A 139,924-nucleotide genomic window follows, 5' to 3' on the forward strand; every position below is an offset into this window, starting at 1 on the left:
CCGGGGCCTGTCTCGACCTCAGCTGTTAGAGACGGGCAGGCGGCGGTTGGCCTGGCCCCCCACAGGCCGCGGCCTCGCCCCGGGGCCACGATGGCCGCGGCCCCCTCGGCCCCCTCCCCGCCCCGCGGCTGCAGCTCCGCCCGCCGCGGTCTAGGGGGCGCTGCCCGACGGCTCGTCGTGCCGGGCCCCATTCCCGGCCTGGGATTGGCTGGGAGTTATCACGTGCGGCGGGAGGGGGCGTGGCTTGGCAAGGAGCGGTGAGCGAAGCTGCCGTTACCAAGGCGACGGGAGGAGCCGGCGGGGCTGCGGGGTAGGTAGGCCGCGCTGCGCCGGGCCGGGCCGGGCCGCCCTCGGGGCTGCCGGGGAGGGAGGTGAGGGCGGAGGGGCGGCCGGTCCCCCGGAGGTAGGCGGCAGCTGGGCTGGGGCTCCATGGCGCCGCGCTGGGTGCGCTCGCCCCGGCCCCGGCCCCGGCCCGTGGGGGTGCGGGGTGCCCGGCGGGCGGGCAGGCGGGAGCCGCCGTGCAGGCCGGCGGGCGCAGACTTCGCCGCTTCTTCGGAGCTGGCAGGCGGGAAGGGTCTTTCTCTATCGCCGCGTTTGGAGAGGAGACGGCTGGTGAGCTGGGCGTGACTGGGGTATGGCTGAGCTGTGCACGCCCTTGTACTGCCTGCTGACGCTCCCCACCTTTCTCGCTTTCTAGGTTTTTCAGCGATGAGACTTAGCAGTAACCCCTTACAATGGGTGATGTTCTAGCTTACGAAGCTGAGCTGCTGGGACTAGTGAGAGAGGTTAGTTTTCTCTTTTTTTTTTTTTTTTCCTCCTTATGAAATAAGCAAAGAGAAATTTCATAGTGCTTATATTCAGGAATGAGACATTGCAGCTGTGATCTGAATTCTGTTGTTACCTAACTGACAAAATATTTGCTTCTCCTTGGCATCCTATTGACTTCTGTCATGCTCTGTGAATTCAAAGGGCTCAATGTCCATTGAAGGTCAACAGTCGACCATCTAGAATTATCTGTTGTTCCTTGTAAATGAGGCCTTTGTTGCTTGGAACGGGTAACTTGATTAGATCCACAGAGAGCTGCAGGGCTCAAGTCTGACCTGTGATACCGGTGAGATCCTCTAAACATGACTTAGCTACGTAATTCCATGGCTGTATAAAATCACAGAGGCCCCTAGAATTTTTCCTAATAAAGCCCAGACTGAAGTCGTGCATGGTTTAATGCCTAAGCAAGATCATCCAGTTAGGCACCGCTCCTCTACCCGTGCTGCCTGTAAGAGGTGATCAGAAGATATTCTAAAGTCTGAAATGATCCAGCAAAAAATACAGTGGGAGACAAACTTTTAAAGAGTGGGTATCTCTGTGGTAGTCTGTCCTCCTGCCTTTCAGATAAATTAGCTAAAATGGGAGATTTGTTTACTCAGTGTGATTTGGATCAAGACATAAGCTGTGATCTGTCTGCTACATGTTACTGCCTTGTTCCTTTGATCAGCACTGTTTAGGGCCTTAGTGAAGAGGAAATCAGCAACTTTCTCCCCTGCCAAAATCCTTGTATGACCCAGTGCTGTGGAGGGGGAGTCACTAATGGAAGTTAACCGTTAAGCCATTATTGTACCTAGCTTTCCACAGACTGTCTGTTGAAAGGCTGGACAGCTACTCTCTGTCTAAAGAGTCCACTAAATGGCAAAACATTGCAAAACCTAGAACTTTTGATGTGTCTAAGAAAACAAATCTTAAAAAGAGTTCTAAGTACTTAATGATGAATATGTTAACAGTGAAGGAAGTAAGCAGTTCCTGTACACGTTTTTGTGGCAACATTGGACATACAGATCAAGTGTGCAAGACCAAATGTTGTGTCTTGCCTCAGCAACCAATAACTAAGACTTCTGAGATGGGGAAAAAATTGCGTATAATGTAACGTATAATGTAAATGACGGAGAGAGAGAGAGGACTGTTTCTCTCTTTCTCAGAAGAACAACGCTTGTTTTGCTACTTATTATTTTGGCTTGCTTGTATAGCTTCAGATATTATGAATGATCTGGCTTAGGTTGAAACTATCTGACTGTTTTGGAGATGACGGTTATGCGTTCTTTTAAGAATTCTGCCCTCTGGTTATGCGTTCCTTAAGAATTCTGCCCTCTGAGACCATTATTTACAAGGGAGTTACTTGCTTGTTTCTTCAACCAAGATATTGCGTTAGTAGATTCTAGTTCCTTTTCTTCTTTGGTTGAGTGAAGTTATTGGCTAAATTAAGGGACATCATTCTTTCGGAGAGGGTGTGCTTGATTGTCAGTATTATCCTCTAGGACATATGAAGGAACTCAGTTGAGAGGCAAGATTTTCTTACTGCAGGAGATTCCTGTGCAGACTTTGGCATTTACAGACCATGCAACAGAGAAACTTTAAAGGACTCTGTAATTCACGGGTCGCTCTTTGAAACATTAATAATCTAAAAATTATTGTCCATATGTGTTTTTTTTCTTATAGTATTTGGATTTTGCTGATTTTGAAGAAACAGTGAAGATATTGGTGAAGGAATGTAAAATAAAAGGGAAGCCACTACCTAAATCGGCAGGTGTTTCCCTGAGAGATTCAAAAGCTTTGACTATTCAGGTAATGCATCATTTTCATTTATTTTGAGTAACTAATACTCAAAACAGTTAAAGGCCACTAACCATCTTTTATTTTATTACAGCAGCTGAGATTATCCAAAGTCTCTGAAATGATTCTTGATTATTTGGAGAAGGCTGCTAGCAGTCTTCTCTCAGCGCAGGAAAATTCAAATTTGCTTTTATGCAGAGCCCTACTTCTTTTGAACCTGAGGGAGTAGTTTTGGTTCACGCTTAGGTTTTTAGCTGGCCTTACTTGGAAAAGGCTGATTTTTTCACACGCTGTAGGCACTTGTTTTTCGTTATGGTATCATGGGCCCCCAAACTCATTAGACAGGCTTGAAAATTTAGGCTTTGCTTCTTGCATTGATGGCTGATTCAGGCTCTGAAACAGAGTAAAAATAGGTGGAGAAAGAATATTTAGGTGGTCGTTGAATGGTAAGAGGTTTTGCGTAAAACTTTAATTGAAAGTCTTCAGATTGCGCTTGAATTCTTCACTTGCTAACCCACTGTTGAAAAGTGTAGTTCTTCTGTGTTTGGTTTTTCACTGAATGCTTTTCCCTTCTGCAGAAAGATCTACTTACAGCATTTGAAAATGGAGAGCAGAAAGTTTTCTTCCGACTTTGGAAGGAGCATATATCGTCTTCAGTTCGAGACAGTGAGCCGGTTGCTCAGAAGCTGGAGTTCTATCTTCACATACATTTTGCCACCTACCTCTTGAAACACTCTGTGGGAAAGCCTGTAAGTTTAGTTTACAGTTTGAACTTAAGACTGCTTTTGTTTCTTTTACTTCATGTATTTGTCTTTGGTGTGGATGAGGTCGGTGTTCTTAGTTAGAATTCCCAGAATTCAGATCCAGTCTTTGGGCAGCAGTCTGCATTTGGGTTGAAAGCAGGCCCTTGTATTGCAAAGTACAGAAATGAAATTTGGAGGTGTCCTTCTCTTGGACGTCCTGAAACACTTTCATTTGGAAAATATCGACTTGCTGATATTTTCACCCCTCTAGTTGTATTCTGTAGGAAATTCTTAAAACACTCGGGTTTGGGGGTTTTGTTTGTTTGTTTTTAGTTTGGGCCAAAGCCATTTGCTGAGAAATAAACATTCCTGATAAAAGGGAGAAGTTGAATCTTGACCAGTTCACTGTACCGTGTTTGAAGGTACCATTCCAAACGGTCATAAAACAAAATCTCCGTTACCTAGGGCTGGGATATCTTAGGTGATACGTTTATTATGAAGAACAGGCATTTAAGCAGCCTGGAGCCAACTGGATCTGCCAGGCTCCTGCCTTACTCCTGTCAGCTGTTTGCAGAACTGCTTGGATGCCTTCAGTGTGTGTTTTCCAGCCTCTGACTAAGGTGCTCTTCATCTGTTCTGTGGGCCAGCTCACCTGGAGCGCTGGTAAACTAGCAGAGATACTTGGGAAAGCTCAGTGTTGAGCCAGGCAGGATCCAACAGGGCTTCCGCTCGTTATAAGCTCATTTAAGGCAGGCTTCTCAAAGGCAATGTTGGACTCGAGCTATCACAGTACCAACCTGGCTATGTTCCCACACAGTTCTGAGTGTTGTGCATACATCTGACCTGGGTCTGAGTGGGGTAGGAGTATGTTTACCAGGGCTGCTGACTTGGACTTGGCATCATGTGAATGCATGATATAGCCTCTGGATCCAAACTCAGTCAGCTTCTCTATAGTTAGTCCACAGACAGCAGAGAGTTGACTGCAGGGAGTAGTAGTAATAATAAGAAAAATGTATCAGAAGGATTTTATTAGTAGAGTTTATCAGTGGCTCGTGTGAAAACAGCTTTCTGTAAAGCATATGACTTTAACAGGATCTCTTCTGGGTTTAGTACAAACCTTACTGTGAAATGGATCTTCAAATAAAACGTCATCCAATAAAATATACTCAGTCCAGTTTTTGATGCTGCATATGGTTGTTGATCCAGTGATTTTCCCCTCCTCCCCCCGATGTTGGATCTTACAGTGGATTTTACAGTTCTGTGCTTTTCACTGAAATGAAGTGCATCTAGAGTCAGGTAGATACTTCCTCTCTGCTTTGAGTGTGGGAATAACACTCTGCTTTAGAAATTTACCCTGAAGTGGGCAGGAATAATTTACGCTCCAGAGCAATCAGCCCTCTCTTCCTTTACTGGAGCTGGACAACAGAAACAACAGGCAGTTTCCATTTGAGTGGTGAAATTAGGATGTAATGCGCTCTCGTTAAATGAGTGTTGCTTCTTAGGTTGGCTGTATTACTTAGATAACGATTATTCTTGGATTTCAGACTTGAAAATGATGTTGGATTTAGGTCTCTACTTTAATTGGTCAGCCTTACTGTGCGTTCAGAGTAGTTTTCTTCACAATAAATGTGCTGCTTTATTTCCCAGGACAAAGCTGAACTTGAGGAAAGGATTTCTCTCTTTAAAACATACCTAGAAACAAAAGGAGCTGCACTTAGCCAGACAACAGAGTTTCTTCCCTTCTATGCTTTGCCTTTTGTTCCTAATCCCATGGTACATCCTTCATTTAAAGAACTTTTCCAGGTAAGCATGTATTTTGCAGAGGCGTTTTTTATTGATTTTTCTCGTTGGGTGATAGATATTAAATGATATTTAGTTTGGTAATGGCTTTTGTTGTTTCTTTAACAGAAACTGTACAGTCATAAAATAACGTATTTTCTATAGGGGAAGGATTGTGAGAGTGTTATCGATAACAGAGTACTATCTTACATATTTTTTATATTGTGCCGTAAATGCTATGCTGCCTTTGTTTCATAGATAAGAATTGCTGCCTATCCTTTCTTTCCAGGCAGCCCTGAAATATGCATGCTTCTGGGAATCACTACGCCGTAGTTTAAGTCTACTTGCTTACATTTCTACTTCTTTAAGGTTATTGCCCAAGATACCCCATCAGGTGTTTATGTATAGCTGAATTTTGAGTATAACTAGGTGGAGGAGAATGAAGCAGTTGCATCTCTTGTGGAACAGAGAAACTCAAATTTATAAGTAATCCTCGTGTAATAGAAAAGGAAAATGTAATTGTCTCAGTTTAGATAACAGAGACTGTTTAGATTCAGAGACTGAGGGAATGATTGTAGAGACGGTGTCCGGAGCTATGATTTGAAGTTCCAAAGTATCAGTGGTGATTCTTGGGAGGAGGGTACTGCCACCATCTGTCCTGCTGAGAGCTTATTCCTGCAGTTTAAAACTACACCTTAACTTCTTGGCTATGCTGGAAACAGCTGTTTGTGCAGCTGCACTGGGATTGGATCAAGGAACTGATCTGCTTTACTGCATACGATTGTGCGTGTATACTGCTCCCATGTACACACACATGCGCACTCACACAAATTTGTTTGTAAAAATATGTAAATATGCATAATGTTTTGCAGGGTTATATACTTAATAAGCTTCACTGTCCTACCACATGAGCAGTTGTGCTGGCTCATCCAAGCAGCTGTGGGCAGTCATTGTGGAGGGAGAGAGATCTCTTTAGCCTGTATTGCTGCCAAGTGCTTTTTGATATCAAATCAAAGCTTAAGTGATACTTACCCTAGGGTTGACTTTAGACATACTAGCTGATGAGGAGCTCCAGTTAACACCAAAAAAGGCATATACTGCCATTTTCCTTTGGGATTAGCTATAAATAATGAGGCATACTGGTTGATCTCGGAGACGGGACATAAATACTCTTTTTATAATTATACTTAGCAGCTTTTCCTTCTAAATGTCTTGTCTGAGACAAGACCCGCAGGTTTATTCATAGTAACTCAGTGTCCAAGTTCTCAATCCAGTCACACATGTTTTCTTGTGGGAACTGTACAACTCAAATTCCTGTTAGTGTTGAAGCACAGATTGTTTTACGTTTGGGAAAGAACAGCAGTAAGTCACTAATCTACTAAGCAGTGTTCTTGCAGTGTTTTTTTTCCTTGGGCATCTGCTGCTTTATACAGCTGGAGGTTTTGAGTTTTTGTTTAATATACCTTGAAAAAAAAAGATAGACTCATTTCTGTAAGAGTCATGGTTCCTTTGGTAATATGCAGCGTACTGTGATGCACCACTGTTTTGACACTGAGTTGATGAATGTGGCGATTACAGTTCTGTATGCTCTCCAACGTGGTAAAACACAAAGGCAAATTTGAGCTGCAAGAGCAGCTTGCAATGTACATACGTAAACACATACATGTATATATGTGTGTGTATGTGTATATTCATGTATATATACATATGCACAGAGCAGTAAATTCAGGAAGCTCCTGCTGCCTGTTGAAAAGCACTGCTTTTTCACCTGATGGCTAACTTATCGTCAAGCAGAAACCAGTTTAAATGAAGGTTTGAAATAGAAGAAATGAGTAATCAAAATGATTCTTAGACGTAATATATATTTCTTCCATAACGATTGTTTTCTCATGCTTATGAGACAATTTATGTCAGACAGAGGGAAGGCAGCAGTTCAGTTACTGGCGGATACGTTAGTGCATTTTTCATATATGAGTTGTTTTCTGCTCCAAATCCATTTTAGAAATGTTGTACCCTGATCACTGATGTCGTGTCATGACCTTTGCAGTAGTTTTTGACGAAATCTAGAAGTCCCAATTGTCATCAGGAGTGAAAGATGAGTACAGTGATTTCTTTTTGAAAAGAATGGAAAAGGATTTGTTTTGTGCTCTGTTAAAGAAAGTACGTTTATATTCCTCTTTTTATCTTTTATCCATGTTGCTTATACTTTAAAAGTGCATTTAATTTAGAAGCAATTGTGGCCTGTGCGTACAAGGCACCAACACTAGTCTGACAGAAGTACTTAGAATGACAGTTTTATATTGAAATAAAGCTACACCATGTTTTTAGAACTCTTGTCTAGGAGTAATACTAAATTCACTTCTAATTTCTGTGCATGTCTGAGTAGTTAGTAAACATGTTTGCTTCAGTAACAGTGAAGGAAAATCTTTTCTCTACAGCGCTGGCTGCTTTGTTTACTAGAGGGGAAGGTTACTGTGATCCAAACAGTACTGTCAGCATAAGTGTACATATTTGGTGAACAGCTGTCATCTTTTGTTTTTCTTTTCAAGGATTCTTGGACATCGGATTTAAGGACAAGATTGGAAAAGTTCCTGTCTCTGACTCTCAAAGCCAGCCAGACACCCAGGCTTCTCACTTTATTTGTATCCTTTTGAAAAAACACTTTAAAGATCATTAGAATTATTGTAAAGAGGAAGTATAACATATTGGAAGTGTGTGCTGCTAAGATTTATTGCATAATTGCAGTAACACTACTGCTTGGTGTTTTTTAGAGCAGGAAACATTTACAGTCCACGTTCAGAAAAGCTGTTTGAAAATTGTGTCAATTATAAAGACAATATATGGATGCATAGGAACCTGTGTATTTATTGTATAACCATTCTTTACTTCCAAGTACAAAATACAGGATGCCTGAAGGCACGATCCTGACCTGACCTGACCTGACTTCTTTCTTAGCCTTTGTAAAGCTGTTAGTCTTTTCAATCAGCCATTTCAGGGGCTAGCTGGATTTTTTTGAGCACTTTCAGTAGTTCCAGAAATTATTATTTTACTAAGAGTTGTGCTTCAGACTTTATTTTCTTCTAATACTGTTGTTTATGCTATGTTGTCAGGCCTAATTGCAGAGTAACTAGCTGTATGACAAGATTGCCTTCTCCATTTTTGGTCGGTACAGTTAAGAACAAGGCAGGGAGGACTAAACTGGAGCCTTTCTCTCTGGCTCTTTTTTCTCCCCGCTTTCTCGCCGCTTTCTGGTGTTGAGCTGGAAATGTTATTTTTCTTCCTGCTCGTTTGCCAGGGTGGGGATCAATGATTACAAGAGACTGCTTTCACTCCTGTGTTATGTCTCTTGGTGTGGGAATCTGGCATAGAGGGATTGAAGAAAGTTTTCCCTTTCCTTATTCCTCTTTATGGAGTCACGGACTGCATCCTGACTGAGCCCTCAAAATTTCTTTAGTATAAAAAGTTCTAAACCATTTGCCTGTTCTTATGTTGATTTTATGTAAAGTCAACAGTTTGACTTTTGATTTTGGTGTTAATAGTTTAGTTTGGAGTTACCGTCTTTTATGCCTCAGGACAAGGACTGAATCTAGTGTCTTCAGAGCTCAGAAGAGAGTCTCGTGTCTTTGTACAACATTCTTGGCTAGATGCCATATGAGATTTTTTTGTGTTTATTTTTGCATTTCTATGAAGCATCAGGCAGTGACTGTTGTCTGGGACAATAGGGATATTTTACTTGCTTGGGTTTGCCAGTTGGTTGAGTTTCTTCGTCTGTGTGTATGGCATAAACGCTTACTGAAAGGCCACTTTTTCCTGAACTGCTCCTACTCTTGAACGACAGAAGGAGAATGGGCAGTGCAACAAAGGTGAGTGTTGAGGTGTGGTAAGGTTGTTCCCTAGGATCAGTATGTTTTTAGGGGCTGTAGTTGAGAGGAAGGTGGGCCTGGGATGACAGGAAAGCTAGAGATGCACGGCAAAAAGTCTTTTGAAGTCGAATTCCCTGTCCTGGTGATAGTTACTGCTGAGCTGCTTGAGGTCAATAGGGCTGAGCACAGGCATATAACTAGAAATGGCAGGGGGCCTAGTAGCAAGGTTTGTATTTTAAGCCTGTTATGTCCTGCAATAAAAGTGTGGTAAAAACGAGTGGAGAACTCTGTACCAAGTGCATAGCAGCTCTCGATTTTTAGTTAGGATTAAAACAAGTTCCTCAGATTCCTTTCCAGTATGTGCTTACACCTGTCTACCTCTTCCTGATTTGACATCTCGGTCAATTATTCTGAAGATTATTGGATCTTTTTAGAGCAAATTGATTTTAAGATATTTTTTTCCCCTCTTCATTCATCCTATTTAAAATCTTTAAATTGTATTGTTGTGTTGTTGGTATTAGTTGAATTAGAATGTGTTAATATAAGGGTGATTTTCTCATGTGCTGTATTTTTACGTAAGCTGTTCACAACCACTGAAGTGTCTAAATGACTTAGGTTCATTTAAAAAAAAGATAATTCGAGCGCTAAATCTCACTAGATGCTGATGGCACTCAAAGTATATGCCTTTTAAAAATCAGTTCAATAAATAAAGCTTAGGTTCCTACCTCCCTTAAGTTCATTTTTCATTTGTCTTTCCATGTTTAGTTTGTTGGTAGGGACTTACATGAGCCCAGCTTGGGATCCTAAAATGACTTTTCCTATTGAGTTTGGTTTAATCTGTAGTTTTACCTTGAGGATTTATTATTTGTGGATTGAATTAAAAAGAAAAAGAGGTTCATCTCTCAGTGTGAGTTCCAGGTATTTGCTCTGTTATTTTGTGCTCTGTGTTGCATTAGACTTTCACTGAATAATACAGGGTTATCTTTGTAGATCTTTATTTTCCAGAAGTTGTTCTTTTTTCCTTGTAATGGACTTTTCTGAAGGGAAGAATTCCATACTGTGATTAAGAAGAAATAACTACATGATGGAGCCTGAATTATTTCGGGCCTAATTATTTTTTATTTGAGCAGGTTCTGTGCTCTGTACAAGTAGAGACTGTCTTGGTGTTGAATCTGTGTGGATAAGCCTTAATTTGTAGATCTGTTGTGTGTCTTGGAGTTTAAATCAGTTTGGATTTTTCTTAAAGGTTATTTGAGGCCTGTCTCACATGAAAGAGTATTGGATCTGAGAGCTTAGCTTTGCAGCGTGCTTCTCAGCTCACGTGAGATCCATGGTACCTACTAACTGTTGGAGAATGTTTGCTTTATCATCGAAGGAGAAATGCAAACAAAATTAGTAGGTTACACATGAACGAAGAGCAGTATGGCGGAGAGTCCAGAGAACAGCCTTTTGTAAATAGTTGCTAGTCACTAGTCTGACATACTGAAGCACTTTAAGTCTGGGTGGGATGGTACATATGCTCTTGAGGATGTCCTGGTGGGTTCAGTGTGTTTACCTTTCCTGATTAACCTGCTACAATCTCTGGCTCTTCATCAGTTTCCTGAAAAACTTTTATATCTGTATGACTTTCAAAGCCATCTGTGTGGCAGTTGTGCTTACCCTACAGCTCTCCCATATGTGTTCAGTTTGGCTGGATAGAGAAGAAGAGTTGCAAAATGGTTGGCGTGCTGCATGAGGAGCTTCAGTCTTCCTGTGCAAACAGGAATGGAGAGAATGAAGTATTTGGAAGGTGCTCGGCTCCTGTTCCCTCCATTGCCTCATTACAAATCTGTGGATGAGTTCATAGCCACTCTTCCACTTTTGGGGGGAAGGGGAGGGCGGGAGGAAGTGTGTCAGGCTGTTGCATATGAGAAGGTGAAGTGTGACCCACCTACCTGTCAAGATTTGCTGTAGTTTGAATGGATATTAACATGGGAAGATGTCCGTTTAGAATATGGACAGTAATTTATATGGAAATGAGGTGAGCAGGCAGGAGGTGGAGGAGCTGCCCTCTCTCCCAGGAGAGAGGTATTGGGTAGCAGCTAAGCAGCCCTAGTGTTTGGCAGCAGCTCTTGGGACCTGCAGCTCCTCTGTTGAGAGTCCCACTGCATCACACACAGGAACTCAGCTGGGCCAGGATCTGTGCTTCTAGCAAAGGATGTGAGGGTAGACTGAGATTAGAGAAACACAGAGAGTGCGGGCTCGGAAGTATGCTTGAATGTATGTGAGATGCTGTAAAGACCAATCTCTCACTCGAAAAGCTTGTGGAATTGTGTGTATATGCGTAACTGCTTGGCAGCACAAAGGAGCTAGAGTCAAGACATTAAAAAGGCTTGACAAATAAATACAGATCGTTACGTACATGAGAGAGTAAGAGCAAATCAAGTAAAAAGGTAAAAGCACACAGAAGTTTAGAAGATGCCTCATGCCAGCCTCTTCATTTGGGAGAGTCGCCAGCTTTACTGTGTACTTTATCCTCCTAAACCAGAAGGTTAGTCCTCTGCGCTTTATGGTCTTTTCTTTCCCTCTACATACGAATAATGATTCTGGTAGGTCTTAGGCCTGGTGCTTTTTTTTTTTTTTTTTTTTTTTTTTTACTTTCCCTTCTGTACAGGCTTAGCATATTATAAATTGGCTGTGGAAATCATTTGCCCATGTTGGGAGTTGTGGCTGGGATAGAGAGAGAATGAGAGAAAGAGTGACCAAGTGTCTTGAGTTACTCTTTATTTCCTGTTAGGGGGGCAGTGTGATCGCTGTTGCAAGGTGACTTAAACGTGAATTGCCTCTGAAAGCCGGTCGCTTTCCTTCTCCCCTATCCTGTCTCAGGTTGCAGTGATTTAACGTTTTAAGCAAGCAAGCAAATGTTGATTTTTACCTGGAGCGGTAGCTCCCTCATCTGGCCACACAAATGCTGATGTTGGTTATGGGGATCAGGCAGGAATGTAAGAGGGGGAATAGAGCAGTGTGGCACCACCTCTTTCAACAACAGTCTGTGCTTACCTCAGTTACAGTGACAATGACGAAAGCTTCCTACCTTCTCAGTAAGAGGAACTTGTGTGTTTTGAAATTTTTCCTTTTTCTGTAAAATTATTAATGTTTGAAAAGATGGTAATGTAAAAATGCAAGCTGCGTCAAGAGTTCTTAATTCCTCCCTCTGACCCCTTTTTCTTTTCTTTTAAAGACCAGGGCTTATGACTGATTAAATTTTTGGTTTAATGGGCAAGGGATAGTTTGGATCCTGATTCTTAATCGTTTGAGTATGTAGTTTTTCCTGCTGACTGTAACTGGAAGGGGGATTTTCATGAGCAGAAATATACCCCTGCCAGGCTATGAAAAGCAAGCAACTGATGAGTGGTTTTATGTTTCATGACTCTGATGCTTCAAACTTTCCTCTGAGTGAAAGTCACGCTCCGGCTGTATCCACTAGACATTTCTGAATTGAACGTGTTGTATCATAATTGAATAAAATGTATTCCACTTTGTTCCCCCAGACAAAGGGAGTAAAGTGCTGAGGAGAGGCCCGTTTGGTGCAACGGGTGTTCTTGGAATCTTTGTCGGCTTAGAAAAATATTCGTGTTGTGGCGCTACGTCATATTAAAGCTGTGGTAGCTGTTCTGCGGTGGTGGTTGTGGAGTCAGGATAAAATCAAATGTGAATGATTATTATCAAGGAAAAATCATTTGGGCTATATTTGGAAGCGACCTTAACTCTTCTTATTTTTTTTTTTTAAGTTGATAAAACTCAATTAAACTGGAAGCGGTGTTAACAGCTTGGAGAATTCTGAAGTTTAAGCGAACTTGCTGAGAGAACTAATGTGCCACGGGGAGCTTTTTCAGCGTTCTTTTTTTCCAGTGTATTTCGGTGGGTTTGAACAGGACCTGTGGCTTGGCACAGCCTCTGCTGTTATTTCCCACGGAGTTTTTGGCTCCCTCATTAGAATGGCTTGACTTGCAGTTTGATACTAAGTGTCAGTCGCAAACCCTGCCGGGGCCAAGTTAATAATTAATAAATGATTCTCAGAAAGGGACCATTCTTAGAGGGGAGGAGGTGGCGAGGGTAAAATAACTGCCTGGGCTTTTTTTATACATGAATTTTGAAAGAGTACCGATTAGAAGTAAGAGAACGTACCTCTTCTGCATTCTGTGCTTTATTTTAAAACTGTCAGTTTGTAGAGCTGAAGTTTATAGCTAAAGTTTATAAATGTACTTTTTTCTCTAAAAGAACATTTAGCTAACATTTCTGAAATTGAGTATAAGCTGTTCTGCCGTATATTGCTTTTCATATGAATGAGATAAAAGCAGCCTATTCCAGAAACCCTAAAAAATCCGTAAGATGTGGTAAATTTTTAAAGTAATTTCCAACATCAGAATTCAGAGAGCTATCTACTGATTTCTGTCCTTTTCATTTATAACAAAAGTTTTATTGGCAGTTCTGTCTGAATAGTGTTATTCTGGCACTTTTGTGTCATTTATGTCCATATGTTTATTACTTTATGAAGCAGTTTGTCAGAAAATAACTTTCCGTACAGTTATTTGGCAGATATTTGTGCGTAATTAGTATATCACTGTCTGTAATACAATTGGATTGCCATTGTAGAAGACGGTTTGTGAAGGCTCAGCCAGATAAGCCATGGTGCTTACACACTTCTTCCACTCTCTGTTCTTCCCTCTGCTGAAGATTGCCGTTCCTGTGCTAGCTGCTGCGGAGCAGGGCAGAGGTTTGTGCCCAGGGTCAGAGAGCAGGGGAGCCGATGGTTAGCTAGGGGCGATTATGTTTTAAATAGCTTTACCTGAATTCTCCAGAGCTTATCTATCATAGCTGCAAGGTGCTCAGCTGAGTAGTCAATCAGACCAATGGTATGTGCTGAGGTTTTTTAAACACACAGCATAGCTGTGTAGTGAAACTTTGCACTGCTGTAGGATTCTCCAAATGAAGATCCCAAAGCATGTCTACTTGTATCAGGTTTCCTAACACTTCTGTGGTACAGGAAGGTACTGTCTACATCTTTATGGAAAGGAATAGTGAATGATGAAAGAGCATAACACTCTCCTCAAACACAGTCAACAAAGTCTGTTCAAAGACAGGAACAGGAACTAGTTCTTCTGGTTTCCAATGTTGTCTCTTGCTACTTACTTGCTTTGCTTTTCTTCCTTCTGTATCTATTTAAATCTAAACTGTGTCATAGTAGTATGACTGTAGTTTGAAATGCAGTACTCTATCCCATGAAATTCTGAAATTTGTGGAAAAAATCCTACTCTAGTCTGAAATTCCATAGTCAAGTTGATTTCTGTACATTGTTTAACAGAAAATTCTATGGTAAATATTCAGTCTGTTTGCAGATAGGTAAAATGTCATTTTCACAACACTGGAGCAAAACTGGCTTCCTATCAGACTATTTTAAAGCATAAATATTCTAGCAAAATCTATAAACATCAGCAGTAATTATAGCATTAGTGTGCCTCTCTTCGTGGTTTTGCCTGGCTGTGAAGGTATCCGCAGTGACACACAGCTTCAGACCGCATTCCTGTCTTCCATGTATAACATGCTGATTTTCTAGTTCTGCGACAGGGATGGGAGATACAGATTTCAATGCTTAAAGTATTGTTTGGTTTGCTTCTTTCATCTCTGAAGTAACTGAAGCTTAAGGAACAAAATGTACAAGAAGGTATTTTTTTTTCTTAATTTAGACAAAAATAAAAGAAAAGTTGGAATTATTTTCAGCTATTGAAATACGTGCTAAAAGTAACTGATATAGCTCACCATCGACCAATAAAGGATGGAATCACCTGAAAAAAATTGTGGTAAAACTGGGGACATCTGTGGTCAGATGATGCAGAGGAGTCCTTGCAACTTTGAAGAATTCAGTGAATATTTTTATAGCAGATGAAGAACTCGGACGTATTTTTTTCTATGAATTGTACCATTTTATTTAACAGGGGCAAGGTTTAGTATTTCCTTTAAAATAAAGCAAGCACTGTGTAACTTAAGTATCAGAGGACTGTTTTTATAAATTAACTGGAGAAAACACCCAGCCTCACAGTGAAACCTTCCAAGCACCAGCATGAACCTCTGGGAACTATGTTTTTGTTGTTGTATGTTTGAAGTGGCAGCTTTAGCCTTCTAGTTGCTCTATGTGAAAATATTTTTGCCTGCTGTTATTTTAATGAATGTTGAAGATGGTGCATGGATCTCATCTCCAGGTAGCAAGATCAGTTAACCAAGTCTGAGCTGCATTTCGTCCTATGTTCTTCAGATGCCACCTCCCCACCCCAGTTTAGTCTCTGATAGTGTGGAACTTCTTATGTTAACAGGCCCCTGACTCTACTGTTTTAAACAGTGTTCTTTCCGCAGGTGTATTCAGTGATGTTAAGAGTCTAGTAGCTGCATGGCTGAAATTTGTAACTGAAGGAATTGCGATGGGAGTTTCTGTGGACAATTAGGGCAAGATAAGTACTTGTAGCTGCTGTGATGAAATGAAATCATGCTGGTAGCCTGGAATTATCCTTGTGGTGAAAGTCTGCCCTTTGGATAAAAATAATTCCATAGCAGCAGATGAACCCATTGTCCCGTCAGAGCAATAAAACTGTTTCTGGATTTTTTTGCCCTTTCAGTTGAGAAGATGAAGTTATCTCCTTTTTATTAATCTCTCGACAGAGATGTTACAACAGCTTCATCAACAGTTAGTGGAGTCTGAGCGCAGGACCATGACCTACCTGAAACGATTTAACAAAATGCAAGCAGACTACCATAACCTCATTGGGGTCACTGCAGAGCTCGTGGATTCCTTGGAGGCCACAGTCAATGGCAAGATGGTAAGAGGCAACTCAGATGTGTACTTGCTTTTTTTTACCCCGGAAAACGGAGAGAGAACACCACTAAAGTGTGAATTAAGTTTTGTAGTTATGAGCATTTTTGTAAATACTGTGTTTCTTTACTAATGAAACACAGTGCTTGGGCTGAGTGAGTCTTTCCTTGCCTCTGTGTGCTAAGATAAAGGTATTATAGAACATGGGTTTAATTTTGCTGGCTCAGGAATCTTATAGAAATTAGCATCACTTGTCTTGTGATATTCCCCTTCTGAGCTTTGGCTTCAGCAGCGACTAGAGGGCATTACTGTGATTACTGACTGTGATCCAGCCCATCAGAGGTGGTTGTATATTTAAAACTCCTCCCAGATCTGTTGTAAAGGGCACTGTGGTGGAACCAATGTGCTCTGCTCATCCAGAATTTTGGTGAGGAAAAGCTTTGCTCTCCGTTCTACTAAGCTGAATTTATTACTGTTAATTTAATTGGTAAAAAGAAGAACTGGGGTGGGAGCGAATCAGTTGTTTACTGTATGAAAAGGGCCATACATACATGTGACTGGATGAGGCTTGGCTTTCTTACGGGTAGTTTTCATACAAAGATTATTTTTCACTCCCTCTTTTGTGCCCTCTGCTAGCCTGCCTCTCTCCTATAACTTTAGCATAACCTGAGGATGATTTTTATGGCAGACATTAGTGGCCTCTAGATGCTATTAAGGGAGCTATGAATTGTTGGCAGAGGGAATGACCTTGGAGCTCCTGTGCTGCCTGCTGACGTGTCAGTACACACCTTCCTCCTCTGTCAGCAACGTGAAGATCTTGTGGTTTGTTACTCGAGATTTGGGATCGCTCTCTGTGCCTCTCACAACTGCATGGTAGAATTTAGCTGTAGGTGTGGATGCTGCTTTACAGCAGATTAGGAAAGGTATCTGCTCAGATAAGCTTTGAAAACAATAAGAAACACCTAGTCATTCATATGCTGCCTCCTATTTCATACTTCAGTACTCTCCAAAGCAATATCCTCTTACGTTCTGTGGTAGAGGAATTAAATCTTTTGTTGTAGGTGCTTATCTGAGTTCCTCTGTAAGCCTTATACTGGGCAGTCATTTGGTCCTTCCCAAATGTGTCCAGCTGATGGTGCTCTTTCGTTATGAACCTTGGTTTCTGTCACTTTTCTGAATCCAAAGCGGAATTAGGCACTGAATAAAATCATGCTGAAGTTACACTGTTCTGAATTTGAAGGATTTTGTTTTCTCGCTGTGGGTCAGCGAGTATTAGAAGTGTCCCCACTTCCCTTTCCGCTCTCCCCTGAATACTTATTTTATACTATGGGGATGCTGATGGAGAGCCCAAGAGCTCTTCTGGTGCTGCTAAAGTTTAAGATATCACGGTATGGGTTTCTTGGAGATGGAAGAGTAAGTTTGTTGGCTTCTGAAAAGACATTTAGTAGTGCAGGGGCATGGGGTGGCCAGATCTGAGAATCTCTGAATTCAGCAAGAGGAGCTGAGGATTGAGCATTTCTCTAATCTCAGTCTTCTGATATCTGTTTTGGGGAAGCCGGAGACTCTTCTGGAATTAGGCAACTCTACTGTGATGTTGATTTCCAAAACAAAAAACCTAAAAATGCTGAGATGTTTTGCATTGAAACCAAAGTCCTGTACTGTATGACTCGTGTCTATTCTATTTTCTGTACAGCTGAGTGATCTAAGCTCTGCTCTTTTGACAGACAGCACTTCAGCATACCCTTGCCTGTGTCTAAAGTGTACAACCGCTTCGTGCTTACTGTTGGAGAACTTACCTTTTAAATGAGGAAAGTGTATATGCAAACATTTGTCTGACAAATTCGGTCTTTCTTCTAGACTCTCTGAGAGGAGGTGTTTAGAGTAACTATTCCCAGATGAAAAGAGTTTATAGTTTTGTTAAGTTCTGAACGAAACTGTAATTTGTAGTTTATACCTTGTACTTCCATCAGTGAGTCGGAGGCCTGCGATTTCTAGCCCTTAAAAATAAATAAAATAAAAATAAAAACAACTAGCGTACAAACACTTGACTGATATAAAGCGCAAGGCTTATATAATCTTGTTCTCTTGGTATGTTCCCTAATTTTCAGATCACACCAGAATATCTTCAAAGTGTTTGTGTTCGCTTGTTTAGCAATCAGATGAGACAAAGTGTAGCACAAAGTATTGACTTCACAAGGCCTGGAACTGTAAGTATTAATATTTGCTCTGTTTGTAGTAGCTATCTGAAAAGACAATACCAGTTAAGCTATGTGTTGAACAAGGGATGTGTGACTGTAAAAGACAAAACTTAATATGTCCAAGCTTGCATAAGAATGTGGCAGTACAGTCAGATCTCCTGTTGATCGTTAATCTCTTATGCTGGTGAATGCTACAGTTACACAGTCATAGCTGCATGTGAATGATTAACTCTATTGTTATGATAACAGAGTGAATTGTGTATCTCTTAAAAATGCTAAATGAATGTTACAGAAACATAGGCTAGTGTCTTGAACGTGGTTTGTTGGCGCTTCTAAGCCAATTTTCTTTAGCTAAAAAGGGATGTTTTTGCTCAATTCTGAACACACGCTCTGTTCCTTTCTGCTGCCAGTGATACTCTTAGGACTTTAGGGTAAATTGGTTTAGCCAGCTAAAGGAGGGGTATCAGTGCAAGGGAGAAGACAGGGCCATGAGGACAGATTGGGAAAGAAAGAGGGAGAAGGGCTTCCCCCCCTTTTTTTTTTTTTTTTTTTTTTTTGTAAGAGCTAGTTTTTAGATTGGCAGTTAGGGGATACACCTAAACCACCCCACTGGTTTACATTATGGGCTTAACTCCATATATAAGGACCCTCGATCTTACTAATAAGCAGCCGAGGATGCCTAGGGGATCTTTCCTCCTACTCCACCTGCCTCTTGCTCCTCTTCAGATGGTTGCAGTGGAACCCTAAAACGTCTTCCCGTTCCATCTTTCTCTGCCTCGTTTAGGGCCAATTAAGAACAGAAATTTGTGTTTAGTGGAATTTTGAAAGTGTGAGTGCCTGTTGAAAGTTGGCCTCTCTGCCGCTGAAATAATAGTTTCACAGACACTTTATAAGCTGGCACTGCTGCTAGAAGAAGCAGTTCTGCCCTTCTGCTCATTCCTAGCTGCTTGTTCGTATTTCTGCTCTGCTCCATCTCCTCTGCCAACATGGAGATGGGGCTTCTTTTTTTCAGCAGCAGAACCAGCTTAAGGTCGTCTCTCGTGACTGTGAAGCTGTACCTGGGGGTACATAAAATTTTAAATTATTATATGGTGTAGTGTAAGTGTCATTCAGTGGCACAACCTTTTTTAATACTTAGTTTGTTGAATTTTTTTCCTTGCTTAATGGTTTTCAAATAAGTATTAACACGAAAATTGTGTTCAAACACTTTAATATTAAAAAAATCATCTGCCATTACTTTAGAAAGACGAGCCAGAGTCATGATTTGCAATTATTATTTTTTCCATGAGAGATCCATCTATACTTACTGTATAGTAAGATTGTTTGTGAATTGTCAAAGGAAAAGCAGAAAAAAGAATGATTCTTGCTCCTTATTCTAGCTGAAGTTTTTTAATAACGGTGGCACTACGGGTACATTTTGTTCCCCTTGAAAATCTGTTACAGAAAGATGAGGAGATTGTAACAATGTTCCCTTTACTTTTTCTGTATGTTAATATTTTCAGAGATAAATATTCGTCGTTGTTCTCCAGGTCATTTGAAATGCCCTTGCTTCACTGTTATCTTCAGGGTCAGAACTCCTTTCTCTGACCTGCAGTATATTTGGGAGGTGGCAGTCTTAGCAGGTTTTGCAGTCTGCATGTCGGGGGTCAGGAAGGAAGCCAGGACTTCTGTGTGCCAGGTACCTCTGGATCAGGGACTGTTTATCACTCCTCTGTCCTTGCATTTACGTCATGGCCACTGTGAACGCTTATGCCTTCTTCCATCCTGAAGTATGGCCCCCGCCGCCATCGTCTAACCCACAATTTTCTGAGGTCTTCCCTCTGTCCCTCCCAATGGCTTTCCAACATAACGCTTTGTGTAGCCTAGTTGTTGTCTGCGTTTTGCCCTCTGATATTGGAGTTCTGCATGTCTCACAGCTCCCTGTCCTATTGCTAAGTTCGTCCGTTCTGTAACAGCAGCATAGCCTGTTCTGTCTATTCCTGCTCTTTGCTTGCATCAAGGCTCCTCTTTTTTCTCCACGCTTTCAAGTTGCACTGTTTGCTCAGTTTTTCACTGTTATTATTACTTTTCTTTCTATCAGAGATATGTTGACCTTCTGATCATTTAAACCCTTTTGGGAGACAGGTAGAGGAGAGAAGGAATGTCATCCTTATGGAAGATGCTGAGTTGTCTCTTTATCCGCTATGCAGAGTGCAAAAGTGGCTGAAGGTTTCTTCACTGATAAAAGTTGGGTGGATTATTGCTAGTTAGCAGATGTCTTTCTGTGCCCCAATCGCGTATGCTGTTTTTTTTCCTAGCTAGGTGTTCTTGTGCAGTTCAGATTTTAAGTACGGGCACTTGTTTGATCCTCCATGAAAAAGGGCTTGAAGAGGTTTAAGACCCATGGGTGATCACTGAAGAGTTGAGTAAGGAGCAGTGTATAAACACAGTATTTCAGCAAGAATCTCCATTACTGAAGGTTTTTTAAGAACTGGATAGACACATGCACCATGTAGCAGGAATGGCTGATGCTTAGCAGGTCCTCCAAAAGACAGGTTATGTGACCACTCAGAATCTCTTCCTGCCAAACCCTTCTCTGTTCCCTGCTACTAAAAGATGCTTTGTTGTGAAATGATTGTTGATCCTGTGTGTCGAGTCTATTTACTCCTGCTCCTCTAAAACTGTGTCTAAAAGCTTGTCTGCTCTGAAAGGGCCTTTTGCCACGCTAGTTATACCAGTATGGCCACTTTAGCAAAGGCCCCCGGTATGTAGATCAGTCAGAGAATGAGGATTTGTTGGTGGTGGTTTTCTTGCCCTCCTGGAAGTGAATTTGTGCCTCCCTTCTGGCCCAAATTAGCTAGGTTAAACTGAGTAAAGCTATGTTGTTCTGGCACAGTCGTATGTATTTTTATACTAGGCTTTACTGACATAATTGTGTCTGTGTGAGTTTATGGCTCTTCCTATCCACGTTCTTTGATGCAGTAGCTGTGCTAACAGTTCTTCTAGTGAAAGACCAGGACAACTACAGCAGTCAGTCTATTTATTTCCAGGGTGCCTGGACTGGTTTAAGTCACTCCTTGTTTCTAGACAATGAGGTTAAAGTAGTTACTGTGGTTGCAATCTAGTGTTTGTATAAGCAGACCCACACGCTTAGACTGTCTGAGGCATCAGCCAAGTTTTGGGGACAGGGCTAATCACAGCCTTCACTGTAGACCTTAACTACATCATAGAAAGCTTTCCTGATCTGATCCTTTTGATCTGCTGATTGATAATATTTTCTTGATTGTTTCCCATTTAGAGTTGTGCTTCTCGTGATTATTTTAGGTACATGAACAGCAAACATGTAGGAACATAAATATAACAAGAAAAAAATCTATAGCCCATCTTCTAAGAAGAAAAATGAGACTCCACCACCACCACCACCATCATCATCCCAAAATACTTCTCACTCCCTGGCTCTGTTGATTCGGGAAGCCAGATGAGACTGATTAAAAACTAAATTCACGCAGCTTGCCACCAGGTTGCTAAAGCACCCCCTTACTCTTCCTTGAAGAATTTCCAAATACCTCATTCACAGAATCACAGAATCGTTTAGGTTGGAAGGGACCTCTGGAGATCATCTAGTCCAACCCTCCTGCTCCAGCAGGGTCCTCTAGAGCATGTTTCCTAGGATCACATCCAGACGGGTTTTGAATATCTCCCGCGAAGGAGACTCCACTACCTCTCTGGGCAACCTGCTCCAATGCTCTGTCGCCCTCACAGTGGAGAAGTTTTTTCTCAGGTCTAGGTGGAACTTCCTGTGGTTCAGTTTGTGCCCGTTGCCTCTTGTCCTGTCACCGGGCACCATGGAGAAGAGGCTGGCCTCAACCTCTCGACACTCCCCCTTCAGATACTTGTACACGTTGATGAGATCGCCTCTCAGTCTTCTCTTCTCCAGGCTGAACAGGCCCAGCTCTCGCAGTCTTTCTTCATAGGAGAGAACAATTATAAGAATTATACATACTACAATTCATATAACGATTCTTCATTGTTATACACTTAGATGTTATTGTTCTGTCCTTAAGTGGTTTCAGGTTTTCACATAAGTTTTGGAATAAAGCTGGAGGCATTGTGACCCAGGCTACGTAGCAGCATGCGTTTGCAGTGTCTGTGCTGGGTTTGTGTCGGAAGGTCCCTTGACTATTTACGTTGATTAGAGATACTAGAGTGTGGTCTTTCCACGTTCCGTTTGACCGAACTCCTTCTGCTGCAAGGGACAGTCGTGTGTATAATCGTGGAGGGAAGAGACAAGCAGAGGGGCCACTCCTTTGCTCATCCTCACCATTAGGTCACTGTATAAGCAACATAAGTGAGAGTTTAAAAAAGGGATTCTGCAAGCATTAAATATGGTTTGGCTTTACTTTCACTTTATCAGCAAAATTGGTTAAGCCTTTGTAGCTCACCTGTGTTTTGAACGTTCAGGATTTGATCGTGTCCTATCGACAACACTGGTGTCAGGACCAGCCAGACCTCTAAATAAACTAGTTTTGACTGATCAGTTCTCTTAATAGATGAACAGAAAAGGAGATGAATAGCTAGGAAATTCCTTTCTTGCTGAACTTGCATGCAGCTGTAAATCTGTGTTGCTTGTAATTGGAAGGAGGGGATGCTTAAGTTTGCAGTCAGCTGCACTGGCATAACTCAGGGAAGGATCCAAGTTTGGGAGCAGGTTGTGGGAGAAGAAATTGCTAAAGCTGTCAGTGCTGCTGGAAGTAATGTGTATGTACTCAAGCCCTTGACTGTGTACTGAAGATTCCAAGGGCAGTTAGGAGATGATGCCTCGATTTTTTTATTTTACTTTATTTTTGTCCTTGAGGTATCATGCGTAGGTATACTTAGGAACTGTCTTTAGAAGGAAAAGAAACTATCGTGCCTTTCTAATGCGAACAAGCATTTTGTAGTTATCGCAACGTTACAGATCTGCAACTCAGTGCACAGCTGACTTTCCTTTGCTAACAAATAGCATCATCATGCTTCGAGATCCATATCAGGGCTCTACAGTATGTTTTGTCAAATCAGTTACAGCACACTAGCAGTTTAAGAATATACTGGGAAGGAGGACTGTACTAGTGCTATAACCAAAATTAAGTATTGCCCGAGGAAATTAAAGACCCTACCTTGGATTATATCCTTCGTAGCATTATTTGTCTGCAAAGTTGATTTTGTTCCCAGTGCATTCAGTGCATTGTACTTTGTTCTCTCTCTCTCTCTCTCTTTTTTTTTTTTTTTTTTAAATGTCAGGAAAATAGTATTGTGTAATATAAAGCCTTGAGGTATCAGGCTTTTACATTAGAATAAAGGTAGCAGGTATCGCTTATTAAGGTGTGCTGTTGTTGTACAAACATCTGCTTCCTGCTTTGTTCTCTGTGGTTGAAGGCCTGTCCTTTCATATTGGAAGAAATTTGTGTCAGGAGGGCAAACCCCAGAACTAGACCTTCTTACCGAACTAGCTTTAAGACTGCAGCAATGCCATCTCTGAGATGGCACTCGCACTTTCCCAGTGTGATTGTACCTGTGAAACCTTACTTAAAAAACACAGGGCTTGTAGTATTGACTGTTGCCTTGTGTTCGCCTGTAATCTGGCTTGGATCTCATTCTTTTGCAGAACAACTTTATGCCTCTCGCCTGCCCTGTGACCTCCTGGATTGGCTTGTGAGCCTGATCCACAAGCTATTAACAGGATGCGTCTGGTGCATGGAATAGGGGAGAGGCCACAGTACTGTGTTACAACTGGGAGATATTCCTTGGGCTTTTCTAAGGCCCTATCTTACCAGAAGGCTTTTTTCCCGGTTGTGATGGAATGTTATCCCCATCTTTGATCATGTCATTTGACATCTGTGGTCTGAACTGGGAGCTAAACCTGAGAAATTATCACAGCAAAGGGTCTGGATGTAAGAGTAGGAGGTCAAAGCACCAATTCTGACAAGTTGAAGGAAACGTTAATTTGAAGGTTTAGTCAGATTCTTGGCTTCCTAATGTTCATTTGGACAGGAAAGTGATATGGGTAATGATGGGTAAGTTTTAAAAGAATATTTTTAAATATAGCTCTCTAATATGGTCCCTCATAGCTTTAATACTCTTGAGATAACTTATGTGAGGCCTTACTTTTTTTTTCTAATGATGATCTGTTTGGTGGGTAGGAAGCACGGGTTGTAGTCTTGAGTTGCCTGCAACTGTCTGTCTAACACACATCATGAAGCCAAGAGGATTCTGGCTCTTTACCAGCTGGGATTTGGTCTTCCGAAGAGTTGTGCCATCACGCCTCATCCGATGTAGCTCTTAAGCATGGGCTCAGTCTTGCACCTGTGAACAGATTTTCTGATTCAAGTTGGACTGCACACCTTCCTGGAATTTCTTGGATTAGTGCTCAAAGCAACACAAGACTGAGTTTATGGCTTTTAGTTGAGCAAATTGGCTGTGCTGGTTCAGTTCTGTGCCTTGCAGAAGATAGTCTCCTGTCCTTGAGACTGTTAGTCTCTAATGGTAAACACTTGCACTAATATGTCATAATTCAGATGTAAAAAATTGTTCTTGTGTTGATACTTGGCATGCAAGGCATCAGTCAGAGACAGGGTTAGTTAGAGAGCAGGGCTTTCTAAATCAGATCAGCCATGGCTTTGTCTAGCTGAGTTTTGAAAACCTCTGAGAATGGGAAGGTCTTTCAACAGGAGTATTTTCAAAAGGGTGCAGTGTCTCTTATGATCGAGTCTTTTCATGATCAGCTCTTATGAGAATTTAGTCTGCTAACACTGATTGTAGGCCAAAGATTATTTTCTGTCTGGCTCAAGTTCAATTTGAGAATAAAAATATTCTCCCTCCCATTAATATGAAATCAGGAAAATTCAGTCAGAAGACGCTCAGAGGAACGGGGAGAGAACTACTCTGGCCAGGTAACATACACTAAAGCTGTGACTGTTGTCTTAGGATTTTTACCAGGCGTTAGTTAAGGTAAGATGAAAGTCTTTCTTCTTTGTCAGAGTAAGACCCAAGAAGGAAAATCAGCTTCTACATTATCTTAAATTATCTGACAAAACACTCTGTTACAGTCGCTCTAAACAAAAGAAATCCGTTTAATCTATTACTTTTTGTCCTATACTATATGGCGATTTTGTGACAGTTTCAAGTGTTCCTCAGTTATTGTGATTTTTTTGAAATACCCGTTTTAAAATACAGTAATCGTGAAACACATGATCACAAAAATCTATGCATCCCCTAGTGGAAGGGATGTTTACAATGGGAGAAGAAATCCTGAGATTCCTTAAACTTCTGATTAAAGGCAGAAGTACGTGACAGGACGTCCTTCTTTAGATGTGCAGGTTCCATCAGTAATCGAGCTGTGTCTTAACCACTGGGGAATCTTTCTGTGACTAGAAAGCTGTATAGCTGATTGCATACATTTTCCCTGTGTCATGGAATAACGCCTGTTGTGTTTTCACTGCTATTTGTTGTTTTCTTGCAGTCTGATCATGTAATTCCACTTAGATGTATTTATCTTCTTAGCAAGTTTTAGGTAGGTCTCTTTTGGCACAGCTCTTTTGAGGCTTTGAAGAAAAAAAATTTTTTTAATTCTTTCATTGGACCCCAGCTCTTCTATAAAATTAGGCTGACACTTGCAAACTGTTTGTAAACAAGATTTTCAAATGTGATTTTTTGAATTTGCTGGGATAGCTGTGAACACTAGCACCACCTCCTTTTTTTCTTGTGGTCTTTGACTGCAGTTTTTTCTCAAACATGCTTTTTATTTCAAATGGGAGCATGTCATCAAGCTGTAATAGTTGGTGGCGAGCATGCTGTTTCCTATTTGTTAGAATTTTTTCTGCACCAGATGTCCACATGAAACCTAGGAGACACGATAACGGAAGGTTTTTTTTATTGTTATCATTAGCCGTTCAGAGTGGATTCACCAAGCATTTTGTGGAAGCACCCTCTTTCATTTCAAAACAAAATGCACGTTACAGCAAACAGCATCTACTTTAACCAAGCCTTTCTTGGAATGAAGTATATATCTTCTCCCTGCCTGCCTATGAGATGATTCTTATCTGTGACCTATTGTGTATGATAAAGAAGAAACAAACCTGCTTCTCATGTAAACATAGAGAGGGTTTTTTTCTGCTGACTCAGCATATGATGCCTTTTCTGCGTGTAACTACCACCTGCAGTGAATTAGGCATCTTCTGTGTTTGCATAAAATCCTCACCTGTAAAGGTAAGGTGATGTCATCTGTAGAGGTTTCCACAAAGTTACCCTGTTCTGCCCTCAAATTCTTCCTTTAATGTCATCTTTATCTTGATGCCTACAGACATTTTCACTGGTTCAGGTCCTGAGTGTGTTAAGACTTCCTCCCATTGTGCTGAAGATTGTCCCCTGGTTTCTTTTGCTCACTTACTGGTCTCTATCCATGTTATATTTTGTCTTAGATTTAATTTTAAGCTGTCTTAACCAGGGACTGTGTGTGTGTGTGTGTGTGTATAGCGCTGGGAGAGCTGAATACTCATCCACAGCAGAGAATCCTGGCTGTGACAGTAATGCAAAGAATAATATCAGGATTTTAAATTTTGCTAAAGAATACAGTGAACGTTATTTCCTACTCACAATGAAGAGTAGCAAGTTTCTCGTACCTTCTGTGGGTAAACATAAACATAAAGCTTTGTATGTCTCTTCAAAATGATCCTGCTAAATATAGTGTTTGTTTATGTGCTTATTCATCTGCAGAAGTATGTTCTCTAAAGTAAGTATTGGCAGCTTTGCCACAAAAAAACCTAGAAGCCAAATAGTTAATGTTGGTCATATTTCATTGTGTTGTACTGTATACTTTTATTTTGAACTAAGACTGCTATCAACCTGTTCTAAGTTAAATCAGTTAAATATTTTAGTCTAAGTATAGAGTACACAGCATATTTGTACTACACGGCTCAAAGCAGAGATTATCACCAGTTTTTATGTTAGGTCCACTTTATGGGTAACTAAATCTTAGGCTTCCGTCCAGAGACCTTGCCTCAGTTTAGCTTTGGAGCCTTCTGGAACGAGGAATTGATAACATTGTTGAAACACGTCAAATTGTTTTTCTCAGCTTTTGTTATGTGCTGGTGAGAAACTCCAACCAAAGCAAGTATGGAGAATGCTTACAGCTAGTTTCTCAGAACCTGAGGTCTTCTGATCGGCATCATGTTCATTCGTACCTCTCGTTTTAGCTGCCTCAGTGTAGTCGACAACACAATTGGTCAATCTCCGTAAATTTGTCAGTGCTTGGAATGCAGCTGTTCTAACTGACAGTTATACTGGAAAACGTGCAGACCAGGTATTGGAAGGAGAGCTTGTCATGTAAATGAGTCCCTAGAGATGCATGCTGATTTCAGTCCTAAGACATAAGTACATGGAATGGGAGGAGAAGATGCTTACACTTTTCTTTTCAAAGCTAGTAGTTTGTTAATCTTTAGCTAATTTTACTGTGTTGTTTTTTTAGAACTGTGCATTTCTCTGTGATTTATTTCTGTTAACTTGTTTTTTTTAATCTTCTTTATTTTAATGTGTGCCTGTTTGCCCATAAAGGGATATTACTCTATGAGCCCTTGTGATGACGAATATGTAAGTGTCTATATCTTTATATCCTTTCACATTGCCTGCTGCAGCCTGTCACAGTCCATATTTCTCTTCCTTTCATGATGTCTAACAATTTTCCTTGTATTTTAACTTGTCATGACTTTAACTGTATGGTTTATAAGGAGCCGAAAATGTACAAGGTTTGGAATTTCTGCATGGAAACAGAATATAAACTTCTGAGTAAACTTACGGCTTCATAGTACACGTAACAAAGCATGTCAACCACAGAGAGCTTTGCCACAACTTTTACATGAAATATAGCTTCTTTATAACGTGCAGAAAGCAATTGTTTCCTCCATGTGAACATCAGTGTGTATAGCATATGATGTCTTTGAAGTGTGCCAGCACTTAACTGATCCCACTACACCTCTGAGTAAGCAGATAGGTATTGTTATATAAGATAACACAACAAACTGAGTTGGGCTCTTCTCGGTGGCGTGTCTTATTGTTTTAAGTATTTGTATTCTTAATTTTAACCTGTAAAGTGAAACTTTCTCTCTGTGATTGAGGTTATCAAGTTGTTTCATACAATTAAAATGGATCCTCTTCATGGAAAACTGGGAAGGCAAAACTATATTCTACGTACTGCCTGTGCCTTCTGTAATCCAGATGGAACTTTGTATTCTGGCAATATTACAAGAACACCATAAGCATCTAATTTTGTCCATAGCCAGTACATTCTTTGTGAAGAAAGGAAATGAGTCTACTGTTGAGTAACCCAGGATGTATTCAAATCATAGAAGTGATTGACACCTCTTCTAAAAATAAATAAATAAATAAAGTTAGTCAGTATTCTACTTAAAAATCATCCATGTTTATCTATTTTCCCCTTTCGTTGGGTAAAACAAGATTTCGTGCTTAAAGAGAAATTGTACTTTTCTTCAAATGTATTCCTCACCTGAAACTATAGTAACCCTTGTGTGCACTCAGCTTCTCGCTCAAAACAAGCTTTTGTTTTGAGAAATAAGACTCACAGAATTAGGGAATGCAGTGGGCTGTTCCTTACTGCTTCTGTTTGTCTTCACCCAGTGAGTACTAGCCACCTTCACCCATGGTAGCAGATCATCTGCATCAAGCAACCTGTTCCCGTTGATGCTGTGAGTGATCATACAGGACACCGTTTGCTTGGTGTTTAACGTTCTGTTCCCTTTCACAACAGTCTGTTTTAAGATTGAGAAAGACTGATTACAGGTGAGAAATTAGTAATGGCGTTAACTGTGCAAAAGAAAAGTTTTGCCTTTATGCAGGTGGCTTTAGATAAATATAAATTTATTTAATGCAGAATGTAATAACTAACAAAATTGTTTAAAAATTCTTTTTTTTAGAGCTATCTGACTCTAATTCTGAGGTATTTGTTGAATGCAAAGTTTGTTTTCCTTCCTGTCCCCACATTGTTTATAGGCAACGTTGGCAATATTTTATTTTTTTCTGTCATCTTGTATCTTTACATTATCACATAGGTATTTTTAGGCAGTATGTTATATTTTTTCTGACATCAGATATCATTACATTATCACATAGTATTACAGTATGACTTTTGACTGTACACTTCACATGTCACAGAGAAGCTATTTTATACGCCAAGTAGGAAGTTTTCATAACAGCGTATCGCTAGTATAGGTTAAAAAAAAAAAAGGGGGGGGGCACACGAATTAAAAACGTTTGCAGATCTTCATGTGAAATAAATTTGCATAGCCCCAGTAGAGATGTGCCAGATTACACAAGCTCAGAATCTAACCCATCACAAGCTGCATGGAGCAGTTCGGTTGTCATTAGTGTATAATAAATGAGCTCGACGTAATTTTGCGAGTTCTACTGATTTGTACAAATTAGCCTAAACTTTGGTTTTACTCTTCACATATTCATTGGCTATCTTTGATATATTTTTTTTTTAATTATGAATCTGCATTGATTTTAAACTAAATTTTTACAGCACCTTTTCAGAGTGGTAAGTGAGGTCAGAATCTGGCTGTCAGCTTTAGGCTTCAGCATATTATGAATACACACGTCAGATAATGAATACAGGGCTACAGTATTTGATAAAATCAGTTGTGGTTTTGGCTTGCACATGAAATGTATTTGTTTTCCTTTACAAATACTGATTTTTTTTTTTCCCCCCGTGAAAGTTTTTGATTTACTCCATGCTGTTCATATTCATGCCTCGCTTCTTTCAAAAACAAAGGGCTGCCATCTGTAGCTAATCTGCGCTGTGACAGAATTACTTTACTTAATATGGCACCTGGTTTGGCTTTGGCAAGAGCTAACACGAACGTAAGTCATACGCTGTGATCCTGCCAGAATGAGCTGTGCTTGGGCTGCTGTTTTTATTTCCTTAGGACACCTAGTTTCTGCTTGTGTTTTAATTACAGGCAATTGTTTTGTCTCAAGATGGGTTTTGCATGAAAATTATTTTGTTCAAGATTAAGCCCACGAATGTGGGGAGTCATGTATAACAGATAGGTCACATATGCAGTATATTTTTCACAGTCGTTGACTGGGAGTTTACAAAATACTGCTATTCAAAAGGTTGAATTAGTGTCTAACCTGTTCCAGGAAAGGTAAGACTGGGAAAGGGCCTGGGAGAGAACGCCTGATTTAAGATGTCTCCTGACAGCAAATCTTGGTAAACTGTTGCTAAGGAGGAGCTCTGTATATTTGGTTACATTGGCTGATCGAGGCAATGTCTAGAGATTATCATGTAGCATGTGGAAGGAAGAAGTTATCTTTCAACAGCGCCATTGACTCTGCCTGACTTTCTGTCTATGGTCTTGGTTTCATCACCCGAAAATGAAAATTATAATGTTTATTTTTACCTCACGGGAATATTAAGAGCTTATTTACTGTAGAGTGCTTTGAGGCCTATGAATGCAAAATGCTCTATATAAAATACTTACCTTGATGGTTTTCCTTTTTCTTGTGCCATTATAAAGCAGTGGTTATTTGTCTCCTGCATCCAAATAATTTCTCTCTCAAAAACACAGTACAGTTGGAATTTCTGCATTATTGCCACAGAAACGATTAGCTGTCCAGGTTCAGCATTTAGGCTTAAGAATGAACATCGGGAAAGAGAATAAAAGAACTGTGAGGATCAAAAAACAAAAGGCCAACGTGGGCTTTTTTCTGCCCACCCAGTCTGTAGACTTCATTAAAGAGAGTAGCCCAAACTGCAATCTTTAGGATACTAGAGTAGGATATTAACCTTTTCTTCAGTTAAATATATCCCTTTGCTTCTAAAAATCCTTTTAAAAGGCTTCACGTTTTTAAGTGTATTTGCAACATGAAAATCCATTTTTAAAGTCACATGGCTAAAGCTTGTGGAGAGCTTGGACAAAAAGAGAGTTTTGTTATGAATTTTTTAATGAGGTGACTTTTTACTTCCAGAAGTCTCTTGTTTCGCTTTCCATGGTAGTGATATGCTGAGAGGGCTAAAGGCTGCTTAAGCTGGCACTACTGCCAGAAGTAATGCCTGTGGAACCTTGGCCTTGGGGCTACTGTATACAGAGATAATGGTGGAGAAAATGACTTCTTTCTACTGGCCGGATTATATGGCTCAACTCAGGAGCACGTTTACCTCCATTAAGCAAACCCAAGGGCTGCTTTACTGGTGCCTTGTTCTCCATTTGTTTCAAGTAATGTATAGGCCAAGAGCTAGAACTTAACACAGCTTTTTTGGTTAGTTTATGTAAAGATACTTAACTAGGCAAATCTCCTGATATTGGGACACCTCAGATCCATACCAAAGAGGAGAAACAGAAACAAATAAGCAACAAAAACTGCATAGTGAAAGGTGAAAGGAGGCTCTGAGGTAGCAGGGTTATTTGCTTTGGCAGGCTGAATTGTAGGAAACCTGTGATGTGCCTTTGCCTTCCCAGGTTCATGTGGGGCAAGGTGCTTTGTGAGGAGGGGAAGAACACCCTGCTTAAAAGATAAGGAGTATTAAATTAAGTCAAAATGAAACGTTAGGCTCTGTATTTCTTCTAATTTGAAAAGTTTATCTGAAGGAAGCTATGAAGTTCTCAGCAGAGCGTGGGTCATATTCTCTTGGCTTAATTTCCGCCTACGCCCATCACCCAGTGTTTCTTATTGCCTAGACTGCTGCTGCCCAGCTGGGGAAGTCTGCCAGCCTTAAAAATAAGGCACAGGGCTTGGTACAAACCATTATGATCTGTCAGGCTGTTAGCTTAAGCTCTGTGCTGGGACAGGCACCCCTGGAAGCTGGTGCTGCTGCAAGGAGGCAACAGAAGGAGTCAAGGAATGGGTGCAGAGTGGTGCCGGCAAGACGGCGACAGTGGCAGGAGGTTTGGAGCAGGAGCTGAAGAGGCCACAGGGTGAGGAGAGGTGCAGGGGATGAGGAGAAAGCATCGCAAGGCAGCAGAGCTTTGAGGGTCTGGCATGCTGAGGGGATTCTCAGGAGCAGGGACTGAGGAGGGGGAGAAGATAGCACAGGTGTATCTTTCCCCTTCAAAAGCTAAGAGAAGAAGATGAAAAGTTGAGAATCTATGGCTAGAGGTAGCTGAGACGTTAAATTGAATGAGCAGCGCTTGTTGGTACTGTTTCTGGATCACTTTTTCCAGAATTAAAATAGCTGAAAATCTCTTCAGACCTGTTTAGCAATAGGTGGAGAGCACGTGATGCTGTCCTTTTCGGAGGGTGTCTCAATTGTCTGTCCAGAAGTAGCATGGCCTCTGAAATTATGGGCCTGTAAACCACAGGAGAGCTACTGGGTTACATTTGAAAAAAAAAAAAAAAAAAAAAGAAAGAAAAAAAAAAAGGAAAGAAAAACAGTGGAGTATAATTCTCTAGCAGTGTCTTACTGCACTTCTTCTTCTTGTAAAATTATTTAAAATATAGGCCTAAACGATTTCCAAAACAGGGGAATACTTGCAGAAAAGTTGTTACAGTTATGTATCAGCTGCTATGAGCTTATGTGGCAGAAATAACTGTTTTCCAGTAACACCAAAAGCCTCAGGAAACTACCTTCATCCTGTCCACGTTCTGGAGGCTGATCAACGTGGGTCTGATCAGAGAAGTGAGTGCTGGACAGGAAGTCTCTCCATCTAGGTTGTCCTGCCCTCAGAGCTCAGCTACAGGGTCTGCCTCATTATGTGGTACCTTTTGGATGTGAGGTAGACGGTAGAGCCAAAGCTTACTAAATATTTTGCTGCACTTCATCTGCCTGCTTAAAAAGTAATTTGGGAATTAATAGGACTTTCAGAGTCCTGCTTGATCTGATTGATTTTGAAAATCTAATGTTTTTTCTGGTTGAAGTTTCTTTAGTTTGAAATTTATAAAAGCTTGCAAAATCTTACGCTTACTCAAAAGAGTTTTATTTGTGCGATGCGTGCATCATCACCAATTCTGTGTCCTTTAGTTTGATTGTGGTTGGAACATATGTTTTTCTTTTTAAGGCAGCAAAGTAGTATCGGGTAAAAAGGACTTTCTGGGGAAGCATAGGGCTTTTGCATGTATCTGTTCAGTCTTAGGGCCCTGCTCTATTTCTGTTCTCATTACTGTTCTTTGTCTGATCATCTTTTCATCCTTGTCTTTTCATCTTCAAGGGCCCTCTCGTTCCTCTTGCTTTAACATACTAGAAAGTCGCTTTCCTCGCTGTTTCCTTTAAGGGAGGACGAAGCCAAGGAAGGCAACAAAAATGATTTGTGATTTCATTGTGCACTTAGGTACAAGATAACAGTTTTTGATCAAGAAAAGAGTTTTGCTTAAACAAGTTAATTTTGATAAAGTGCTTTAGAAAATGAATATAAATAAGTGAGGGGGGAAACAGTGTAGCTATATATGATATTCTGCAAGACTTTTCTGCTGTGTAAAACAAGCTATAATGTGAGAGAACTGCTGTCAAGGCAGGTTAGTTTTGAAATGTGAGAGCTGTTAAATTGTCTATTGTGTACAAGTCATTCATTGGGTTGAACATAATATTAAATGCCTTCCAATGTATGTATAAGCTCATTTCACCTCTAAGAGAGCAGTTCCTTGTATGACAAAGGATACCCATGAGCTTTGTGAAACCTAGTGTGTTCAAGAATATGTCAGCTGGTGTGATTCAATATTCTCTATGATATTTCATGCCTTTTGTCTTCTAAATCCTTCAATTTTAAATCTGACAATAGACATTGATTATAGAGCTCCCCTTGAAAGAGGCTAGGTTAGAGGAGAAGGCCAGTTTTAAAGGAATAAGTGGTAATGAGAGATTTCTTTTTTTAGAAAATGAGTAGAGATCAATACAAAAAGAAGACACTGAATGTTATGTGAATATGGCTTGTAGTTGGCATGAGAATGCATGATATGAAACACGTTTATGCCAGAATTGCTTCTTCCTGGCTCACCGACAATTAGCTTTAGAAAAAATATTTATTAAAGTGAATAACTTTTATGTGGTATTGAATACTTGTAAGTTCCGAGTTGTGCAGCCGTGGTTCCTGCCTACGTTCTTTGTCACACTGCAGCAGAGAGGAAATGCCCGTGTTTAAATTGAACTCATCCTAGGCAGAACCACTGAGAAACGGTATGCTGTTCCTTATCATTTTTGTCTGTACTAGAATAGATAGCCTTATAATTATATATTGATAGTTTTATATTTGTATATGCATATATTAATAGCAACAGGCGCTCCAATAAAATTAGTATCGAAACAGAAAGTTATGGTGAATTTTGATGCTATAATGTGTCGTAGGTCTCCAGTAGAAAAGCACTGCAGCTTTAAACTATTAAAACTTTTGAAATCAATAAATGTGCTTAACAAAGCTCTTCATCTTTTTCAGTAGGCTTCGGAAGGTAGACCAGTCAGTGGCTGCAGGCTAGTTTCTCCTCTGTTTTGTTCCCCCCTCCCTTTTTTTGATGCTTCAAGCATAGGTAACTTTTTGGAGTGTGTTTGTGAAGATGATATGGCCAGATCATAACAAAAGAGGTTTTTACCTGTGAACCTCTCTGAGGGAAAAGAAAGGAAAACATTTGAAGTTTCTACTTTGCAACATAGTTTTTGTAGTAGAAGAACTGCAGAACCTCAGTGAGAGGGTTCACTCTGAACCTCATTAGTAACACTGTTGGTGTGAAATGTGGACTAATCTGTTGTGATTTCTCTTTTCTTTCTTTTTCTGATCCAGGCTTCTACAATGTTAAGAGCATCTTTAGCCCCTGTGTAAGTGTTTCTTCCTGAGCTGCTTATTTATCTGTAGCATATGGAGGAGGGACAGCAAATTGAAGTGCACTGCCAGTTGTCTGGAAGTGGGAATCACTCATTCTCTGTGCTCTGTGTGCTTCCTCTGATCTCTGCACGTACTATGCAAATACTGTGTGATCTGTATTCTTCTGGGCAGGTTTGGTAACATTGTGATTTCAGCAGGATGTTGCTAATGCCATAAATCTGCCACTCCACACCTGTGACTTGGTTGCTACATTTTCTTTACTGTTTCCACACAGTGCAGTCCTATTGTTGTAGGTTGTTTGCTTCTCACTAATCCAGGAAAAGGAGGAATTGGTAAGCTGAATTTTTGTGTGCTCCAAGATCCATCTTTCATTGATTTAGTAATTTTTGGCCGGTAAGATAGAACAGAGTTTGTATATCTGCGGTAAAAGGTTTTTTTTTTGGGGGGGGGGGGGGGAAGGTTTTTTGGCCTTTTATTTTTATCCTTCTGTTTTTTACAAGATGCCTAAAGGGACAATTTTACCGCGTTCGGCTCTTAAAATTTGTTTTGCAAAGTGGCAGGATCGGGAGATAGGACTATAAATTGTTTCAGTAGAATATGTTTAAATGTTAAAATTAAATCATTGATTGAAAGCCATTTTGTTAAGTGAACCTGGCCTTGTAGTGTTAAGACTCAAACTAACAGGACTGTACTGGTACATGGAAAGTGTTCCTATATTAAGTCTTATGTTAATCCAGCATGGTCCAGCTAGAAGCCTGTAGATATCCATTCAGCCTAACGCCTTTGCCTTGGAGGAGACGTTGCTGTGTGTGTGAGGGCACAGAAGTGAAGCTGGGGTTGCAGCTTGTTACTATGTCTGTGTATAACCATATGCTAAGAACGACAAGGTGCTGCCATCGTGTCCTTGTGGTCTGCAAAGGGTGAAGAAGGGTGTTACTGAACGGATAGCTGTTCTATGCCATTAAAAAACTGGATCATCAATTGGCTAATTTTCTCAGTTTAGTGTCAGCAAAGTATGATGACAAATGAGCTTCACACAAGGTAAAAAAATAAGTCCAAATCTAAAAAGTTGTTTCAAGTTCTGTTATTCTAACTTGGTAAAGGTAATAAGAGTTACAAAGGTGTCAAAATGTGGGGAACTTCTTTTCCTGAAGCAAACTTCCCATTCTGGTTTTCTCACTTCAGTAACATCAGCTATCTCCGAACAAGGAGAGAGAGAGAGAGGGAGTTTTGACAAATGTCTCTTTCCCATTTGCATTGTAGGAAGATGCAGGATGTGCCGTTGTTGCCCTCTTTGGATTATGAGAAGCTGAAGAAAGATTTGATTATGGGGAATGATCGTCTCAAGGCCTTCTTACTGCAGGCCCTGCGCTGGGTAAGTGAGGGGGCCTCCGTAGAAGTAAAGAATTGGATTCCTTCTGGAGTGGTCCAGAACTAAAATTTGTCTTGTGGGCAAAGTGATGATTTCTGGTGAGCCAGTCAGTATTATAGGCAGCTTCTCTCTGTCAGTGAAGTTTGCTGGGCTCTTGAGATGATGAAGAAAGCTCAGGCAGTAGCTATGTGTTGTCCCCTCTGCCTGATGAAAGCCAGAGAGGAGTTGCTGGGATCTTCAGTGGAAATAATTTCTGAGGAAATGCATATGAGGTGTTCATATAAGTATTACTGTATCCAAAAAGTACCTGACTAATCACCAGTTTTCCTTTATAATCCATATTCTACAAGAGCCTACATTTTGGTTGACTCCGATAATGTAATGGTATTTTGGAAAAATAGAAAATGACAACAGGAACTTGCGGTTTCTTGCTGGCAAGGAAGCTGATGAGATCAAAGTGATGGACATGAAAGACGATGATAGTGAAATTCTGATCAAGATTCAATGTCCGTTTTTGCATATGAAACATCTACTGGATCTGACCAATGGTCCCTCTAGCCCAGTATTTTGTCTCGGGTGTTTTAGGAAGAGCATGTGGTCCTAGCCACTTTCTGCAGTCCATTCTCTTTGTACTTTCCCGGCATCTAGAACTGACAGGTTAGGGTTGTTGGGGATATATCCTTTCGTAGACCGTCTAGTATCCTTTTTATGTGCCCGTTGTCCATGAATTTGTCTACTGCCTTTTTGAACCTGCTGATGCTATCTGCCTCTACAACTTCCTGTGGCATCAAATTTCAGAAGGTTGCTACCTGTTACATAAAGAAGCATTTTGCTTTATCTGTTTATGTGAAGCAGCATTTTGTTGTATCTGTTTTAAATTTAATTCATACTAGCTTAATCGACTGCCCCTAGTGCTGGTGTTGTGAGATTAGGTCAGCGATTCCCTATTCTTGACTTTTATAAATTTTTGGTTGTGTCCCCTTCAGCCTTCCTTTTTCCAAAACAAGAAATTGGGACTTTTTAGTCTTTGTTCTTAAGGCAGCTGCTCCATCCCCTTGATCAGTTCAGCTGATTTTCTGTTCACCTTCTCCAATTCCACTACACCCTTCTTAAGATATGCTGACCAGAGCTCAGCACAGTATGCGTTATTTGAGTGCAGCAAGGCTTTATATAAAGGCAATACAGCGAACTCTTATCTTGCTAGCTAGCTCTGTAGCTGTTAGGGTAGCTTCTTTTAACTCTATGGGAAGTAATGCTGGGTCCATCTGGAATGGACCCTGACAGCTCCTGATTAACAGTTTTGTAATGGATCACTGAGCTGAGATCTGGCCAGTTCACTTCATCTCATTCTCTTAGATTGCAGAGGTTGAAAGCTTTCTTCCCATGAGAAGAGGATTAATTCTCCACTGTGGTATCTCAGCCTTTAAAATCTTTCAGTAGTTGTCAAGGCGCAATACTGTTCATTTGAGTGGCTGGTTTATTTGTGTTTTTATTTATTTTTAGCGCTTGACAACATCATACCCTGGAGAACAAAGAGACACTGTCCTGCAAGCATACATCAGTAATGACCTGCTAGATTGCCACAGCAATTGTCAGGTCAGTAGAAAGAGATTTTCCGCCAGGTTGTATGTGATACTGTTCATTTGTTTCTATGAAGTGCTGATCAGAAACTTTTATCACTCTCTGGAGAGGAAAAAAAAGTAGTAGTGACAAAATCACATGATATATTGATTTGCTGCATCCCAGTCTTGTAACAGTCTTGCATTACAAGAATTCTCAGGTTAGATTGTTTTGGCAGGTGTGTACAGTTGCTGTAGGCATGTGGAAGTTTGTCAGTACTCCAGGCACACCTCTCCTGGTGCTTGACGTCTGTGACTTGAGCAGGAGCCCACTGAGCCCCTTACTTAGGCGCTGGCTCTTGTTTGTAAAAAGCTATGTCTCTTTTTGAGTGATTATGTATTGTTAGGTGAGGCACTGAATCTATTTCACTGATCTAGGATAAGAACTAAATTAGCACTTCATTTTTAGAAAGCCTGTATAAAATATCTGATTATGTACTTGTAATCTTATGTTCAGCAGTGTATTTTGCTAAATTTGGAATGGATTTTTTTCTTCCTTCATCAAGGAGGATTAGCTGGCATGTGGATTGGAAAGGCAGCTTCAGCCATTGATATTCCAATGCTATTGCCAGCAGAAGTGCAGCATTTTCTTCATTTATAATAGTTAATTTTCTACATAATTGAGTTCCCCAGTTGCCTGAAGGATTTAGCCTACTTGTTATGTTGTGGCTCTCGTTGTCATTGCAATGATAACTTGTTCTATTAGAAATGTTAAAGGATTAATCCATTTTTCCTGCCTGTAAATTTCTGTAAGAGGAAAGTCATGTATAGGTAACACCAGAAATAAAACTGAGATTAAAAATAACTTGAAATGCGGTGGTCTTGGTAAGTTATTGTGCTGCTTTCCCACACTCTTAGTTGTCAAGCAAAAGCATTCCTATTCAGGTAACGTATTTGGTCAGTGGCTAAAAAAATGTTAATTATGTTGATGAACTTGAATGCGGTAGGTTTTAGATTTCCTCTTGAAGGGTGCTGCTGTGCTATAATTTTCATCTTGAGCCATGGAGCTTAATGGCGCTTTAACAAACTGAGCCAAGCAGCTGCAATTTGCTTATTTGTTCATTTTCCATCTCTTCCCCAGCCTCCTTAAGAAACCAGAAGATTTTAAATCGTACTGACAATTTTTAAATTCACTAAGCAGTATAATTGTAATACTTGCTGTGAAAATTTGCTGAAGCTTTTAAAACCATATAGAAAACTTAACTTTGAATTTTCCTGCTTAGTGAAGTTTTATTAAATGTTTGCTTTCTTTTTCAGAGAGGTGTCCTCAAATTATTACATTCAAAGAGTGAGGTAGTCAGACAGTACATGGCAAGGCTCATCAATGCTTTTGCTTCGCTGGCAGAAGGTAACTGCATAAGAGGTGGTACTGTCATATAGTGCTGGCTCATAGATGCTTTACACGTGTATGTCACTGCATGTGGAACTTTAGAGCCTTCCTTGCACCTTTTTGCTTGGGACTCGCTGTCTTTTGTTACATGCCTTCAAAACAGTTTTTTAGTAGCTAGAAAGGTTTCATTTTGACCCTGTATATTCACTATTTCTGTCTTTGGATAATTTGTGGTCTCTGTAGGAGCTTACACAGGTGACGCCTTTAATATAGTCTTCAGTCTTTTCATGAGGGTAATGAGTGAAGGGATGCTTTAAAAAAAAGGGAGGGGGAATATTTTGCATTAATTAAAGATTCTGTGGGCAGACCTGCTACCAGGCTGCGCAGCAGTAGCTAGTACGGCTGCTGTTGCATCTTCTTGGTCCCCACTTGAATAAATCTTTGACTATCACTGCTACCTGTTTGATTATATGTGTATACAGCTTTATCTTTCTGCCTGCCCCAAATGTTAGCCTCTCAGGTCAATGTTTCTGAAGGAACTCACATTCATTAGCAGAGGGGCACCTAACTTTCCTGAGCTCTTTGGACATCTCGGTGCTTTTGCTAGAGTATACAGAACTCTGTAGTAGGTTAGAAAGCATGTACTGAAAAGGGAAATAGTGGATTCTGTCTGTTACAAGCAGAGGTACTAGCCTGGTAAGTGGAGACCTCATGCTCCAAGTGGCTGGATTGGAGTGCAGCTGGTCTGTTAGACAGCTCATTTGTGCAGATTTGGGTTTTGGCACAAGAGTGTGGCTTGTGAGGAAGAAACTGAGGCCAATCCAGCTTGCTTTTCCAAGGTGAGGGAGCTTTTCTGTCATGGGCTGATATCTCAGCATCTGTTCTTTCATCACTTTTTGCACCAGGTCGTCTCTACCTTTCTCAGAATCCAAAGTTGCTGCGAATGCTGGAGGAGAGACTGAAAGCTGAAGACAAGGATTCCCTTACACGAGAGAATGTTCTGGGGGCTCTGCAGAAATTTAGCCTCAGGTGATGAAAGCACAGCGGGCAGTGGTGACAGCGGGAGAGGAAATGCAGGCTAGTTAGGCTCTGTTCAGGGAGGAAAGAGGAGGACTTGATTTTCCCATAACAGTCATCAGAACCTCCTATGACTGATGAAAGCCATGTCATTTATTAGGGAGGAGAACTCAGTTTTGCCGACTGAATTAATCTGACTTCCTAACAGCTGTCAAGACTCAAGTAAATGTGTATCTCCTGTCATAACTTTGTATGCTTTATACATATTCCTTAACTGAGCAACCAAAGTGAAAATTTTACACAGAAAATTCTGAAGTTCCCACATAGAAAAAAGAGCTGACTTGAGTTCCCATGTGTAGGGTTTTCATTATCCTTTCTATATGCATTTTTCGGGGATTTCGTCCTCGTCCTGTTGATCTTCTTTTCTGGAGCTGTCTATGTATGGGCTGTCTTGTTCCTTATGTTTGTATTAGCAGTCTGACTCAGATGCTGAAATATCATGGGAAAGCAGTAAAGGCCATGATTTTGCTCTCATTTGTCAGATAAATTTAATCTAGGACCTCTATTTTCACAGTACTCGAGGAACATTCAGTCCTAAATAGTTAATTGAGTGTAAGGAGGTAGATGTATGTGTTTAGTTCTTGTCATTTTCCATCTTCTTCTTCTAAATTAAGTCGAGAAGGGTTTTTTGTTATTGCTGTTTGTTTGGGTTTTTTGAAGATGAGGGCTTTTGCATTTGCCGTATTTAGGACTTCTCTGGGTAGAGCTCATGTAAACGTGCTTTGGGCAAGATTCTTTAGCACTTTCTGGCATGAAACCTTGTACCCATTTGAGAATGAAAGAGAGTAAATCTACATTCTCTACTGATTGGAATCCTAAACCAGAAAAAAGCAAAATGCAAAATCTTAGAGAAAATGAAACTTCCATTACAGTAGTTGTCGATAGTGCAGGTGAGTTTGTTGAATTTTGGGGCCTTGGCATGTTTTGGCGAAATATGCTACTTAAATTTCAAAGTTTCTGTTTTCTGAGAAATAACAGTTAATCTTATAGAAGGTTAATTCCAGAGAGTTGGCATGGGGCGGGGAGGTCGGGGATTGGGTGCAACCTTGTTTTGCCTAAGTCTGTGCCACAGACCTATCCCACAGCTCCAGGACCAGAAAGTTTTAGGAGCTTTCAGGAGTGATCTAAATACAAAGCACTAAGACCGTGAAAATATCGGCTTTCATTTTGTGAACGGTAGATTTTGTAATATAGACTTACAGGCCATAGGAAATAAAGCAATTAAAAACTGTGTTCTTCAGTAAGACCTTTCTAGCAATATACAATTTTAAGAGAAAGAATTCTTTGTCTTCATTTGTGAGGGTCATCATGGGAGAACTGTTGTTTGAGTCAAGAATCACATAGTGTGAAAATCTTAGAGGAAAGAGCAAATAGATTTAAACAAAGATCTAATTTGTCCAACACTAAAAAGTGCTATAGCAGAAGCAGTAATCAAATTGTTTTATGGGTCTGTTATGTGTGCTGCCTTTTTTTTTTTTTTTTTTAACAATTTGAAGACAATTGACAATGCAATTTTAGGTAGAAAGAAGAAACTTACCCCAGCAGTTTTTAGGTCTTAAAAAAACAAAACAAAACAAAACACCCTCTCCCTCCAGTCCAGCAATGTTTTAATCCTCTAATTGTGCAGGAATCTGCATCTTTCACTTCTTCAGGCTTTGTTAGTTCACTGGTTTGATTCTGCCAAAGTGCGTAGTTTCTTTGTTTGTCTGTTTGTTTGCAGGCTAGTGCATGGCAAATAGATGAAGCAGGGTTTAGTGTACTCATAGTACCTATAAACGTATTCTAAATCTACTTGTCTTTTTTTAAATCCTAGGCGTGCACTGCAATCGGCAATGATCAGAGATGGGCTCATTTTCTGGCTGGTTGATGTTCTAACAGATACAGATTGCCTGTCTGATTACACACTGGAGTATTCGGTTGCCTTGCTCATGAATCTTTGTCTGAGGAGTGCAGGTGTCTTACATTTCAAATTACGATTTTATTCCAAGAAACGGATAGGGAACATTCTGAATCCTTTCTTCCTTATGTTACTGAAATCTTTCAAGTGACCATAATTAGTAATGGGGACACAGATATCCAGTGATATTTGAGTGCCATAACTAGTGGTTTTGTGCAGGTGTCTTCCCCAAGAATCCCAAACTGCGGAGGGTAGCTTGACCAAAATCCAAAGAATTTACAAAGAAGTTAATCAGTGGAGCCCTCCAAAATTTATTTTTTGGATTCATACATGAGGACAGCCCTTCCTGCATTCCAGGTCCTCTTTTCAAAGGACATTGTATACTTACTTGTGGAAGAAACATGTTTTAGAAAATAAAGTCAAAACTGAATTAATCAGTGATAACAAAGATCTTAAACTTTACCAAGGGGAATGAAATACTCACATGCAACACTGCTTTTACAATGCAGAGATTCCCCTCAAGAAAGTAATGGTCTTGCCAAAGCCCCAGGGACTTGAAAGAAGCTTAAAGCAAGTTTCCTTTTAAAAAGGAAAGCAAGGCACGGATGAAAGAGTGACTGCTTGGCAAAATTAAAATAATGTATTTGTTTACTTTTGTTAGATTTATGTTGTATCCTGGCCAAGATTACATCTATATAAATCCACAGTTGCTCCACTGATTTCAGCAGAGTTATGCTGAGCAGCATTTGGCAGGAGCAAGGAACAGCATTGCTCCTTCTAAATTAGTTATATTTAGTACTGCTCTCAGGAAATAAGAAGGAAGCTTGTTCTTACCTCTTACATTTTTTTCAAACACACTTAACGTTTTCTCCCTTTGCAGGAAAGAAAATGTGTGCAAAGATCGCAAACCGTGTGCTCAAAGTTCTTTCTGATCTTCTTGGCCATGAGAATCATGAGGTATTGTACAGTAAACTTTGGTCAAGGAAAAGGTGGAAAGAAAAATTAATAAATAAAAAGCAAGAAAGGAAGAAATGGAAAAAAAAGTAAATTGGTTTTCTTTCCCTTCTTAGAGCCCTACATAATTAAGTTACTTGAAATTTTCCTAAAATTCACAATTATGTGATTTAGTTGGACTCTGACCTTGCTAGGCATAATTATGTATTTCTTTAACATGTGTTGATATCTGGAAATGAATGTGTTATGCGTAGTCATCATGCAGTCCATGTGTATTCTTGACTGCAGATTTCTAATGCTATTTAAATGTTATCTTATACCAAATCCTTTCAAGCTTAGCTAGTTCATGAGATAAACAATGTGTGGTGCAAGCCATTTTGCAAAACATCAGGTACAAAGAAGCAAATCTTCCGGTAGTTTTAAACATTATAAGAAAGCAGTGGACTTGTGACATTCAAGCCTTAGTATCTTTTCATCTACCACTTCGTTTAGCCTGCCGCTTTACCATTTTGTGGTCCAAATTTCTTTTCTGTATCGAGATACACTTATATCCAAGATGTTAAATTAAACAGCCTCAGAGGAAAATGCTAAAATTGATAGTTTATTTCTACCTAATGCTTCTCAGCACATTACTCTGAAAAAGTCTACAGTCTGTTACATAAAACATTGCTTCCGCTGTGTCTGCAGAGGGGCACTTTTTTAACTATGGAGGTTCAAGGGAGGAGAAAGTGAGATCAAATATGCTATCAAGCTGGTATTGCAAGCAGGCAGAATTTTTGCCAGGACCCTCTAGACTGATTTCTTGATGCGATGTTTTAGTTTTGGGACTTTTACTAAAAATAAAATAAAAACTCTGTGGTCTCAGGTTTATATACGGTAAGTGTATCTGTTTTGTAGTTTTTTAATTGTTATTTGTCATTTAAGCTAAAAATAAAGAATACATTTCAATGAAGTGTTTACTCCCTGTTTTATAAATTCACTGTGTAACATAGATCAACTCTTCTTTATTAACAGTTTTAAGTAAGATTAAACTTGGCATACCTTTATTGGACTGTTTCACTAGCTTTGTTTTTCATGCTGTAAGTTAATACAATACATATTAATACAAAATAACATCCCGGTCCTGAGACTGAAGTAGTTAGAAAATACTGTGGTGCTGTTGAAATCTGTATCTCAGAATGACCCTGATGTTTCTCTTAGAGGATGCATGCTTACAACCCGGTTTGCACCCATGCAGCCGATGGGAATTTTGTTATCAAAATCAAGTCAGAAGATAGGTGTCCTGGCAACCCAAGAGCGCTTTCTGAGAAGCTGTAGAATCTTTGTGTACATCCTAGTCCCCTATCTTTCCTTGCTTCCCCTGCTCCCAGCCTAGCTCATTTTTCAAAGAATATAGACAGAGTTACTCCTCATAGGCTGTGATGATTGGAGATCTTAGTGCCCCAAAAGCAGCTGACCAACACAAAGGATCACATAAATGCTGATAACAATAGTTTGATAGATCTGGTGATTTCCACTAACCGTATTACAGAGCTTTGCTGCTAGCTCCTTATTGCCTCTGCTGTGGGACGGTAACAGGCGGTGAAGAGTGGGAGGATGTTTTAAGTTGCTCTAGCTTTTACCATCCCACCTAAGCCTACGGTGGTTGAAGTCTGCCTGAGTTCTTGCTGACACAATTCTTTATGTCGTTTCCTATTTCTTATACGGCCAAGTGCCTGTCAGAAACTAAACAGCTTTTTCTGGGTTTTTTTGTGCTCTTTTTTTTTTTTTTTGGCAAAGTTGATTTGCAAAAATACATTTTCAGAAAGGGCATAGTAATCAGCACGTGGTAATTCTGATTTAGATCAACCATACTATATTGTACTTGCGTCCTAGAAGTTCGCTGCTTCTCAAATGGGAATTTTCACAAGTGCAGGCTAGCCCAGTCAAACTCTGTGAGCAAGGTTTAATAGTTTTGTTCTTTCACTCCTAAGCTTTGGTTATAGTCAAATGAGGGGAAAGTGAGAGTTCTTCGCAGTCTGACTATGGGCAAATATTCCTCCCTCTTAGATACAACCGTATGTGAATGGAGCACTGTATAGCATTCTCGCTATCCCTTCTGTCCGAGAGGAAGCCAGAGCAATGGTAAGAAATTCTGCTTTGCATAGTAAAAGGATCAACATATGCCAAAGATGGCGTACAGGGTACCTGTTGAGTGGCATTCAGCAGGCTTGAGAGGTAGGGCCACTGCTCCTCTTGTGGATTCAGGAAGGGAGTCCACAAGAGGCCTTCCACCTTTGAGATGCAAGCAGGTGTGAATGTGCATCTCAAAGGTTTTTGCCAAATTGGCTGGTCTTCTCTTAAAAGTGAAGCTCCAGCAATGTGAAGGATTCTGTCTAGATTATAAATTGAAGATGTTATTTTTAGAATAGAGTAGTCCATCTGGCAGTTCACAGACTGGATATGTCGTAGAAGATGCTTTCATCTGGCCTGCTGCTTTTTCCTGGAGTTAACTCATTCTGCCCCAGTGAATAGCCTCTAAGGGGATGAGTTCCTCTTGCTGCATTTATTTCTGCCTGGTGTAAAAATGGTTGGTTTGGGAGGGCAGCAGGAGGGGGGGGTCATCCCAGAACTAGGAGCTGACCCCTGTGAAGGTTAGTTATAATGGTAGCAAATGTGTTTTGACTTCTGGTTTTGAAGAAGCTATTACTGGGATAGTGGTGCATCTTTGTAACTAAAAGACGAATCTGTAGAGTTGTGCAGACTCAATTGCTGTCAGATGTTTTACCTCACAGAGTGCAGGGAACTGGATGTCATGTTAAATGTTTAAAGGTACAACACCAAGCTTATGAGATGCCGCAAAGAAAGAAACTGAGTTTAGGAGAAGATCAAAGCTGGTCCTAAATTTTGCTTACCTTCTTTGAACCTTGCACAGTTCTCTCCAAATGCAAATTTGACCTTTTTGTTGACGACTGTGCATTGAGTTCAGAAGGCAGAAGCAGCAGATCTGTTGTAGAAATTTGCTGTTCATCATGGATACTTCTGTATTTAAACCTAGAAGCAATATAGGCAACATATTTCTTTTGGAAGAGTAGGGACAAAAAAAAGAGTGTTTTTTTTTTTTTCCCCAGCAAAACAATGACATTTTAGTTAATGAAATGAAACACTGATTGTAGTCACATGAAATACTAATCTAGCAATATTTTCCACTACATCCAGGGAATGGAAGAAATTCTGCGCTGCTTTATCAAGGAAGGAAATGCAGAGATGATCCGACAGATTGAATTTATTATCAAGCAGCTCAATTCAGGTGAGAGGAACAGATGCAGCTATCTGAGCTGTAAATCTTTCACAAAAGCCATAAGAAGGCTCATGTTTTTATTTGGCATTGAAACTCTCAAAGAATGACAATAGTGTGAAGGACTGAGAGAGGGCGAATAGCAAACGTCAGGATTTGAATGTCAGATGTATTTTAAAACGTCCTTTTGTGTTACAATTATAAAGAAATAAAAGCCTGAGTAGGTCTCAATCCCAAAGTTCTGGGGCTGTGAACAGCATAGCATTGACTGTTTCCTTTATGCCATTGGTCTCACAGTAGTGAGAGAAGGGTGTCAACTGCAAAAATAAACAGGTGATACAATCTCTACAACAGGATTTGTGGACTGGATCCATCTCTGCTCATGTCTTGTTCTGCAGAGAAGTGCAGCTCTGTCTGAAATGGCTTATCCTAAATAGAGGGCGGAGACTATCCTTTTTGGAGAATGTGTTGGTGGGTCCCAGGCCTTGTAGATGGTCTGGTAATACAGACAAAATGTGAGGAAAGGTAATATTTGTTGTATATTCTGTTCCCTGTGGCTGAAAGGAAGGATGAAGAGAGAGTAACAAAAAGGAGGTGAATTCAGATGAGATCTTTTTGTACAACAAAAATAGAGCAAGTTTGACTGCTTTCTTTTCCTGGTGGAGACAGCAGAAGATGGTGTATCTTATAGTCCTAATACATAAAAAACAAATAAAGTATTTAAACACTGTATTGTCCCTGTGCAGCATCTACGCTCTAAGTTAACAAGGATATAAAATCCCTCCTCTTCTGCCTGTGAGAATGGCTTTTTTTAAAAGGGTATGTTTGTCTGGTGAGTAGTAGTCGAGTGTACAGGTTTCCGGTACAGCCCCACGGACTTGGTTCTTCTAAGAAAATCAGTTTGTCAACGTCATTATTACTATTAAAATTATGTTACTTTTTTTTAACTGGTTATTGATGTTTCTGCTATATTACACAAAAATAACAATCAAATGTTCCACGTGAGTACTGCCTTTTTACTTGTAAACAGTTTGATAATGAGGTGTTTGTAGGGAGAAGTAATTATCTTTTAATAAAATATAGTTGAAAAACAGGCAGGCTTGCAAGCACGCATACTTTTATTCAGGTCTTGTTAGTAAATTCACTGAGAATTCCTAGTGAGATTTATGAGAAAAGAGCCATTCCAGAGTGTTTCTGCTTCTGCCTTTTTCCTGGATATGAATTGACTTCAGTGGTGTCTAGAATGCTTTATAAGAGCGAAGAGTTCCAATAAGTGTCCTGAAAAGAATGGCATGTCTATGTAAGAAGTAAGCTAAATGTTAGTGTTGCAAAAGAGGGGCAGGAACTGCAGTTTTTTTTAAGTCTGAGATGTGGTCTACATGGTTTTGTTTTGCTTCTTTGTAGAAGAGCCATTGAATGATAGTGTTGTGTCTGATGATGAAGAGGAGGAAGAGGATGAGGAAGTAAGTACAAAGGCCCACTAGCACGTTTTAGAAAATTCTTTAACATTCTAAACAGAAAATATTTGTGCCAATAATCCAGACTTTGCTTATCCTACTTTTTTTTTTTTTTAAACTTTTATTTAATTAGCAAGGTATATTAACAAGAAGTTTGGATCTCTGTTCTCATTACCTTTTCTTCATTTGAAATTCTAATCTTTTTGTTTTGGCAAGTCACCATCTCTGTGATAAAGGAAGGATTACAAAATCCTTCAAATAAGTAAAGAGAAGAGAGCTCTTGTAGCAACAGAAATCTTGCTTTTGTGCAGATGAATTTCAGCAATTAAAAGAAGCAAATGACTCGGTGTATCACCAGAATTGTTTGTAAATGATTGCAATATTGCAAACATCTGTTTCAGGTGTGGCTGCTTTTATTATTTGAAAGCTTTGAAATGCATTTAATGAATTTTCTGTATGTAATTAGGAAAGCCAGTAATTAATTAAGAAATAAATCCTGTACAAATTAATAGAAATAGTAAGCATCATAAATTGTACCATAGTAAATACAAACTGGTTAACTTTGTATTTCCAGCTCTGCTAATAAACATTTGTATACTGACATTTTTACTTCAGAATTTTTTAAGAAGCTGTCTGCGTAGAGTAAGGGATCAAGTGTAGAAAACACACAGGATATTTGATCAACTAAATCAACAACCAAAGCAAGGCCTAAATGATGTGAGGGAAGTGTTCAACCCAGTCTTTGCTGGTGTTTTTGCCATTGCTACATTGCTGTAAGTGCACAGGAGATTTTTGAAAACTTTTCATGTAGGCAGTTCTACAGGAGTTTTATCTGAAAGAAGTCTGCTGCATAGCACTTCCCTTTTATTGAAAAGTCCTGTGTGAGCAATTTAAGAGCTAAGGTAGTTGTCTGTGGAATACAGTGTTTGTGCATGTAATAGAGAGGTATATGTGTAAGTGCTCATACGTTTATATCATGTTTTTGCCCTGTAGAAGTCAGTGACATTGAGAGCTAGCGATCATAGTGATCTCTGCAAAGTAATATTATGTTACAAAGATCCCTAGAGAACACAATATGTACTGAAAACCAAGCTTATAGCAAGTGAGCAAACTCACAGCAAGTGAGTTTTAGCCTGAACCAAAAATAAAAAGACACTTCAAGCTCAGCAAGTGTATTGTGTCTGCCTTTGCTAGCTGTTACACCTCATCCTATAAGCCAGCGGCTGGCTTAGCTGTCATCTGTTCTCTACCACAGTAGTAGGACTTCATAGTATAGATGAAATACTTTAACAGAAATAAGAATAAATTATCTCCGTTGTAAAAAGTGTGGTGTGCTCTCAACTGCCATGGAGTTTAGCACCTTGCAGGATCCAGCCTTTGCCTGGCAGTGGCCTGAGCAGTTTTGTGCTCGATGGGTTAGTTAGCTGTTTTCTGGGTTGTGGCACAGTAAGTGGTGACAGTGACCACACGTGAACTGATTACCTTGTGACTTTGCCTACATTTAGAGCTACGTGGAAACTCTGTATTTAGAGCTGCATGAAAGAGTTTTATTTAACAGTGGTCTCTATTTTGTTGTAAAGGGGTTCAGTAAACTGATTTTTCTAATAGGATTGGATTATTGCAATTTCTTTACTTCCTGTAGTCCTGAAGTGAGTTTTCAGTAATCTTTCCTTTCCAGTGCCCCTGCCCAAAATCAATGCTTGATGTGCAAGATGGGATTTCTGGGGATTAATCTTTATAACTTCCCTTTTTTCAACTATACTGCGTAATACCCTTCATTAACTGGTGTTCTAAGGCTTTGTGTGTCCAATGTATTGTGAGGATCCAAGGTGGTGATATTTTCCCTTGTTCTCTAGTATATCTATTTGAAGGATACTTTGAGCTTAACTTTGATCTGTTGTGAAGCAAGGAGATAAGGAAATCCTTCAGAAATGGTGTTGCCATTGAATTATGCGATAGTATTGAACACTAATTTAGCTGTTCTTGGGAATAAAAGGGAAGTTATTTCTCACGTTTAGTCACATCCCCTAGACAATTTGCTGCTGCTCAAAATCCCAGCTAAAGGTCTAGGTCGAGTCAGTTTGAAATATGTTTTTACCGCTGACCCATCATATGGTTATAACAGACTTGTGTCACTCGTTGCTATTTTTGAGTCGAGTAACAGTAGGCCTTTGAAACAGAAATGCCTGATGTCAGTTTTACATTAGCTTTGCCATTATATTCAAAGGAAGAAGAACAACTCTAAAGAGGCAAGTTTCAAAATGCTTGCTTCTAGTATAACATTAGTTGTAGCAAGTTCTAAATGCTTATTGCTGCTGGGAATTATAATCCTCTTCTGTTATAATCCTGTTCTGTTCTCTTTGAGTCCCTCAGTTCAAAAATGTAGTATTTAAACAGCATGGCAGCAGAATGATATGTAAAACTTATAATATTGTTATTTTCTTAAGCAAGCAGAGATTTTTTTGACTCAGCGCCTCAATGCTTGGGGCCCTTTGTGTTTTGGAAATGCTATGAATTATTGTTTGTTGATGATGTTCCGTGATAACATCTGATGTTGTCATCTGGCAAGAGAAAGTTTTGGAAAATTTTATCAGAAGTCTTGGGTTGATGTAACTTTTTAAAACTACCACAAACTGAATACATTTCAGAATATATCCATATATTGACAATTTGGTGATGTGCATTCGGACTGCCGGCCAATATTATAACTTAATGCTGATTAACTTACTGCCAGTATTTATACCTTCACAACTAAGAGACAACAAAAATACTTTTATGCAGACTCTTAATTTGCAGTTTTTACCCCAGTTCTTGTTGCTTCCAAGAGCATGCAAAGACTCCCCAGCCTGTTGTTATTACTTTTTGTGGGTTTTGCTTTTCTCTGTGTTTAATTTAGAGTTGTTGAATTCTCTCTTGGCTTTGAGCAGATCTTATAGTAATGACTACTTTCTCCTTAAACACTACTTGCCGAGATGCAGTTGAGCCTGTTGGAGGATAAATCTGGGCTTTCTAAGAGTTCATCATACACTCAGAAATTTCAGATTTACTAATATGTGACACCAGAGCATAACTGTATGATAAGCTTCTGCGTGGATACTGTTAGTCGGAAGTAAATTGGCTTTAGGGTTTGTCTGCTGAACTTTTAAATAGGTTAGCATATAGAGCCTGGGATGTGCTGGCTATTAGTGTATTTACCCATCTGTGTTACGTTAGCCAGGTTGGGTGCATTGACGCTGTCCTGCAGTCACAGTGCGTGCTTCCTTGTGCTGATTGTTCTCTTCACTGTTCTGTTAAATACTAGCTTAATTTATCTTCAGTATTGGTCTTTACATTTGCTTTTTATTTTACTTGGACCAACTCTAAAAGCAACCTACAAAAGTAAATATGTGGTATCATAGCTCTAACTCAGAAGTTTAGTTATAAGCTTGAGATTTATAGATAAGAGTACGGTCACCGTTTATCAGATATCCTCTGATCCATCTATCACTCAGCGCCCGGCAATAAAATCTGTGAGCTCCAGTGTGAAAATACACTTCAGCTACAGAGTACATCAACAGAAAGAGCTTACGCGGACCGTCAGGACGTTAAGCCATTAAAGGCCTTTGCTGCCAACATCTGCTGCAGCCCGTGGGCGGTGGTGAACAGGGCGCCATTGTGTTATTTAAGCGGTGGAATGATGGCATGTTTGTCGAGGCTCTTTTTGTGTACCAGGAGCTAGAGGAGGGACGCTTTCGGGCTCAGTTACCTGGTGTGCTAAACAATGTTAGGGAAATTAAATACGTCACGCGTGCGGATAGTTGGATGAAAGAGCCGGATGGTGTTCTGACTGTTTTGGGTAACTCTCCACCCAGGCATAGCGTAGGCAGACTTCTGTAGAGAATCCGAGAAGAAAATGGTTAACAGTGCTGGATTAGCCCACCATATAAAAAACCTCCACCAGACTACTTATAAACCTCATTTTTGCACATTTTTTATTCTTTTCAAAAATAAATACGCTACATACAATATGCTATGGGGTTGGGAGGGGGGATATTTTTGATTTTATTTGATAAAGATATATAGTCTAGTTGTAGGCTGTTTACATGTGTTTAGCTGTGGTTTTCTGTTATTTTTCAACTTCCTTGCCAATCTCCTAGATAATTAGGAGCTGGTTGTGACATACCTTTCCTTGGGAAAGGAAGGCAGATTGGGTGACTTCTTGCGGTCCTGTCTAGCCCTGTCTTTTAGGACTCTGAGTGTCTAGAGGGTGCACCCTGAAATAGCAGGAAAGTTAGTGATATCTCTTTTGTTCTTCTCTAGGCTGCCTTGAAAATATGAGAATTGTCTATGGACATGCAGATTTTAAAAGTTGTGGAAGATGCACATCTAAATCTCTCACAGTGGCTTGGAAAGCTCCGCACTACTGTAATGAAATATGAATGATGGCTTTAATGTTCACAGTGATTAATACCTAGTTATTATTAACAGGTTAATCTGCTGCCTTGCAATACATGAGCCACTCCATCAGTAATACTGTTTTATAGAAACAAGTTCAAAGAAGAATTTCTTCAACTGGTTGAGAGAAACAGTTTTGCTGATCCTTTGCTGGAATTATTTTAGGCAAATATAATTAAGAAAGTAAATTATGAGAGATGAATTCACTTCAGCACTGAATGACTACAAACTGGAATATACTACAGATAACATTAGTGGCTTTTTTTTTTTTTATTAAATCCATGCATGAAAAAATACGTTATGCAAAATTTTTACTCTGATCTTTAGAACATTGTGCGGATTAGCAGTATTTCTGTAACGTGCTTCGGTTGTTGACACAGGCATCTAATGCCATTTAAGATTACCTAGGATATCTGAGGTATCTGCACAAGGCTGTCAGATGCGACTTGAGACCTGTGGGAGACGCGTGCCCTTTCATAGCCACAGTGGGAGATCAAGCAAGATAGTTCAAAGTAGAGCTGGATGTCTGCGTGGGCTACTGAGTGTTGAGTCCTTCATGTCTGTAGTTTAAGCTTTTTTACCTCTTCTTGATCCCTGTAAACGAGGAGCTGGTAAGCAATGAGACTGCCTAAATCAGGGAAAAAATTACATTGTTTAAGCTGTTTCATTGGTACTTGGGAGACAGAGGTCATGAACTTAAAAACTGCCCCATCCTTAAGTGCTGTGAGCCTCTAGAGCTCTGCTGCAGCCAGCGCCTACTTACTCTGAAAGATGGTAGTCTCGTTGCTTTGCACTATGCAAGGACTGGGAGCAGCTGGGCATTTCCATGAGCTGCCATACCTGTGCACGCTTCCAGCGCTTTTTTTTTTTTTCTGACGTTGTTTTTGTAGAGCATTGTGCAAACATACATATTGCAGCTACTCTTTGTGGCCTTTTTTGCTTTGGCTATTCAAAACTGCTTCTTGACTCTAAATCTCATAAAGCGAATGTGCTTTTCATTTTCTTTGCTCTCTCCTTTGTGGTCTGGGGCCCATCAAAGTTTGGTAGTCATTGATTTTATGGAGTTTATGTCAGACTGCGTTACTATTACAATATAACTTATTGAATGATTCATTTGCTTTTTCTTGCAGTCATTTACATTTACTATCACAATCTATTTCACAAGGAAAGCACTTTTTCTTCATTACTTCTGGTCCTGATCTAATCTGGGGTATCATGTTTGCAGGAAGGAAGAGAATTCTCTTCAGTGGGAAAACACAAGCAAAAATAATATCTTGTTTTTGCCTCAGTTATATGTAATTAGTACTTGTGCTTTGCTAGAGGAATCCCTCAGACTTGAAAATTTCCTGGCTGGTAGATCAGTAAAAGCTGCATAACTTCCATGCAAGCAGAATTACCCACAGCTATACTAGAAATAGGCATGAGAGTGAATTCTTGTTACCTCCTCGTTTGAGAAATTGATTACATTTGGTTTTTGTAAGATAAAGTCAACAGACCATTGTTGCCTTCCTGTCAGTGCGGTGTTTAATCCGAAAGCACTGATTCCAAGAATTTTGTACCAGCCATGTACTGTCAGCTTTAAAGCTTCCTCGCAAACTGCTGCTGCTTTGACATAGCTCCTGAAACAGCTGCTGTCCGTCGCCTTTCAGGAACCACTGCCCTGTGAGGGGTTTTGAATGCCCAGCAATAAGGGGTTTTGTCTTGTGTGATTAAAAATTATGCCTCTAGTTCTTGAAAATGAACAACAAAATGCTTTGCTTGGGGAAAAACAGCAATAGGTTACTTTGGTGTTTTTTTCAAGGTAGAAGAACATACCCCAAATTGCTGAAAATGCAGGTGGGTATTTTGGTCTCATATAGTGCCATGGTTATGTTCAGGAAAGAGCAGAAATTGTTTTAATGCAGGCTACTTTATTGTTACAGTTAACCGTTACAGTTTAATTGAAATTCGTATTTTCATTGCCCTTAGATGGTACTGATTTGTAACAAGAAACAGACAAGTTTTTCTATCAAGTTTCCTACCATCCTCTTTGCTTGAATTGTAGCTTGCTTGAGCTTCTGTAATATAACTTTTCAGAATTGACTTACCTTTTTTTTTTTTTTTTTTTTTTAAACAAGGATAGGCTTTTCTCAACCTTCAGTGTGGCTGAGAAACGCCATCAGAGTGCTTTTTCTGGTCTGTACTGTATATGGCTAGACTGGCTTGGGCAGATCTGTAAAAAAGAAAACTCCAAACCCCATCGCAGCTGCTTATTAAGGATGAAGCATTGCATCTCTTCATACTACCATACAGTGTTTTACAGTGATACTAATGACAGAGGTTTTTCCTGAGCCTTTATTAGGGCAAGCAAGGAATAATTATTTGGGGCTGGGAATTGAAGGAGAACAACTTTTGAATGCTTACTGTGCTATTTAGCAGATTTGTAGAGAAAGGGGTTATGTTCCTTTTTCTCTCAGGAATCTTTAGTTTCTGGTTATATTAAAAGGCTAGGCCAGTTTCTGGGTGTCTGCTTTTTTGATTGAAATGCTTGTACGTCGTTGCTTACATGTGTGCTATTCACAGTCATTTATCTGGAAAGCGTGTATCATCTGAGTGACTGCCGAAGTGAGAACTAAATTTGAAGCAAAAAATTCTCGGGGGCCTGGGCTCAAATAACTGAGGTGTGTTGCTGTTACAGGAGGACCATGACACCATGGAGGCTGATCTGGACAAAGATGAGCTTTTACAGCCTCAACTGGGAGAGCTTGCAGGAGAGAAGCTGCTGACAACTGAGTACTTGGGAGTGAGTACTACTCATTAGAATCCTGCAATAAATGAATTTACTGGATTAACTGTTTAATTTCAGCAGTTTCATCAGCTTTTAGAATCCTGCCTTCTTGAGTTTGTTGAAATACCAGGCTCTACCTGCATAGTAGTCCAAATCCCTCACTGTCTGTTTTATTAGCTACTGTCCAAAAGAAGTAGAATAACTTTGAGAAAGGTAATGTTTACCCCTTTATGGGAGGTAGTCAGGCCATGGCTTAATAATAAGCTAAAGGCAGCCTTAGGGTTCTAGTGCTAGATCCGTGATGCTGCAGGCACACACAGCAAAGTCCTGAGCAAGTTAATACTGGAACACTCCACTGATTTGGTAATATTTTGAAAAAAACAAAAAAACAAAAAAACAAAAAACATTGAGAAGTTAACTGTTCCTACAGGCTTTATGCCAGATCAAGCGTTGTCTATCTTACCTCAAGCAGCAAAAAGCCATTAAGTAAAAAAGCATAAAGTTGACATGAACTCCATCTAGCATACTGTGACTAATTTGAGATAAATGCGATTGTATGTCTTCTGGATCCCAGAACGCACGGGTCTGGCTACGGTGATGATAGAACCATGCCCTTGGATGCGATGTCACCAAACAGCCTGCAGTGATTCCAGGGATTTTTGTTCAGTGACACTGGGACACCATTTGGTTTCTGAAGCAGTGCTTCTATATACTTTTTCTTTTTTCTTTTTTTTTTTTAAATTTTTCTCTATTTCTTGTGTATTAGATAATGACTCATACTCCAAAAACCAAGAAGAAGCTGTTCCCTGGTGTCCATCAGAGTATAGACGAGCCTCTCCAGAGACCTGTGACACCAGGTTGTCACAGGACTGTGTACCCAATGTAAGTCTGAACAAATGAGACAAAGTTGGGGTTTTCTTTAAACATCTTAAAATACAGTGTTTTGGTTTTTTTAGTGCCTGATAAATAAAACCTCCATTCTTGAAAGTGCATTGCTATTGTGATTCTTTATAGATCACTTTGAAAAAATAAAGGAGAGGAATAATTTAAGTAGAGAAAGGTGTACTGGATGAGGTCACATACTTGGAATAACTGAGTAAATGTTTACTGATCAGTTTGATTTAAACTTGTGTTATATCCTTTGTGTTCATGATCCTTACCTCTTACAGTATATTCTATGGGTGAATTGTATGCAGTATGTAAAATACCTGGAATCTCCCATTTTGTAAGTGAGCACATACGATTTTTGTCTTACTAGAGAAATGTAATATGTCCAATTTGATTAAAAAAAAAATCCGACTGTGACGGTCTGTGACACCTGGCTTTTGGTGTAATTGGAGTCAGCAGTAGAAGGCTGCTTTGTAATTGGAATTAAGAGACCTTACAGCATAGAGCTCCTTGATTATGCTATGCCTTCTGTTAGAACAAGTTTTTGCTGTGCTATTGAGGAAGTAAAATACCAGTGAGATCTCAAATTTAACTGATGATTTCACTTTTCAGTTGTATACAGTTTTGCTTTTGGTCAAATCCAGGTAGCAATGTTACAGGGAGTAGTTAGTTATGAGGATTTAATGTTTTCATTTCTGTATGTACTTTCTTAACCTGAGAGACTGCCAGCCACTTTGACAAGTATAGATAGCGGTACTCAAAAGCCACAGCGTCGGTATAGCTAAGTACTTTAAAATGAATGGAAGTAAAAAGGTGTGACGAAGCTTGAATGTAGAGGTGGTTCTTAAAACTTCGGGGTTGATGCATTCTTCTAGGACTGTCCCATGTCAGTTCTTCCGCCACGTTTTACTTTCATGTTCATATTTTCTGTTTCTTACATATATTTCTTCCCCATTTCTGTGTGGAAGATCCATACAGACAGAAGCGGGGACTGACTTAAGCTGTAGTTACACACTTGCTTGACTCTAGTGTAAATCTCTACTGTTGTGGAGAGGGAGTGGTGCTGCCTTTACCTTGCCCATCTTTATTCCTACCCACTCTCTTGTGCTGGCATTAGCGTTCATACAAGCAACGGATCTGACTGGGAGCCCTCCTGATTCAACCTGAAACACATTTTTCAGCCTAATGTCTTTCTGGAGCTGCACCATTCGTACTGGATTATACTGATTAGATAACCAGGGCCTTAGAATGTACGAGTATAACATGGACATGGAAAAAACACTGAATTTTTTTTTTTTTAATAAGAAAAATGGATGAAACGCGCTTCCAAGACAGAAGGAGAATCCGTAGCTATTCCAGGGCAGAATTTGTCTTGCACAATCTGATTTTTCTTCCGTGTACTGGTCTGTAAAAAATGGCTTCCGTTGGAGTATAAAGCCTAGTTCTCCTCCCTGGTATAACTTGAATGTAGATTTTAAAGTTTACACTTAGTGTCCTTTCTCACAGTGGTCAACTTTTGCACTACTACAATGTCCCCTGCTTTTGTGAGTCCTCTCTCTCTCTTATATATATATATATATATATATATATGTGTGTGTGTGTGTGTGTATGTGTGTGTGTGTATGTATGTATGTGTGTATATATATATATATAAAAAAAGAAAAGTGCACCAAATTAGTGTAAGCTCATATTAGTAGAATAGAGATTATTTAGGCGTTTTTCTGCAGTCCTCCGAAAGGACTGCAGGCCATAACAACGTAGACTGGCTAGCATGTGACTGAATATGCAGAGCCACTTCATTGTGGGTCAGTATTGCCAAGTTCAAAGTCCCACTTCTCCTGCACAGTATGTTGTCTACTCTGGGCTATAAGTCCTGGATTGATTGAGTTCAGTTAGCCGTTAGAGTAGCCTCATTTAATGTTTAGGAAGTATTTTTGAGGAACGGACCTGAGTTATCACTGAATGTCTAAGCGTTACATTCCTGCTTTATAAGTGAGGAGAAAAATAAGTGTGTGAAAATGAAGTGAATTTGCTATGGGAAGTCAGAAAAACAGTGGCTGTGGGAACAGCTTGAATTCCCTGGTGCCATGCAGCACACCACAATTTATATACCACGGATAGTCTCTAGAAATGATTAAATAATGTCTCTTTTTACCACCATCTACTCAGGTAGTATGTTTACTTAGCAGAATCCCGGATTACCTCAGTGACACTGGTTCTGTATCAAGTCAAATCTTGAATCTTCCTATGAGAAGCTGTGCAGCTCATGCCTCTACAGTACAACTCCATGTCTCTGCAGGATACAAATTAAAAACACCTTTCGACCCGTGTTGATTCTAGGAGGTTTGTGTCCGAGCAAAGTGTTAGTCTGATGGTGTGAAGCAGTCTTTACAGACTGCCTCATTATATATGCTGGAGAGGAAAAATGTAATCAGCAAAGATCTAACACAGTGAAAACATGTGTAAATGAATGAAGAGCAAGTTGAGAGCCTATGGGTAAGGATTAAAGGGCAGGGTAACATGGGTGACACTGTTGTGGGGGTCTACTACAGGCCACCTGATCAGGAGGAAGTCATCGATGAGGCCTTCTACAGACAGCTGGAAGAAGCCTCACGATCACAGGCCCTGGTTCTCATGGGAGACTTCAACCACCCTGACATCTGTTGGGAAGACAGCACAGCTAGGCACAAACAGTCAAAGAGGTTCCTGCAAAGCATTGATGATAATTTCTTGACCCAGGTGGTGGAGACGCCAACGAGGAGAGGTGCAATGCTAGACCTTGTACTAACGAACAAAGAGGGTCTAGTTGGAGAGGTGAAGGTTGGAGGCAGCCTTGGCTGCAGTGACCATGAGATGGTGGAGTTCAGGATCCTCCGAGGAGGGAGCAGGGCAATGAGTAGGATTGCAACGCTGGACTTCAGGAGAGCTGACTTTGGCCTCTTCAGGAACCTACTTAGGGGAATCTCCTGGGGTAGGGCCCTAGAAGGAAGAGGGGTCCAAGAAAGCTGGTTAATATTCAAGCGTCACTTCCTCCAGGCTCAGGATCAGTGCATCCCTCTGAGGAAGAAGTCCAGCAAAGCGGGCAGGAGACCTGCATGGATGAGCAAGGAACTCCTGGCCAAACTCCAGCAGAAGAAGGAAGTGTACAGAATGTGGACAAGGGGACAGGCCACTTGGGAGGAATACAGGGCCGTTGTCAGAGCGTGCAGGGATGCGACAAGGAAGGCTAAGGCCCAGTTGGAATTAAATCTGGCAAGGGATGTCAAGGACAACAAGAAGGCCTTCTTCAAATACATCAATAGCAAAAGGAAGACTAGGGAAAACGTGGGCCCGCTGCTGAATGGGGCAGGTGCCCTGGTGACAAAGGATACAGAGAAGGCAGAGTTATTGAATGCCTTCTTTGCTTCCGTCTTCACTGCTAAGGCCAGTCCTGAGGAATTCCAGACCTTGGAGACAAGAGAGGAAGGCTGGAGAAAGGAAGACTCTCCCTTGGTTGAGGAGGATCAGGTTAGAGATCTTTTGTCTAAACTTGACATCCATAAATCCATGGGCCCCGATGGGATGCACCCACGAGTGCTGAGGGAGCTGGCGGATGTTATCGCTAGGCCACTCTCCATCATCTTTGAAAGGTCCTGGAGATCAGGAGAGGTGCCTGAGGACTGGAAGAAAGCCAATGTCACACCAGTCTTCAAAAAGGGCAAGAAGGAGGAACCAGGAAACTACAGGCCTGTCAGCCTCACCTCCATCCCTGGAAAGGTGATGGAACAGCTCCTCCTGAAGGTCATCACTAAGCATCTGGAGGACAAGAAGGTGATCAGGAGTAGTCAGCACAGATTCACCAAAGGGAAATTATGCTTGACCAATCTGATAGCCTTCTATGACGGAATGACTGGCTGGGTAGATGAGGGCAGAGCAGTGGATGTTGTCTTTCTGGACTTCAGCAAGGCTTTTGACACTGTCTCCCATCACATCCTCCTAGGTAAGGTCAGGAAGTGTGGGCTAGACGAGTGGACGGTGAGGTGGCTTGAGAACTGGCTGGATGGCCGAGCTCAGAGGGTTGTGGTGAATGGCGCAGAGTCAAGTTGGAGGCCTGTGGCTAGTGGTGTCCCCCAGGGGTCAGTCCTGGGTCCAGTCTTGTTCAATATATTCATCGCTGACCTGGAGGAAGGGACAGAGTGCACCCTCAGCAAGTTTGCTGCTGATACTAAACTGGGGGGAGAGGCTAACACACCAGAAGACTGTGCTGCCATTCAGAGGGACCTGGGCAGGCTGGAGAGGTGGGCGGAGAGGAACCTCCTGAAGTTCAACAAAGGCAAGTGCAAGGTCCTGCACCTAGGCAGGAATAATCCCCTGCACCAGTACAGGCTGGGGACTGACCTGTTGGAAAGTAGCTCTGCAGAGAAGGACCTGGGAGTGCTGGTGGACAACAAGTTAAACATGAGCCAGCAGTGTGCCCTTGTGGCCAAGAAGGCCAATGGTATGCTGGGGTGCATTAGGCAGAGTGTTGCCAGCAGGTCGAGGGAGGTGATCCTGCCCCTCTCCTCAGCCCTGGTGAGGCCTCACCTGGAGTACTGTGTCCAGTTCTGGGCTCCCCAGTGCAAGAGAGACATGGCACTCCTGGAGAGAGTCCAGCGGAGGGCTACCAAGATGATTAGAGGGCTGGAGCATCTCTCCTATGAAGAAAGACTGCGAGAGCTGGGCCTGTTCAGCCTGGAGAAGAGAAGATTGAGAGGCGATCTCATCAACGTGTATAAGTATCTGAAGGGAGAGTGTCAAGAGGATGAGGCCAGCCTCTTCTCCGTAGTGCCTGGTGACAGGACAAGAGGCAACGGGCACAAACTGAACCACAGGAAGTTCCACCTAGACCTGAGAAAAAAATTCTTCACTGTGAGGGTGACAGAGCACTGGAGCAGGCTGCCCAGAGAGGTAGTGGAGTCTCCTTCGCGGGAGATATTCAAAACCCGTCTGGATGTGATCCTGGGAAACATGCTCTAGAGGACCCTGCTGGAGCAGGAGGGTTGGACTAGATGATCTCCAGAGGTCCCTTCCAACCTAAACGATTCTGTGATTCTGTGAAATTCATTTTTCCCTGCTTTGGTCAAATGTAGAACTAATATGAGTGTTTGGTGCTCCCATGTGTTAAGTAGGAAGCACGAGATAGCACCCTGAATGAGAAGTTTGCGTTTTATGGTGAAACTCTATCTAATTAGCATTTGCGTGCAAGGCAATTGTAGTGAATAGACAAAGAGATTCTTGCACTAGATTTTACAACAGGAAAGGACAAGCTCTGATGGTTTTTATGCCGTTCTAATTTTAGCTAGAATTCATTTACTAAAATGAAGAAATACTTTATTAGGAACCCTTGCAAGAGGAAGACAATAAAAGTGACTGAATCTTAGTTGTCTTGGTATGAAAGCAAAATCTGAACTGGATGTATTTCATATTTTAATGATTTAAGTGGTTAGTGTTTGCTTCAGATCAAACAGCATGAAAAACATCATGCTTTTTACCCTTTTGTCTACCTAGGGGCATTCCAGGACAGTTAGTCTGAATTAGCTAAAGTTGTGGATTCAGCAGACTAGTTAAACCACATTAAAACTGTGTAAATGCTTGTGTTCAGTGGATATAACTTGCTTTAAGTTCTTCATGTGAGACAATGCAACATATTCCATTTTAACCACATGATGAAAGAGGGAGCAGTTGATGGAGATAATATATCGTATCTCTTTATAAGTTGTTAGCTCACCCTTCAAAATAGAGGAGGACTTTTCAAGCTGAATAGAAGTAATCACATAGAAAATTAATACAGAACAGCTAGTGTGCATGTAGCGGCTATTCCTTGATAATTTCTGTATGACTTCCCAGTGCAGACAAGTTCCTAGTTATTTCAGGGTTTTTTTTTTTTATTTCAGATACTTTCAGATTCTAGTTACTTCAGATGAATTGTTGTGGGACTGCTATGTAAGCAGCAGTGATTTTTTGGCTTGTTTGCTTTTATTTGTTTTGAGTTTTTTTGACTCAGTGTCTGAGATCACTCAAGAGGGATTGCACTACTTAATATTCCTCTAGCTGTTTCCTTAGAAGCTAACTTAGCTGTGAAATCATTAACTGCCTCCTTGCCCTGCATCCTTTCTAACCAGAAATGTCCTCTAGTCACCTTAACCTAATATTGGGCATGAATAGCCAGGGAAATTCTCTAGGTCAGCCCACACTTTCTTACACCCTTTCATACCCCTTTTGTGCTTTTCTCCTATTTTGTTGCCTATTACTAAACAATCTTTACCCTCTTCTGCCTTTCTTCAGCTACTTCATTTTCTCAACGATCTACCTCACTTGCGAAGTCAACAGATCTATTCCTCTACCTTGTTTTAAGTCAGTGTTGCCTGTTGCTCTCTGCAAAGTGGAATCCTCATAATATTCAGGAACAAACCTTACATCCTTGAAAAAGCTGAGTATTGGAAACCTCTCCGGCCCACTGCTGCAGTCTTTTTCTTTAAGCGTCCTGCTGGTATATTGTGTCTCCAGACTGCAAGCAGTTATGGTTTCCTTTCCTTGGCTCTTTATTGCTGTAGGAAAAAAAATTAATTTCAATTACGCCCAACATCAGCTGCTTTGGGGGAGCTGCAGTCATGCAGTTAAAATTATGACCTTCCTTAACACTAGTTTGCAATATAAAAAAAAAAAAAATTAATTTCTTCTACACCAATACTGGCAATTTGAAGGTAACTCTCATGCAGCATTTTAGACTCTAAGAATTCATCAACCTGCATTCTCCTTTCTCCTCCAGGCCAGAAAACGATGACATTTCTTGCCATAGTAGGGATGAAAAACTCCAGTCCCTGCCGAGTGGTCGTCCTCCCATTCGTAGTGGGAGCAGGTCCAGCATTTCTGACCTCTGCATTTCCTCTTCATGTAAGGATATTCTTCAAATACTGTTATTAATTGTTTGTGTCTGTCTTGGTTGGGGCAGGCATTTGGGGCATAGCGTGTGAGTTGCAGACTTGTAGAATGTAGCTTTGGAACTGGCACTCCCCTTGTAGACCCTGGGACAGCCTGCAAGGCTTTGAGATGTGTTGTGCCATTTTGGCTTTAGCACAATGAATGGCTGCAGAAGGTACTTTCTGCAGACTACATGCTAATGATCTCACTTGCTTCGCTCCATCTTGCCTCCTGTGGAAGGGTCAAGGATCACACCCAGGGCTTCCTATGTGCAAAGTGTCTTTTCTTTCACTCAGTGATGTCCTCTGCCTAAGAAAAGAGCTGAAGCCAAGAGACAGTGCACTTCCCAACAGGCCAAGCTACGTACTTGATCAAATATACCCTTGTTTAGATCTAAATGAATCACTGTCTATTGGCACCTGCAGGCTCTGTTGGCTAGACCTCTGTATTAAAGTTGAAGGCAGCTGCAGTGGCAGTGTATGCAGTTACATACTTAGTGGAGCAGCTACATTCAAACCATAAAAGGCTGTGGAGGATGGGAAGCCCTGTGCTGTGTAGTTACATTGTGGGTGATGCTGCTAAAGATTCTGCCCTTGCAGCATAAACTAAAATTAATGCAAACTCAGCTGAGCCTGAGAAGCACGAGATGGCGTTTAAAAGGTTATAGGCTTCTGAAATATTTTATTTCCAAACTCCTGATAACCGCAGGATGCACTTCGAGGTTGGGAGTTTCAACCTGCTTGCAGGGATTCATTAACATTTCCAATTAGGGATTTAAGGCAAAATGGTCTGCAGTCTTGGATAAAGGATCTTGCAGTGTATCCGGTACAGAATTATTAATAAGTTCAGACAAAGCATGCCTTTACTTTACTGAGAAATATGCTTTGAAGCAGTAAAGAAATAGCATACTTTTTTCTCCATCTCCTTTTTTTAAATTTCCTAGAGGAAATGAAAAGGATTCTGAGAAAAGTAACCAAGGTCTTGCAGAAAGGAATCTGCTTGCGTAATGCCTAGAGCTGATAAATATAATATGCTAAACAAAAGGCTTGTGATAGAAGCAGATGAAGCTGCCATTCAAGATGTGCACTTGTGTTCTCAGTGTTATGTAGGAATGAGAGCTGCTGTCTTCAAGCCTCACTTTACGCAGTAGCATGTCAAGTATATCTAAGTCCATTTCATAGTGAGATTAGCTGGCCAAAGGCAGCACCTCAGAACAACAGAGGTTGCAAACTAATCAAAACCATGCTCGCTTAAGAGTTTTCTTACACAGAAGGAAAAAAAAGGTGTTTTACACGTTCATGCTTTGTAAAGAAGATTAAGTGCAGCAGGTATCAAAGGCGCTGCTATTTGCTGTTGTAAAGCGTACTGTAGGATAAAACTGTCCTTTGGACGCAGATTTGGAGAACAAATCGCCTGTGTTTCTAAGGCGTTGTGCAGCCACCAGGAGCCCAGCATGCTGAACCACGTTTTGATGGTATCTTTCCTGTGAAATGCATTCACTCACCTCTGTCAGCTCTTCTGTGCTGCTGAGGCTGTTCTATGCTGTTGATGCTGTCTAGCAGCTAGCTTATGGAAATTTTGGGGGAGGTTTAAATAGGGAACCTAAGTAAGTCCGAAAAATAAATGTTGTTGTTCATATTTGAAGGAGAAAATCGATTTGATGCCTTCATGTTGAAGAAATTGCTGCCAACTTTAATGTTGGCAAATTTCAGAACTTTGCTTGTAGACCCTGTCTAAAACACCGTTTGGTAGCTGTTTTCAGTCAAAATTATATGCAGGTTAATGCTAGTAAGAGAACTAGATTATACTCTCTCTTCCTGTAGAAAAATCTTGGAAGTCAGTACAGAGCATATTGTGTGTTTGTATTACACATGCATGCAAAAAGACAGATGATTTTTGTATGTGGCAGTGACAGTTCTTCCTAGCAGTCATCCAGGCTATAAAATGACACTGAGTTACTTGAAGGGACTGCCAGAGGTTTGTTTCAGGCTTTTGCAAGTAGTCAGTGAAATTTGTGCTTTCTTGTCTTTTTCTTCTTACCTTTTGGGATTTAAAAATGAGGAGAGGAGAAGAGAGAGACTGCAGTGCTGAATCCCATGGCTATTCACTTCAGTGGCAGGACTTTCATTCTATATAATGGTAATTGGATCGGCTCTTTGGACGTTCCCTGTTTTTATTTTTATTTTTTTTGTAATTCTTAAATTGTAAAGGCTTGAATTTAAAAGAGTGTAAAATAAGCCCTTGAGACCATTAATTCTGAAAAATATTATTCCTCAAAGCTTCTCTGCACTTTCTCTTCTAGTGCCTTCCTAGATACTGCAGTGAACAGTGCACAAGAGAAAGATATAAAAATAATTGTGCCTCTTCGAGAGTTTTTTTTTCATACCCAGGGAAATACTGTGGCTGTGAAATAGAATATGCAGTTTATTGAGTTCTGATCTTGGTCTGATGCTTATTAAGCAGTACGAGGAATCTGCTCACTTCAGAACACGTATTTTCCAGTATCACATGAATAGTTTGGGTTTCAGAGTTTCATGCAGTCAAGTCGTGATCAAGGGTGGTAAGAGACCAAGAATGAAAAGGTGGTTAGAATAAAAGTTTCGTGTGATCAATTGGCGTCGTCAAGGCCATGCCTCAAGGAAGCAAAGTTTAGCCTCAAGAAACCTTGATCCTCTTCTGTTTTCTATAAATGAAAGCAGTTCTTAATGTCTTCCTTCACCCCTTTTTGAGTCACCTTCTCATTTTTCTGAATCTGTCTGGGACTACCCTCCCTTTTTGTCACTTTGGTAACGAATCTATAATTCTGGCTCTTGTTTGTCTCCTGCAAGCGGAAATCTTGTGGGCTAAAGGTGAATCCTGGTCATCTTCTTGTGCTACTAAAGCTGACTGCCAGGCAGCAGGTATGCTGGCCAGCCCCGTGCTCATCTGAAAGTGATCTGATCTGTCTCCCTATCCACATGTGAAAGTAAATAAACACAGGAGGGCAACCTGTCCTGGGCACGGGAGAAATGAAGCTAGGGATTTTCCTTAAAGTCCTGTTGGACTTGCACGTCCTGGTGGCCTTGTGTCTCTCAGCAAACTGACTGTCCTTCCGTTCTGCATTGGTGCAAGGCAGAAGGCAATGTTTAACGAGACAAAGGTAATAGACCTCCCTCTGCTCTGACAGAGGCATTTGTAGTACTGTTTTTTGTCCTCAGTGGCTGCCTGTTATCCTGTTGCTGGGGTTATGTACAGAGAACTGCAAGTGGTTGTGTTCCTGTGACTTTAAACAAACGTCAGTCATTGGCTGGCATATGCTCTTCCCTGAATTGTGTTTATTTCTTAAATAGCAATTGAAATGGAGTCATCGAAGATATTCTCATCAGGCCACAGAATGGACCAACACATCCCAGCTGTTGACAACATCTTGTCTTCCCGATCTACTGAGTTCACCCAGGACAACGTAAATGGGCAACCTAATAGGTATGATTTATCCAGATGAGGATGTAAGAGCACAGGAGGAGGCTGAGGGGCCGGGCCGGGACTTACCAGCTAATTCCATGCTGCTATAAAGACAACCTGTGAAGTCATTTGATGTATGATGTAGTCTGATGTGAGACAGCTGTGATGATGCTTGCCAAACAAAATACCCTTAGCTGTGCCAGTGGCAGCTGTTCAGTTTCTAGACATCTGGTCCAGAATGGGAGAAATCTTGACTAAGACGTTATTAATGAACATCACATGTATGCACAATATTGTCTTCTGCATGTAAAATTTCCTTATTGCTTTCTTAGATGATGGGCTCTACTGTACATCATGAAAAACATTTATTAGTAAAGAAAGATGTAGGGCCGTAGGAACATGACAGGAATTAACTTGCAGAAGGAAGAGAGCTTAAGCGTGTAAGTAGATTCAAAGTGTTTGAACGTGCTGAGTTCTAGCACTGCTGACCAGAGTCCCTGATTGATCCACTGGGCAGATATAGGAAGGGAGGCGGTATTGGGAGTTCCCCTAGCACTGGGTTTCAACAGTTTCCTGAAAGACTTTTTGTCAAAGGAAGAGAAAAGGTCTTGCTCTCCTTCTCCCATTCATACCTTGAGGCCTCTGTCAAGGTTTTGTCATATGTAGTATTATGATGTTATATCTTGGATGAGAACTAGGAATCCATTAGGAATTGGACCAAAGTTTTTCAGGGCCCTCAAGTATCCATCAGACGTTAACAGCTTTTTCCTATAGCTAATTTGATTGGGCCAAGTTTTAAACAGTGACTGTAGAGAAATTTTAAAAGCAAATACATTCCAGAAGTAAAACACAGAATGGGTGGAGATGTGTTACAGGAAAGGTTTTACCAACTCTTTATGGATCTGATTTTTCAGAAATGCCTAGTTATTCATGTCAGTTAAAGCTCTGGCACTTCTGAAAGCTGGACTCTCTGCTTAGAGCTTTGTTTCTTTCTGGCCCACAGATGACTCTTTTTGTTTTTTGTTTTTTTAATATCTGGATTGTGCAGTTTCCATGGTGAGATCTGAGAAATTATCTATTGTCAACGAATTATCATTGATAAACAGCTGCGATGCGTAATAGTCATCCCCCTATCCCAGCAGAAGCATTACTGATTTTACTTCTGTGTAGCCTCTAATAATAGTAGCCAAGCACATACTACAAATACAGACGGGTCATCAGAATTTTATGGTCAAATTGCTTGCTTTGTGCTCCAGGTGATGGAGAAAAAGGTTGTTTTTCAGCCTCAGGCTTTGGCAGTGAAAGAAATCATAGATTGGCAGTGTCTTGTCCCCCATCTTAGTGAGAGGTTTTGCTTTTTTACAGCCATAATCCATTTTTCTTTAGGAAAAAAACAACAACAAAAGCCTTGTCTTCTGTAATCTTGAAGTTTTGTTCACAAATGTGTATCTAAATCTCACTACTAGGTGGATCTCTAACTCAAGGCGCAGGTGCAGTGTCCTGCCGAAGGAGATTTTATCTTTCCATTGCATGCTTCCTTACTATGCGTACAGTAATTTCTATTTACAAAAGCAGCCTCAAGTTACAGATACAGGAATGTAGCTACTCACAGTCCAAGCAGAACACAGGGGTTTCTGTGTCAGGGGTCTTTTGTGAATGTGCTGGTTTTGCAATAGCTAGCCCTGCCTTTTTGTTCTTCTTTCTTTCTTTCGTTCTTGGAGCATACTTTAATTTGTTTGCAAAACAAACAGAATGAATAATTTGTTCCTTTGGTCATAGTTTCATCCGCTGCAAGAAGTCTCCTTCTTTCCTAGAAGAGGAAGGTATGGGAAAAGGAGGACTGATTTGTGGTGATGCAAGCATCACTGCGCCTGTTTCCCCCTCTTCCTTGAGCAGTATAAACTGGGCATTAACTGCATGAAGTTCAGTGGAACTATGTTTACGCTAAATGAGTCTGAGAAGAAGAATGAGGCTGTAGTAGTGGCATGTCTATTACAGTTGTTTCATTTCCATAGGAACAAATGATTGTTTTAGCGGATGTGTGCCAGGCTGACAGCTGCCCCTGCATTGCTACTGCCTGCTGCGTTCTGATCATATAAGAATACAGATCTGTTGTGCTTTTTAGCTAAGCAGGGGTGGATTTGTGAGTAACAGATCTGAGTTTATGCTTGTGGCTGGCTGAAAAGGCATTTATTTGTTGTTGTGGCTGTGTCCAATATCAACCTGATGCAGATATTAAACTCTGTAGGGTCGTCTTAGGTCTCTAGTGGTCTCACCTTTCCAATAATCTGGTAAAGCTGGTTTAAAAAGTCCAAGCGCATTTCTCTTGCAGAAAACTCCGTAACTCATCTTCGTATGTTCAGGCCCTGTCACATCTCTTGGTTGTTTATTCAGATCCCAGTGGCAGTCTGTTATGTGCTTTTTAATAGGCTATTATTTCCATTTTTTCTAAATAAACAGTTTCGTTTCTTCTCACTGCAAGGGTAAGTTTCTGTTTAACACCATGGGACATGGCACTGTGTGTGTTTGTTTTTTTTTTTCAGAGCGCTTGCTCTCAAATTACCACACCTTGTCATAAATGACTCTCCTACCAAATACACAATAGATTTTTCTCCTTCTTTCTTCATCTAGTCAAGATCTAAAGGGTGTTAAATAGCAGTTTGCAAGTTATTTTGAGGATTGAGTTCTTTTCTGTTGATATTTGCCTATTTACTGATGTGGGTAAAAGATGAGGTGGTTCTGTGACACCTGGGTATATGGAGGTGTGAAATCTGCTCAACATCCTCTCAGAGAAACAACAGATTTTTCTACAGTGTTTGCTGCCTGCTTATTTCGTAGAATACTTTCCTGGAGACTTGCGAAGATGCGAGTCTGCCGTATTCTCTCTCACTCATCAAGTCCAGTGATTCTGGGTGTATTACTTTGCTTTGTCTCCAAAGTGCTTGTAGTCTAGCTGTGTAGGTTGCTGTAGTGAAACGCTGTGAAGGTTGTTCATACTATGAAAACATTTATTCGTGTATGGAAATAAAGACTCAGGGTTTTGTTACTTACTACCAAATGAAAAAAGCTCGTTTATGGGTCAAAGATTGCTATAAGGCTGCCGGGCCTTGTTTTTTTTTTGTGTGTTATCCTGTCACAGTCCACATACACTTAACGTGTGGAGCGCTAGCCTATGGAAAACCCAGCACTTGCACCCAAATGAGTAAAATCAAAACAAGCATTAACAATTAAACTATTCTATGGAGAGAGACATGTAAATCTCTTCTGTTGGTCTGAAAAGTGTGTGATCCAGGGCTTGGGGTTTAACTAAGCCAATCTTAGTTTTTAGTTTTGTTTTGCTAGTGTGTTTTTGCTGCTGCCATTTGCCACCTCCCCTTTTTAAAAGATAAAAAGAGTAATACTTATAATGCTTAGAGATAGGTAAAAGGCTGCAGAGATGGCCCTGAGCAGACCATTTAGCGTGTCTGTGTCCTTAATAGCTAGCACATACAAATGCAAAATACAGACAATTAATGCTATTTAAAATATAAAAGAAATGTTTGCTGCCGTATCTTCCGAAAAATGAGAAGCAGGGCTATGGAATGGCTAATCAGCACTGACTCAGCAGCATTCTTGGGGAATGGGGGGGAGATTAAATGTCTTGAATATCCTCCTAATCACCCTTTCTGCTGGTCACAAAGGGTTCTTTTGATGGAGTGAATAACAGAGGCTTTCCAGCTACCATTTTTATTGCCTATCTTTAGGTGGCACCTTTTTGGATCCTCCCTTGGTTCTGCTTTTATTTCCTTTTAAGTATGATGTGCTTTTTCATGCAGCTGTTATTTCAATTTAACCTTTTTTCCTTTCAAGAGAAAATTGACTCACTAGAGCAAACATGAATATAGATTCAGATTTACTATTTCCTGGTAGCGTCCACTTTCTGTACCTTGGAAAGAGTATATTGATGGTGGGGGTAGGAAAGGAGAGTCCTTACACAACCATGGACTAGATTTTAAAGAATGATATTCTTGCAGCACGTGCGGGCTGTAAAATAAGAGCAGCTGTTTTAAGCTCTCAGTGTGAGCAAGGAACCTGTGTGCTCAGGGAATTTGTTTCATAGATGCCCTCACAGCTTTTTGCTCTTTTCACAACGGCCCTGGGACATTCTACAAATCTCATTGCTGGGAGCCAGGAAGGGTGTCTGTGTCTGCCAGGATTGAGACCTGTATCCAGGAGAAATAATAGTTTCTGTGCCCCAAAAGGATGTCTGATTCCTGTACTGTATGTATGTACATATACAGTGTAGCATATGTATATATGCTTTTTGCACCTCAGATCAGTGTGGTAATAATATCTGTGTACGATAAATACAACAGAAAACAAACTAAACTTCTATTACTCGTTTGTCCGCAGTTGCAAGGGACTTAACTGGTCCTGTGGTCCAAAGAGGCAGGTCTGAGTAGGACAGGCGGGTCCAAAGGGCCAGGTTTGAGCAGGCTGTGTCTAATGAGTACGTGATGTGGGGCAGGACCTGAGGTGTTATGTTCCTTTCTGTTCGTGGTCTCCCTAAACTTTCGGCAGTCTACCGTGCTGTCACAGTGTGTACTGTGACTTTCACTCGGTTGCAGATTTAATATGCATACGTTTTTCTGCATACGTTACTAACTAACTCCCCTCTCTTCCTACAGTGAGTTTTCCTCAGCCTTTACCAGCAAACCTAAGATCCCTCGCACTCCTGAAGTGCAGAGTGCCAGCCCTAGAAAGGGAAAGATCCCGACCATTGCCCCCCAGTTCTCTCAGTCTGGACCCCAGCAAATGAGCCGCCCCAGTTCTTCAGGATCGTCCACAAGGAGCAGGCAGAGTAAGTGGAAAAAGTAGCTGTTCTACTTGTCAGTGCTTGGTGTGGGAAGGGAGAGCGCTCTGCAGGAGCTCTCCAGGAATGAAGTTGTACGCTACAAGCATGCCAGCAGTATATGACATTGTACTTGTCATCTGCAGGATGCACAACTATGTAATTATATCCTGCTGAGCGCACTGCTCCTATGTTCTGTGAGAATTTAGAGACATACTTTTTCCCATCTCTGGGCAGAGAAAAGTAGCCCAAGTTCTCAAATGTGTTTATGTATGGGGGGAAACTCCTTTTCTCAGTTTAAACTTTGTCTAGATGTCATTAGACTTTCTCCTTTTCTTTAGACGCTCATTTACTCTGCTGTATAACTTGTCTAATGTTCCTGAATTTGGATCCCCGGGTGTATGTACACTGCAGCTGAGCGTAGACCAGATGTCAGGCAGTTCAGAAGATGGGCTCAGGGCAGCTTAGTAAGCAGACAGCCAAGGGTAGTGCATGGCTTGTGGCAGTGATTCTGCTGGAGGGTGATATTTAAGAACCAGATGGATATGACCTTTCCTAAAGAAGAGTAAGCAATAATAATTAGTTTACCATGGGCTCAGAAGGGAAGAGGACTATGACCTGAGGTTGGAGGAAAGAGGTGGAAGCTTGCCTTAAGCCACCCAACACAAGCCTGGTGAAGTGGAATTGTGGGTCTCAGATGCTTACACCGCAGTAAATGTATATGCAAATCTTGAGGATGTCTAAGCTGTGTCTTTGCTGGGGAAAAAGATGCAATTTTAAGTAAAGACTAAACTTTTCCTTTGGAGTGCAGCTAGGACTAGCTGGATTCAAGTATACTTTTCAGTCCAACATCAATAAAAATGGCTGGAGCCATGAGCTGTGTATTCTTATTGCAAACATATCATAAGAAATTTAATGATGATTATTTGATCATAATGTAACTCTTTATATGCATTACAGATAAAGTATCAGGTCTTGGTCAGCTCTGCTCTTTAGCTGTAACTGTTACCTTTAAACCTTGTGCAAATACAGGGTGGCTTATAGCACCTTGTAAACCTTCCCAAGAAATTTATGAAGTATGTGCATATCATTAGCTCCTCTTTACAGATGGGAAAAATGAATCCCAAGGAATTGAAACAACCTAATAAAGCAGCAACAGAACTGGAAAGAGCTTCCTAGGTCTTTTGGCCATGTTGCTCACTCCCTGTTGTTCCACACAGTTGCACTTGCAGGAAGAGAGGGTGGTTTCATTTGGGGAGTGCAGGTGAGGCAATGGAAGGGAGTGTCCTGGTGGCTAAGGGAGTTTTCTGACATAAGGAGTACTTGCTTGAGCAGTCCTGTGCTTAGGTAACACTGCCAGCTCTTTCAGCTTTAGCATTGCTGCACGGTTTCCTGTGTTTTACCTCTGACACTAGTGCTTTCTGTTTCTTGTGATACTGTTCTGTCCTGACTGATTGTGGTGTTAACTGCCAAGAGTGTGTCCCTGGTTCCTGTTTCACTTCATTTGCAAAAGTGCTAGTCCATTAAAAAGGAAAAGCTCTGCTGAAGAACGGAAAAAAGCACAATGTGTGTGTACACACAAAAACTCTTGTCCACTTATTTTAGTTTCTCCAGTACACCTTTATGCTCTTGGATGTCAAAGATGAGACATGTGCATGTTGTTCTCATAGGGGTCTGGAGTAAGTTTCTTTTCCACTGGCACAGTGTATAACGTCCTTCATTTTGAAATTGCAGTGAAGCAGAGTGTGATCAAAGTTCTTCATCGCTTGGGTTTCTCTGTTGATTCGGTATATGTCATTTATAAGTCCAGACTCTTACGCTCTCTTAATTTTTGACTTTTATCAGCTAGGATTTGTCTTACCATGTACCCCTTATCTTTGCTGTACCCGTGCATCCTGAAGCTGAATGTACAGTGGGCATCATATCTTATTATGTGTCCATTCATTTTTTCCCTGTAGTTTTCCATTGGGTTTCCAGGTATTTTTTTCCTAGCTGTCATGGGTTCCCCGAGACAGACTTCATTTTAGCAGTTGACTGTTAGATATTAAACTCTTATCTTGCGGCTAAAAAATAACAAAGTAATTTATAAAGAAATTGTGTTCATACACTCTGCTTCTGTGCATCCTGTGTTGCTGTCTGCTGTCTTCGAGCACCTGTTAGTTACTCTCCATCTTGCAGGGGCTGTTGCACAGGTTTTTATGGTTGGGAAAACTGAGAGGCAGGTGTTAAGGACCAGATTTTTAAAGGACTAAAAAGGGCTTTAAAGCACTTAAGTCCAAACCTAACTCACACTAACTCAAAGTCAATTCCTAGCTAAACGGGCCGGGAGGCATCTGAAGGAGGTGAATCCCTAATGTTTCCCTGGTAAAGCTCTGTGCTTACATCTCTCTCTTTAGGCAGATGCTATTCTTTTATTTTTCTAGCTGACTTTCGTAGATGAGTCTGAAGTTGTATCGGAGGCACGGATACCAGCAGTCAGTAGGACTCAGCAGTTCCTGCCTCCCCTTTGCCTGCTGCATAAGTATATAGGTTTTTGTATACCAAAAGAGACTCTAACCCTCTGCAAGACTGGTTTTCGTTTGTGAGTTTCTTAGCATTTCTGGAAAAGTACAAATTTTTATAGCTGCTGGACACAATGAGACGTGATCACTTGTTTCAGGGAGATGTTTTTTAGTTTGCTTTTAATATTGTACGTGTATTTTCTGGAAACACGTTTCTGCTTTTACATAAACGTAGTTGAACTAGCTGGACCGCTCCTCTTGGTACCAGCAAGTGTGTGTGGAATGCCTTAGGAATGCAGAGGAAGCCCAGGTACTCGGTGTGACTGCCACAGGCCTGCCTGGGGCCAGATTCCTGCCAGAGATGTAGCCTGCTGTTGCTCGGGGAGTTGTAAGTTGTTGTACCTTAAAGCAAAACTGAGCTTCTAAAAATAAAACTCCCCATTCTGGGGCTTTATGCTGTTTCCACTTCCCAGCTGGTAGAGGGATGACACTTGGTAGTCCAGTGTGGCTGGATCATAGGATGGGCTTCCAAATCTAGACTTTATTTTAGCTACGCGTTATGTGCCCCATGTAGGTGTGGATGAATGATTTAATCTGCCCTATGGCTTACTATGGATCTGTTCCAATCTCTTCTGCACGGGCATGGTCAAATTACGTATGCAGTGTACGAAGTTCTGTCTAGGGCGGGGTGGTGCTAGTGTAAATCAAAAACCCCTACCAGAAAAATGAAGAGTGATTTAATAGGAGTGCCACTGTATTTTTAAGTTGCAACGTCACTGTATTTTTAAGTTGCAACATCAGTGGTTAAGGTCCCTTTGTGCATATTTTCTGTGGTGTTTGTGTCACTGTACAGGTCAAACAAGTGTTTCCCTCGGGCAGCTCCTGTCTTGTAATATATCCTGCTTTCAGCTGACAGGCTCTTTCTTGCTTCTCTTCTGCAGGCAGCCAGTCCTACAGGAAGTGAGAACAGTTGCTTTCCTCAAGAATCACCTGTCACATTGCTGAAGGATGGAGCCAGCTTCCTGTAATGACCTTTACTGGCGACCTACCTGAGAAGAGAGTGGGTTATTAATATCGCACATGTACACCTTGCACAGTGATTCAGGGATTATCTGATGGGATTCATCTTCTGTTGTTTCTACACCTGGTTAAAACAAGGGCCTTGTTACAATTCAAGGTCTTAGCAGCAGCCCAGGACTGATATGATAGATGAATGTACTCCCAGTGTCTCTGATAGTTTACTCCTAAGAGACAGTGCCACCTTGAGAAGAGTCTCGTGTTCTCTGCCTTCTGTGTCAGAGTAAATGGCCTTTAGAGATGGTCTGCAGGGCTCAGCGCAGGAGTCTGGCCAGGCAGCTGTCTTGTTTACATATCGCTTGCTGAACTAGCCTGTCCCTTGCTTTTTCAAAACTACACCCTTGTGGATGAGCTGGGGGACATCTGTATTCAAAGGATGTGCACTGAGAGTTTTGTGTGGGATGAGATCTGGGCTTGACCGCCACAGACTGGAGAAAAAGCATTTCATCAACTTGTGATTTGACCTGGAGCAATTGAAAAACACTACACCATTGCCCCAAGTGGAGTCCTTGCTCACCTCTGAGGATCTGATGAGCAGCTTTATCTGCAGCTATTACTCCTATACGTTCTTTCTAGGTTGTGTTCTTTCTTAATTTTGCTTTTTAACGTTTGCAGAATGAATAATCCACTTTTCCGCTGGAATGAACAACTTTGTTTCTTCATTCAGAGGAGAAGCCATAAAAACGTGAACAGATCAGAAGCAACTTTCCCTTACCATTTGGTTATGGGCAAGCGCCTTTGATCTGTGTCACGTTTTCTGATGTTCTTCACTTCTGAACAATGTTTTATCTTTATGAAATCTGGACTGATCTTCAGTCAGTGTGAAATGATCTCTAGGCAAGAGAGATCGGGAAGCCCTTCACTAAATAAAAATCCAGCAGTTAATTCTGCCAGTGATGTAAGAAGCCAATACTGTTTGTTGTTCTTCCTCTCAAAAGTAACAGTGATGAGGAAACGCTGAAGTCTTCATTGACCGTTGGCTTTTCAATAACATCCCCTCATGTGACACTGCTGTTAGGACAACAGCAACACCTTTTCCGGAAACACAGTTTGCCTTGGAACTTGGCTGCTGCTGGCAGGGGGGAGTGTATTTGTCATAGGTGGAAAGCAAATGCTTTAGGAGGTACAAAAAGGGAGAAGTTAAAGCTTTTCTTTCAGAGGTTCAGCTCAAGAAACAAACAAGAGGAGCATAGTCTAAAAGCCACTCCAAATAGTAACATTTACCTTCCTCTGGAGGAAAGAGTTGCGCAGCCACAAACTGTTTCCATAGGACTGGAAGAAAACTTTGTGCTTGCACTGAGACCTTGGACTGTGCCTGTGGGTATGCAGTGGCAACTGAGCGGCCAAGGCAATTACCTCGTGTGATGTAGTTGCCATGAGAGGGACCAAGATCAGTGACAGCGTCCGATTCTTGCAGAAAGGGACCCCACCCTCAGGTTGCTGTAACCTCTTTGAATAATAGACTTTAAATTGGAATCAGGATCTTTTTGTAGGGCAAGAGAACCCCCAGTTTAAAATCTAGTCATGTTCACGTGTAGATTATAATTTACTCTTTGGTGACTTCAGGGTGTTCCCAGGCCTAGCTTAAAGTAGTTGGAGTGCAGATGTTGCCTGAACTCCCAAACTGCATAGGACCTAAGGTGGATTATAGGCCCTTGATAGCCTCTGTCCTATAAATCTCCATGCTAAGCAAAGAAATGACAGAAAATCTCCAACCTGTCCTTAGATTCACCTACCTCCTCTCGAAGGTAATAAACACAATTAATAGAAAAATGTCCTGTGATTCACATAAAGGGAGCAACGGAAAGCAGCCATGAAAACTCACCTTGTGGTTTTCTAGTATAGCCAACTTTTCTTTTTCCTCTGAAACCATGTCTTCTTTCCAGCAAGTAATATCAATGGCCAAGTTGTTAACATGGAAGTGCTGCGCACGTTCATTTGCATATGTGGACATACAGAATGCCCCAGCAGTTGAGTTTTATTTATTTTATGGCAGTGCTAAGTTTCAGGTTGGAGCAGACCTGACCTTGAGAGGCAGCTTTTGAGAAGTGTTGAGTGCAGGTAACTACTTAACAAACAAACCAAAACAAAACATAACAACCCCCCCCCTCCAATTCCCCCAGCTTAGTGGGCGTACCATGAGTGGAGACCAAAACTGTATCCTTGTAAGTCAGCTAAAGGAGGTTGATAGGCACCCGGCAGAAGATCTAGATTAGTAAAAATCCAAAATGCTTCTTGCAGAACTGAACTGAAGGAAACAAGCTGAAGCGTGTGAATAAGCGTGTGTGTTTCTTGCTCTGCCCTGCTGCGAGGCAGAACTCCGTACGTACTTTTTTGCGTGCTCAACTCTTAGTGTGAGTATAGAGTTCGAAAACCGTGAGGGTATTTTTTTATATTAATGCTTGAGAAACTTCTGTTTCCCAAATGCTTGGGATGAGAGAAACTGTGTATATACTTTGAAATACTTTGAAATAAATTATCAGCTGAGCAGCAGTTTGAGAAGCTGACAAGGTAACCTGTCCCTCTTTGCTCTGCAGCGTTCACAGAAAGCCCCTGCAACGTACTCAGAAGCTTTTGAAGCTAATGAGAAATGTTGATATTGTGCTTGTCAGTCGGACACCGCTATTCAGGGCTGAAAGGTCCCTGGATAAGTGACCCCTGGATCCGTGACATGTACACAGTAAATTCTGCATCTCACTCTTAAAAGTTGTTGGGTGTTTTTTCTATGCACCGTGCAGAGGCTGCTGCTAGACGCAACACCACCCTGGTAAATTCATAATTGGACCGGTGAAAACTGCCTGCTTGAATGAGAGGGGTGTGATTGTACTTAACCTGGCTATGGTCTTGTTTACAGGGAGCAAATGTAGTAATTGCACCTATCACATAGATCTGAAAGGAAAGATTTTCTGGGACCAAAGGGTTATGTGATTCTACCACGTTTCTTGGATATAGCTTTTCTATATAGTCAGTCTAATTTTGTTTATGGATAGTGTAATACAAGACATGAACTGCATACGTCTATTTAAATTTGCATGGAGGGCTCAGTCACTCTGTAAGATTGCTTTAAAACCAGCTGGCAGTGATTGGGTGAATATGTTTCTTAAGGGATATGTTCATTTCTCTCTCTCTCTGGTAGATCTCTTTGGGGTCATGTGGATTTTTAGGGTGTGCATTTCACATTTCACTACGTTTTATTATTGACAAATTCGTTTGCCAACTATTTTGTCTCCACCTGAATTGAAAACACAGCTCCCTCCTGTTCGGCCTGGCCTGCCTCTGCAGCGTGTTTGCTCAGAAGTGGTGCAGAGCAGGCATGAACCACTCATTGTGTTTGGTCTCTCATGAGGAGAGCCTAGGCATGTAGGATGCCACCAGTGACATTGGTTTGGTGTCAGAAGTTATTATTTCTTGGTGGATTGAAATGTGTAGAGCAGGACAAGCGAGGAAGTTCTCTGGAGGTAAAATATTCCTGTCCTGGGGAAGGACAAAGGTTGCTTGGTTTGGTTTTGTTCTTTTTAAAGAAAGTTCACTAGTCTTTATAAATCGTGGTGGAGGTTACAGGGTGGAAATGAAACGCGCTACATTGCATTCGTACACATCTTTGAATAGTAGTAGTAGAAAAGCAAGCAAGCTACCTTCCTTGCAGGCATTTAAGTACATCTGGACTTTCCCTTTAGCTTGGGGCATAAGTCTATCTTTGAGCCAAAACTTCCTGGCAGTTTGCACTGTCTTCACACTTGCTTGCAATCTGGCTCCAGATTGGAACAAGTTGCTTCCCAGGAGGAGGGAGCTCTGGGGCTGGAGCAGGGGAGTGGGAGAGCCAGGAGGTGCCCCTTGCCCAGCAAGAGTAGTCTCACCGAGGAGCGTCTGAGCTGCGCCCCAGTCCTGCCCGGCACCTTGGACCCTGCGGCGCACTGTGGGCATGGCTAGCAACGAGCGTACGGATGTAGTCTCATATACCTCTGCTGACCCCAGGAGAAACTAAGTAGCAGAATATCTCTGTGGTTAAGCCATGTGGACTTCTCCAGGCCATACTGCACTTTGCAGAAACCTGTGCTTGTTCGTATGGATTGTAAAAGGAATGGGGCTCTCGAGGATTTGTTGAAGGGAGAGAAAGAAAATGTTTCGGGGCAAACAAAACAAACTTCAAATCAGGCTGTTCTAGCCAAGCTTTCTGGGAATCTGCTACTAACAGCAGCAACAATTTTGAAAAGAAACAAAACTTCCGGGTGCAGGAGCTGTCCCACCTTATCAGGCCAGCAATTTTTCTAGCCTAGCATCTTGTCAGTGCTCAGTATCTGATGTTTCAAAGCAAGGTTTTTCCCATGTCCAGACTTCTTTCTGCCCTGAGGTGGGTGGACGTTATATCCGATTATGGGATCCTGATCCAACCTTCCATTCTTTAAGGATCTGATGCTCTCCAAACAACAGACTGAGTGGCAAACTCTAGGATGTCTAGTAAGCTTCTGGAACATGTACTGCTTTTATTACAAGTTCTCTCAGCAGTCCTGGCATATGTTGCAAGTTTCCAAGAAATGAGTGCATTACTTTATTGCAATGAAAGTGAAAATACTTCACTCTGCGTAAACATACAAACTGTAAGAAATCCATTTGACAGTCTGGAATGTTCATTTTGGGTTTATCTTCTTTGAAATGTGGTAAATGCTCTTCTGATGACTTGAAATGCACAGTTTTGGAGAGTGTAAATTATTTTGTTCGCTTCGGGTGTGAATGACCTAATGATGTCTTTAATTAAAAAAAGGTTTCCATTATGTCTTGGTGTTTCATCTTAAAAGTCTCTTAAAGTGTTGCTTCATTTTGTTTGTTTTTCTTTTAATGACACTGAGAGCTAGTTCTGCTAAGTAAAAGGATAAGCAGTATAAATAAAGAGGACTGGATGGCTGAAACAATAACGTTCATTCTGCAGATGTTTAAGGTGCTTTATATATTAGGCTGTAGCTGACAGCTACGAAGGTTGAGAATATCTGGAAGTCAGACTACCTGCTGAGGGATATTACGAGGTGAGGACACCTCCCTCTACTGCTCTCAGTGAAAAATTTTGGCCTTTGTAGATCCAGGTTTCATTACACATAGTTTTCTTTCTCTGAAGAGTGAAAAAGTTGACCTAACATGAGGATGGGATGTAAGTGCTGGAAATAGCAGTGTTGTGCCAAGTGATACAGTTTCTCATTTGGTCAGCCGTGTGCCAGTCTGACTGCCCCAGCTCTTGTCTGAATCCGGTTGACTGTTGGCAGAGGTTGAATGCTTCCTGAGAACAAATCACTTCATTGTTCGTGTCTGTTCATGCACTGCCTTTTGGGACCGTGGTTCATGTTGGTAGCAAGAAGCGGGGCCGTTAGCACCAAATGAATTCTTTGTCAAGCAGCATGTCTCGCTGAAATTTTTATCCTTTTCTCCAACTGCTTTCTCTCTGGATGAAATTTGCAGTTATGTCCCTACAGCAGGAGTATAGCCTTTCCAACGGACTTGGAGACAACTTGTTTACTTTTATAACTTGGCAGGTCATGGCTTACCATGAAACTGGTTCCTTCCGCTTTCCTCCTTCTCCAAGTGAACAGCCGGGAAGAGAAATGAGGCAGCTCTGGGACTTAAGAAAGATGGCTGTGTTTTGGTTGAGCACAGGCCTTCTGTCCTGAAGCCCTGTATATAAGGTGGGCTATTTGGGATGGCCTCCCTTTTCACCCTGAGGCATTGCACTGAAATTTCTATGCCACTCACCTCAAGGTGAGAGAAGCAGCCGCGGTTCCCAAGGGTCCCATCACTCCACTGCAGAGTAGCCCAGCCATGCCCTAGCCATGCTGGCTACAGCAGACTTAGCTGTCTTGTTTCCTCCCACAGCCAGGGACCAGGGATATCTGGATCAGCTGCACCAGTATAGCCCCACAGCTGCATAGCTCTGCACGGGAGCCACACTGCAACTGCTTGCAAGTCATGGAGTTTGAGCCAGCAGAGCTGGTCCCATGACTCAAAGTCGACCTCACTGCTTATGAAGCATGTTACATGGGAACATGAGGAGCTTGGCTCATAACGAAGGCTTTTAGGCACTGCAGAGCACCATCGCCCATGTGTGCAGAAAGGGAGAGGAATAATTTACTCTTGATATGTTTTCCACATAGATTGAAAACTTTGAATAGCTAAATGGTTGCTTCCTGTGCCATAGTTTAAAACCTCAATGTGCTTCGGGCAGGGAGTAAGAGAGAGTTTCATAAGAATATATTCTCTCTAATGTTTGTTGTGTTGGTGACTCTGAAGATGCTGTTGGTTAGGTTTCCACAGCAGCGTACTGAGTGTTGCAGAAAGGCATGGGTCTAAGCAATTACAAATCTCCCCAAATCTTGTTGCAGCTTCCAAGGTTCTCTGAAACCACAATTACAGCAACTAAAGCAGAAACCGGTGCCTCAGCACTTGTATATCATCCCCAGGTCTCCCAGAAAAGCCAGCAGCAAGAGTAGATCTCGTCTCCAGAGTCCAGCTAGGTGTCTTGGCTGCGAAGTTGTATTGACGCATTGGACAGAGTGCAAGGCTTTTTAACGAGAACTGACCTAGATGATCTTACGCCTTTCAGGTGTCAATAGCACGTTTCTGTCTGTGGAGTCCAATCCAGAGAAGAGATTTCCCTGCCGGAAGTCCTACTATTTTCATAATTTGTTGCTATTTGAGATGTAGATATGTCCTATATTTTAACTGAGCTCAGCTCCTACTTAAGTGGTTGTGAGGAGACAGCTAGTTTTTCCGCAAGCCCCCTCTCCTCACTGGGAGCAGTGAATAACTTGAGCCGTCAGGGAACGCTGATTGTTTCATTCAGGTGCCTAAAATGTGGATGGATTTTGAGAAGAATTTACCTCTTACACCTCAGGGCATGCATAAAAATACGGCCCTTTATCCTGCAGCAGTGGCCTTTATGAAGAGTGTCCTTGTAGTTTCCTGTTTCTGTTTCCTTCCTTCTCTCTAGCTTTTTGTTTTGTTTGGATTCTTTTTCCTACATTGGGAATTATTCTGCAGAGCTACATCATGCTTATGTGTTATGGTGGCAGAGGAGACTTTGAAGGGTACTTGTCCCAGCCCGACAGTGCTCTAGGGAAGCTGGCTAGATCCTTGGTGTTTGCTGTATCCCCCTTTTCCTTCACCTGCACCCTAGCACCTAGCTATCTTCCTGCAGCACAACTCTGATCCCAGCAGCAAAGGAGAGCTTTTCTGTTTTCAGCTGGATTTATGCAGGAATCTCCTTCCTTTTGTGCTGGGGCTGATTAAAATCTCTCATTAGGTTTACCTTCTGACTTCTGACGCCAGCACTTTATGCAAAACCCTTTACTAATGAGACTAGTTTAGGGCAAGTTGATCACTGAAGTGTTACATTCATGCAACAAACTGTGAGACCTGTGTGCTTCATTAGACACTTCTCTAAAACCATGCCCAGGCAATGGAAATGGGACACCAGGACTGGGAACACTGGTTGCTCAATAGGCTGGCAGAATATTTTGCCTCTTCCTCTTTCTCGTAATAGCTGCTGTTGAATTAGGCAGAGCAATAGGTCACGGGCTAGCTTATCTTTCATGTGATGCTGACTGGCACTGCCCCTTGGCATAGCAACTGGTATTGCCCACGTGTTTCCTTGAACGACCTTCCTCTGGGCTGTGAGTGTAGTTTGTACCGGGAATACCCTGTCCTTGCTGGAAAATCAGCTCCTGGGGAAACATGTCCTTGCTTAGGCCTGTTGGAGACGATGGAAGGGGGCGTTATCCCTTGGCTTTATGGGTGCGAGGCAGTAGGTTGTCTGCTTTGCAAGGAAGTGGAACGGCCATAGCATGCTGCAAGTACGGTCGAGATAAGATTCAGGAGAGGCTGTAGCTCTCTGAGACCAGCTGATACGCCAGAGGAATTGGATGGATGGCAGCAGAGGCTGGTGTCAGGCTGACACCCAGTTGCTGAACACAAGTCAGTTACAGAGAGAGTAGAAATCAGCATTTCCTTAATATTTTGGAGTATCTGGGAGGATGTGGCTTTCAACTCTGAAAGCAGCGAGTGGAAGGAGTGTAAGTGCTCGCACACAGTGTTGGGTCAGTCATCTGCTCCATCTCAAGGGAGTTCCTGCTAGGCACCTTTAAACCCCCAGTTCAGGTAGCAGGGAAGGTTACCCCAAAGTCCTACAATATTGGCTACCAAGGACAAGGGTGTCTTTTTGCTTCTGGGTATAAAGGACTCTCGGGAAGGCTTCTCCCTACTGCATCACTGATCTGTCCGTCATTTGCTTGTGCGCTGGGGCTGGATCAAAGTGTGCAAAACTGCGCTGGGAGGTGATGCACCCTTCCCACCCGGTCAATAAAAGAATGTTTCTGATAATGCTTCAGCTTTTCCAGTTCAGGCTTTCATTGCCTGGTTGTGCCTGTCCTTGTTGTGCTCCTTTTCAGCCCTAAGTTATGGAGAAGGATATCAGTTCTTTGTTCATGAAGAGCTTTCCTTCCGTGTCTCATCATGATTTTATGTTACAGCGCAACAAGCTCCCCCAAACACTCTGCTGCTGTTCCCAGCTTTCTGTGGAGACTTGTGCCCTGAAACAAAAGGGAGGCCCCTTTGAAGTTAAAAGCTCCAGATTTCTAACGTAACAGCAAACGTATATGAAAATTGCTTCAACCAATTTCATTACCCAGTGCCGTTTTTATGTGTGAATTCTCCAAAGGCAATTCAAATCTCACGGTAGCCGTTTGACTTGCACACCTTTATAAGTATATGCACTGTTTAGTTGCTGTTTGGCTCTTAGCCAGGCAGAAGGTAATACGATAGCCCTGATGCAACAATGATTGAATCAATAGGAAATACCATTTGAGGTCATTCATAACCATGTAAGAAGTGAGAATGGAAACTTTTACTTTAAGCACCTTTGTTCCTCCAGTGCAGGGTAGTTGTCTCAGATGCAAATACAGTAGCTTAAAAGTGTCTTTAAAAAAACAAAACCAAAAAATCCAACAACAACAACAACAAACTCCTTCCGGCCTAAACAGTTTTGCGCTTGCCTCAGGCCAGCTGTGGATATCCCATGAGATAATCTGGTGGAGATGAGGGGCTGCTTCTTTGAATCTCTCTCTGGAAGCCAGACAGCTGGGGGCTGAGAAGAGATCCAGGTACGAGCTCTGCAAAGAAGCAGAGTGAGTTTTAGGGGTGATCCTACTTTAATCCTTATTATTTAATCTAAGTTTCCTGGTTGGTGTTGGTAGGGGTGACTCTTGTGATCCCTTAGTGCTGTCACACGTGTTCTTGCAAGAAGATGGTTCGTGCAGAGTTAAGGTGCGAGGGGTGGTCTGTGCCTAAGGCAGGGTGTGATGCGGCTGCATGAAACCAGAGTAGCTGTGCTGGGAGACCTGAAAATTTATACTTCAGAGGCCGTAGCCTGAGACTGGCTACAAAGCAAAAAAGTTAACATAATCATTACTAGCTTATGCTTATTTTCTTTTCCAGTCACGGTTTAAAGCTTGTATTGGTGACCCTGAGGGCTAGAAACAGATTTTGTTTGTCAGGACGGCTGTCTCCCTTACTCATAAGGTTCAAAGGGGAAGCTGGGCAGTGTGATGGCTCCCACATCCTATTAGGTTCACAATGAAATTGCAAAAGTTTTGATCCTGTGTCTGCATAAACTTGGCCCATGCTGTCCTTGCATGAGCTAAGATCTGTTAAATGGGAGCTGGGTCTCTGGCTCTCCCTCTGCATGTACTGAGAGCGCAACCCACTCTGAAGGTTGGGTCTCCATCGACCCAGAGCATGATATTTTTCCCTTGCTACACTAACCACAGATGAAAGAGTGGAAAATAACAGCACAATACATGTGTCTTCCCTGCAAGGACTAACCCAAGGACTAACCATTTTGCTCACAGCCTGAATAGCTCTTTCCCCTGCAACGCTCTGTTTTATGCAGGCAACATCTGGACAAGTTGTGTTCCTTCAGTGCATTTGCTGGCTATGTCAGACAGTTTATTCCCGTGCCAAGGAGGGAGTGGGGTTAGAGCAGGATACGGCTGTCCAGCCTGGCCATGCAGGAGCCAGTGACCAACAAAATCTCCATAAATGCAGCGTTCATTCTTGTGCCTCTCCCCTCCCTTCACCTATAAATCAGTTGATTTCCAGATTTCTGAGAAGTGAATCTCTGTCCTTCCTGGGTGTGAAATTTATTGTGCCTCATTGATATTGCCATTGCAGGTAATAAGAGATAATTTTGCTGGCAGTGCTGTGAGTCATCCTGAGACTCTGCTGCCAAGTGGCTGATCCTGAGACTGGATGGAGCAGAGGTAAGACTGGCCCTCGCACTGTGAGCGGGCAGTGGGTGCCTCCGGCTCATGCCTGTGGATTGGACCTGCCTGGGATGTGGGAGTAGTCCAGGGCTTTGTGAGCGGTCTGTAGAGGAGGACTTCCCTCCCCTCCTGCCTGCACCACTCCCCTGTAGGTCTGCGGAGCAGGATGTAGGCATCTGCCCTTTCGCCATCTCTGCAACGCTCGGTCTGGGCGATGGAGTCCCTTTGGGCTCTAGGGCTCCCAGGTGTTGGTATGTATGTAAGCCTTATCCATTAGCCATTCTCCTACGGCTGTGGTCACCCCCGCTTCTGCGCTGTAACATCTGGCCATTGCTCTGCTCAGTGGGTCTTGTCCACCCCTCCTACTCGCTGTGCTGTGGTAGGGGGTAACAGGGCCTGTCCCCCCATTCCTGACACCTCCCTGCTCCCTTGGGCCAAGCATTCTCGTCCTTTGGCTCCCTTCTCCCGATCTCTTAACACCAGGCCATGGTTGAGGGACAGCCGGGGGGAGCCTGGTAGGGGAAAGTTTTGCCAGGCTTTATTTCCTTCTGAGCCTGATAGAGCAGCTCTTGCTCTCTGCTCTGAGGCAGCTTGGCCCCATGGGCTCTGCTGTTCCTCACACTCACCGTTACAGCACGCAGGACATTGGCGAAGAGCTGTGGCCCTCCCTTTTGCTTGAAGCTTCTGGGCCACTTCTGCCAGTCCCAGGGGTCTCTGTGGCTAGTGTGTGCTAGCAGTGGTCTCTGCACGCCGGTGGCTGAACCTCGTGGCCAGGAGTAGTATCTTCTGGTGACCTTCCCCAGTTAAGTATACGCTGTACAACCCTCAGCTTTGTTTATGGGTCTGTAAACTGCAAATATTGCTTTGTTGTGGTAGTTTCACTGGAGATATGAGCTGAAGAGATACTTCCAGCTACTACCGAAACCTAGCAAACACCCGGAGGGGAGGGCGGTTGTGATGTACATCTCAGCCCTTCAGACATCAAATTCCTCAGGCAGAGATTTCCAGATTTCTCCTTTCTTGTCCCTTTTGTTGAAGTGAACAAAAAAGCCCAGGTCCTATGGAGAATCTTTTTACTTTCCCCTGCAAAGAAAGTTACCTGGGAGAAAGTAGAGAGCAGAGGCTTATCAGAGAGTCATTACAGACTCCGACCAGGGAGCCTGAACAGGGACTCCCCTCTAAGCCAGCCTTTCTGCTTGTTGTGGTTATATAAAGACAGATTAGTAGGTTTTCCCCCTTTCTGTTAGACCTGTTCACTAGCCCAGAGCAGGGTTTGATGTGGGTGTGTGTGCTCTGCAGGGGTAAATCAGGGCAGCTTCAGGATGGTTAATGAACCTGTAATGCTGCCTGTTGTATGAGGATCAGCCCTTTCAGTTGATCTGGCTGTGACCTGCCATAACATGGACCCCCTCACTTTTGAGGTGCCATCGTGAGAGTGGGGCTTGGTGTTTGGGTAAAAGATGGTGCTCTTGCAGTCAGCATGTCTATGTCCCCCTCTCCACATGGGCTTGGCCCCAAAGAACTCATTCCACCAATTGATTTTCCAGCAGCTCCTCAGGTGTAGCTTTTTGCAGTGTTTCAAGGTGAGGGGGTCGTTTGTATGGGAAGCATCCACTGCTCTGCCGGCCAGGAGCCCGGGAACAGAAGAGTCTGTTCTTAATCCCCCTCCTCCTGAACACTGGACAGAGCCCTGTTGTCTAGAAGGATCAGAGAAAGCTTGGTGAAGGTAGAAGAGAGGAAAAGGATCCTGGCAGGTTTTATGTCTTGGAGCCAAGAATTGTCCCATTAGGAGCTTGTGATCCTTTTTCTTTTCAAAGATATATATTTATTGGTTTTAGACTTATGGACTTTGCTCAAAGGGACCTGGACCTGAGTTTGTGCAAGCTGACTGACCGCTTTCTTCTATCTCACCCTGGCCCGGCGTGCACTGGGAAGGACTTTGACTTCTTTACTGTAAAAGCTACTCTCTTTGTAAAGGTGCCGATATCTCCTCTTGGACAGGATCTTGTGCTGCGAATGGAAGAGGAAGGTGGGGCAGTTGTCCTATTGCTTGGGAAGAGGCGTTGGGGAGGGCCAACTGCACGCTGTAATTCCCCAAGGTGTCTTAGCAGTGAAGACTAGAGTAGTGTTTGGAGCCGAGCGCTCCTGAAAGGAGTCAGTGTATATTTTGCATGAGTCACCAGGGCTGGGGGGGGGGGGGGGGGGGGGGGAGGAATCTGGGAGCCAGCTTGGAGGAGAGAAACAGAGCGGTGTTACAGAAGGAGTCAGGGCCTGAGGAAAAGGCCGGGAAATGAATATCATTAGTATTGAGTGGAAGCAGAAGGGCCCTAGAAATGAGAGAGAGAGATTGAGAATCTGCATTTGGAGACATGGAGGGGCCTGAGGGGCCCTGGCTTTGGATCTGGATGTGTGTGTAGGAAAGGGGATGGAAATGGGGGGGTTAGGAGGTTCTGGATCTATCTGTTGTTGAGGTAAGTCATTTAACCTTCACGAGGGTCTGGGTGTGAAACTGAAACGGCGCTTGGAGAAGGGCTGGGAGAGCCCCACAGAGCGTTGTGGGGTACCTGAAACAGGGAGCTGCCTTGTGTTACCCTTCATTGCCCCGCAAACCAGCTTGCAGGGCTGATGCTGGACCCATCTGATGAAGGCAATCCAGGATCAGCTGTTTTTCTTTGGCTGTAAATCAGACTCGGTTTGACTATGTGCTTCCCAGCCCGGCTGATACACAGCCAGGGTGCTGGCAGGCTGTGCCAGTGGCTTACACATCTTTGGCGTCACCTCACTGTTCCCTAGGGATTTCACCTGCTGTGTCAGGCCTGAGACGTGGCCTGTCTTCACCTGGAGCAGGGGTCATTGCTGTAAGCTCAGTGCTCAGTGTCTGCCCCTAAAGGGAGCTTGGCTTCTTGATGACATCCCAGCTAGGACCTGTAGGTTTGGATATATGTGAGATGAAAAGTAGGATGGGTTTTCTGGTTAAGACTGAGCACAAGCATGCATGTGAAGATCTGGGTCAATTTGAGACAGAGTTTGGGCAGGAAACGAAAAGGTGTTTTTTTTTGGGGGGGGGGGCTTTGGCTTGCTTAACCCTTTATTTAACTGGGGAAAGTTTCAATGGGAAGTTGCCATTTCGAAACAAAAAATAATCAGTGCGGTATGTGCTATGGGCTGTTCCCAGCTGTGGAAGCCTGTTAGTTCCCAGCAGTGGCCTCAGCCCCCCACTGCCTGGGGCACAGGTATGCACTGCTGTTTCACTCTCTAATGCCAGGGAGCAGAAGAGGCAGAAGCTGAACTGGCTGGATTTTGCAGGGAGGGAGCAGGGGGTGACAGCTAGAGCCTTGGGAATGGAGGAATTAAAGTTGTTGACCCCAAACTGCAAAACTCAGCAAGCTTTTCTGACTTAGGAATACAACAGTGGGAGGCTGAGCCTCAGCAACCCTGTGCAAACAGCCCTGTTCCCGCAGGGTGCCTGGAACCAGAGAGGTTCCTCCTAAAGTGTATCATCTGGCTGAGCCATTTCCCTTCTGTCTTCCAGAGGCGCCGTTCTCTCCTTCCCGGTGCCACGTGGGCTCATGAGAGAAACCAGTGTGCGTACAGGCACCATCTGCTCATGACAAGAGAAGAGAAACCCTTGACTTTGTGCTTGCCACCGTCCTTGGGTCTGTGGCCTTTGGGGCTGGGGCAGGTAGGAGGCTGGGAACAGTGAAAAGAACGTGTGGGTGGAAAGTGCTTCAGTGGTTTTTAATAAGGAAATGCGTCCCAAGGGGATTTGCATTTTTATGGGGTTTTAGTTGACTGAACTGCAAAGAAGTTGATCTTTGCTGTAGATTCATGCTAAGGCATTTCTTTCTAGCACAAATAGCCACTATCCAAAAGCACAGGGTCTTAACAACTGAGCAAAGGGGCAAAGTGTGGCTGATCGCTCTAGAGCCTGGGCAGCCCAGCCATGTGCCTGTTCCTCCAGACCTGCAGGAAATCACTTCAGGGACTAGGAATAATCTTATCAGCTTATTGGCTGACCTTCTGGAGCCAGTTCTTGCACCACACCTCTGTTTCATTGATCCATGGGGCCAAACTCCATTTTGCAATACCCCACAGTCATTTGCCTGGCATTGGCACTGCAACCTGCTGCTGCTGGGATGTGTCCCTGCCACCTTGCCCTGGGGACCTTGTGGCCCATGTGCTTTACATCTGGCTTTTTCAGACTCTCCTTTCTTCTCCAGCTCTTCCTAATGTAGGACAGATCTTCTCGGCTTTGGCCTTACGAGAGCAACTTCTTACGGTGGTGCAACCATGTTTCTGAGTTGTTACCACGAGGAGCAGCCCGAGGATGATGTGGAAGCCTTTTAAGTAGGATGTTTTGAGGTGCACAGTTTGATGATAGAAATGGGTGGGCAGGACCTGTGGGAGTCATCAGTTTGTCCCTCCACCCTGCAGCAGGGCCTGCTTTTCCTTTGTGAGGCAATAATTAAACCTGCAGTGGTCCCTGGAGCCTCCCTGGACTAAGATGCCCCTTAGTGGTAGAAACGCTGGAGCTGAGTCAGTTCAGCAACAGCAGAAATTTCAGTATGAGAGAAGGCAAGTAGCTGTAGCTATGGCCTGCTGTGAATCAGGGAAGGAGCTGGATCTGTGCATTAACTCACTGGCCATCTCAGCCCACAGCATGACTTCACTGTCGGGTGAATATCCCACCATGGAAACCAAACCTCAGGAATGCAGCTGGGTGTGCCGTCTCTGTTCTCCTGTCCCGAGGGCTCTTGCATGGCTAAAATACTCCCAGGCTAGCAAATTGCTATTGCCACCTCTTCAAAGAGCTGCGCTGGCCTGCCAGCCGCTTGCTCAGATAGTGCCTGCAATGGCCCGGAGGGAGCTGTTCCCATGCAAGGCGAGCCCTTCGGCCAGGCTCATCCCCTGCTCCAGGTGGGAGCCTACCTGGAGAAGTCAGGAGGGAGGAAAGACCATGTGTGCTGGTGCTGACCTTCGTTCTTGCACTCTCCGAGAGAGGGAGCTCTGCAGTGGCTGTAAACCAGCAGCCCCATCCAAGAAGCAGGGAGCTTTTGGCAGGGGAAAAATTCATGCTTTATATGCCTTCTTTTCACCACTCTTCCCTTATCCATCCGTAGGTGGCCTTTGTTGCAGACGGATGCCCCAGTGGATCTAGCAGAGCCCAGATTTTGGCACAAATGAGGTGCTTGGGAGCAGCAGGAATGGAGATGATTAATGGAGAACAGACCCTGTGCGCTAGATGGCCAGGGATGTCTGATCCGCCTGTGCCTCCCTTCTAAACCTATTTGGCCAAGTAAGGATAGCGTGAGCTATCTGCGTCCGTGGGGCCAGGAGGGGGCCCAGCCGGGAGCTCGGGCACTCTGCAGAAGTGCGCTCCGCCGGGTCTGTGTGTTTTTCCACTCGGGCTGGAGAGGGGCTGTGTGGGCAGCCAGCCGTTGGTACTCAGGTGACTCCTGAGCCGGCCTTTCCATCTGACTTATGAGAAAAGTTGTAAGCGCGCTCCTGCCCAACGGAAAACACGTCGCCTTTCAGCTCTTGGGTTCTGGGTCTGAGCCAGCCCCAAAGCAGCAGCACTTCCAGGGACCTGAGCGCAACGTGTGATGATGCTCAGCCCAGAGCCTCTCTCAGCCCTTCCCAGGCTGTCCAGCCGCAGTGTCCAATTTTGACCTGAAACTGTGGTTTTCATGGGCTGATGCTCTAGCAGGGCTTCAGAGTTCAGCCTGTGTCCATGGCCCATAGACGGCAGTTGGGGGGGGACCTGCTTTGCAGGCACCAGGGAGAGCCGGCGGCCACGAGGCCAAGGAGGAAATGTCCTTGGAGGCTGGGCTGCCCTTTCCTGCTGCCAAGCAGGCCCTTTGCCTCCCAGCGGGGCAAGAGCAGCTCTTCGGTGCCCGCGGGGAGGGCTGCAGGCTGCAGCGCTGTCCGCTGGAGTAACATCCCTTTCCCAAATCTCCAACCTGTGAACTTTTCCCTCCTGCTCCCCTTTCTACCAACTTCAGTAGAGTCCAAGATCACAGCCCCAAAGGCTGCTGGGCAAAGAGGGAGAGCAGGGCCCCATTGCTCAGCGGCTGTGCTTTGGCCTGGAGGAAATGCTATGTTTTTTCCAGGCTTGTCCCCTGAAGTTGGGAGTCTGTAACAGAAAGACCGGTTTGAGCAGGGGCGACTGGCCTCACCGTGCTGCCTGTCCCCGCAGCAGCGACAGCTTCATCTCTCTTGAAGCCCCTTGTGCTCCCACCATGGCACCAGGACCAACCGTTGCTGCGGCCTGCCAGCATCAGCCTCGGGCGAAAGCGCCAAGGTCCTTCCCGTCCCCTGTCTGGGCCAAGTGGCCCGACAGCCTTCCTCCCGTCTGGGTCTGGGGCAGCACAAACCTTTCCCCCTTCTCAGCCTCGTTCACGATACTCGGGACGCTCCCGTCCCTCTGGCTGCCCTGTCCTGCCGGCCTCGCAGGCTTGTCTTTGGTGCCTGCGTGCGATCCTGCTGCCGGTTCACGGCGCGGGCGTCAAGGTACAAAACCAAACCTCAGGGGTTTCTGCCTGAGGCTGAATTTAATGAGGAGAGAGGTGGGGGGGAAACTGAGGCGAACTCGGGAAAGCACTTTCCGCAGGGGCATGCTGGCCTGGGAGAGACAAGCCGGGACCTCCGGCTCTCTGCCTTTGACCACGAGGCCGTACGCAGCCGGCCGCGGAGGCAGCCGGACAAGCCGTGTGCTCCCCCCGTGCCCGCTGCGTTAGCCGCGGCGTCGGGCTCACCCTGCGCCTTGGGGAGGGGAAATGTTTTCTCTTTCCCCTCCCTTCCCTGCTAGCCAGCGTGAGTCCCATTTCCTCTGCACGCTGCCGCCAAACGCCTCTGGAACCACTGGAAAATGCATAAAAGCCCTGGGTAAGGCGTGCGGTGAGGGTTACTAGCAGTCACAGCTGGATCCAGCCGCTGACTTAAAGCAACAGCGCAGCCCCACCAGGCTCCCCGGGAGACCCAGGCGCCCGAGGGGCGACAAACGCCCTGCGGAGCGACCCAGGGCGCGGAGGCGACGTCCCCGCCGGGCGGCAGCCCCACGGCGGGAGCGGGGCCCTTTCCGCCTCACGGTGGGGGGACGTGGCGGAAGGGCAGGCGGACCTGAGGCTGGGGCCTTCCTCTCTCGGAGCCCCCCGCCGCCGGCGAGGCGCCGTCCCGGCCAGCCCAGCCGTCGCCCTGCGCGGCGGCTTCCCGTTTCCAGGAGCAAGCGCGCGAATCCCCGCCGCTCCGATGCCGAGGCAACGCGCGGATTTTGGCCGAGGCTCGCTCGTCGTTTCGGCGGCCTCTGGTCGGCTCCTCCCGAGGGCCGCGGCGTTTCGGGGCCGGTCGGCGAGGCCGATGGGGCACGGGAGGGTGAGCCCCGGTTTGGGAAGGCAGGAAGCCTCGGGCCGCGAGCCGCTGCGGCTCTCGCTCTGGCAAAGGCGCTCGAATGGAAACGGCCGCGGGGCCTTGGGGTTAATGTGTAAAATAAACCTTCCTGCGCTTTGGGCTTTACGGCCCCTTGCAAGGCCAGGCGAGCGGAGCAAGGGTGCTTTCTGACCTCCGTGTCAGGCCCCGCCGGTGCCCTGCGCCTGCCCTTCCTTCCAAGCCGCTGGTATTCGCTTGGTAATAGTCCTGCTACGAGCCCGGAGCCCCCAGGCTGCTTTCTTAAGGACAAGTGATGGGACCCCCGTATTTCCAAAGGGGGAAACTGAGGCAGGGAGCGGCGCCTGTCCCGGCGGGCAGCCAGCTGCCCCGGGAGTCTGGTGGGAGGGCGGCTCGAACGGGGCCCCGGGCAGGGCCGGAGGCCACAGGAGTGACTCTGAGCCGGTCCCTGCCTGTCGGCGCAGCCCAGGCAGCGTAGTAAAAGGCGCTTCAAGGGCAAACGTGCCGCGGGACGGGGCAGTTCCCTGCGCTGTCTCGTCCAGGGTGTTCGCGCAGGGCCCAAGCGCGCGTTAACGCCGAGCACGAAGTCCTGACGTGCGAGTTTGGACCAGGTAGATGATAAACAGGGACCTCTGCGTGGATGCAATGGCCTGCGCCGGTGCGAAGCAGCCCCTGCTTCCCCGGCCCGCGGGGCCCCCGTGGCAGGAGGGTCCTTGCTCGCCTCTCCCGTAGGTATGTCGCAGGCGCGCACGTTTAATGAAGAAAAGCCTAAATGGCTTTTAAAATGACATAACTACTGGAAAATATTGTGCGTTGGCCAGAGGCAGAGTGTGGTGAGCACATCTAGCCGTTCCCTCAGCTGCCGAGCGGTCCCCGCCGTATCCCGAGCCCTGCTCTGCCAGCGGCTGCCTTGGCTGGGGACGCCGCGAGAGCACGAGGGGTGCCAGGACGCCGAGGCTGCCAGGCCTGAGCTGGCTTCGTCCTACCTAGGGGTGGCCAGCAGCTAAGTTAAACATCCACCCAAAGCCCATCTCGGTGCATCTTCCCCACGGAGCTGCCCCGTCCTAGCTCCTGGCATCGCCGCTCCGCCGGGCACCGCGGCCCTGTGCCGCCGAGCTCGGACACCGCGGTCCCGGCGGAGCCCTTGGCGCTGCTCCGGGCAGTCAGAGGCGACGCTGGAGCAGCGACGAGGGCGGAAAAGGGCTCACTGCGGTTTCGCTCTAGGCCGACCCTCTTGGGCACAGAGCGACGAGACTTTTGCTTGCGTGGGAAACCCAGGCCCAGGGGCTGGTGAGGCGGCCAGGAGGGGCTGAGGGCGGCACGGGTAGAGGCGCTGGGAGAAGGGACGAGACTTTTTTCTTTGTACATATAATTTGTTAGCAGAACTGGAAAAGTCAGGAAATAAATAGAAAAACTTAACAAAGGAACCAGGTCAGTTTTTCCCAGTGAAACAAAACCCAAACCATCAGTGGGAAAAGGCTGGCTGGGTCGACCTGCCACAAGCCAGTCGTTTGGGACAACACAAACCTTATTTAAAAAAAAAAAAAAGCCCAGCAGCTCACTTTGTACTTTTTAAAAACTATTTTAATTCAGGTCTGCTTTTATTTAAAAATGGCTTCTGAACAGAAAAAAAAAAAAAAAACCGTCCGTGGTTTGTTTTGACAACATCTAAATGAACCACTTTGGCACCATCGGGCCTCTCCCTTTCTCCTTGCCCCAGACGATGCCCCATACCCGTGTTAGTCACCTGCTCCTGGGGCTTGTGCCCTCCCCAGGTTGCTCGCCCCAGTGGCGCTCTCCGGCTGGCCGCGGACCCTGCCGGGGACGGATGCCCGTGCGGCTCCGGTGCCGGCTGCCCTGAATCCTGCCGGGAAGGGGGGGGCGGCTCGGGAAGCAGCTCGCGGCAGCTGGCGTTAGCGGGGAGGCGAGCGTCGTGCCTGCCGCCGCGCCGGTGTCACCCGGCGGGGTTTGTGAGCGACTTCCCCCTTCTGGCTCCCTGCACAATGCCACAATAACGGGCGCATGCACGATGATAGTTTTCCAGGTCCCCTGCCAGCTCTCGCCGGGCTCAGCTGGGCTCAAAAAGTCACCGGCGTTGCGCAAGGCGAGGGAGATCGACTTTCCCATGCCCGCGCCGCCTGCGCCACCCTAGAGCCCTTCTGCTCTGTGGCCGGCACCCTCGCAGGGTGCTGACGATTTGGGAGCAGCGACTGACGGCCACTAACGCCCCCAAGCACCAACTCTGGTGTTAAGAAAGCGCCCGGTGCACGCAAAGCGATGGCAAACGCGGCGGCAAGCAGCGATGGAGGAGAAGGCGGTTTCTCCGCGGAGCACTCAGGGCACGAGCTCCCTCCGGGCGCTGCTGCCTCCAGCCCCTCGAGCGCCCAGAGAGGCTGGATAACGTCCCCTTCCCAACGCGTGTCCCAGAAACGGCAACCGGACGGCTCTGTAAATGGTTTAGACAGTGAGGAAGTTGGTCTCTCTCTCTAGTTCTTGGCTTTACCGCTGCGTTTGCAGAGCGGGGTGCTGCGGCGAGGAGGGGCAGGCCGACCGGCGCGCTGGCCCTGCTGCGGGACGGCACGGAGGTCTGCCCGTGGCCGTGACTGGTCGGTGCAAAGTGGCACTGGGGGTCGGCACAAGTTTTTGGAAGGACAAAAAGTTTCCGGTTTTGCTTTTTCGGGCTCTGCTTGCAACAGAGCGGGGTCTAGCTCAGCTAGAAGTTTTCACGTTTCTCTGCCAAGAAGTGAGGGACCGTAAGACACAGTGAGCAAAAGGCTTGTGGAAGAGGACTTTAAAAAAAAAAAAAATCTCGTTTTGTTTTTAACCTTTCTGCCTTCTGCCTCCTTTTCTAGGATGAATCAGGGAAGGATGAGCCTAAAAACTTTGTTTTGTCCTAAACATTTGTATTTGATGGCGAAACAAATGTGAAAAAAAATGCCGTTTAAAGTTCAGCCCTGGAAATAGAAATTGGCAGTGTCAGAAGTGCTCAGGACTGTGCTTCTTTCTGTCTTCAGTAACCCCAAACCTGACGCTCGTCGTGTCATTAACTCAGGAGGAAAGCACTGCACGGCTGGCCGTGCTGAAGGTGCACCTCCCGCTCAGCGTATGCAGGGTCTGCAGCCCTCGGAGCAGCCTGTGGGGACCTGGCCCTCGCCTGCCCGCGCCTCGCAGGGACTGCCGCTTCTTGCTCTGCAGCTCCGTCGTCTCTGAGCGCCGCCTCTCGTGCCGCAGCCCTGAGTGCTGGCGCCTTCCAGCCCGTGAGACCCCGCACTTGGGTGCACGTGGTGGGCGAGGGAGGATGGAGCCGTGCTAGGGCACGCTACATCGGGTCCCTGCATGCGCCGAAGCATGGACCGGCCCCGAGCATGGGTGTCCTGCTGGCACAGAGCCGGGTTTGCACAGGACACAATAAGGCTCCCTGGGGCGTCCTTTTCGTTACACTTTCCAGCCAGCTCTGCCATCCACCAGCCAGGGCAGTTTCGCTGCCTGGAATGTCTCCCACACAGCAAGAGAGGCCGTGGGGAGGTAGGAGGGGTGGCCTGGCTTCAGAGAGGGGACTATGTGAGCCGAAACCTGACGTGGTAGCTCAGAAGCATCCGGGAAGTCCCTGCGCTGTGCAACCCAGGCGCTTTCCTGCGCGGAAGCAGCTGTCAGCGACGCTGGAGTTTGACAGCATCACTTGCAAAGCTTCCTGCTAGCAGGTTCCACAACGAACCGTCCTCTCCCTGCTGCAGACATTGCTTCGGTCCTTTGCAGAGCACTGCTGCCCGCTGCTCTGGGGCTAGCACCCTTGCAGGGTGCTGACGATTCAGGATCCAGAGAGCCCCAGGGGCTCTCCTGGATGCCCTCATCCTTGCCCAGCTGCTTTCAAGGCTTTGCTGTTTGCATCCCTTTGTGCCTGTCTGCAAAGCGAAGGACTTCGCCGGCATCTGTCCCCACCCCCGGCCATGAACCCCTCTTTGCAGAGGGTGTGAATTCCCAGCCACAGGCCCATTTGCACCCATCGTCCCCCCTCTAAAAGCAGATGTGAGGTGAGCCCGCTTGCGTCCCAGCAGCCAGTCAAGCTGACGCTCAGTGTGGGTTTTTACTGTACCCCAGCGCAGCTGATCTGTGCGTCTTAGGACTGCTGGATTTCCTTGCACCCATGAGTTTAGCAGACTTCACCTTGCCTGCAGGCAGTGCAGCAGGTGAGGAGCACAAGGACCTTCGGCGTGGACATGGAGCGGGGGCGCTGCCAGGCCAGCGCAGCCCGGGAGGAGCTGTGGCCTTCTCCAGGCCGCAGCCCTGCAGGCCCACAGCCGCCCCTTGGCGGGATGCTGCTGAGCCCCTGCGGTGGCTAGGTCAAGCTCAGCAGGTCTGGAGAAAGCAATACTGCTTTTTTCTTCCTCAAAGGGAGCTGGACGTGGCAGGTTTCCCAGAGCTGGGCCAAACTGTGTTAGCGTGGCGGAGGCTGTGTGGGTCCCGCTGCGTGTGCAGCTTCGCAGCGAGTCCGGTGTGCTGTGAGCGCGATGACCAACCCTCGCCCTCAGCCCCGCTACAAAACACAGAGGGAAGAGACTGGAGGGATCGCTGCTGAGCAGGAAAGGAAATATCCCAAAGGATTTCCTGCGAGCTTCCCAGCCCGGCTTTGTGGCTGATCCGAGCAGTCATCGCATCAGCTGGGATACGATGGCTGCTGGAAAGGTAACAAAAGGGGAGACGTCAGAAACAACCGGGGCTGATTTCATGGCTGAAAAACACCCCGGGACATCCCTGCAGATCCGGCTGCGACAGGGATGCCTGATTAACAGTGCTCTGACCCAGGGCTGCGGAAAGAGCCAGTGGTTATGCTGGGAAGACTGGAAGTTGCTGCGCTTGTTGTTTGGGAGCTAAATGCCCCCCTCGTGCTGGCCACTGTCACTGGGGCAACCCCTGGGCACAGACACCCTTTTGCTCCATCTCAGCCAGCTGGAGACGCAAGGTCTTTCCTGGCACTGAAGCTGCCCCATCCCCGTGCCCTGGGCACTGCAGCCCCCTCTCCGGAGCCTCCCTGCACCCCAACTTTGCCTTTGCAAAGCCCTCCCTGGTACAGTCCTCCTCTTACCGGCCATCTGTGGCCAAAGCAGCCGGGCAGAGGGATGCCGTCGTCAGCCCTCGCTGTGTTTGCACCGCACTGGCCGTCCCTGGCACGGAGAAATGCCCAGGGAACAGCCCTCCCTGCTCGGGGCACGGGGGTTGCTGTGGTGCTGGCAGGGCCGTGCGGCTGGGGCAAGGGGGGGTCCTAGGTGGAGTGTGAGTCTCAGATGAGGTGGGGGGGGTCCCAGGAGAGCTGGGGGTCCTGGGACAGTGGGGGGGGTCCGTTGCTCCAGGGAAGCCAGCTCTTGCTGTGCCCCACAGAGACAAAAATCTGGATCTCAGCAGCCCAATGCAATGACAAACCTAGGTTTTTGCTCTAGCATTTTGGGGGGGGGGGAAGCACCCTGAAATGACCTGCTGGGGGAAGGGGGACAGAAAAGTCCCAGATTCTTCTTCCAGGAATCCGATCCCCATTGCCAAGAGCTGCTCTCCTGGTAAGCACCAGGATGCCCTCCCCATAAACAGGCTCGCTTTGCAGTTAACAGCTCTAGGTCACAGCTAACATACCCCAGAGAGAGGTACTGCCCCCTCGTTACAGAAGATCCCCTGAGGGGTGCCAGCTCCTGGCTGGTGTCCCAGTGGCAGGGTGTCCTCTAGGATAGTGTCCCCAGCGGGAAGAGTGGGGTGACACCCTTAAACCCTGGTGCCCCCTTTCCCTGCCAGCACTAGGGGACCCTTCAACCCACTGGCGAGGCTGGGAGCAGGGGGTGGAGGGGAAGGGGAAGAGTTAAACTACCTGCTCTGCCATCCCGCTTGACTCCACCTCGGAGAGAGAGAGAGGAGGGAGGGAAAAGGGAAAAAAAAAAAAGGAGAGAGAAAAAAAAAAAAGGAAGAGGAAAAGGAAGAGGGCAGAGTGAAGTGCACTGCTTGCAGGCAGGACCATCCAGCGGCGCCGCACGCCCCGGCAAGCGGAGGAGCGCGGCCGCCCCGTCCCCGCTCCCAGCATGTTCCAGTGGTGAGTGTCGGCCCGGCCGGGAAAGGGGGCAAAGCCGGAGCCCCGCGGCTCTCCCGCCCCAGCACCGTGCCTTGCCAAGGGTTTTAGGCGAGGCTGGCTGTCCCACTCTCCCCTGCCCTCCCGGACCCCCGTCGGGGAGAGCTTCTCGCCCTTCCCTGCCCAGCCCCGCTCCTGGCCCGGGGCACGGCGAGGCCCCTGCCCAGCGCTGCCTTCCCGGCGGCCGCGGAGCCCGGGCCGCCGCCTGGGGAGCGCGGAGCTTTGGCGGGGCCGTTGCGCACGGGGCAGGGGCGAGGACGGACGGCTCCGTGGCCCCCGTCCGTCCGTCCGTCCGTCCGTCCCGGCCCAGGAGCGATGCTGCCTTCCCGCCTCCCCGAGCCAGAGCAGAGCTTGCAGAGCCCCCCGAGCCGGGGGAGGGGGGTCCCTCCTCCGTCACCCCCAGCCCCGGGGAAGGGTCCCTGCCGGCTCTGCCCCTCTGCGAGGGGGCTGCGCCTGCTCCCCGCTCAGCTCGCATCTCCTTTCGGCGCACGTTAGCGTTGCCGCCGGCACCGCGGGCGCCGGCAAGGGGGGACCGGGGCAGGGGGCCGCAGGTCGGTCCCGCCGCCCTCCCTCCGCCTTGTAGCTCCGGACGCCTGTCCCAACCCTTCTTTGCCAAACTGGTGGCTTATTTGGAGGGGGCGGGAGAGCGGGGCTCGCGCGGGGGAGCCGGAGCGGCACCGTCCCACAGCAGCGCCGGGCTGGGGGCAGGCGCCCGCGGGAGAAACGGGGGAGAAGCGTCTGAGCTTCCCCCCCTCTTTCCCAGCCCCCTTTATTCAAACCTGGGGTTTTTCAGGAGCCGGGGCCGGGGGGGGGGGGGGCGGCGGCGGCTGCCGGGGCCGCGCGCGCCCCCGCCAGCGCTTCCTCCTCCGCGCGCCCCCGCCGCGGCCCTTGGCACGGCCAACACAGCGGGCTCTATGCTCGCGCTGCCTCCGCCGGCTTACTGACGGGCTCTAATTGAGGGGCTAGAAAAAGCCAAATAAATAAGAGAGTCCCGGCCAGTCAAAGGGGTTTTCATGCACGCCAGAAGCCGGTGTGTGGCTGCCCTCCGGGGCCGCCCCTGCCCCGCAGCATCACCACCTGAAAGGGAAGCTGCCTGCCTCTAATTTGCTGGGCGGGGGGGGGGGGTATATTTAACCGGCCCGTCTCACAGGGAGGCTTTTGAGCTTTTTCTGGTGGAGAAAAGGGAAGGGGAGGAGGCTGGAGTAGGTTCGGACGGTTTCCAAGCGCTGGCACTGGCGGGACCCTGGCTGGGGTCCTGGTGGGGGTCCTGCGCAGGGACGCTGCTGGGCCCGAGCACGGGGCTGCGCGCCGGAGCAGGGCGCTGGGCTCAGCAGGGTCGTTACTGTCCGATGGCAGCCAGAACAAACCGACAGGGCTGTTTTTTCCTCCTCTGCCTCGTTTTTATTCCTCCTACAAAAGCCTGGTTCTTGGGGTCCCCAGAGGGCAGCATCTCTTTCCTTCCCGTCAGGGTAATTCCCAGCCCCTGGGCTCACCGAGGAGCCTGCAGAACAGAAAGATGAGATCAGAAAAGCGACCCGTTATTATTATTGCCTTTTGTCCTCATAAAATCCATGTCATGAGCTGGGAACTGCCCACGGTCGTGGCTCCGGGTCGCCCCGTCCCCGGCGGAGCGGAGAAGAGAAGACGCGGTTCACGTCCGTGCCGGGGCTGCAGGACGGGTGGGCTGGCTGCCCGTCCGGCCGCCGGCTCTGGCCCTCCGCCGCCGGCGCGCCAGGACCCCCGCGGCAGGACGCTGCTCCCAAGGCAGGCCCACGGGGCGCAGTGGGCGATCGCCCGCCGAGCCGAGCCGCGGCAGCGGGGCGCAGCCCGGGGCCATCCCGCCGGCAAGACCGCGCCGCCAGCGCCTCCGTGCCGGCAGGGACCGGGGCCGGGCACGTGGCTGTTGCGCCGCTCAGCTGCCCGGCGTGGGAACCCGGTCACGTCTCCCCGCGGTTTTGCACCAGTGGGTCAGGCCCAGGCCTATCCGAAAAGTCCCTGATAGATTTTTGTCAATTGCACTGCTGCGAGCAGGGAACCAGTGTCGGCTGACAGAAAGAGGAATAAGTTTACACGATGTTGTCTGGCACCTCTCCAATACACCCAGACAAGTCCAGGCTATCCAAACCCCTGTGCTTCATCCACCTCTTAATGAAAACCCGGAGAGTCCCCGGGCCCTGAGCTCCCCGGGCAGCGTCTTCTGCCTGGGCTGAGACGGCAGCGACCGGCCCTGGCCCCCGGGGGGACCGGGGAGCCGAGCTCCCCGCCGGGCGAGCGGCTCCGCGCGGCTCGTGTGTGCGGCCAGGCAGGGCCTGCCAAGGGCGGCAGCCGCCCGTGCCAGGTAGCGCCGGCCTGAGCTCCATCAGTTTTTAAGGTGACGCGCTGGGTTGTTTTATCACGTGCGTGCTCGGGGTGATGGGCAGCACAGGGAGGGGACGGGAGCGAGGGACAGGAGCGAGGGTGGGCTGTCAGGAGGGGACTGGTGCGATGGGACACGCACTCTCCTCCCCTCCCGGTTAGACAGGGGCCGCCTGGGTTATTTCTGCCGTGGCGCTGGGTGCTGGTGAGCAGGTTTTAAGCAGCGCTCGGTGCTGCTGGGATTAACGTGGCGGCTGCATGTGGACCGGCTGCAGCCGCGCGGCACCCGAGGGGGTTAAAGGGAAGGGTGAGCTCCGATCAGGACTGCTCCCTCATCAGTCTCAGATGAGTGGCCACATATAAAACCTGACGGGCAATATCCATCCACTCGCCTGTAATTGCTTATTTCCACGCTAGCGCCCACATTCCTTGGTAGCAAGCGCAGTTTCCCCATGTAAATTTTGGGCTGAAAAGGTCTTTGTGCTTGAGGGCAAAGCCAGAGACTGGAGCACCTGAAAGCTCCTGGTTCCTCCTTTTCGGGCCATCCCCGTCCCCGTCCCCTGCCCTCGGGAACGGCTCTGGAGCGTCCTTTTCCGCAGCAGGTTTGCACAGCTCCCACCAACCGAGTGAGGTTTTGCACGGCTGTTTTCATCGTTGCAGCTCTTTTTTTTTTAATTAAGCGGCATGAAGTCGCTGCAGGCGCTGCCTCTCCCCTAGCAGAGGAAACGGCAGAGATAGTGGGAAGGTTTCAGGAGCCATCGGTTATAATCAGCTCGCATTTCTCAGAGAGCTTTGGGAGAGAGGAAAACAGTGGGGAAAAAAAACCCTTCCTGCCCAGAAACTTGTGTACGTGACTGGCTCTCGCTGGGTGCCGCCGGCGGCTTTTCTCTCTTGACCCTCGGGGCTCCGCAGCTTGACCCAAAGGAGAAGACCCACCTCCAGGCAAATTTTCCCGAGGCTGCAAGCAGGTGCCGTGGTGCAGCCGGCTCCCCAAATCCACAGCAGCTTCATAGAGGTGCTTATTTGCCATCCAAACCCTGGGGCCATGTGAGTTTGAAGGTGATGTGATTTTTTTTTTTTTTTTTTTTGGCTATTTGGAAAATTACTTGGGTGATCAGCTTTCAGCCCCCAGCTCCCTCTCTGGAGCAGCCCAGTGAGGCTGCAGTCTGCCTGTAGAGACGATCTTGGAGCCGCTGCACAAAAACCTTTTCCTGGGTGCCATCTCCGGGGCTGCCGGTGGGCACAGAAATAGCAGGCTGTGCCTCTCCTTCCCTGGTATACCTGGGCTGGCGGAGGAAAACCAAAGTATACCGGGCGTTCATAGAGGACCTCTGTTTCCTGCCTGAGGAGGCCGGAGATGTGCAAGCGCAGGGGCCCCTCCAGCCCAAGAGCGAGCCACAACCTGCAAGAGACACGCAGCATCTCTAGGGCAAGATTCTTCCTTTGAAAGAAAAAAAATGCCAAGAAAAGAAAAAAAATGCCAAGAAAGAAAAAAAATGAAAGAAAAAAAATGCCAAGAAAAACAAGCCATCAGGCGCTTGGACTTTGCCCTGTGGGTTCATACTACCAGGATGTTGATTCAATATATTTTCCAGTACTAACAGGACATGGGAGATTGTGGGGCTGTCCTGGGGCAGGTGGCATGCAGGACGGGGACCTGCCATCCGTCACCAAGAGGATGGGTACAGGGGCTGGTGAGAGTGGTGTCACATCTGTCTGCTTCAGCCCAAAGGGCTGGGACCTGCTGCGAGCGGCGAGAGGCTTGAATTTACCTTTGGGATCCCTAGAGACATCGCCTATTTGTCCTGCCCCGTGTGCCTTCCAGCGCAGAGCAGGGAGTTAACCAGCCTCTGCCCTTGCAACTCTTCTTTTTTGTCCCTGAACATGTAACTCGGGAAAAATCACCCAGTCTAGGAAATTGGGAACTCGACCCCTCTGGCTGCGAAGGGGGCGACTGGCTCGGGGGCCAGGCTGGAGAAAAAAAAAATTGCATTTTCTCTCTTTTGGGGAAACCAAAGTGCGAGCCCGCAAAGGGCAGTCAGGAGCAAAGCCCGCGGGCGCCGCGTGCCTCCTCCGCACCAGCCAGGACACGGGCTCCCGAGGCCAAAGGCAGCGGCTCTGCCGAGCTCCTCGTGTGTCCCTCTGCTCGGGCGAAGCGGGGGGGGGGAGACGGGGCGTCCCCGGGGCCGTGCCAGAGCTGCGTTCGGCACGCAGGAGCCCAGCTGCTGCTGCTTTGCCCAGCGTCGGATTTGCATGGGGAGATGGCCCGAGGCGGCCGGCGGGAGGAAATTAGTGCGGATGCAGGAGCTGGGGAGGGGAGCCAGCGCTTGGAGGCCATACGGGACGACGACGGGCCAAGCAGGCAGCTCCTCTCCTCTCTGGAGGCATCAGCAAGGCAAAAAACGCACCTTGCTTTGAATGCTGTGTGAGACAGGAGGTTTGGGTGAGGGGAGGTCTCATTTGGAGCAAATCCAAGACAGTCCCGAGAGCGGCTCCGTCCGCCCCTCCGTATCGCTGTAAAGAGAAACGATGGGTCCCCCAGAGCCGGCCAAATCCCCCAGCTGGTTCGCGTGCGGGGGGCACAGAGCTCTCAACGTCTTTTCCCCGCTGAACCCTTACGTTCATCTCGAACAGCAGATTTTTTATCCTGAACTGTCATTTTGAAATGAACTGACCGTGCCCGTTTTGCGTGGCTCCCGTGGTCCTTTCTTGGCGTTGTATAACCTGCGAGGCCAGCTTGCGGCCACGGGAAGCCTTTCCGTCTCTTGGAGCTAATGTTTCAGCGCAGAAGATAATTCCTTTTTGCTTCTGTCCTAAACTGAAATTTTCAGACAGATGAAATGGGTTTCCCTTGGGATTTTCCTTCGAAACAGCTGTTTCAATTAAGCTCTTCTTTTCAGCAGAAAGTTTTCCGTACCAACAATGTCAGAGGACCCTACCTGTACCCAGCGTCACTGTCATTTCTTCTGCCTTTCCCTGACTTCATTGCGTGCTCTCTTGCTCCATTTTCTCCTTTCGTGGGATCCCTTTCCTGATCTTTGCGCTGAGCCAGGCTCTTTCAGATGACACCTCGGCCGCCTGCTGCGTGCCCTGTGCCTGTCCCCGCGGTTAAGTGTGGCCTCAGAGCCGCCCCAAGAAGGGTGCTGCTGGGAAAAGCATGTGGATGTGTCCCACAGCACTTCCCACAAGGCTGCGACGGGAACAAAAGGCGATGGGACACAGATTAGGAGTGTCCCATGATCTCTCCAGAAGGTGCTTTTGCAGACAAGGCTTTCGCAGCCCGCAGTTTCTTCTCCTTAACTCACCTGTCTTGTCTCTTTAGGAAGAAGACTATCTACAAAACAGTTTGCCTGTCCTTCTTACTGGTGATCACGGTGACGGTGCTGCAAAGGGGAATGGCCCCCAGCCAGTTCATGCAGGGCCAGCAGCAGAAAGACCAGCCCCCCTCAGAGCCTCCAAAAGCTCAGAAGAGAGACAAAGCCTTCCCCATCACTAACACTTTCTGGAAGAGCAAGAAAGAGAAAACTCCTGTGGAGGAGGAGAGTGTGACAGAGAAACACGCAAAATCCTGGGACGTCACCACTACCAACTGCTCAGCCAACCAGAACTTCAGCAAGGTGGACTGGTTCAAAGGGCTGGAGCCGAACTTCCAGCAGTTCCTGCTCTATCGGCACTGCCGCTACTTCCCCATGCTGATCAACCACCCTGAGAAATGCAACGAGGACATCTACCTGCTGATCGTGGTCAAGTCCATCATCACGCAGCACGACCGCCGCGAGGCCATCCGGAGGACCTGGGGCCAAGAGAAGGAGGTGGAGGGGAAGAGGATCAGGACGCTGTTCTTGCTGGGCATAGCCTCCAAGGAGGAGGAGAGAGCCAACTACCAGAAACTGCTGGATTATGAGAACCACATCTACGGGGACATCTTGCAGTGGGATTTCCTGGACAGCTTCTTCAACCTCACCCTCAAAGAGGTCCATTTCCTCAAGTGGCTGAGCATCTACTGCGACAACGTCCGCTACATCTTCAAAGGCGACGATGATGTGTTTGTGAGTCCCAGCAACATCCTGGAGTTCCTGGAGGACAAGAAAGAGGGAGAGGACCTCTTTGTGGGGGATGTCCTCTACAAGGCCAAGCCGATCCGGAAGAAGGACAACAAGTACTACATCCCCAGCGCCCTTTACAACAAAAGCAACTACCCACCCTATGCAGGGGGTGGGGGCTTCATCATGGATGGGCCCCTAGCCAAGAGGCTGCACAAGACCTCGGAGACGCTGGAGCTGTACCCCATCGACGATGTCTTCTTAGGGATGTGCTTGGAGGTCCTCAAGGTTTCGCCCATTGGGCACGAGGGCTTCAAAACTTTTGGCATCGTGAAGAACAAAAACAGCAAGATGAACAAGGAGCCATGTTTTTTCCGGAGTATGCTGGTGGTTCATAAACTGCTGCCTCCAGAGTTGCTCCAAATGTGGGACTTGGTCCATAGTAACTTGACATGCTCGAGAAAACTCAACATCCTTTAGCTCAGCCTCTCTGGAGAGCTGGGACTGGAGGGGCTGGGATGGCTGAGCCCTGCTCCGGGAAGGGGTGAGCCTCGACTCGCAGCACAAGCTCTTCGGGGGCAGCCCCCGCCGGGGCGAGGAGGGCAGAGAGACTGCGTTCGTGGGCAGGGGTTGTGATAGTCTTTGTTCCTGTACTGTAATGTGGTTTGCTCATCTCCAGCTGGGTTGGGGGTTGCTGAAAAAGAAGGAAAAAAAAAAAACTAGCACAAAATGAAGAGAGAGAGAGAGAGAGCGAGAAAGAGAGAGAGAGAGCGGGCGAGCGAGCGAGCGGGAGGAGGTTTGCTCTCTGCCTCGGGTACCACCTCCACCGCAGCGTGGAGAACGACATGGGGGAAGGCGAGAGGGAAGGGGCACAGGTATTTTTCAGAGATGCTCAGGGTCTGGCTGCCTGGGGAAGCCGCTGCTCAAAGGGCTGAGTGGTTTACGAGTGTGTGAGCGCCTACCACTCAAAAGTCACAGGATTTTTTTTTTTTTTCTGTTGCCCCCAATTTCTCCTCCACACAAGGTTTTAGTGATACGGCATCAGCTTTGCCCCTCGACGGCAGCGCCGGTGGGGGAAAGGGGCTCTCTCCACGGCTGCACCTCCCCAGCCTCGAGCTCCCCTTAGGGCTCCCCGTTCCCAGCCAGACGGTTCAGGTCCCCACAGGACGGTGGCGTCCAGCCGTGCGGGAGCTGGCACGCGGAGGAATGCACCCGGCCGAAATTCCTCAGGGATTTGTTCCTTTCCTCGCAGGGAAGGGGAAGGGACGAGACGGGCTGGCCTGGCCCGTGGCCGAAGCAGCAAGCAGAGACACGCGGGCAGCCGCAGGCTCTGCCCAGCCCGGCCGGCCCCGGGAGCCTTGGTGCCTCTCCGGCGTTGGGAGCAGAGTCCAGGGAGACGGGGAGCTGGTATTTCGCACCCCATCTGTTGTTCCTTTCCGGGTTGTTGCAATGTTTATTTCTTCAGGATGTGGCCAAGGACCAAGCCAGGGAAGGGCACTGGGAGATGCTGCCCCTCTTCCTCCCCCCCCCCCAAATGCCCCACGCGAGCTGTCCCGGTGAGCCCCTGGGCAGCTGCCACCGCTGGAAAACCCCCGGCCCCGGCCCCGGCCCCGGCAGGACCGTGGTAGCACCCGCACGCGGGGGGCCCCGGCGCTCGGCGGCAGCCCCTGGGTTGCCGGGGGGCCCAAAGCCCCACCCGGGCCCCGGCACCGGTGCTTCAGCTCCCGGGCGCCGGGCTTGCACCTCGAGTCAGCGCCACGCGCCGGGAACGTGCCCGGCCACGTACCCGGCCCTGAACACGCCGAGACGCACAGGCGCAGGCGTCCGCTCCCTCGCTCTCGCTCGCTCTCCCGCTCTGGTGCCAGAGATTGAAGGAAAAAATTTCTACTACCTCAAAGGTCCCCCTGTGCAGTGCCTTTTTCTTTCTTTCTTTCTTTCTTTCTTTTTTTTTTTTCTTTCTTGCTTTTCTTGATGTATTTTGGAAACGTGCCTGTTTCAGCTCCTCCGAGTCTGCATGTTCCCTAGGTTAGAAAACAAACAAGAAAGGGCATAAACCAGCCAAAAAAGCCAACCTCACGCCAGGCCACACCACTTCTCCTCGGCGAGTGCCCCTCGTCTGCTCAGACGAGCCGCAAATCTGAAGAGGAAGGCGAGAAAGAGCCCGTCGCTGCTGCTCTCGGCTCGGCCGGGCGCCGCTGGTACCCCGGGCAGGCGGCGCCATCACTGTGAACTTTTATTTCGGCTGCACCTGGGGCAAAGGGCAGCGGAGGGCAGAGCCCAGCGGGCACGGTCGGGGCCTGGCGTTGGCGCGTGACGGGCCGCGCACCCTCCCGTTCCCAGCCTCTCGCCCTGTCGCTCCAAGGGGGGAGAGAGCTCAGAAACCGCGTCCGCCGCGCCGCCGCCGTAACTAGCGTCCGGTAGGGCGCCGTGAGCGCTCCTCTACGCCAGGCACAGGGCGCCTCAGGGCGGCGGGCGCAAGCCCTTCGGTGTTGCTCTTCGCCTGGCGGGACCTGTACAGAGACACCTTGTAGAGTTGGTGAATATCCTAGTTTCTAAATAAAGGTTTAAAAAAAAAAAAAGGGAGGAAAAAAAAAAAAAAAGAAGAAAATGCAAGCCGTCACCTCATGTGGTTGCTGACGGGTTTCTGCTGGCCAAGCAGCCGGGCTGGCTAGCGACGAAAGCTGGCAAGGGGCTCCGCGCGGCTGCAGGGGCCCGGAGAGCCTCCTGCCGTCGTCGCCCGCGGCGGGGAAAGCCGGCAGCTCCAGGCCGGGGGGTGCAGCGAGCTCCCGCGCGCAGCTGCCCCAGCTCGCACAGCGGTCTGGGCCGCGGTGCTGGGAACAGGAAAGAGGGTGCTTGTAAACGGCATGTGTCCAGGCAGAAAGGGAAACTGAGGCGGAGGGGGATGCCTGAGGGGGAACAGGTCTGGCCTTTTGCTTTTGGATTTTCCTCCCCGATCCCTGATGGGTGAAGGGTGGTCGGCCCAGCTTTCTAACAGATCATGGGATGTTCCTCGTAGCTTTGACAGGTCTGGTGGTACCGTGCAGGCTCCCGGCTGGTGGGCTCATCACGCTGAGCCTTGGGTGATGACCATCGCCAGGATCCCACAGCCTCAGATGCTGGCTTGGTATTTAACCGCCCATGGATATTTGTTTTGTCTTCCACGTGCTGTGCCAGCTCCGTTCTGGCCCCCCCAGCGCCCTGCAGAGGAGCCCCCTGCTTTGACCTCCAGGTAAAGAGCCGCCTTGTCTGGTTTTGGCACCGGGCCAGGTGGCACAGCTGAGCCAGCAGCTCCCGCCGTGGCCAGCCCTGTCAGAGACACCTGCCCAGGGGCTCCAGCAGCTGGTGCCAGGGTCACACCACAGCCCTCAACCAGCTTGTCTGAGCACTCCCAAACTCACCACGGCAGTGGCAGGCAGAGCAGGCCAGCAGTGCCAGCCGGGGGCGGGGGGGGGGGGGGGCGTCTGAAGCCACGCGTGGGCTCAGGGAGGTAGCAGGCATTAGCCACGGGGCAGGGACGGCACAGGGGTGCGACCCTGCACGAGATCCACCAGGCACCAAGACAGAGACCCTTTTCTCTCCGTCTCCCGCTGCCGTGCCCCAAAGTCACCCTTCCCGGGAGCCCGGGACCTTCGGGAGCACCTGGGCTCCCTGCCCGGACACGCACCCCAAAATCTGGGGGCGAACACGTTCGCCCTCCCCTGCTCGGGGGTTTGAAGCACCTAAGGGGCCTTGGCGCAGCCTTGCGGGCGGGGAGCGACCCCTGGGAAGGGCCGGCGGGGCCAAACCTGCCCCATCCGGCGCGGTCTCCGCGCCGGGGATCCGGGCTCGATCCCGGGCCGCTGCTGCCACCTAGCGCCGCGCCGAGCCGCGCCGCGCCGCGCCGCTCCGACCATTTGCCGCCCGGGGCCGCGGCGCAGGCTCTAAAATGGCTGGTGCCCAAATGGCTTGCGCGAAGGAAGGCTTTTAATTCGAGCAACGGCTAGAAGAAAAGAGGTTTCCAGCCTGCAGCCCCCTCCTCGGCTCTCAAGTAGTAGCAGCGCAGCCGAGCCAAGAGCAAGCGTTTTGCTCCCCGCTGCTCCGTGCAGGACAGCTTCAGGGCCAACTGCCCTTTCTTTTCACACCTACCACTACTCACTGGGAGCGAGAGCATGTAGCACACTCGGTCTTCGTAACAAGGACAGGAAGGTGCAGTTTTAAGCAGAGGAGGAGGAAACCGGAATAGCCGGTCTTGCAGCACCAACACTGCAAGGAACCCTTCTTTCCCCCTTAGAGGCTCCATTTTGTGATTTGGGAAGGAGAGGAGAACCTGGCTACACGAGCACGTCACAGACTGCAACAGGAGCCCTGCATAGCCCTGCCCAGCCAGCCCAGTATTTAGCAGTGTCTACTAGCAAGAGGCATTGCACACTGCCAGCGTTGCTCCAACAGGCAGCCAGGTTGGAGCAGTAGCACTGCAACCACAAAATCAGGGCTGAGGGTCATCATCTGCTGCCTGGCACTCGGCTTGGTGTGGCAAGAGCCTGCAACTCTCAGGCAGCAGCACAGGTTGTCAGAAAGGGGCTTTCAATAGCACAGAAATTCAGCCAAGGTATCAGCTTGCAGGTACCTGTGCAAAGGGAAACCGTACGACATAGCTGTCAGCATTGCCTGCATTTAACCAAAACAGCCGTTGCCCTGCACGTTTTTCTGCACCCAGGTGCTGCAGGGGGACTCAAGGGGAACAGCATTGCCTTGAACAGCTGCCGCAGCAGGACACCAGCCCAGACCAGAGGAACAGGCCAGTAAATGCCCCTGAGAGGCCTTTCGAGGCCTTAACGTCAATACACTAATACAAGCAATTACATTTACCAAGCCTGAGAAAGGAAGGTCAGACAACAGTTGCCCTATTGCCATGTTTCAGCTTACTCAATGTGTGTTTTAAGGACAAACGTGTGTTTATTAAGTACTCAACAGAAGATAAGACTAGCGCAAACTTTGAGATGAATGAAAAAAGCTAAAGCCCTAAGAGAAGGTGTGCAGGATGTTCATATGTTTGGTTCTAGGCTAGAATTTGTGCTTTTGTTTTAAGAAAAAAAAGTTACAAAGTTACATATGTCTTTAGTGGCAACAGGAGAGCTCCACTTTCTACTCTCCCACCTCCAAGAGATGGTCAGTGCTCAGGCTGCGGCCAGGAGGCTTACCCTCTTCCCCAGCATTTCTAGGCCGGCCTCCTCGAACCGTGCTCCTGAAACCTCTTCCTACTTTTCCTGTTCACACCAAGCCCAAATGCAAGCACGCTAAGCCCAGCGCAGGCAGGCTCTCCTGAGCAGGCTCCGGCTAAGGAGGACACGGGGTAGTGCCTGTGAAATTAACGACCTTGGAGAGAGAAGACAGACTTAAGACAGACCAACTGTCACAGCCCTACTTTGTTTAGCGTCGCAGAAGTAACACAAACCAGTTTAGGTCCTTTAATCTGTCCAAGACAGGGTGCTGAAGCACAAATGATAAAACATTCTGCATTTTTACAGCAAAAATGCTACAGAAGTTTATAGGAAAAAAAAATATTTTTGTACATGGGTAAAACATTATAAATTCAAGACAACTCACAGACAAGGGGTAAATTCCCACACATCTATCACTCATTTCTTTTAAAAAGTTCGTTTGAATAGGCAAGCAGTCAAAATGGCTTGCTCTCTCTTCCTTGAAATGAAAATTGTTTCTTCCAAGCGGCTCACAGTACTGCTTCGCATCTTGGAATGTCCTCCGAAGGCTCCGCCAAGATAAAAGGAGAATAAAAACCCCTGGAGTCCTTTCAGATAGTCTCAGAGAGCAGGAGCAGGGGAAGGAAAGGGAGAAAAGTTTATTCAAACTTTATCTTCTTCCCTTGGGGCTTGTGATCTCCACCTCCTCCTCTGCCTCCTCGGAAGCCACCTCCTCTACCTAGGAAGAGAGTCACGTCAAGAAGCAGAGTTGCATATTATCCCTGAACAGACATCCCTGCCCTTCCAAACCCACTCTGGCACAGGACAAAAAACGAAGTCATGTCAAGTGCTCTGGCAACACACCAACACAGTCTCAAGAACGACTCAAACCTGAGAATCTCCACTGGAGCAGAAGACTGATTTTCTTACCTCCAAATCCTCTGCCACCACCTCTGCCGCCAAATCCACCTCTTCCTCCTCTGCCTCCTCTGCCACCACGACCACCAAATCCGCCACCAAATCCGCCTCCAAATCCACCTCCGCGTTGAAATTCACCCTTTGGCTTGGCAAAATCAAGGGTCACCTTGTTTCCATCTATCTCTCCATCCTCCATGGCTTCTTTAGCTGCTTTGGCATCTTCTGGAGAACTGAAGTCCACAAATCCAAACCTAGGCAGTGGGGTAAGAGAGAGAGAGTCAGCCTCCACAAGATCCAAAAACCACACGTACCACCACCTACAGGCACTTGGTAGTAATCTCTTAGTTAACACCCCTGCAGTTGTGCGCTTATCAGTGATCAGGAACATGTTACTTGTTGAACAGCGATGGCTAATCACAATCGATGGAGCCACACTGTGAGTTTGCCAGTACTGAACAGTTAATATTCTTCTCGTGCGAATCCATAGGCTGCCACGGATTTGTCGGCAGGAAGGAGCTCATTGAGAAGTGAGTATGCACTAGCTAGTACTAACAGAATCTAAGCTTTAAGCTCGTTCCCTATTTCCATGCCATGTACTGGTTTCCAAGAATCACCCTCACAAGCATTAGAGACACCCTGGACTGCATCAATGAGCTAAAATGAGTTATCTTTCTGAAATAACTGAAAGAATCCCAAATGAAGTATAACATACCCTTTGGAGGATCCAGTGTCTCTATCCGTGACTATTCTAGCACTTACAGAGCCTTCAAATGACTCTCTTAGCGTCTCCTCTGTTGTGTCCTCAGAAAGGCCTCTGACAAACAATGTTTTGCTTTGTTCTGTGGAAAGAGAATCCATTTAGAGAACAGCAAGGCTGATCAAAGCACCTATTGATCACTTAGCAACATCAGTGTGCATAACTGATTCCTACAGCAGTTCACAGTGTTGTTAAGGGGTTTGTTTTGTTTTTTAAAGGCAGCCCAGAACAGCCGAGCATCCAAAGTCGTCTTCAAACTTTTGGGGGACTATAGTTAGAACTGTATGCCAAGAGTTATCTCCACAGACCAACTTGGTACTGTCTAAAAATTTTAAAATAGACGCTTGCATCTTACACACACAGATACTAAGAGGACCAAAAAAAAAGCAGCGCTCTGCTGGATCAGCACTTGACTATCTAGAGGACTTTGTAAATCGTTTCATCAGCATTTCAGATAATCAATCATCATATCCAGCACTAACGTTCATGAAGCAAGACTTTCACTTCAGAGGCATGCCCTCTCTCCCCTCCTTTTCTAAGTAGACCTAAAGTTTGCATAGATTATGCCCAAGTCACAGCCGTCTCGAGACCAAATGACCAAATGGGGGAAACACACTTACGATTAAAACCTCCTCTTGCATTCATGTTCCCTTTCTGCCAGGCTGGTGAACTGAATTCCAGTCTGATTGCTCTGCCTTCAATTTCTGTATTGTTACAGGAATTCAAAGCCTCTTTGGCATCCTCAGGTGTGGGAAATTCTACAAACGCATACCTATTTGGAGAAGATTTCAGTTAGACTGCGAGCACAGGAAGTCACCGGAAGTCATGCACAATGCCATCTGAAAGAATTGGTACAGATGCAGAACATACCCTTTAGGCCTGCCCTGGTTGTTCTGTGGCATCCTGATGGCTGTAGCTTTTTTGAACAGTTCTTGAAGAGTCTCTTCTGAGGCAGAGTATGAGAGGTTGTTTACAATTAGGGTCTTTGCCTCCCTCTCTCCTCCTCCTACAAAGGAAAACTCAGCATGAGAAGTGCAAGTCTGGAAAAGGACAGTTCTCTCGCTAGAGAAGACCCACCCTAGGGTGAAAATAATTGTTGCCCCTCCCCACCTTCCTTGTGGGCATAGGAGACTAAACGCAGTACTGATTTAGTCACCTGGAGTAGTTGTCTTCCTCTGATTGAAACACATGCAGCACAGACACAAAATGCATGAGATTCAGAGCACAAATCTGCTAAAAGGTGCCTCACTGCTACCTTACAGTTTTCCTACAACGCTTCCAGTTGTTCTATCCCTATCAAACGTCTAAAACTGAGTGGAATTAAATCCTAAGTGTCACCTGCACGCACATCACGGATATGGAAGAGTACCTTTCTGACTTTCTTGTTGGCTCTTCTCACCAGTGTAGTCAATGACCATGGCACGACCGTCAATCTCTGTGCCCTGCTTCTCTTCCAAAGCTTTGTCTGCCTCAGCTTCTGTTTTAAATTCGACATAGGCCATCCTAGAGCACAAGGAAAAAACATAGGCAAATAACGTCATTTTCGGAAGGACTACAGTTATGAACAGGGTGATGCGAAAAAGCGCTTTGAACTGGCTTTTTCAGTACACCTAATCCAGCACGTTTCCCGAGATAGCTAAAGGACACATGAGCTTATCAAAATACATCAAGTGTTTGAGAAATGGCAAGCAGTCAGTCCTCTCAGCTACATACCCTTTGCTGGCCCCCTCCTTGCTAAATACTAGTCGGACTTCTATTGCATTTTCAAACACATTTTTCATCTCATCTTCAGTTAAACGGTAGGGTAGATTCTTCACAAAAAGTGTTCTAGCATCTCTCTCTACAAAGAGAAATAAGCAGTTACTTTCACGTCACCATTGAGCTAAAAATCCTTTCTCACGTATTGCCAGCTTACTAAGAAAACCAGAGTGAATTCATCCAGTACAAAAAACACAGGATAAGTTTGCATTTCAGACGCAGACAAGGCAATTATGACAAGCAATTAAGCTGCCGTTACACTTCTCTCTCAAGAGCATCAAGTCAGAATGTAAAGCCAAGGACAGAGCCACATTTCTTCCTCGCACCCCTAGTATGCCTATTTCTTACAATGTCATTACGTTGCCAGACATTGCAGTCAGAGCTTGCCTATCTCTAAGTTACAATACAGAGAAACTGCTGAGAAACTGCTTATGGTAAGAGCCCAAACCAGTGGGACTCTGGTTTAAAAGGTTAACATCATGGCCATCAGTAATATCGTGGGCCTACTCTAAGCTAAGTGTTATCACCTACTGATTATTACAGCTTCTTTCTTTAATGCCCCCAGGTATTCAGAGCAATGTGCTGTACCTTTTTTGTTTTCTTTCAGGCTTTCCTTGCTCTTTGCTTTTTCCAGTTTGATTTCCAAACCCATCAGCTTCTTTCCGTTCAGTTGAAGAGCTTTATCCAGATCTTCGGCAGATGAAAAGTCTACATAGCCAAATCGCCTGAAAGAAGAATAACTTTATTATCTAGCCTGATCTGCTCTAGCATCAGAAAACTATATATATAAGGAAACCCAGAACCAGAAGGGAGTGGTCAAATTAAAGCGTTAATAAAATAAACGCCAACTGCCCCAGAAAACCAAAGCAATAGTACAGCACACGACTGCTCTGTACTTCGGTAGCAGCTTTCCTTTTCTGGGATATACTGTCTGAAGCAGCTGCTGGCAAGCATTATACCCTATCAGTACTGTACATGTCCTGCACTTCTTCCAGCTTCCGTATAGCATCAAGCAAGCATCCCAGTATTTTGAAGAACTTACTTGGAAGAACCAATTCTAACTTCTGTAACTTGGAGATTCTTCTTGCCAAAAAACTCCTTGATAGCAGTCCTCAGTTCTTCATACTCCTTGGTTGGTGTCAAATTTCTCACGAAGAGAGAGAAAGCTGAAGCAGGCCCTTCCCAAAAAAAAAAAAAAATTGAGTTTTTCTTTAGGGCAGATAGATGAACTGGAAACAGACTGGACAGTTCTAGCACATCAGTTTCTGCTTAAAATGACATCACGTTTCAGTATTAAGTCCCTTAGAATCATCATTTGTGCTGGCAAGAACACACTGAACATGCAATCCTTTCAGTTATTGTGTCTCATCTCACCCAATAGCCCAATATTAAATGAAGATTCCCAAGTCTCTCCTAAACATTTCCAAATGCCATGAGCATCATTCGATGACCCCACACCAAGGTACCTTCTGTCTTCTTTTTCTTGGCTTCTGGTGCGCTTTTATTGGCCATTTCTTTCTTCCTCTTTCCAGGTGCTTCCTTGACAGGTTCTGTGATGGAGAACAAATAAAAGAACACTGAATTAGAAGTGCCAAAAAAACAAAACACAGCTTCTGCTATGCTGGATTAGCATATGAGTATCTTCAAGCAGCTCATACACAAAACCTTCTTGTGCCATCACCGCAACTACTCATTACTTTCCACTCCAAAAGACCATGACCAGACAAAAATTTTGTTGAGATCCTTCCTGCTATTATGCATGGCTATGTTCACCAAACCATTTAAACTCACTTTCATCCTCACTTTCCTCCTCATCCTCATCTTCATCCTCCTCCTCTTCATCCTCCTCCTCTTCATCATCATCTTCATCCTCCTCATCTTCAGACTCTACCTTAGCTTTAGCTGGTGTAGCCTTTACTGGAGTAGGTTTCTTTACTTGAACAGGGGTTGTGTCCATAGCCTCATCTTCAGACTCTGAAATGAGTTCAGTACAAAACTTGGTTCAAGATTAGCCACTTTGTAAATCGAACCAAAAACGTCACATGAAGTAAGAGAGTTCTGAACGTCTGCTTGAATCTACACGATCTCAAGAAAGCATTTATACCTTTATAGTGCTTACAACAAACTGCCCCTCCTCCAAGTCTTACTGCACTAAGAATAACATTTTAGGAAATAGTTTTAGGAAAATGGAATACCCATTCAAACATATCTGACGGGCACTAGTAAACATGGACAGACACGTACTCATCGCTGCCATTAACCACCCATTAAGTTACCGGCCTAGAGCTCCCTGAAAGCCTGTTTTCACCTCTTCTAAAAAATGCATTTTCTAAGAGTTAGAGCAAGCTTCTCTCAATCCTTGTGGACCACATACCATCCTCCTCCTCCTCCTCATCATCATCTTCATCCTCCTCTTCCTCAGACTCTTGTTTTGCTGGCACAGCTGCAGGTTTTTTGGCTGGTACAGCTGCAGGCTTTTTGGCTGCAGGTTTCACAGGCACTGCTACCTCCTCTTCCTCATCTGCAATGAAGTACAGCAAGCATTCACCTAGAGCACTCAACCTTCAAACTCAGTCAAGTACTTTGTTTCCCTGCGTTTTGGCAAACTTCAGAGAAGAACAATCAGAAAACTAGAACATGCTTCACACCCTGCACAAGGCAGGCACAGTCCAAGAAATTCTCCTGCAAACCTCACCAACTCTTCATCTTTCCTTGCTTACTTCCTTTCACTTACCAAACACTCTTGAGTACCAAAACATGCTGAACTGTCAGCTTTTAAGGTACTCAAATCCACTTACTGGGATGAGCTAACTTCAGTCAGCTTACAAGATGGACACATATTCCAAAAGTAGCTTACCAGAGTCATCTTCATCCTCCTCCTCCTCATCATCTTCCTCCTCCTCATCATCATCTTCCTCCTCCTCCTCACTCTCTTCCTTCTTGGCATTCTTTCCATTTTTCGCTCCTTTGCCTAGGACAGCAGCCTTTTTAGGTGATGGAACAACAGCCTTTTTAGCTGGAGTAGCCACAGCCTTCTTGGCTGGTATAACTGCCTTTTTTGCAGGGGTAGCCTTCTTAGCAGGGGTAGCAGCCTTCTTAGCTGGTGTAACTGCTGCTTTCTGTTGTTTCTTCTGAGGGACCATCTGAAAGAGACATGAAGCGAGCGCAGGACTCTTATGCAGCTCCTTTAAAGGAATTTCAAACTTGACAACATGACACTGCAGTGACATTATGCCTTGACAGTTGATATGAACTATGCAACCACACTCATGGGAAGATGGCACTTTAGGAGATACAGCCAACAAATGGCTACCTCTGCACACCCAATAAATCGAGTATCTGCTCTCTCTGGACTCCTGTACTTTTTCCTGCCCATCTCTGCATCTATACCTTGACATTACTACTTCAACATGGCAGCCTTACAAATGCACGACAACTGCAATCTAGCAAGTATCCCTTTAACAGACTTATTTAGTTGCTGTTAAATTACTATTAGCCTGGTAAAGCTCAAAAGCAGCTTTGTCGTGCGTTTGACAACTTCTGGAACAGCCAAGCATCTCTCGAATACCCTGCTACTAAGGCAGCACCTGCGATTTCTCTAGCAGCACCCTACAGCTTCAAATTTTCGCTCTTGTATGTTATTTGTGGATGGTGAAGTGACTTGTTAGAACAACGAGCATATTTCGCTAGTTGTGACGTGAAAGGGGAAACAGGAGTAGAGCTGCTGAGGTCCTTCCAGATCTGATTATTTATCACTCACTTGCTCATCAGTACTAGAAACAGCTGTAAGACCCACACATTCCTTTCAAAATCTGGAAGGACATAGACTGAACAGTTAAACTATTTTTCCCTTATCGCTTTCCTCTTATAAAATCCTGTTCGTTCTTCAGCTACAGTCAATAGATATGTATGTAGTATATGACTACCGATTAACAACGGTTCTGTTCCTCATACGTCCCCCAACCTTGCAACACTTGGGACCCATGCACCCATTCGGTTGTGTTCTAGATTCATCATCACCTCTTCTCCGCTGCTCTCCTCCAGTTCAGAAGACTCCTCTTCCTCGCTTTCCTCGACCTTCTTGGGGGGAGGGGCCATTTTTTTCTGTTTGATCTGATTCTTGGGAGTCTGAAAGAGAGGGGGAGGTATTAAGAGGAGCTTCCTCCCTCAGCCGAGGGTTAGAAGCAGATGCATCGTCCAAGCTATTCCCTCCACCTGCCGGCGCCCGCACGGGCGGGCAGCTCTCCCGACCACGTGGCTCCCCGCCGCGCGGGGCCGGGGTGCTCCCGCCGCGCGGCGGACGCCGGCGCCCCGCGCTCCCACGTGCTCGCTCGCCCCAGCGCACCACGTGGCCGCGCGGCGGCGTAAACCGCCCCCCCCCGCCTCGCCCTGCGCGCGCATACGCAGCGGCGCGCGCCAAGCCACGCTCTCCCCCCTCCCCGCCCCCCCTCCCCGATCCGGGCGGCGCGCGGGCCCCGGAGCCCCCCTCCTCCCCTCGGCGGCGCGCGCCCGGGCCCTCGCGCGCGGCAACATGGAGGGAGAAGGCGGGGGGGGGGCTTGAAACCGCTCCTTTCCAACGCGCCCCTCCTCCCGCCGCCATGTTAACAGGGAAGGAGGGGCGGCCTGGAAACCGCCGCGGCCCGCACGGCGGGAGCAGGCGGCGGGAGGACGGCCTAGCTCGCCTCTTCCCCCTCCCCGCGCCGTCCGCGCCCGCCGCTACTGCCGCCCCGCGGCGCGGCCTAGCGCGGCCCCGCCGGGCGGCCTCACCTTGGCGATCTTCACCATGATGGCGGCGGGGCCTGGCGGCGCAAGGGCGGCGACCGAGCTGCCTCCGGGGAAAGGGCCGTGTCCGGCGGGGGTGGCGGGAGGGGGAGCGAAGAGGGCCCCGGATGGAAGGCGGGAGCGGCCGCAAGACACTGGCGACCGAACCGGGGACTGAAACGAAAGAGCGAGCGCAGGCCCCTTCCGTTCCCTTGCCTAGCCCTCCGCCTCGCCCCGCCTCCTCCACCCCCGCCTCGGCCAATCGCCGCGCGCCTAGGCCCGCCCGACCAATCCCCGCCTCCTCCCCTCGAGCCCTTCCGCCAATCGCTGGGGCTGTTCGATCAGCCAACGGGAGAGCGCGTTACAGCTGACGACAAGAGAGCGTGTGCGTGCAGAGGGAGGGGGGAGCGAGGGGAGCACTCAGCCCGCCCGCGAGGAAGCGACGCAACCAATGAGAGGGCGGCAACTCGGCGCCTGCGCTCTCATTGGGCGGCGGGGCTTAGTGGCGGGTGGGCGTGGCCGGGCCGGGGGAGAGCACGTGGCGGCCAGACGGCCACGTGGTGGGGCTGCGCCGGGGGTGGGCGCCCGGGCCCGGGGCGGCCGGGGGGGGGGGTCCCGGGGCAGGGGGGTCCCGGGGCAGCTGCTGCTGTTCTTGGCAGCCCGGCACTGCTAAAGATCGGCTGCAGGGGTAAAACAGCCTGAAAACGGTTTTTGCTTTTTCTTTGGAAGGTAAAAGTTTGCAAACGGATAGGAGTTGTATTTGTTTTCCGGTTCCTCCCCCCCCCCCTTTTCCTTCCTCTCCACTTCTGCCCCACCGCCTCCATTCCCTTCTGTAGTCCCTTCCCCAATTACTTGGTTCTCAGCGCACACCCAGACTCTTACCTTCAGCTGCTACAGAAGTTGAAAGTCTCTTGAGTTTAAAAAGCCCAAGAGCTTGGAGGTTTGCACATACTGGGATTACACTTGACGCAGCAGATGACCCGCAGCTGCCTCTGTTACAGAAAGCCCGCCGGCTGACAGCGCTCCTGGTGACAGAAGTGCCACTGGCTCACTACGCGGAGGAAGGACCCCGTGCTGTAAAAAATGAATTATGGTTGCGTAATGAATGGTGAGAGAAGACAGATCAGCCCTCTTCGCGTGGAATTTTACCCCGGTGGTTATAAAGTTCACGGTATAAAGGCTCCCAGGGTAGCGTGCTGCGCCCCTGTTTACTCTTTGCCAGTGTGCTGGCAGTGCTGCTTCGCACCCTGCCTGACGCGGCCTTCCCTCAGCCGAGTAGCTCAGTGGCCTCTTGTTGCTCTGGCTTCCCAGCTGCCTCATATCCACTGCCCTGTCAAACTGGGTAAGATCCTGGGCTCGCCTGACCGTGACTGCCAGCGCTTTCGCCCTTCCCAGCACCTGCCTGGGAGAAGCCCCTAATGTGAGGAACAAAAGAGCCTGGGGAGCCCCAGGGAAAAGTGCCCAGACTCTCTAGGTGGATGCAGCCCTGAGGGGACACCCCTGGGGTGCTCAGTGCCACTTGCAGACAAGGGACGTGCTGTGAGGGAGGCCACTGTATTTGCCTCCTCTGCTGGATGAAGAGAGGCGTTTTCCAGGCGGGTAGAGCCAGGGCTGAGGACACCAGCTTATAAAGAGGTGACAGGACCTGTCTGCATGAGTAAGGCAGCCCTCAGAGAGGTTGGGATGGTGCTGGGACAGCGGGGGACGCTGCCTGCCTCCCAGCCCTGGTCACACCAACGGGGAGCTGGGCATCCTGCCCAGGGGAAACCCTTGCGCAGGGGCAGCTGGGCTCTACACGTGAAACACAGCAGCTTCTGGCTCACTCCAGCACGTGCTGCAGGAGCCACTAACACAAACCCAGGGCTGCCCGTCGGGACACTGGGCGACTTGGTACCATCCTAGGAGGCAGAGGCCTCTTGGGAATTTTTACTGTCTAAAGCAAGAGCCGATTGCTTGCTCTTTACCGTGTGCAGCCACGGCGTAACAAGATCCTTAGCGTTGCTCTTCCAGTGCTGCTGCTAGAGCCAGGGCTGGTTCCTCTCCGTGTCGCTGCAGAGGGGCTTGTTTCTCACGGGAAAAGGACAGCCGTTGCTGCAGCCGTGGATGGTTTTGGTAGCCAGGGCACTGTGTGTGTTCAATAACGTGCCAGTGATGGGCTCAGCAATCTGCAATCTTATGGCTTATCCTAAGCCGGTGCAGGAAACAAGACGGCGAATGCCACCTCTGAACTGATGCCACGCTGTTTCAAAAGTGGTGTTCACCTGGCAAAGAGCAGGCGATCGCTGGCTTGGAGATGGGTCAGGTTGGGGTGGGAGGAGTGCGTTCTGCACGGGACCAGTGGCGTTAACGCTCAGCGCTGGCAGGGTGACCAGGGGAACGCACCCATGGCAGCGGTGTTAGAAAAGGGCCCCTGGGGACACCCCTCCTCATGGCAGCAAGCACTGGTTCAGAGGGGGTTAGACTCAACACTGGCCCCACAGGACCTTCGTCATCTTCTGCGCTGTCACTTTTTGGTTTGGTCCTCAATCCGTCATAGACCCAGCGAGGCCCCACGTAGACCCAGCCAGGCCCCTGGTTACATCAGCAGGGAGCAGCAGCACGGTACCCCCAGACCCGTGCCCAGTCCAACCGCGTCTTGCCCACGGGGCAGGGCAGGATTGCTGCCCATCGCAGCACTGCCCGTCTCCCGAACCCACCTGCCCTGCAGCCGCCAGTGCTGAAAGCCGTGGCACGTCTGCGCAAGGTTTGCACAGGTTATCGCAGCAACCGCCCGCCCTGGCTGGCGTCCCACGTGGGCAAAGCTGGGCACGTCGCTTCCGGGCCCGCCGGAAAAGCGGTGAAAGGGGTGGACTGGCGGCCGGCCAGCACTCGGTTCTTGGCCCTGGCAGGGGAAGTCTTGGTATTGCTCGCGCTCCATCTCTTACTCCAAGCGCGTGCCCTGGTGCTGACAGGTCGTCCCCAGTGCAGGTGGCACGGAGGCTGCAGCAGGACCCCGCATTTGGGGGAAGGAGCACAGCACCTGTGCACCAAAGGGAAAAGAAGAGCAGAGGCCGCACGCAATGCGACATTAACCTGTGTGCTGTGGACAGGCAGGTCAGGGCTCAGCGTAAGGCCCGATCCTGCCTGCTGCTGCAGTGCCTGCAGGGGACAGCTTGGGGCGGGGGGGAAGGTGTCCAGGGCACCGACTGCAAGGCTGTGGTTTGTCCCCACATGCCACATGTAGCACACGGGTCGGATGCACTGGGCAAAAGGATGCTGGTTTGCCTGGGCAGCCAGTGCCTAGGCCAGGCTCTTGCTGAGGACGCACCGCAGTGCAAGGCTTCCCCGGCAACGCAGCATACACCTGCCCCTCTGCAGGCGCAGCTACAAGTTTCAAGGCCAAGGGATGTCTGCAGAGCAGCATGAGTGCAGGAAATTTGGCTAAAGCAGCAGGATTAACAGCCCAATTTGTGGAGCAAATGTATTTTAGGTGCTTTTAGGTACTTGTTGCTGTAGCATCTCTGCACCTTGGGGGCTTTGATCTAGTTCCACTGTTAAAGGCAACTTGTTTAACAGACACAAACTTGGGGGAGACCACAGGAGGGGTTTTCCCACCTGGTTTATGGTGCAGCAGGGACTTGTCCCCAGGAGCAGTGGGAGTACCTCACACAGCAGCAGAGGTTCAGAGCCGTGAGAGAGCGGGCACTGCGGGGCAGACATGGCACCCCAAGAGCCAGGTCCTGCAGCCCTGAGCTATCTGGCAGCCCCCAGCTGGGCCAGGGGAACAGAAACCAGCTGAAGACGGGGTCTGCTGATGGGCTGGGCTTGCAGCATGTGCAAATAGCTGGTGCCGGGAAAAGATGGGCGCTGGCACACATAGGGTTAATGCCCTGTGCAGGGCAAGGCGGGCACCCAGCCAGGACACCTCTGTAGGGACCCCGCTGGGGGAGCATCCCCGAATGTCCCGTTCAATCTGCGCCTGGCTGCAGCTGGGCATTTCCACTAGATGGTGACAAAAGGCCGTGTCTGCCGTCCCCGGTGGGAGCCCACGGGGCTGCCCTGCTCTCCTCGGGCTCCCCAAAGCCCTTCCCCAGGGCTGCAGCCGAGCGGGAAATCGTACCCCCTCAGCTGCGTCTCTCCCGGTGGATCTCGGGGCACAGAGGAAGGCCTGATACGAGCCCTGCGTTCGACACACACCACGTAAAGGCAGCAGCCAAGCGCAGGCGGGAGAGGAAAAGTTTTACCTGTGGGAGCATCTGCTGCCTAACAGCCACCAGGGACCCCGGGCAAAGACCCCTGCCCGCACCGCCTTCCACCCACGCTGCCGGAAACGTGGGTCGGGAGCAAGGTTGCCTTATCCTGAAGGAATCCTAAAAAAAAAAGTAAATTTATGCATCTGAGGTCTAATCCCCACTTAAAACCTCTCCAGCACCCCATCCTCCCCCCTGCAAAGTCCCCTTCCCCAGCTACAGGGCCACCTGCTGCTGTCCCACAGCTCCACTTCTGATTCATGCAGGGTGTCAAATGAGTCAGGTCTCCCCTAATTACATCTTTTGTTCATCACCCCCCCAGCAGCACGCTGAAGCCGAAGCGGGGCTCGCGAAGAGGCTGGATGGGTCAGGCTGCTGCGCAGCGCTGCAGGGAGAGCCCGCGAGGGCGAAGCGCACAGGGCTTGCTGAATTTGAGGGATTGCACACCAGACTGTCTTCTGCTTGGAGCGGCCGTGACACGCCTCCCTCGGCTGGCACTTTGTGCAACGGTGCCTGTTAGATAGGGACACCAGCCCTCATTTCCAGCCCGCTCTGTGCTGTCAGAGAGCTCCCTCAGCCCAAAAACCCAGCACGAGAGCAGGCGGAGGGGAAACTGCTGAGCTCCTGCGTCTTAGCCCATGGCTTTGGGATCAGCAGGATGCCAGCTGGTTTGCTGGATCTCCTCCCCGATGGTTTCTCACCCCTTCCTCCTCCCATTCTGGCTTCTCCCCACTCTTTTTCTGGCCTTAGTCTAATGGCAGCTCATCCTGTTGCTGAACAGGAGAGAAGGAGGAAACAGCATCCCCTCCCGTCCCACCCTGAGGGATGGAGGGGCGCCCAGGGCTGGGCAGGGACACAGCCGGGCCCTGAGGCACCCACTGCCAGGATGGGAGGGGACCCACCTGGGACAGAGGGGGCCAGGATTGGGATTGGCGTGCGCCCCCCCCCCCCCCCCAGCGAGACACCTCCTCTCTCCCCACCCCGGCCGATTGCAGATCTGTGCCATTCCCTTGGCATCACCTTCGTGCCAAGGAAAAATCCCTGGTGACTCACTCAGGAAGTCTGTGTGCTGCACTTAGTCTCCCTGTGACCCCCCCCAGGGTCCCTTCACATGATCATCCCTGGCACCCTGCAGAGAAAAGAGTTTTCTCTTTCCACAAAAGGCCGATTCCCCCAGGACAGCCCTTTGCTAGCCCCGTTCCTCTCCCTGACGTCGCTTGCCTGCAGCTAACAGCACAGCCTTGCAGCCTGCCTGTAGCCCCCCGCAAATACCTGGGGCAGCCCGCAGCCTTGGGCCATGCGCGACCCTTTCTCGGCTTCGCAAAACAGGAGGCAGAATGCCAGCGCTGGAAAATATGATGCAAGGGAGAGAAGCGAGTCTGAAACAAGCAGGACTGCTACATGGGACATGAGCTAAATAAGAGAAACAGGGCTAAGAAGCTATGGGACAATTAGGAAGGAAGGAGGGAGGGGAGCTCGGGACCTTCTTCTTCTCTCCAACAGCATGGAGAAAATCCACAGGCTGGAAACGAAGGAGGAGTTTGGACATGCAAATGCTTCTATAATCCAAGGGGAGAAAAAGAAAAAAAAAACCAACCTGTGGAGGAGTTACAGGCAGCCATTCAGCGCTGCTCTGGGATCAGCACGTTTCTGGGCATCATATTAACCCTCCAGACAGGGGCAATAGGGTCGCATCCAGATGAGCCACGGGTCCCAGGTGGGTCTGTATCTCGAGATCTGCTCACATTGAGATTCGGGCAAGCTCCCTTGTTGCTTGCAACAGCTCCCTGCAAAAGATGAACTTCACAAAACGTGCAGCTTTCCAAAGCCCGAGCAGGGTTTGCCTGGAAAAGCCCACGCTTCTCAGAGAGCGTGTACCACGCCATCCCACACACACCATCCACCCCATGGGAGCACAGAGCCGCTCCAAAATACTAACATTAGCTGCAAAACCCCAAAGCTGCTCCCCAGGCTAGATACTGAAGATGTTGAGCTCATTTTGACTGGGAAGGGGGCCCATTCTGGAGTAAAACATCTGTGAACTGTTCCTCTCTCAGCAAATCTGCCCTTGGGCAAAGGCCTGCAGTGCAGTGACCTGTGGCTTTGCCTTCGATCACTCACGTTTTACCTGCTGGAAGCTCCCACTGCTCACAGACTTGTATTTGGCTATTTCCGTTTTCACACCAGCTCCCGGGCACGGGGCCAGCAGCAGGCAGATGCTCTGCTTGGAACGGGGTCAGAGCAACTCAGGCTCAAGTGACAGTAACATTTTTCCTTTTCAGACTGAAAATTGAATCTTTGTTGAGTCCCAAACCAGAAAGGCAGGAGTCTCCTTCCATTGCCCCCATTTTTGCATTTGCATCCAAGCAAGGCAGTTTTGGGTGAGCTCAGCCCTGGCTCGGGAGCCGCGTGCGCTCACCGCTCATCACGGACACGTGTCCACGTGGGCAGCTGCAGCCTGACACACACATGCCACAGGGTGAGCAGAGTGGCACAGCCGGCCAGGGCTTCCCCACAGCCTTACCTGCAACAGTCACATCAAAGCAGCAGCTGAGCAGCGAGAGCTCGGGGATAAGGGGGTCGCAGCCCCTCTGCTCCCGTGGGAGTAGCCGATGGTGCAAGGGCCGAGGGCAGGGGAGCTGGGTCCCTGCAGGCTCTGCGTGCAGCCCCCAGCTTGGGGGTGTCACACAGCTGCGGGCAGCTTACACGTGCTTTGCTAAAGACTTTAGCATTTGCATTGGAAGGCCCCAGGTGGAAGCAGCTGGGACCCTGTGGTGCTCTGAGCACCCACAGTTCGGGCAGTCTCTGCTTCAGAGAGCTCACACGTATGTGCATTTGACAGCTGCCCCGATGGGAAAGAAAGGTGACTGTACCCATTTTACAGAAATCAAACCGCAGATCTACTGGTCTGCAACCAGATCTCGCTGGTCCTGGCCCAGTGCCTTTCACTGGCCCGTCTTCTCGGGAAGGGTCAGTCTGCACTTGGCTGTGCTTTCAAAGCTCCAGTGACCCGGGCTGGCTTCAAGCGAGCTCACCCTGCACAGACCGTCTGACAGCCTGGGGAACACCCGAGCTCAGGAGTCACCCGTACAGCACCAGGCAGGCTCAGCCCACCCAGCTTTCCACCTGCCGTCTGCCCCGACCTCCCCTTTGCAGCAAGCTGCGTCACAGGGAGCCAAAAGGAGGTTAGAAATAAGGGCCGAAAGTACTTCCCTGGCCTTGGGCTGGCTCTTGGGTTTTTTGTGCCTCGTCCCAGCTATTTCAGGCAGTTTCATTTATCAGCTCTCATCGTGGAAATTCCCACTGGCAGGGTGTGAGTTAAAAGCACTGCCTTCAAACTTTCTTCTACTGCAGCTAAAAAAACCCAGCAACAACAAGGCAACACTGGCAGCAGCAAAATTGTTGTCAGACCTGAAACCTGGTCCCAAACGCCCCAGCAATATCCCATTAAGCCGGGTAAGCGCATTACCATGTCTCCTGCATGCTCAGGGAGAGGGAGGATCATGCTTTCCTTGGGAAAAGCCCTTTCCTTCCCATCCCTCGCAAACTATCAGCTCATCTCCCGGAGCACCAAGTGATATGGGAAGTTTAAAGCAGACTGACAATTACACTGTATCTCTCCTGCTCGTTTTTAATTGTAGAGCAAACAAAGCACCACATTAATTCATCCCACTGGGTAATTAAATGCTTAATGCTATTGACTTTAAAGACATTATGGTTCAGCAGCACAACACTGATGCATTAATAATCACTTATAACATGGCAAGAAAGGGGCACGAAGCACTCCAAAGGAGCGGTGCAGTTACGTGGGATGAGAGCTCACAGCGAGAAGCATTTGGAGCAGAATTGGCGCCTTGGTGACCCCACAGGAGTCGAAGCTCCTGCTGGGTAGCAGGAGGCCAGGACATGCCCTGGCTGCAAGGAGCACAGAGAGGGCAGTTCACCGGTGGCCCAAGGAAACCCTCCTGGCTGTGACAGACAGGCTGCGGTGTCGGGGAACAGGAGAGCTGGGCTCCGGGCACCCACGCGACCTGGGATGCTGTTAGCAAAGGCCAGCAAGCAGGCCAAACCAGTCGGAGGGGAGCAAGCCTTTTTTAACTAAGCACCAGCACAGCATGACCAGGGCCTGCCTATCTGCTGCTGGGCTCCATATTTCCAATAATTTGCTGGCTGCTTTAGCATTTTTATTATGCAGACAGTGATGAGCAGAGCAGAGCCTCAATGTCTCAGATTAATGGCATTAAAACGTGGCTGGCTGAATGTCACTCCAAACAAAGAAGGTTATTTACTCACTAGAAAATGACGTGTTGGATTGCCAAGCGCTGAACCCCAGTGTGCCAGCAGGTACCTTACTTTCCCCCGAGGTGTCTTGTCCAGCAAAGCGTCAACATTGCTGTGGCAACCACAGTGTCCTCCATGAAGGACTGCAAAGCCCAGCATGTGGCAGGACCATCTCACATCCTTGCCCTGGCAGGCAGGATAAGGCCCAATCTATAGATGGGAAGTCCTCAGGGTAACACAGAAGCTGAAGGAGGAGCCCAGCAGTCCAGGTCCCTGGCACAGGCACAAGGGCTCACAGCCTCTTTCCACCCTGAACCCAGAGCTGGCTGGGAGCCTTTGGTCCAAACAGGGTGTCCTCAGAGAGCATTACCTCCTCAAAATGAGGAATTGCCAGGTTTGACCCAATATCTTCTAGGAGACGGTGCTCAGATTCAGGAAGAAGCATTTGGCCTGAACGTGAAGCCCAAAACAGCCCCAGGACAGAGCCCCCACGGGGACCGGCAAACACGGGCTGTGCCAGCTGGCATTGGTCACAGCAACCTTCCCAAGCCCTGGTCTTGTCCCAGAGTGGAGCAATAACATTTTGGGAACCCCAAATATTTTCCTTGGGGGACCCTCCTGCAACCAGCACTGAGGGGCTGTGGACCCCCATCTCCCTGCACAGCTCAAGAAAGTCTTGAAACAGCGCGAGGACAGGGGATGAGCAGCTCAAGACGGTCCTCTTCACGGACTTTTTTTCTACCTCCCTGTGAGCAAGAGCTTTCCCCTCCACCCACAGCAGGTTGCCTTCTTGACAGCGTCAGGTTACTCAACCTACCTCAAATCAACTGCAGCTGCTTCAAGGACAGAGCAGAGCTGCCCCAAAAGCCTCTGAGAAGCAGTTTCCATCCAAGTACCTGCATCCGGGCCAGCAGCCCCCTGCCCATAGGGGAGGCCGACGACCAAGTGGCTCTTCCCAGCCTCTGGCGCAAAGACCAAAAGCACTTGCCATTTTCTCTGAGCAAATAAGGGCTTATCACGCTGTGAAACCCTGATTTGATTTGTTCTCTCTGGTGACTGGGCAGCGTTTGCCTCCGTTACTTCCTCTGTCCCATGCCATAGTCCAATGATATTGCATCTGTCCAATAAAAGGTCCATTAATATAATTTACACCTAGTTGCCACTTTCTGTCTTATCCAGGAGAGCAGGCTCACAAGCTCCCTAGGTACGCTGTCACTTAGAGAGAAAAACAAAACAAACCCCCCATCTTAAAAAAAAGACTAGAAAGAGACAAAGGAAGTCGTCTTCTGCCTCATCTTTGAGCCCGCACCAAAGCGTCCAGTGTTTCTTCAGAAAGCAGAGATGCTCGGGGGAATCACTCCATCTCATTTCCCGGCCCTGACACATCCCTGACTGGTTTCTAATGCTGACAGCCTGGGTTTGGCTCCTGCCCCGGCCCTCTGCTGTCCCCCCCAGTGTCTCCCTGCCCTCTTCCTCCTCCCGGCAGGGCCCCGGACTCGACCCCTTCGCTCCCACAGGCGATTTCAGGGTTTGTACCTTCCCCACGAGTCTTGCTAAAAAAAAGCATACGTGAAAAATAAACCAGAAGTCTTGCTAAGAGTTTTTTGGGGGTCTCGAGAGTGAAACGCACTCCTCAACGAGGCTTTGCTGGCAAGGACGGTGCGTCGCTCACGCAGCGCCTCCGCCGCTCTGCTCTGAGGCTTCGGGCCGGGGCAGCGGCGGGGAGAGGCCAAAACCTTTTGGGTTCCCCGATGCGCCGTGGAGCAGCGCTCGCTGGTGCTCCCGGCTCGGCAGAGCTGCCCAGGGCCTGTTCCCCGCGTCCTGGGGGGGGAAACCGGGCTCCCCAGCCGGGGCGCAACGCTCCCCCGCGGTGCAGGGCCGAGCGCTTGTCGCCTGCCCCAGCCCGGCGGGGCCCAAAGCGCAGCCGCAGCCTGGGAAGGGTCAAAACCACCCGTCAAGCCCGAGCACGCTCGGCAAAAGGTTTCGCTCCAGAAAAGAGCGGACGGGAAAGGGGAAAACGCAGGCGGAGTCCCAACACGTCCAGCCACGCAGACGCCCTCCCGCCGCCTCCGGCTTCAAAGCAGCACCGCTGCCGGCTGCAAGCTCATCCGCACCCCAAGGAAAAACAAGCGGTTTCCAAACCCGACCGTAACAAACCTTCCTGCAAAAGGAAGCGTTTGGCTCAGCTCCGGCTGCAGCGCCGGGGTGAAGGCAGAGCCTGGTTTCGCTGCTGCGCCTCCTGCCAAGGAGCTCCCGCCGGGGAGCGGGGCCGTCGCCCCGAGGCTGACCCAACTGTCCCTCCACCCACCCCGAAACAGCCCGACGGAGCCGCCGCCGGCCGAGCGCGGAGGGCGAAGGGGGGCCGCTCCGTCCCCGGCGAAGCGGCCAGCACGGCCCAGACTGCTGCCTGAGGCACCCGGCTCGGCTTTGAAGGTGGCAAAAGACATAACGGGTCCAGAAGAACACCGAGCTGTGGTGTCTCCGGCATCAGCGCACGATCGGCGCAGATCCTGAGCCATGAACCCTCTAGGCATTAAAAAGCAGCGTTTAGCACGGATGCTAAATGCACCGAGCAGAGAGAATCCAGTTTTGCCAGCCCCTATTTGGTCGCACCTCTTCCCCCTGCCCCGTGCTTCGGGCCCGAGCGATATTGGCAGGGGATGAGGATCTGAGAGCCCGTCCGCTCCTGTCGCCTGTCCCCCCGCTCTCACCTGGGCCGAGGAGATGTTCCTCCGGATGCGACCGCCGACGAATCGGCGGGGCTCTGGGCAGGGAGCGCAGCAGAGGGGAAGGAGCTCCCGAGGGGGCTCGCTCCGAGGTTTCTCCAGGCAAGGTCCCCCCGTGGTGTGTGAACCACCCAGAGGGCATCCCAACGCTGCCCCAGCCTCTTCCAACCCGCCTCAGGGGATGAAGCTGCGCCGGTGTCGGCCGAAGGCCCTGGTCCGCCCCGGGGAAGAGCGGACGCAGGAGCTGTCGCGCTGGCGGGATGTGAAACTTTTGAGGCAAGGGAGCAGGAACGTGTACCAGAGCAGCGACCGCGTCGAGGCTGCTGTCTCCAGCCAGCGAGCAGAGAGGGGCTCATGACTGACATGTCGGATTAACCCGAGCTCCAAGGAGGGGTGGTTTCCTGGCAAAACCAGTGGTTTCTGGAGCATGCTCATCCTCCACCATGTCTCCCTGTTACATCTGCACGGGGACAATCAGCTAAGAGGCATGGGTCCCCTTCCCAGGGGAAAAGCCTTAAAGTGGTTTGACTCCTGAACTGAGCCATCCTGAATGGGTACCAACAGAGGATTTGCAGTCATGTTATTACCAATCACTATGCTTTATCGCTTTTTTCCACCTCACCCTGTATATTTAATTCGGCCACCAAGCACACAGCTGGCAGGAATATTTTCCATGTGAAAAAAAAAAATCACTCTAGTACATGTATCCTCCTTTGACCAGGTTTGAAGCAGTGGTTGCCCCAACACAAATAGCCCTTGGGGGACAGCTCCACCTCCAGTCTCCCCAGTCATTCTTGGGGCTCCCAGCTCACACAGACGATGCCTTACCACCACACTTTCTGCTGTTGCATTCCCTGCTCCTGCCAGATGGACTGCCACCTGCAAGCCAGGACTGCCTTTGAAAAATAGAAACCAAACCCAGCTGAAACCATTTGCCTTTCCATCTGTGCAAGCTGGTTGTTTAAAGCAGCCCCCTCAGAGAGTTTTGGAGCTGGGTCCATGATTAGTCTGGATGACTAAAGAGCTGGAGAGAGACATGGATCTTCCTCTAAGCAGAGAAAAAAAAACAGCTGAAAACACCAAGAAGAACAAATCGCTCTCAAACCAGGAGCCCCAGAGGGCTCAAGCATGCAGGAGCAGAAAAGCAAATGCAAGAACTGCAGTGCCAGCAAAAGGCAGCTTAAGGCTGGGATTACTAAAGGCCTCACAACAGAAAGAGGCACAGACCTCCCCAGTTTCACTCCCAGCTCCAGGAGGGACATGGGGGACCACGTTCAGGCCCCCACCTGCCTTGCCCCTGCACACTTCCCCCTGCCTCCAGTACCTGTAGTGTTATGGTGCCTCAGTTTCCCTAGGAGCAGGGTTGGGAGAAAGTAGCTGCCAGGATGGGATGCAATGGGGACGGCAGAGCCAGGAGCACTGGGACGGCGACAGCAACGGCCCCGGCCCAGACAAGCAGCAGTGGGAGCCCTTGCGTGCCACTTATTAACGTGCTGGGACGGCTCAATTAGTCTCCTCAATTACAATGACGTTCCTGTCGTTAACTTGATTTCTTGTTGGTGACAGCAATGGTGAATTAGGTCCAGCTGTTCTGCACAGGGGATGAGAAATTAAAAGGAATTAAAGTGACCCAAGTGCTGCAGGGCTTGACTGGCCCCCGGGAGGGAGCGGGAGCGGGAGCGGGAGCTGGAGCTGGGCATTTTGGCCCAGCGATAGCCCCAGGGCTGCAGTAACGTGAGCTCCAGGGGCCGGCAGGGGCGTCTCACGCTTGGTCTCAGCATCATGTTAATGTGAGACGATTGCTACCTGCTCAGCAAAGATAACAAGAAAGATCTGTTTGGCCTCCGGATGCTTTCGCCAACATGTCGCATTAAATAGTCCGGAGCTGAGAAGCTGAGAAGACAAACTCTCCCTGGCTGCTGCGATAAGCACAAAGAACAATAAAACCCCTGTAATTAAAATCTGCTGCCGTAATAACGTTACAACAGGGACAGCCGGGGTCTAGCCTTGAGCACGGTTTCCAAGCCTCTGGTTTTGGTTTGTTCTCATTTCAAACCCGTTTTGGGGGGCACGAGCCCAGATGCTGCTGTGGACGGGGCAGGGGCGAGAGGCCAGACCCCGTGCCGGCGGCGCGGCTGCTGCAGAAGGCAGAATAAAAACTTCTACGCTTGCGTTTGCTGCGTGCCGAGCGATGCTGAGCGGAGCGCGGGCCGCGCGTCGCGGAGCCGGAGGAGCCCCCGGCTCGGCCTGCCGCCGGCGCTGCCCTCTCGGCCCCGACGCAGCGCTCCTGCCCTGCGACGGGCGGCGCTTTGCAAGCAGAGCGCCTCCCTCCAGGTCACCCTCCGGCCCGCCGCCAGCGCCGGGACCTGCTCGGGGGCGATGTTGCGTTCGGCCCGTTTTGAGGGCTGAGGGGCCGTGGACCCGCAGCCCACCGGAGCCGCTCGCCGGACCCCTGCGCCCTGAAAGAACCGGGCTGACAAAGTCCTGGTGGGCGCTGAACATCTTCAGTCACTTGGTGTAAAGCAAAGTGTTGAGTTCGTTGGTGTCCCAGAACCAAATCCTGAGGTATTTGTTTTGTGTGCCCGTTCAGCCTCCCGTCCACCTACGTGCAGCCCAGCAGCGCAACCTGGGGGCACCGGGGGATATTTTTTAGTTTCCGCTACTCTGCCAACGCGCTGGAGCAGGAGGAATGGTTGAAATACGGTCAAAACCCAGCCTAAATCTTAGCGCAAAGCTCAAATCGAGCACGTATCTGCCGTCTCCTTACGTCTGCGCTTGCCTGCTTCGCTGCTGCAGGCGCGGAGCCTCGGCTGTCGCCGCAGGATCCGTGCGTGGCTCGGGCAGCCTCGAGCCGCCCTTTCGCCCCGTGGCCGGGGCGCTCAGCAGGGCCGCGCAGGTAGGGCTCCCTCGCAGGCACGTGAAGGCTTTTGCAGATCCATGCCGGACGAGCTTTCCCTGCGCCGCGGCTGTGCGAAGGAAGCGAAAAACAACCCGTTCATTGGCTTTTGAGGAGGGGCGGTGGAGATGCTGCCGGCCTTCTCCGGAGCCATCTATCACTGCTCCAAATATACAAGGCAACCGCAGTAAAACTGGGTCGGGCGCCGCCGAAGAGGCAGAAGAAAAAAAAATGCCTGTAGCAAACAACCACAGCAAAAAAAGCCTTACAAGGCTGGGGCGGCCTCGCAGATTGATTGCTTTTTAATCCCAAAGCTAAGGTGATAAATCTTTTCATTGGAAGCTCCATAGATACTGGATCATTCGCGGTGTCTGGCGGCGCGGGGGGGAAGACAGTGTCCCGAGCTGCTCAGCGGGAGGCGGAGGAGGCTCCAGAGAGCGGGACGGGGCGCTGGGTGCGCGCGGGCGCGTTGGCGGGGAGAGGTGACGGACGAGGGACGGGGACTCGCTGGGACTCGGATTGGCACGGGCAGGGGATGGATGAGGGAGTAGGAAAAGGAGGGGATTTTCTTCCCCGGGGGTATGGAGCGGACGCTGGCCGAGCGCGGGGTGCGTTTTTGGCGGGCGCAGGGGTCTGAGCGGGAGCTGCCTGCTGGAAAGAGGCTGCCATAAATCTCAGCGGACAGACGACAGCTTTGGGGAAACGGCTCTTTGGCTGCGAGGGTTTGGAGAGGAGCTCGTGGCGCGGAGCCCCAGCCCAGGCGGGCGCCCCGTACTGTGGGCACCTGGAAATGTCACGCCGGGGCGGTGAGGCGGGGAGGAGGCCACGGGTATCTCAAGCAGCGTTTAAGCCACCCCGGCGTGTCCCAGCCCTGACCGCAGCCAGGGCTCAGGCAGGCCTGGGTCAGCGTCACTCGCTGCTCAAAACGCACAAAAATCCATCCTGAGCCGTCTCCCAGCCCCAGGATCTGGCAGCTGCGCAGCCCCCCGCAGCCGCCTGGCATCCTCCTGCCAGCGCAGCCTTCCTGGCGCGGAGGAAACCCGGCGCTCATTAATCACCCGCCAGTGCCGCAGGCCGGGAACCGGAGGGAATCCCTTCCCGACCCGTGCCGAGCAGCCCCGCGCTGGGAACGGGGCGTGCGACGAGCTCTCGCTCCGCTGCACAGCTGCAGCTTGGATCGCCGCTCTCCAGCTCACCCGGACCTCGCGTTAGCCCCTGATTGCTCCGGCCGCCGGGAGCACGGCCGCGGCGCTGGCTCCGGCCCCGGCTCGCCTCCCCCTGCTGCAGGGCTCTGCGCCAGCACCGCCGCCCCGGCGGGGGTGAGCTCGCTGATTTATATTGCGACCTTGGAAGGATTTATAGGCAGGGATCTCCTCCGCTGGGCTGCGAAACAGTTTGGCTCCACCAACCTTTCCTTCCTCCCCTGCCTTTCCCAGCTCGCTCCCGGGGCGGCTGGGACAAGCGGCTGGAGGGCATCGTCCCTCTCCCGAACGTGGCATCCCGTATCCCTGCGATGCTGAGGTCGGTCCCGGTGGATGTTTTCTTCTCCTCCCAGACATTCACCACCAGGAAGCTGTGGGAGGGAAAGGGCCCCAAGAGCCCAAAAGCTTTGACTTTTTTTTGACCTTGGTGGGCCTAAGAGGGTCTCGCCTCCCTCCAGCCCCAGCTGGCTCCGCTCTGGGGCTTGGGGGCTGCTGCAGGGAGGCACGGTGTTTCTGCCTGCGGAGGTGTCCTCCATGTGGGATGCTTCAGCCCCATCCCAGGTGGGTCGCTGCCTTCCCTGGGACCTCTCATCCTCCTCATCCCAAACCACTTTGGTACCGGACTCCCCTCACCTGCCACCTCGGCCTCTCCCCAAGACGGAGGACAGCAGCATTTGCTCCTAAACCTCCACGCAGGCAGGGACAGCATCCGGGAAGTGCAAAATGACCTGGTCTCTACGCTCTGTCCTGCTCCCGTCCTGCTCCCGTCCCTGCCACGGCCTCTGAAAAAACAGCAATTTGGTTTACTGGTCCATAAAGTGCCACCTGTCCCTCCGGCACTGGACAGCTAATAAATAATACTGTTACAACTTTTCCCTTTTGATGGGAGGTCCATAAATAACTGGGCTCCCTGGCACGTAGCCCAGGAGGCATCTCGGGGCCTGGGACAGCTGGTTTAGCTCAGGACCTGCCCAACAGCCTTTTGCCAGGTCTTTTCTGCGATCTGTGGGGCTGCTGGGTTTGTTTTCTTTCTCCTGAAGCCTGTCCCTCCCTGGAGGCCCTCGCGCTTTGACAGCCGGACGGACGGACACCCGCAGTGCGAATCTGCGAGAGCCCGGCGCAGGTGGCGCGGGCAGAGCTGTCAGCGCGCCGGCGGGGGCCTGGCGGCCCCTCGCTGCCCCAGGGCCAGCTGATGGGCAGCTCTGTGATTTCTGCTGGCCCTCAGACAGCACAGCCGAGGCTGCAAATGTCCTCTGGGGCTCACTCGGCTTCTGGGCAGCCGTGTGCTTCCCGGCTGAGCTGAACCCACGGGAAGTGGGAGCAGAGACCCTTGCAGCTGGCAGGGAGCTAATGCTGGGGGCTGTTAAACAGGGAGCAGAGTGAGGCGTGCTGGCCGGGGAGCAGCAATAACTCTGCGTTTGCTGGAGGAGCACGGCGGCCAGGATGTTGCCTATCCTGGGAGACTTGTCAGGGCCACAATGGCCTATGGAGAGTGAAAAATAAAGGCTCCCACAACATCTTGGGAATATCTCAGGAGAAAGAGAGACAACTAACTGCAAAAGACTATGCATTGCTCAGAGCATGCTTGAGCATGGGGAGAAAGCATGGCAGGGAAACATGGGAGGCAGCCTGAGACTTGCTGTTGGCATTTGCACCCTCTGTGCTGCAAGGAGTCTCTGTCCTGAGACCCTTGCAAACTCGTTGCCTCTATGACCCCCTCTCCTGCAGGGACAGAGCGCGGAAGAATGATCTGCTCTTGGGTGCTTCTCAGACTGGGATTTACTCATTTCCGTTTCCTGGTTCCCACAGGAGGCAAGCCTGCTGAATCCCACCTCCATGAACCTTTACAAGCCATTGAAGAGCTCCGGGACACCTGGCACCTCCTTACCCACATGCAACGTGTGCCCAGCAAGCCAGGGCCAAGGGCTGGATGGGGAGCTGGGGGATTTCGGAGCTCAGCAGAGAGGAGCCCAGGCTCCTCTCCCCCCGCAGCAGCCCCAGCCTTGCATTCGTGCGTCCCTGCCACCCGTGAGCAGAGGATGTTACCTCCTGATTCACTGCATTAGAGCCCGTGAGGCTCTATGCAGGCAACTGTTACTGCATAATAAAATGCCATCAACTGCCTATGAAAAAGCCATTCTCTCGAGGTTTCCAGCTGGGGTGGTGTCTGTGTGAAGTGAAATGGGGCAATAATAGCTATCAAGGAGGCATCAGTCACCTTCACCCTTAGCAGCTCCTGGCAGCGAGTGATGGGGATGCAGGGACTGGGACAGTCTGCCCTGTGTTGCTGCCAGGGCACAGTCACCTCACCAGGACAGTGAGCCAATGGGAGATGAAGAGAGAAGAACGGATTGGTATCAATGCTCTCTGCCACGTTCACTTCCTCTGGAGCGAGGCTGCAAGCAGCGGGCAGCGGGAAGACCCTGAAACGCAGAGGGGCCGAGTTACTGCAGCCCCACACATGTCCTCGCTCAGCAGCATGAAGCGGGGGCTCAGCAGCAGCTCCCGTCTGGCCCCTGCAAAGGCTAAGGACCTGAAGGAAAGGTCTTTGCCCACGGCAGACCCTGCTCCGGAGGTCTGTGTTGCAGCTCTCACTGGGAGGAAGGGGAGTTCAAGGGGGGAGCCAGCCACGGTCCCCCCAGAGTTGGGTTTGCAAGACCCACGTCCTGCATGTTCTCCATTGCTGGCCTCCTGCGAGGCTGGAGCCCCGAGTGTCCACACTGTGCTTAGCGGGGCTGAGTGGAGCGTCAGCAGGCAGCAGGGCTCTCACTGATGCTTTGCGCTTGACTTTTTCTTGGCTTTTTCTGCTCAAGACCCCAGAAGAGCACTGTTGACATATGCAAGCTGCCAAGAGGCACTGCCACTTGAAGCCTCTCCAAGCTGGCCAGAGGGCAGCTGGAACTGCAAAAATCATGCGAGATGACAGCTTAAACTGCTCTGACAGCCCCTTGGGTGGCATTTTGGAGCCTGAGCTGTTCATCCTGTGAGAGGGCCTGGTGCACGCTAGGAAATCGGCAGCATCGATCTCAGACAGCAAATCAATCGGCTCTGCCAGCTCGGGGGAGAGGGACCAGCCAGCCCGCACTCCGTGGCATTTTTGTGACATTTCCCGAGCAGCGTGCCTGGGGACAGATTGATCGGCAGCGCTCTGGAGGCGCTGGCCGGGATGCGGGCAAGCGCTGCCTCGCCTCCGCACTGGCCTGAGGCCCAGCTCTGCCCATGCAGCGCTGCGGGTGGAAAGCATGGGTGCCTCCTGCTCAACACCCTGCACGCGGCGTGGGGCGCGGGAGCAGGGCATGCCTTTCCTGAGCGCTCGCAGCTGTGGCCACCCAGGGAGGCAGCAAACCCCGTACCCAAGACCGGTGCCGACTTTCCTCAGAGCAGAAACGCCTCAGAGAGAGACACGGCAGTGGGAGAGGTAAAGAGACACCTATGGGTGCCTCTTGCCCCTTCCCGTGGCCTGCTCATGACACCCCGGTGAAGATCGTTGAGGTTCAATGCTGCGCTGGGAGGAGAGCTGAGTCCCGAGAGACATAATCAGAGCACAAATCCTGGGAACAGCTTTGATTTTTAATTCTTGAGTGATGATCAGCTCACGCACACCGGAGATGGAGGAGGGCTCCCCACTTCCCCTGCGTCAAGGGCACGGCAGGCTGCACTGAGCTGAGGAAGAGGAGGGAGCCAGGGGCACGCAGCATCAGCCTGCGCCGGGGACAAAAGGCATCCCACCACCTCCCCAGTGCCAGGCCAGGCTCCCGCGTCTGTAGGGGGAAGCAAGTGATCTTGCAGAACCTCAGCACAGCGGGACGGACTCTGCATCGGCTGCCGAGTGTTTGCCGTGGAGGGACACGAGGCACGTTCGCGGGGCGGCAGGGAAAGGGACAGAGATGTTCCTCCACGCTGGAGACAGCCTGCTGCTGCTGTTGAGGAGCTGCGAGGCAGAGCTCAGCTCTGCCAACCCTCCTGCTTCAGGTTATTTTCTCCCATGGGCTCCAGCTCCCGGCCTCCTGCGCGGAGGAGAGAACGGCCACTCTCCTTCTCCTGCACTCAGTGGAATGAAGACACTAGAAAAAAGCTGGGAGAAATGAGCCGTAAACCAACCCTGAGGCCAGAGACCAAGAGGCAGAACCTGGCCTTTTTCTTAAAGCCGAGACTCCGTTCCCCGCTCACAGCAGGACCAACAGGAGGTGCAAGACAATCCGGGGCATATCCATGCGAGGGCCCTGGAAAGGTATCAAGGGAAAAGGGCACCCTAAAGCCTCTTTTTTTTCCAGCTCTATCGGGTGTGAACCCCTCTCCCAACCCAGCAGACCTCAGCCCAAGTGCAAGCACCTCTCCAGGTCCCCACCCGGCATGACGTCCCAAAATAGGGCCGCATGACACTCCTGCCACCTGTGCTCACAGGCTCACCCTGCTAGGTCGGGGGGTGCTGGGGCAGTTTTGGGGCATTGCTGGCAAATCCCTGATGAGGCAGGCAGCTGTCCCAGCGCCATGACAGCTGCCTGCCCTTGGCCAGTGCCTAGACCAGAGGGTGCAATGTAACCGGGGCTCTGCGTGGTGAGGGACAGCTGGTGCTGCAGTGCTGAGACCAGCCTGGCAGCGTTCAAATCCCAGCAGGATGGCATGGAGAGACGGGGGCCCTCCATCTCTCCTGCTTGCCCCCCTCCCCGCAGGGCTCTGCCTGGCTGCAGTGATGCCGAGGGGGGATGGATGCTGGTGGTGGGGAAAGCTGGTCCTGGTCCCTCTGCATCCTCCCGTGCTTCAGCAGAGGGATGTCTTGTGTACGCCAGCCTGGCCTCCCTCCACCTCCTCCATCTCATACTCCTCGGCGTCAGAGAGGGGCAGGCCGTTGGCACCAGGCATGTGCTCGCATTCAGTGCTGCGGGTGGTGGCATGAGTGATGCTGGGCGAGTATTTCCGGGAGCCTGGTGCGCGGTGGCCAGGGTGGCACATCACCTCCTTGAACATCTCCCGGAAGCGGGTGGACATCAGGTTGTAGAGGATGGGGTTGGCTGCTGAGCTCAGGTAGAAGAAGACGCCCGAGATGATGTGGACATACTGGAACATGTAGAGCATGTGGCTGGTCCAGGTGGAGATGAAGCTCCAGACGAGGCGGTCGGTGTGGAAGGGTGCCCAGCAGATCCCAAACACCACCACGAGCACAACTGCAGGGAGCCAAGGGGCCGGTGTTATGGGGCTGCTCTCTCCCAACACCGGCCCCACAGCCCCAAACACTGGTGCCACACCTTTGTCAGGGGCTGACCGTGGGATTGTGAGATTCAGCCACATCTCCCTCAGACAGGAAGCAGTCTGCCTGGACCTCGGCTTGTTGCCGAAGGGATTTGAGGTGAAAGTATGGATGGACAAGGGGATGGAAATACAGCTATCTCTGGGGTGCAGCAAAGACCCATGTTAGAGAGACCCGTGCTAGCCCAAAGGCGCTGGCCCTGGCCACCATTCAGAGAGCAGAAGCACCAGGTGCCATACTGTCCCATTTTGGCCTCGGCCATAGCAAAGGACACCCAAAAAGTGGCGGAGAGAGGAAGGGAGAGCTGCAAAGGGCCCCTCAGCTGATTTCTCCTCTAGCTTGTTGACTTGCTGCCAGGGCCCCGGGGTGGCGGAGAGACTGCGAAGTCTGGTTAGGATCTCTCTCTCCCACCATCTCCTGCCAGGGCTGCTTCAGGCACTGCTCCACCACGTGCCTCTGCGGCCTCCTTGGCTGACAGCCAGGGTGGGCATCGGTAGTGGGGAGGCCACGAGTGCACAACCGTGGGGCCACTCGGCACGCGGGGAGATGTCCCGTGTGGGCACAGGCACCAGCCCCAGCCCCAAAACCGCTCGCTGCTGACCAGGAAACCATCAGCCAGGCCCAGGAACGGCCCCGAGGAATCGCTGCTGGTTCAATCCAGGTAGCAAGAGCTGTTTGAGCCCTCTCCTTGGGCTCCTGCTTCTTTTCTAACCCAGCTCTGCCGATGCACAGGGATGTGGGTGCGTGTGCAGGCAGTCCTGGGGTCCCCGTCATACCCACGCCGCTCTGTGTCTCCATGGGGGACAGGCCCCTCCTCGCCCCTCTCCCAGCCCCGGTGCCAAGGGAGGCCAGAGGGAAGTTAATGTCTGTCTGAGACATGGCTGAGAAGCAGCCCTGGCCCCGTCAAAGGCCTGGGCTGGGCAACCCGCCATCGCTGTGCCGTCACGGGGGCCAGGAGCATGTAGAGGTCAGCATGTCAGGAAGAAACAGATACCCAAGGGTGGCCAGCTCCCACTGCTGGGAAAGGGGCCAGAGGCTGCTGGGGACCGTGGCTAGAGAGTGCGAGGAAGGGTGCAGGGAGGTAGGATGGAGGGATGCTCCTGCCAGGCCTTG

The 139,924-nt window shown here is 47.5% G+C and overlaps 4 protein-coding genes and 3 non-coding genes across 15 annotated transcripts in view; 2 read left to right on the forward strand and 5 right to left on the reverse strand.

Moving 5' to 3' along the window:
• The first annotated feature begins 224 nt into the window (after positions 1-224).
• Positions 225-79,439, forward strand: ARMC9 (armadillo repeat containing 9). 5 transcript variants are annotated; one of them, XM_068954067.1, is made up of 26 exons: positions 225-310; positions 698-785; positions 2,488-2,613; positions 3,180-3,350; positions 4,992-5,147; positions 7,673-7,765; positions 8,962-8,986; positions 15,680-15,837; positions 17,939-18,037; positions 27,596-27,631; positions 34,765-34,799; positions 36,070-36,181; positions 37,682-37,774; positions 39,055-39,145; positions 40,033-40,156; positions 42,018-42,157; positions 42,982-43,058; positions 45,105-45,179; positions 46,254-46,344; positions 47,737-47,795; positions 54,901-55,005; positions 55,757-55,872; positions 62,666-62,790; positions 66,147-66,279; positions 70,926-71,098; positions 74,532-79,439. In XM_068954067.1, exons 2-26 carry the CDS (start codon positions 735-737, stop codon positions 74,552-74,554), a joined length of 2,487 nt encoding a protein of 828 aa, XP_068810168.1. In that variant the 5' UTR covers positions 225-310; positions 698-734; the 3' UTR covers positions 74,555-79,439. The 5 variants fall into 5 exon arrangements, with proteins under 5 accessions (XP_068810168.1, XP_068810170.1, XP_068810171.1 ...); XM_068954068.1 differs by having other exon boundaries at positions 260-314; XM_009682163.2 differs by lacking the exon at positions 225-310 and adding an exon at positions 542-612.
• An 18,838-nt stretch (positions 79,440-98,277) lies between these two features.
• B3GNT7 (UDP-GlcNAc:betaGal beta-1,3-N-acetylglucosaminyltransferase 7) lies at positions 98,278-107,421 on the forward strand. Its single transcript, XM_009682165.2, has 2 exons — positions 98,278-98,421; positions 104,135-107,421. The coding sequence occupies exons 1-2, from the start codon at positions 98,411-98,413 to the stop codon at positions 105,333-105,335; spliced, it is 1,212 nt and encodes a 403-aa protein (XP_009680460.1). The 5' UTR covers positions 98,278-98,410; the 3' UTR covers positions 105,336-107,421.
• A 2,867-nt stretch (positions 107,422-110,288) lies between these two features.
• NCL (nucleolin) lies at positions 110,289-119,247 on the reverse strand. 2 transcript variants are annotated; one of them, XM_068954659.1, is made up of 16 exons: positions 119,112-119,247; positions 118,236-118,403; positions 117,489-117,596; positions 116,326-116,611; positions 115,843-115,989; positions 115,260-115,442; positions 114,935-115,018; positions 114,511-114,646; positions 114,057-114,193; positions 113,424-113,550; positions 113,080-113,213; positions 112,581-112,716; positions 112,331-112,482; positions 111,666-111,792; positions 110,966-111,204; positions 110,289-110,774 (listed from the first exon to the last, which is right to left on the reverse strand). In XM_068954659.1, exons 2-16 carry the CDS (start codon positions 118,251-118,253, stop codon positions 110,695-110,697), a joined length of 2,094 nt encoding a protein of 697 aa, XP_068810760.1. In that variant the 5' UTR covers positions 118,254-118,403; positions 119,112-119,247; the 3' UTR covers positions 110,289-110,694. The 2 variants fall into 2 exon arrangements, with proteins under 2 accessions (XP_068810760.1, XP_068810759.1); XM_068954658.1 differs by lacking the exon at positions 119,112-119,247 and having other exon boundaries at positions 118,236-118,520.
• LOC138068322 (small nucleolar RNA SNORA75) lies at positions 111,345-111,483 on the reverse strand. The gene has a single exon (XR_011143053.1). It is a non-coding gene; the product is annotated as a small nucleolar RNA SNORA75 (small nucleolar RNA).
• On the reverse strand, positions 112,108-112,184 carry LOC138068325 (small nucleolar RNA SNORD20). The gene has a single exon (XR_011143056.1). It is a non-coding gene; the product is annotated as a small nucleolar RNA SNORD20 (small nucleolar RNA).
• Positions 114,722-114,790, reverse strand: LOC138068324 (small nucleolar RNA SNORD82). The gene has a single exon (XR_011143055.1). It is a non-coding gene; the product is annotated as a small nucleolar RNA SNORD82 (small nucleolar RNA).
• Positions 119,248-137,113: 17,866 nt separating the features above from the next.
• Positions 137,114-139,924, reverse strand: part of NMUR1 (neuromedin U receptor 1) — a 5,819-nt gene continuing 3,008 nt past the window's right edge. For 3 of the 4 annotated variants that reach the window (XM_068954129.1, XM_009682168.2, XM_068954128.1), the window contains one exon: positions 137,114-138,728. In XM_068954129.1, the coding sequence (XP_068810230.1) occupies positions 138,325-138,728 (404 nt within the window). In that variant the 3' untranslated portion in view covers positions 137,114-138,324. The remainder of the gene's footprint in view (positions 138,729-139,924) is intronic. The other variant, XM_068954130.1, reaches the window with a different exon arrangement.

Source organism: Struthio camelus, chromosome 9 (assembly GCF_040807025.1).
Source record: "Struthio camelus isolate bStrCam1 chromosome 9, bStrCam1.hap1, whole genome shotgun sequence".
Taxonomy (NCBI): domain Eukaryota; kingdom Metazoa; phylum Chordata; class Aves; order Struthioniformes; family Struthionidae; genus Struthio; species Struthio camelus.

What these genes read in the sequence shown, in the direction of transcription:
- NCL (XM_068954659.1), bottom strand. An exon ending in CCTGAAAGAAAACAAAAAAG is followed by an intron (nt 113,551 to 114,056) that starts GTACAGCACATT and finishes TTCTCTTTGTAG; the next exon opens with AGAGAGATGCTAGAACACTT. An exon ending in TGGTGGCAGAGGATTTGGAG is followed by an intron (nt 110,775 to 110,965) that starts GTAAGAAAATCA and finishes CTCTCTTCCTAG; the next exon opens with GTAGAGGAGGTGGCTTCCGA.
- ARMC9 (XM_068954067.1), top strand. Translation starts at nt 735, where the DNA reads ATGGGTGATGTTCTAGCTTACGAAGCTGAGCTGCTGGGACTAGTGAGA. An exon ending in AACACTCTGTGGGAAAGCCT is followed by an intron (nt 3,351 to 4,991) that starts GTAAGTTTAGTT and finishes TTTATTTCCCAG; the next exon opens with GACAAAGCTGAACTTGAGGA. An exon ending in TACTGCAGGCCCTGCGCTGG is followed by an intron (nt 36,182 to 37,681) that starts GTAAGTGAGGGG and finishes ATTTATTTTTAG; the next exon opens with CGCTTGACAACATCATACCC.